The sequence below is a fragment of the Pan paniscus genome, chromosome 16 (assembly GCF_029289425.2).
Source record: "Pan paniscus chromosome 16, NHGRI_mPanPan1-v2.0_pri, whole genome shotgun sequence".
NCBI lineage: Eukaryota > Metazoa > Chordata > Mammalia > Primates > Hominidae > Pan > Pan paniscus.
Window position 1 is genome coordinate 23,579,980 of NC_073265.2, and position 103,016 is coordinate 23,682,995.

The following is a 103,016-nucleotide window of genomic DNA, read 5'->3' on the forward strand; positions in this document are numbered from 1 at the left end:
CTCTCACTGTGTATTAATTTCAAAAAGACATTGTAGTAACCACATATATATTTTATATATATATATAAATTAATAGACATTACTTTTTGAGCTGTTTTATGTTTAGAGGCAAAAATTAGTGAAAGTTAAAGTGCCTGTCTGTAGACTCTCTCACTCCACCCCCATTTCTCCTATTTTTAACATCTTGTGGTATTTTTAACATTAGTGTGTTACATTTGTTACAAGTGATGAGAAAATGTTGATAAATTATTTTTATCTAAAGTTCATAATTATATTAGGGTTCACTCTTTGTGGTGTCCATTTTATGGATTTTAACAGAGATGTACCCACCATGACAATGTTACACAGGATTATAGTTTCACTGCCCTAAAAATCCCCTGTGCTCTACCTAGTTATTCCTCCTTTCTTTCCTCCCCAGGAACCCCTGGAAATGACTGATCTTTTTACTGTCTCCACAGTTTTGCCTTTTTCAAAATGTCATATACTTGCAACCACATAGTGTGTAGGCTTTCATATTGGCTTCTTTCACTCAGTAATATGCATTTAAAGTTCTTCCATGACTTTTTGTGGCTTGATAGCTCTTTTTTTTATATAGAACTGATTAATATTCCATTGTATGGCTACACCGTACAGTGTTAGTCCATTTGCCTATTGAAAGGTCCTTTGGTTGTTTCTGTTTTGGTAATTATGAATAACACTGGTATAAACATTTGTGTGCATGTTTTGTGTGGGCATAAGTTTTCAACTCATTTGGCAAATACCAATGAGCACAATTATGGAATCATAGGCTAAGAGTGTGCTTAGTGTCATAAGAAACTGCTAAGCTGTCTTCCAAAGTGGATGTACCATTTTGCATCCCAACTAGCAATGAATAAGTTATTTCTGCTCATTGTTCTTACCAGCACTCAGTTGTGTTGCTATTTTGGATTTTGGCCATTATAAGAGCTATGTAGTAGCATCTCATTGTTTTGGTTTGCAATTTTCTAATGACATATGATATTGAGTATCTTTTCATGTGCTTATTTATCATTAGTAATATGTTGCCATCAGTAACTTTCCTTTCCCTTTCCATTGCCAGTGAGATCCAGCATTTTTTTTTTTTTGAGACATAGTCTTGCTCTGTCGCCCATGCTGGAGGGCAGTGGTGCAATCTCACTGCAACCTCCACCTCCCAGGTTCAAGGGATTCTCTCTGTCTCAGCCTCCTGAGTAGCTAGGATTACAGGCACCTGCCACCACACCTGGCTAATTTTTTTTTTTAGTAGAGAGGGGGTTTCACCATGTTGGTAGGGCTGGTCTTGAACTCCTGACCCCAGATGATCTGCCCTCCTCAGCCTACCAAAGTGCTGGATTTCAGGCATGAGCCACCGCACAAGGCCAGATCCAGTATTTCTTAATGGAAACGAAAAATTCACCAGTTACTGCATTTTTCCCCATATATTTGTAATAAGTTCCAACGTCTGATAAGGCAAGTCCAACCCTCCGCATTTTAAAAAATTAATCAAGTTATTTATTAAAAATTAATATTCTACGCACATTTTAAAATCAATGACCATATTAGATTTATTGGAAAAATAATGTAATTTAATATTATCACATCCATTAACATGATAATTCTCCACTTATTTGGATTTCCTTTAAGATCAATTCCTAAAATTTTCTATATAGATGGTTTTAGGATTTTTTTTTGTAGCTTAACTACAAGATACTTTGTAGTGTCTCAATTTTTATTACAGTTTTACACCTTCAATTCAATTATTGCTGATATGGAAAAACTTTTTTTTCAACATCTATTTTAGATTTAGTGGGTACATATGCAGATTTGTTATATGGGATACTACTTGATGTTTAGGTTTGGAGTACAAATGTATCCATTAATCAGATGGTGAGTATAGAATGCAATAGTTACTTTTTCAACCCTTGTCCTTCTTCCATCCCCCATCTAATAGTCTGTTACTTTGTACTGTTTTCTGTTATGAATTGGGGAAAAGCCATTATTATATTAGCTTCAGAACAACTAGGTTCAAGTCATGGAAAACAATTTCGCACAAACAACTTTAGGAAACACTGCTTTGAAAACTATAATCTGAATTATAGCTGAGGCCACAGAAACCAAATATTTACTGAAGGTTCTTTTAAGAAAAACAAATTAGCCAGGAATGGTGGCTCACGCCTGTAATCTCAGCACTTTGGGAGGCTGAGGTGGGTGGATCATGAGGTCAGGAGATTGAGACCATCCTGGCCAACACGGTGAAACCCTGTCTCTACTAAAATACGAAAAAATTAGCCGGGCATGGTGGCACAGGCCTGTAGTCTCAGCTACTCAGGAGGCTGATGCAGGGGAATTGCTTGAACCAGGGAGGTGGAGGTTGCAGTGAGCTGAGATTGTGCCACTGCACTCCAGCCTGGTGACAGAGCAAGACTCTGTGTCCAAAAAAAAAAAAAAAAAAACAAGAAGAAGAAGAAAAGAAAAAAGAAACAAACAAATTGTATTGAAAGAGGACATCATTAACAGTATATCTCTTCAATAATGGTTTATTTTACTATATTCTCATTCCTCTCTTACTGTGTCCCAAATCTCTTTACAGGCTAAAAGAAACTGTTCAGAATTAATCCTATTCATAAAGAACAGCACTTACTGAGTATTGCATTTTCCTCTTCAAATTCTTCAGCATACATTGGGACTACACCATATGGACCATTTTTACATTTTTACTTTTGGGTTTTTGTTTTTTTTTTCCTAGAGAAACTGCAACTAGATTTAGGTCCTCATTCTATTAGGTCAGTATTTGTCTAGTAAACTTCAGCTTAAGCAAAATAAAATATGTGTTGCTTTGAACTGAAACTCCTCAAAACCATCTTTAAAAAATTACAGAAAAAATTAAATGAAATTATTATTTAAAAAATCTTGTAGATGAAAAGATATGATATATAGTAAGTTTAAGTACCTATTTCAATGGTTCCCACAGTGGGGCCCTCAGACACCCAGGTCCAAACTATTTTAACAGGAATACTAACATGGTGACATTTGGTGTAAGGGTGCAAATACAATAGTGGGTAAAAATGCTGGCAGTTTAGCACAAATAAAGGCAGTAACACCAAACTACTAGTAATCATGGTATTCTTCACTATGCACAGGAAAGGTTTGAAAAAGAAGGGCAGGTTGGGCAGTGTCTCACGCCTGTAATCCCAGCACTTTGGGAGGCTGAGGTGGGAGGATCACCAGAGGTCAGGAATTTGAGACCAGCCTGGCCAACATGGTTAAACCCCATCTCTACAAAAAATACAAAATTTAGCTGGACATGGTGGTTGCATGCCTGTAGTCCCTGCTACTTGGAAGGCTGAGACAGGAGGATTGAGCCCAGAAGGTTGAGGCTACAGTGAGCTGTGATCATGCTACTGCACTCTGGCCTGGGTGACAGAACAAGGTCCCGTCTCAAAAATAAAAAGAATGTCTATGATGAAGCAGTGAAAATTTTACTACATCTTAATCCTTGAATATGTCTTCTTAATATTTCAAGTGATGAAATTGGAAGCACACATGAGCATTCCTACAGACTGCCTGAGAAAAAACCCTCATGTGACTAAGTCTTGAAGTGAATTAACCACTTTAATGGAATATCATTTTTACTTGAAAGGAGTACTGACAAACAATGTTATTTCAACTGGGGTTTTTGGGAGACATTTTCTCAAAAAATGAGGTTCTGTCATTTCAAGAAAAACAACAGACAGGCCATAATAAAATTCAATAATAAAACTGCTAATAATAAAAGTAAAGCTTCTGAATAAAAAATTAGAATTTTAGAAAATATATCCACCATTGCTTTCCAAAAGTATTCTGCTGAGATTGATAGTGATATTGATGAATGTATTTTGATACTGTATAATCAAATGTATCAACATGTAGAAGATCTCGGTGAACCATTATTTTCTAAATGATCAATGCATGATGTTATAATATCATGCAAGGGTAAAAGATCCAAAGTTCAAGAAAAACCAAGTTTTGATGGAGTATCAAAAAAGAAGCCTAGGCAACATGGCAAAATCCTGTCCCTACAAAAAAAAAAAAAAAACAAAAAATTAGCCAGGTGTGGTGATACACACCTGTAGTCCCAACTACTCTGGAGGCTGAGGTGGGAGGATCACCTAAGTCCCCAGAGACTGAGGCTGCAGTGAGCTGTGATCACACCACTGCATTCCAGTCTGGGCGACAGAGCAAGACCCCATCTCAAAAAAGAAAATTTATATATATATATATAAATATATAAATATCCACAATGATCTAAAATGGCTATCTGTATGAGATTGGACATTGTTCACATTTCTTCAAGGAAATATCACACAATAAATTGAATGCAGATGAAAATGACATACCAGACATCAAGGAAATTTGCAAAAAATATAAGATTGTGCTACTTTGGGTTTAGAAAATTTTTCATAAAAACATTTATAACAATACGTGGTGAGCTTTTAAAGAATAGTTTAAATATTTCTGATTTAATTTCTAATGATAAATACCAGTAGATATAACCTACATAAACCAAAGCTCCTTGGGCCCTCAATATATTTTTAAGAATGTAAAGGAGTCCTGATTCCAAAACTTTGAGAACTGCTGCCTTCCCCTCCACTTTCCTGCCTTCCCTAGAATTTCTTCCTTGGAAGGAACATCCCTTTGCCATTTTAACTTACAGAGTTCCATTCAGGCCAGTTTTGCTACCTCCCTCCCATCTTTCCACCTCCCTGTCTTGACACAAAATCTGACCAAAGGACTCTACCAGCCCGCCCCATTTCCAGTGATTAGCTGTCAAGGTGGGCTAAGCCAAGAAAATCTGGGTTTTCTCTGAGACTAGACCTCTTTTTCTGGGAGATCTGGAATCACAGGGACAAGGTTGGCCACCTTGGGATAGTCAGAATTCATCTTGCCTCAAAGGGGAGAGGTTAGGCAAGTTTCTACAAAGCCAAACTGCTTCCTAGAATGTCAAAGATAATTCTACTTTGTGCCACAACTGTGAGAATGCCCATTTTATTGCACACTTTCTAACATTTTTACCAAACTGATAAATAAAAGCTGGTACCTAGAAGAAAAAATGGCCAGGCATGGTGGCTCATGCCTGTAATCCCAGCACTTTGGGAGGCCGAGGCGGGTGGATCACCTGACGTCAGGAGTTTGAGACCAGCCTGGCCAACATGGTGAAACCCCGTCTCTACTAAAAATACAAAAATTAGCCAGGCATGGTGGCAGGCACGTGTAATCCCAGCTACTTGGGAGGCTGAGGCAGGAGAATTGCTTGAACCCAGGAGGCAGAGGTTGCAGTGAGCCAAGATCATGCCATTGCACTCCAGCCTGAGTGACAAGAGCAAGACTTCATCTCAAAAAAAAAAAAAAGTTTCCATACAATATAATTTGTTCCATCTCTAGAAACCAATTCAGCAATGAGAACTGAAAGCCACCACTTGGAAGGTTTCAAGGATTTAGCTCTACCTAATGATGTCTAAAGCATTAGTTAAGGTAGAAAAAAATACACACACACACACACCCCTATGTATTTAGTACCAGGAAACATGATGGACTAGATGGTATAGTCATCCAACAGAAAACACACAATAACTGAAGCCACTGTAGAGGAGTAAGTTATGATGTGGATCTACAATATTGTTGAGTGAAAAAGCAGATTACAAAAAAATCTGATTTTTCAAGGGAGAGGGAACATATACAAGCACAGGAGAAAAGAGATGAGCAGATGACTGGAAAAATACAAAATTCTGATAGTGGTACCTTCTGAGTGGGAGAATTATCGGTAACATTTTCTAGTTTTGCCTAAAAATTTTCTAAATTTCTTAAAATAAGGCTTTGTTATCCATATTATAAAATATCCACCACCTCAGGAAACTTAACCTTCAGCACAAATGCTACAACATGTTCAAAGTTTGTTCAGTTTAAGAGACAATCTATTTTGAAAGACATCTAAAATGACGACCAATATTTAAACCTATGCATTAATATTTTTCAATCATATGCTTTAAATTTTGTAATTTTGTTAAGGTTAAGCTTTATATCCATCTGGAAAAAAGTTTTCTATTTGTCTTTAAAATATGACCTACAATATACCAGTTTTTAAACAATGAATGGTGCTCAAAAATTGCAATATAAATTCAGGCAGTGTTCCTTACATAGAATGTTTAAAGGCTTCTAACACTGCTCTTTTTCACCGGTTATGAAAACACATTACCATTATCTAAGCATCTAATTATTCAGGTCCTTTGTTTCTCCTCTATTCTATTAATTTTATAGTAATTTTAAGGCCTGTGAGGATGAAGTTGTCTGTGACAGCTACCACAAAGGTTACTATAAGTGGACAAATTTCAAACGAGTTTATCACCACTACCATCCCCACCATAAAACTGTCTTAATCAAGGGCAACACATTTCAAGGTTAACCAAGACAACCTCTTTACCTGTCACTGCTTAAGAAAAGGATTTTTTTTTGTCTTATTTAGAGATAACTTTCTCTATCTATTTTTCTCCATAAATCCACTGAGATCAATGTATGGCTCTATCTCAAGCACCAGCAAGCAAAACTACCTGCCAGAATGTTCAGTTTTTGCATCTTTCCAAATGTAGGACACAGCTATCTTTTGACATCACAATTTTTAAAAAATTGATGCACAAACTTTTTCTTGAACGTTCAGCCAGGCATGGTGGCTCATGCCTGTAATCCCAGCACTTTAGGAGGCTGAGGCAGGTGGATCACGAGGTCAGGAGTTCGAGATCAGCCTGGCCAAGATGGTGAAACCTGTTTCTACTAAAACTGCAAAAATTAGCCGGGTGGTGTGGCAGGTGTCTATAATCCCAGCTACTCAGGAGGCTGAGGCAGGAGAATCACTTGAACCGGAGTGGCGGAGGTTGCAGTGTGACGAGATCACACCACTGCACTCCAGCCTGGGTGACAGAGTGAGACTCCAACTCAAAAAAAAAAAAAAAAAAAAAAAAAAAAGGAAAAGAAAATAAAGTTCAGACATACAGCAGTTGTAATTCGAAGTTCAGACATACAGCAGTTGTAATTCGAAGTTCAGACATACAGCAGTTGTAATTCCTCTGAAGGCTGGTTATGGGACACATTACTTTCATACTTTGCTGTTCAATAAATGTGGGCTGGAGAATAAAGTAAACTGACAGAATTACCATATAAAATAAAATTCTAAGTGCTCTGACAACAAGAGAACCTTAAAATACACACACACACACACACACACACACACACAGACACAGACACACACACAGTTTTCCCTGCTAATCATTTTACAACTAAACAACCAAGTAGCTAACGCAGAGCCCACAAAAGCAGAGTAAAAATTCTAACACTTCGTGAAATAAAAATGCACATATACCCCTGTGATCTAAAAAAAAATGCTATTCAAAGTATTCAAAGACAGCAATTACAGCTACTGAGAACATCGTTGTAAGCAAACAGAGGCAGAGAAAACAAAGGTGCTGATGAGGATTTGAAGCACCTAACATGCAGAAACCCACTGGGTGATTTCTTAGGTTCCAAGTTGGCATTATCTTTCAGAATGATCTTCAAGAAGAGGTCACATAACACTGTTACAAAGGATCTGGAGAAAGAGACCCTTGCTTTATCTCTCCAGCTCTCCAGTCATGCTTCACATTTTCGCTTCTTACACTCTTTCACATGAAGTCAATTTACAGACCTCCATCAAGCCCTTAGAGACCTTTTGCACTATCCATGACAAGTTCTGGATGTCATCTCTGCACTTTTGACAAATTCTTAGCAGTTAACTTACAGGGCAGTTAAGATTTTTGTTCAAGCACAATATAGCTAGAATAGGGTCATATACTCAATAAAACAAATATTTACCAAGCACTTATTGAGTGGAAGAGAAAAAGCACAAAGCATAATTACAAAATATTCTCCCCTGCCACCATAAAAGAATTTCTTAAAGGCCTACAGAATATAGCATAACATGACCAAAACAAAAATAGTAAGGACTGAAGAGGGGAGGAAGGGAAAATATCAGCATGAACTCAATATGACCCAGAAGAGCCTTGATGGTCAGACATGTAAAGATGTATTGGGTAGGGTTAAGGGGTGGAGGTCAGGGGCACAGGTCAGGGACACATTCTACAAGGGAAAAACAGCTGATACAGAAGCCTGAAAGGAAAAGCGGGCAGAGCACCTGTACAGGACTCTTACCTGCGGCATCTACCATACAATGCGCCTTTCCAGAACACAGCAGTGCGCAGCCAGCCCCTGGGGAGAGGGATCACTCAAACAGCACCAGAGGCTGCATTCCAACTTTTCTTCCATCAACGACTCCGTTTTCATTGTTAGTTTCTCCTTCAACACAAACTTGAAACCAATTGGCTGAACACGCGGGAGCAAGGAAAACCTGACTGAAGAATGAGGCGTTAAAACTTAAGGGCCTTGGGTCCTGGCGCGGTGGTTCACACCTGGAATCCCAGCACTTTGGGAGGCAGAGGTGGGTCATTTGAGGTCAGGAGTTTGAGACCAGCCTGGCCAACACGGTGAAACCCCGTCTCTACTAAAAACACAAGTTAGCCAGGCGTGGTGGCGGGCGCCTGTAATCACAGCTACTCGGGAGGCTGAGGCAGCAGAATCGCTTTAACCAGTGGACTGTCAAGAGAGATAGGCTGCAATGAGCCGAGATCGCGCCACTGCACTCCAGCCTGGGTGACAGAGTGAGACTCCCTCAAAAGAAAGAAGAATTTTTTTTTTTTTTTTTTTTTTTGAGAGAAGTCTCCCTCTTATCCCCCAGGTTTGAGTGCAACGGCTGGATCTCAGCTCACTGCAACCTCCGCCTCCCGGGTTCAAACGATTCTCCTGCCTCTGCCTCCCAAGTAGCGGCGATTAAATCTCCTGCCAACACGCCTGGATAAGTTTTGTATATTTTAGTAGAGACGGAGTTTCACCATGTTGGCCAGGCTGGTCTCTAACTCCTGACCTCAGGTGATCCGCCCGCCTCTGCCTCCCAAAGGGATTACAGGCGTGAGCCACTGCGCCCAGCCAAAATACCGAAAATCTTAAAGGTCTTTCCCCTTCCCCGCCTGGGCTCAAAAAACGCCGGAGCCGCCCTGCACCGCCCTGTCGCGGTCTCCGGAGCAGGCTGGCCGACTGAGGGCGACCATGGGTCCCAAGAAGGCTCCGGCAGTCGCGGGCTCCCACCTCGGGGCGCGGCGACGGGGGCCTAGAGGGGCCAACAGCCCCCAAGCCTACGCCACGCGAGGAGTCGGAGAGACGCGCCCTCCCTCTCCTCCCACCCAAGCCTCCGGCAGTCCCGGGCCGGGGCCGGGCCAGTTGTGGGAGAAAGGGGCGGGGAACTGGGGCCTCTCTGGGGAAGGCTCCCCTTTGTCCTGGGACTCCGGGCGCCCCCTCTCTGCCCTCGCCCTGCCCCGCGAGGCCGCCGCCGGGCGCCTCACAGTCATGTTGCAGTGGAGCGTGAGCGAGGGCTGCGGCTCCTGGTTCTTGTGGAAGATAGACCCAGAAACTTCACTTTGGCCTTGAACCCTGACACGGACATCTTCCACTCATCTACGGCGGGAGGGGCGCGGAAGGGGAGCCTGTCCGGAGCCGCTGTCACGGCCGCGACTACCCAGCGGGGCCGCCCAGCCGAGCTTTCGCGACTCTGCCTCTGCCTGCCGCCTGGACCCTTGTGGGAGCGCGGCTGGAAAATGGCAAGGGGCACGGAGGCCTTGGCGGGAGCTGTGTGGCGGCCTGGGGGGCTGCTCCCTTTGTAACCGACTCCACCCACAGGAGGCGCGGCTCCTGTCAAGCCGCAGCTTCAAAGGGCAACATAACCACCGCCCCCACTACCGCCTGGGAAAGGGCTGCCCCTACCCTGCCCCCGTCACCCTCACCCCTCACCCCTCAACCAGGCGGGCCCTGCGCGCACCAGTTTCGGCGGGTGCACGAGTCCAGAGCGTGCGCGCGCTCCCGGCTGCCCCCTCCTCCCTTGACCCAGCACCTTTCTGCCCGACCCATCTGGTTCCTTCCTCACACTCGCCGACTGGAAGCTCAGGGCGGCACAGCCACTAACACACACTCTCTCTCTCTCTCTCTCTCTCTCTCTCTCTCTCTCTCTCTCGTGTGTGTGTGTGTGTGTGTGTGTGTGTGTGTGTGTGTGTGTGTGTCCCAAGGGAACAGAGCACTGCTGAGTTCAGGCAGATGATTAACTCGTTCGTGGACGGTCAGCAAAATACAGTCCCAAGAAGGCTCTGTGCTGATTTGTCTTTTGCGGTGACATCATGTTGCCCATGTTTTGTTTTTCGGAGTTCATTAGTTTCTTTTTGTTCTCAGTTAATATCCAGCTCAATAGATTGTGTAAGTAGAATACCCCCAAACTGAAAGTCACCTACATAAAATATAGTGAAAAATATGTCACCCACTTAAACTGTAGTTGAAAACGTGTACACTTTAGTTTTGCGTAGTCAACACTGGATCCCAGGGCTAGACTGCCTGGGTTCAAGTTCCAACGTAGCCACTTGCTGGCTGTGAAATACTTGACAGCTTTAAGCCCCAGTTTCTTTTTTTGTTTTAACTTCATCCCGAATGTGATAGTAAGTCTCAGTTTCTTGATCTGAAAAAGAGAAATGATTCAATGAGAGTCTAGTGAAAACTTTCAAGTTTTTAAAGCGACTACCTGGCTAAGGAAAGTCCTCAGCCTTAGCCGTTATTAGCTATGATTATTATTGTGTTGGCTACACGTGCACTAATGAGGCAGGAAAATGCTCAAGGATAACAACCAAGTATCCAAATTATCTCATCAGACCGAGAGGGAGGCATATGTGTGCATGCTCCCGTTTCAGCTCAGAGCCCTTTGTCTAGAGGGCTCTTGAACTCAGAGGCCCAGGCACTATCAACTTTGCAGTGGAGCCATCACTTTTGTTGATCAATGAAATTGACATAATGCTTTTTTTTTTTTTTTAAGCACCAACCGTGTGCCTCAAGCTAACTGTCAAGAAAAGCATGCTTCAGTTGGCTGGAGTGAGCAATTCAACTCGTGGAGGAATGAGAAATGTTAGCGTTGAGACGAGGAACATAAAACCCCAGGTTAAGGTAGGAATCACTGAAAGTCAGGCAAAGGAACTGACATCCCGTAATGAGTTAGGCTTTGCCGGGCTCTGGCCCTACAGATGGCTCTTTGGAGAGGAAAACATTAAGCCAGGCCTGAGGGCACAGATCCTAAGGGAATGCTGGCAGCTCTGGGCTGTCTATGGAAGAGAAGCAGAGGGTAGCGCCTGGTTGAAAGAGGGTGCTGGGGGACATAGCTTGAGCCTGTGTTTACAGATGGAGTCCCCTGATTCCTGAGACTGGGAAAAGAGATCGTGCCCGGATCAGGGGACCTCAAATCACAACTCTTCCCACCCACACCCCTTCTTTTCAGGGCGTCTGTCACTGCAAACTACAGGTAAACTAGTTGGAAAGCTCAGCAGATTCTCACGGTGGTGCCCAGCAGGCCAGCCCTAGCTGCCCTTTAACCTGTGACTGAGGATGATGCCACTGGCCTGTAAGCACACACTGGAAAATCTTTACACCCATGGACACACCATGCCCCACAGAGACAGCTGTGCAGGGTTCTTTAGGTTTGGGGTGCTGTGCTGGCAGTTGCCTTATAAATATGTAGGATTAAAATGGGATGCCCTGGAGCTTAGCTAACCTTTATCCTCCCCCAACACCCACCCCCAAAATGAAGGGGCTGCTAGTTTTGTTTGCTTTATGAAAGATGGATCTGTCATTGTTTTTAGAACCTTTGGAGAAAGATTTCTTGGGAGGAAGCTATCCTGAACCCCCAGAGATTTTTCTCATTTACTGGTGCACCAGCTTTAGAGTCCTAGGTCTTCATCTTGGCCCAGCCACCCTCCAACTGTGTGACCTTTGAGAAGCTGTTTGACTAAACTGAATCTCGCTGTCACCTATGAGTGGAGGTTGCTACGTTGTTACTGTGTGGAGCACCTACCCCCAGGCACTCTTATAGGGTGATGGTGAAGATTAAATGCAACAATAAGGCGGAAGGAGGAGGCTGGCTTGAAGCCGGGAGTTCAAGACTAGCCTGGGCAACAAAGCCAAACCTCATTTATTTAAAATGTTTATTTAAAGATGTTTATTTAAAAATTAGCTGGACTTGGTGGCTTATGCCTGTAGTCCCAGCTACTCGGGAGGCTGAGGTGAGACCAACTGAGCCCAGGAGTTTGAGGCTGCAGTGAGCCGTGATCGCACCACTGCACTCCAGCCCAGGCAACAGAAAGAGACCCTATCTCAAAGAAATGAATAAGTAAATAAATAAATAAATAAATAAAATAATGCATGCAATTGGTACACTAGTACATGCTCAGGCACGTGATAAATGCTCGATAAATGGTAGCCCCAGTAAACTTTGTAATGTTTTGGGAGAGGATGTCCTTTGGACTCAGCCTGGTGACAAAAGCATTTGAAAAGACTGATGTGTACGATGCCTATTTCCTACAGGTACAAGTCTGTACCTCCAGGGACCCAAGGCATTGGCTCGACTGGGTAACTTGTTCTGTTTACTCTTGTTTTGGGCAGCACCGATTGCCCTAGGGCTAAGCAGGACTGCCACCCCAGACTCGATTGCCAACAGTATCCCCCTCCCCAAGCTAGCCATGGGAAAGCCACTTGCATCGTAAGACTACAGAAAATCAAAGGGAAGAAAAAGCACAATTTGGTCAGCTACTCTCCAGTTGATGGGCAATAAGTTTTTGCTATTTTGAACAGAGCTGCATGCCTCGTCCACATCCCCTGTTTTATATAGGCAAGAATTTGTCTTGGATGTAGAGTAGAGTTGCTGGGCGGGGAGGAGTGTGAATATTCAACCTTATGAGATGGAGCCAAACTGTTTTCCAAGGTGGTCATACCAGTGTATGCTCCCAGCAGCAGGCAGCAGTTCCTTTTTTTTTTTTGAGACAGGGTCCGCCCAGGCTAGAGTGCAGTGGCACGATCTTGGCTCATTGCAAGCTCTGCCACCTGGGTTCACCCCATTCTCTTGCCTCAACCTCCCGAGTAGCTGGGACTACAGGTGCCCGCCGCCATGCGTGGCTAATTTTTTCTTATTTTTTTATTAGAGACGGGGTTTCACTGTGTTAGCCAGGATGGTCTCGACCTCCTGACCTCGTGATCCACCCGCCTCGGCCTCCCAAAGTGCTGGGATTACAGGCGTGAGTCACTGCGCCCGGCCCAACAGCAGTTCTTAAGAGATCTCCAGGATCTCTATCTTCTGGTGATGTCACAAGCAGTCAAAAGAATAAAAGCCAGCTATAAGCAACAATAAGAATCTGAACAATATACTATTAAGGGAAAAAAACAAATTCCAGAAGGATGCATACAGCATACTTTATATAACTTGGAAAAGGAAATGTATATATAGGCCGGGCATGGTGGCTCATGCCTGTAATCTGAGCACTTTGGGAGGCTGAGGCAGGAGGATTGCTTGAGGCCAGGAATGCAAGACCAGCCTGGACAACACAGCAAAACCCTGTCTCTACAGAAACTAGAAAAATTAGCCGGGTGTGGTGGTGCAGGCTCCTAGCTACTCATGAGGCTGAGGTGGGAGGATCTCTTGAGTTTAGGTGTTCAAGGTAACAGTGAGCCATGGTTGCACCACTGCACTCCAGCCTGGGCAACAGAATGAGACCGTCTCTAAAGAAAAAAAAAAAAAAGGAAATAAGTAAAATTTAACAACAAACTGTGGGCCGGGTGCGATGTCTCGCACCCATAATCCCAGCACTTTGCGGGGCCGAGATGGGCAGTTCAGGAGGTCAGGAGTTGAAGACCAGCCTGATTAACATGGTGAAATGATGTCTCTACTAAAAATACAAAACTTAGCCGGGCATGGTGTAGCATGCCTGTAATTCCAGCTACTCAGGAGGCTGAGGTAGGAGAATCCTTTGAACCTGGGAGGCAGAGGTTGCAGTGAGCTGAGATTGCACGACTGCACTCCAGCCTGGGTGACAGAGCAAGACTCTGTCTGCAAACAAAATAAAATAAAATAAAGTAATATAAAATAATTTTTTTAAAAGTTGGGTTTTTGAAAAGACACACAACCTTGACAAACAAAAGGAAACATGACAACTGATACTACAGAAACTCAGGCCAGGCGCGGTGGCTCACGCCTGTAATCGCAGCACTTTGGGAGGCTGAGACAGGTGGATTATGAGGGCAGGAGATCGAGACCATCCTGGCTAACACAGTGAAATCCCGTCTCTACTAAAAACAACAAAAATTAACCGGGCGTGGTGGCAGATGCTTATAGTCCCAGCTACTCAGGAGGCTGAGGCAGGAGAATGGCGTGAACCCCGGAGGCAGAGCTTGCAGTGAGCCAAGATCACGCCACTGCACTCCAGCCTGGGAGACAGAGCGAGACTCCACCTCAAAAAACACACAAACAAACCAAACCTCAAAGGATCACTAGTGGCTATTATCAGCAACTATAGGCAAAGAAATAGGAAAACCTATTAAAAATGGATAAATTTCCAGACACAACCAAACTACCCAGATTGAACCTTGATGAAAGCCAAAACTTGAACAGACCAATAACAAATAATGGGATGAAAGTGGTAGTAAAAATCTCCCAGCAAAGAAAAGCCTGGGACCTGATGATTCACTGCTGAATTCTAGCAAACATGTAAAGAAGAACTAATACCCACCTTACCCAAACGATTCCAAAAACAGAGAAGGAGGGAATACTTCCAAACTCTTTCTACAAGGCTAGTATCACCCTGATACCAAAACCAAAGATACATCCAAAAAAGAAAACTACAGGCCAATATCACTGATGAATATTGATGCAAAAATCCTCAACAAAATATGAGCTAACTGAATTCCACAACACATTAAAGTTGGGGTGCAGTGTCCCAGGTTCACTCAACGCTTCCCGTTTTCCTCTCTGTGTGTGTCTCCTTTGCCATGTTCCCTGGTGGCGGCGGCGGTGGCAGTGTTGGTGCATGGGCCTCCCAGGACAAGGGGAAAGTGAGTATGCCCTTTTCTTGCCTCCTGCCAGGCGTCTGCAGCCTGGCACAAGCTCTGGCCAGGTCTCCAAGCAAGGGAGCTGGAGATGTTCTTTTCCAATTTCTGGATTGGTAACTTGAGGCAAATTCTGGGCACTAGAGTCAGAACTTAGACGAGACTGAATCAGGGGAGTCTGGGGTCCTGAGAGGCAGAGGCCTGAAACCGTCTAGAGCCATGTGGGGAGCTGGGTGCGTATTCAGGCCAGTTGCTTTTCTCTGTGCCTCAATGTTCCAGGTACACCTTGGAGGGGCTGAGATCCTAGGGATTCCTGGAGCCTGGCTGCATGGACTGGCCACCCTGATGCCCTTGTGTTCTCCATGACAGGACAGCAAGGCCGAGGAGAATGGCTCTGACAGCTTCATGCACTCCAGGGACCCACAGCTGGAGCAGCAAATGGAAACCACGCAGAACCTGGTGGACTCCTACGCGGCCATCGTCAACAAGACCGTGTGGGACCTCATGGTTGGTGTCACGCCCAAGACCATCATGCACGTCGTGATCAACAACAGGCATGCACCGCCTCATGGGAGCAGGGGGCTCCTGTGGCATTGGGGATGCAGGTTGGCCATGTTGGCCAGGGGGAGATGCTGGCCAGCCCTATGGGACCAGGTCCAGGGAGGGAGGCACGGTCCAGACCAGATCTGTCTCATAGAAATATAACGTGGTACTGAGGACAGTGGCCCATGCCTGTAATCCCAGCACTTTGGGTGGCCAAGGCAGGAGGATAGCTTGAGCCCAGGAGTTCGAGACCAGCCTTGGCAACATAGTGAGACCTGATCTCTACACAAATATTTTAAAAATAGCTGGGCTTGGTGATGGCACGTGCCTATAGTCCTAGCTACTCGACAGGCTGACATTTGAGGGTCACTTTGAGCCCAAGAGGTTGAGGCTGCAGTGAGCGGTGATCTCACACACTGTACTCCAGCCTAGCAACACAGCGAGATCCTCTCTCCAAAAATTTTATTTAAAAAAACTGAGTAGACAGGTGTCCTGGTGGCGTGATAGGTCCTGGGTCCCCTCCCAGATCTGTGACCTTGGACAGGTGACTTTTCCTCTGGACCTCAGTGTCCCTATCTGAGTGAGAAAAGGGCAGTGGGGCGGCAGATCTTTGAGTCTAAGCGGTGTAGAAGCCGCGCGTGCAAAGCCATACTCAGGGCTCCAAGTCCAGCACACTGTCCCAGCACAGGCATCAGGCCAGCACATGCATCAGGTCCCAACCTCCTTCCCTCTTTGCCCCCTCTCAGACCAAGGAGTTCATATGATCAGAGTTGCCGTCCAACCTGTACTTGCATGGGAACCAGAACACGCTGATGGAGGAGTCGGCAGAGCAGGCACAGTGGCGAGATGAGATGCTGCGCATGTACCACGTGCTGAAGGACGTGCTCAGCATCATCAGTGACATCAACACAACCACCATCAGCACGCACGTGGGGGCCCGTGGACAACTCCTGGCTGCAGGTGCAGAGCGTCCTTGCCAGACGCAGGTACCAGGGCTGGCCCCCATGGCCCCAAATCTCCCCAGCCCCCATGGCTGAGCCTGGGGGCTCTTGGAACAGGCTCCGTGCCCAAACTGGCAGATGTGGGTGGTCTCTGGAACCGTCAGGGAGCTCGTGGTTTATGGTGTAAGGGCTGAGAGCTTGGAGGGGGTTGTGTGTGGGGCTGTACTCTGAGGTGGCCAGAGGCCCAGGAATGTCATCCTGGGAATGCCATGCCTTTTGTGCTGTCTGAGCCATGCTGCCAGGGTGGGGCATCCAGCTCCCAGCCTGGATGCCTTGGAGTGCTGAGAGCCAAATCCACTGCAGAGCAGGGGTGATAGGGTCCCACCTCCTCTATCTGTCGGCAAAACAGTGGTGATCTAGGATAAAACCTCGAGAGTCCCATACACACGGTCAACCCAAAACACACCTCACAGGTCAGGTAGGGGCACACAGCCCCCTTCCCTCCCTCCCAGGTACCATCATAGCTGCTAGCATGTGACTGAAGGCAGGGTCCCTGGGCCCCGCTGAAGCACTACCACCAGCCAGCAGGCTCACGCACCTTGGCTTGTTGCTCCTAGAGGTTGGCCCTGCTATTCAGCCGAGGGGAGCACAGTGCCTGCTGGCCCAGCTGAGCTCTGCTCAGCAAGCCCACCCACCTCCCTTGCCATGGTCTCCCTCTTCTTTCCCTGGGAGGAAGGACCCAGCCTCACCTATGGGACCTGCAATCTCCAACAAGCTGAGGCTCCCCTCTTAGACTTGTAAGTTTATAGCCAGTGGCATCCGGCTGCCTGCCCACCCTGCCTCCCCCAGGGTCCCTTCAGAGGGTCCTGAGCTTCCTGACCACCCAGAGGGGGCTCTGGCGATCACTCCAACCATCCATCCCATTTAGCTTCATCATCCTTGTTCGAGCAATGTTCCTTCTGTCAGGCCTGGTGGCTGTTACATTGGGCTCCCCAAGGTGAGAGGTGGCCCTGGACCAGTTGGTTGGAAGACAGGTTGGAAGACGACTTGGAAGACAAGTTGGCTGGTGACCAGAGAAGAGGGAAGCCCAAAGGGGCCGAGCGTTGGTCTGACCTGTGGGTACACTGCCTGGGTGCAATGGAAGAGGCCAGCACGTGTGGGGTGGGGAGGGCCGCCACAGTCCCCAGGCACTACCTGTGAAGCTCCGGCTCCTCCCTCCATCTTCCTCCCCTTTCCCTTCCAGCCCCTCTTTTCCAGGAACCTTGCCACAGCCGCACCTGCGCCCTCCCCTCCCTGGCCCTCCCACAGCTGCTGTGGCACACCTGTGCTCTGCACTTGCCTCACCAGCTCTCTGCTCCCTTTTGTCTCTCCTCTTTTCTCTCTGCTTTCTCTCCAACTGCCAGCCGATCGGGTCACGCAAGTCCATCCCATCCTGAGAGCCCCACGCCCCCCTTCAACCTCTAAACAGATCCCTTCTCTTCTCGGAGGCCTCCCTTTCCAAGCCTGCCTGGGCGGCTGTTCTGTGACTTGGCAGTGGCTCCCCCAGCCCCAAAGCCAGCCCCCTTCATCTGTGATTTAGTCTGTTGTAGTGGTGAGCTGACACATCCAGGTGTGACCGTTGTGAAAACTTGTGCCCCCCTCTGTGGCATGCCCTCGCATTGTTCTATAAATATCTATAAATACCCATACACACACACACACACACACACACACACACACACACACACACATCCCTACACCTACATGTGACCAACGGCCTCGCCTCTAGTGCTGGGAATCAGTCACCGTGCTGTCCTCTTGGAGTCTTGTGGCCCAACAAGAGAAAGCTGTCCCCTGACATTGCCCCTCCAAAGTGCAAGACCTCCGGTGAGTCTCCCTGTCACGCCTGGCCTATGGAGAGTCAGCCCCCGCCATCCCTCCCGCCCCCCCACCAAGCATGGGAGTGCTGTGCAGGCAGCTGTGTGGCCTGACAGTCTCTACCAGTCCTGCTGTCCCTTGGCTGAGAATCAAACCCATTTCTGGATGACGGGGAAGTGTGTCCTCTGCTGGCTGTGTTCTCTGTGGAGCTCAGGGGAGGGGAAAGGCCAAGCCATTTTTAGGGTGCTGTTTGGAGGGGTGAAAAGGCCATACCCTTTCCAAGGGACACTTTTCCTGGAAAGCCCCTGGAACTTAGCCGGCTCTTGTCCTGTGAAGCCGGCTCTGGCCACCAGGGGGCAGGGCCACGAACTCAGCCTGAAGGGAGCCTGCCGGGCAGCCGGCACTCTGGAGGGACAGAGAGAACAGGCCACCAGGTGCAGACAGGGGAGGGAGGCAAGGGGACGGAAGGGAAGACGCCTGGGGTGGGTGGAAGTCAGTGCCCTTAGGTGCTGGTACCTGTCTTCCCGGCCACCGCTACAACAGGCTTCTGAGCCTGTTGGCTGTCAGGGCTGGACTGCGCCCCATAGGCGCCATGGCAGTCCCCGTGGAATCCCCCAGGCGCCACTAGGCAGCATACAGGTAACACGCCTGGAAGGTCCCTAACAGCCTAGTTGGACATACTCAAGACACTCTGGGGCTCCTCGTTTGGTGGCACAAACTCCAGGACCCAGTGAGTGAAATGGGAACACACCAGGCCGGGCAGTATGGCTAAATCCATATATTCCAAAATAAAAAGCAAAATAAACAGGAGTCGCATCACCAGGGAGCCACGACCCCATCCCCGCCTCCTTCCTCTGTCTTATGCTAGCAATAAATAAGTTTCCCAGCCACAAATAATTATTACAACCTCCTCCCCATGTGCCAGCTCCAACCTCCGCTAGGTATGATACAGGGGTGGCCCTACCCTCTGGAATATACAAAACCTCACAGACACAATATGTACACCGGGGAAGGAGGGCCACCCCAGCAGCCGGTGCCCTCGCCTGGTCCACAGTTAGCCCCACTGTCCTGCCTCTCTGAATAAGAAGGGAGCCCCCTGAGGGAAAAGTTGCTATGGTGAGAGTATGGGGGGCATCAGGCCTCCTCCAAACAAACCAACTCCGCCAGCCTCTGGCTCTTAAATAACAATCATCACCATCCAGAAATTTAGGGACTCAGCCCTGGTCAAGGTGGCAAAGGGTCTGTTTGTCTTTCCCCATTAGACAGAGGTCTTGTCCTGCTACCCTAATTGTAAAGGGGTGCCTGGGAAGGGGTGGTAGGGACATGGTGGTGGTGGAGACTCCAGCCCCACTTCTCCAGGCTTTGCTGACAGGGGCCTGCTTTTAATTTTTATTTTTATCCCATGACTTTTTTAAATGCCATAACTTCTTTTTCATAACTTTTTTTTGGTAACTTTTCAGAAAACGTTTTTCTACTTTTTTGCCACAACATTTTTACATTTTTATCCAATAACTTTTTCACCCCATAACTTTTTTAATCCCATACCTTTTTTATTTTGTGTTCTTTTAATAAACACTTGCATAGTTATACTACAATTTTGTGAAAATGAAACAGATTATCTCATACCAAGCATGCCCAGTATTTGCACAGTATCAATACCTTTAATACTATAGTTTTCAAGATGCGCAAAATAAAATTTTAAGGCAAAAACAGCACTTTGCAACAATTTAATAATTTATCGCATTACAGTAGCATCACATCAGCAGTCAATAATGCCACTTTAGGCAAAAGTCTTTCAGTATTTCTGTTACACATTCTGTTAACAAGAACCCATACAATGGTAAAATTCATTATAAGAAAACTTGGCAAATAAAGCTTTGAACTGGAATTGGCATTTCTTTCTCTACTTTTCCTTCCCACCATTTCTTTCTTTTAAACTACAGTATTCATATTTTAAAATGTTTTAACTTATTTCAGAACATAAAGATAGCAGTTACATTTTTTAATATTTATATTATTTTAAAATGACTCTTTAGGATACAGTTTTAAACCCACGGGCTAGAAATCATACCACTGTTAATTAGCCACATTATTTGGTCTAATATTTTTTCTTTATTATTCTGAAACTGGGTTTATCTAATACATTGATAAGTTCATACAATTCAGAAGAGTCAGTTGAAGTCACAAGGACCCAATATCTGCCCTCTTTCAGTGAATGCCGGCAAATCTGTTATTCCATTGGCAAAATCGTATTGCTGCTCTCCTGTTAATCTCATATTTATAAAAGGATCATGAGGATGCCAAGTGCTAAAAATGGAGATGGTCTAGTAACTAGAAAACTCCCCACCCCAGGGAGCACACATACATATGTCCCTACAACCTAATAATGTGATGTGTTTTGGAACACAGACATTAGAACTTCATGAAGTTTTAACTGCTGATTCTTTCCCAAGCATCATCAAGTTATGATTTAGGCAATGTATGACTGAAATGCATTCATTCATCACGCATAGGCACAATCACAGAAATATTGCACAAAATATGTCCCTGACTGAAACTGAGAGGTACAAAAACATATTTCACTCTTCGTAAAGAAGTTTGTGAGGAAATAAAACTCTGCGATCGTATAGACACGTTTCCTGATAATACATTGACATTCTCAAACAGTACATTGCACCACAGTGTGTAAACATTTTAAGTTGCATAAACTTCTCCTTGATTTTCAAAGATAATATAATACTGTCCACTAAAATTCCTTTTTGTTTCAACTAAGTACTCTCACATATATTAGTTTGTAATAATGTTTGTTATTATTTTCTAAAGTGTTTTCCACTCAAGGAAAAGAAGTAAATTCCTATGTCAGAGTAACCGAGGTGGCTGAAGAATAGGTATTAGCCAGAGAGGTCTAGATGGTAAAATCGATCTTAAGCCTCAAAGAAGCTCCATGAACAGAGAGGAATGCCAGGTGTCACACAGCTTTCCTTCACTCTAATTCATTCTTGACTAGAGCCTGTATGCCTGTTCCAGGGACATTTAAACTCTTAAAGGATTTCTTATGATCTTTACTAAATACATTAAGAAGAATGCCAACCAGCGCCCTTTTGTGTACTGGGACAGGTAGTCGTGATTAAAACAGGTAACACGAACTCTGACTTTAAAATGTATTATAGATACAAATGCTCTAAGCTAGGAAAGGTTTTCCACATCCACAGCCAATGATGGCAGCTTTTCATTCCTCGGAAATAAGCCCTTTTTAGGTCACTGAAAAAGAGTGCAACTGCTGCAGCTCACGATGCAATATCTTCATGAGCCCAGAGCACATACAAATCCAAAGGGAACTGCCACAGTACAGTGCTCATTCTTGGCACCGGAACAGATGAAACACACTCTATCCTGGACACACCTGCCAGAGCAGGCCACTTTCCTCTTCTGTGAGATTTAGAAAGCTCCCCCAAGAGGTTATCACTCCCATCACCAATACACAGAAAATGGAGGAAAGGCTGTTTCCAGTTCTCGGCCTTTAAACAGCTCTAAATGTCAGTACTCATAGTGGCATATTACAAAGTAGTAAACAGTGCACACTTGGGGGCAAACTACATATTGAGCTAACGAAGAGCTCACTGTGATTAAGATTAGATCAAACAACAGCAGAACATAGGCAAATTTTGTCTGAATTCTGTAGTGAATATACATGCTGCAATAACATTAAAAAAGCACGGGAGCCTATTCCAAACCAGCGAGAACAGTTTTGGGCAAAGAGTGGGTCTTCGTGTGTTTGAACTCCCACCACATAAGGGCGAACTCGATATGCATGCTAATGACCTATAATTATGAAATTAAAAAAGAAAAATGCTAAAGGATGCCAGAGTGAACATCAGTGAGAGCCACAGAGACCCACTCTCTTTTAACTTTTTACAAATAAACTTAAACTATAAATTAGAAACGCAAATAATCATGAGTGGCTGTAACATTCAAATGAAGTAAATGAATTGTGTAGGAGATTAACCCCGCAACTTTGTTTCGTTTTTAAAAATTTCTTGAGCAGCTCTTTGATGATGGTGGTGTTTATCTCCTTCTTCTCGGCAGCCAAGCCCAGCAAAAGCATGGCACACAGCAGTTGCTGCCCAAGCCTGGGTGCTCCTGGTGGTCCTGCATCTCACCAAGGAGCTGCACGATTGGCTGTGCAGTAGGGTTGTCCTGGGAAGAACCCTCCCTGGCTTCTCCTTGTGCAGGCTCCACGCTGTTGGTGAGGCTCACCTCACAAAGATCTTTGGAGAGAGGGAGGCGGGGATCTGAGTGGAGTGCTAGCCCCCCCCGCTCCTGCCTGCTCACCCCGCCTGGGGGCTCTACTCACCACCATGCTTGTCGGCAGCCCCGAGCTCCTGGGGGGCTGGGGCTCCTGGACTGGGTTCAGCAGCAGGGTTCCGGGCAGCGGCCAGGAATTTGCCGTGCCCCTCGCTGTAGTTGCCACAAGCCGCAACACCATCTCCTGCAGCTCCAGCAGCGTCACCTGAAGGGACGGGTGCTCAGCTGTCAGGCCGCTGCTGGCGCCCACCCTCATGCCCACCCCACCCACACCCCCACCCCCACCCCCACAGGGATGTTGCACACCCTACCTTCCTCTCCTCCTCGTCCTGGGCCAGCCTGATGATGGCCTCCTCGCGGTGCCGCATCTTTGGCACTGTCCCCTGGCTCTGTTAGAAGGCGATGTACTTTCCTGCGGGAGGACAGGGCTCAGACGCTGGGGCCCCTCCCACAGCCCTGCAGCTCCCCCTGCCGTGCCCTGGCCTCCCACTCACTGATGGCATCTCTCTCTCCGGTACTGGATGAATCCAAGTTCCAGTTTGTCCACATGCTCCCTCAGGTCCGCCTTCTCCACCAGGAGGTCCATAAGGCCGCTCTGGAGCCAAAATAATGGGGTCACATCTCAGCGGCGACCTGCCCCAGCCCTGCCCTTCTTGGCCCATGCTAGGACTCACTCCCCTCCAGCTTCTCCATGACTTCCTGCAGGGCCCGGAGGGTCTCCCCACTCACAGACTCGCCCCCAGTCCCTGAGGCTGGGACTGCTGCCTCTGGCTCCTTCTCGGCCGAGGTGAGCGTCTCCGTCACCTGGCCCGGCTTCTCCTGCAGCTCCTTTACTTGCTGCTCCAACTGCAGTGCGCTCTTGTTCTCGCTCTTCTGGACAGAGAGAAGCAATCAGCAGCCACCCACTGCAGCTGGAGACCCCAGAACTTGGTGTCTGCCTCCCATGGCACTGGGAAGGGTGGAGCCGAGTTAGAAAAATACTCTCCTCTCTCCCACAGCCACCAGAGCAAAGCTCTGGCTCACAGGTGCCTTTGGAAGTAATATTTCATGTGAGGGCTACACTGCCCCATTTTACAGGTGGGGAAACAAAGGCCTGGAGGGCTAGGGAGGAGGGCAGGCTCCCCAGGTGGGGCAACCCACCAGCTCCTTCAAGTCGCTCTGTGGCTCGGCCAGCTGCTGAAGCCTCTTCTCCTGTTCCCGAAGCCTCTCCTGCTGCTCCTGAAGCCTCTCCTCCTGCTCGCGAAGCCTCTCCTTTTGCCCACGGTTCAGGAGACTGATGCGCTGATTGTTTTCCACCTGAGCCTGGAGCTCTCCTGCCACTCTCTCCAGCTCCTTCCTCAGGTCTTGCAGCTCCACCTCAGAGGACACTGCTGGGGCATCCGGGGGCAGTGGCTCAGCTGAGAAAGGAAGCAGATCATAAGGGCCTCTGGATTCTCAAAACAAAAATCAAAACAGAAAAAACAACAAAACACCCTCCTCTTGGTGCACAGCTCCTCTCAGGCTTCCCAAACTTGGCCTCACTGCTAATGATTCCTCGCACCCGGATGGTAGCCAATCTTCCAAACCACTTTCAGATAGAGAGCACTGTGGGTGGCTGACGACGGGCCCTCTTTGCTCATGGGGACACTGAGGCTCAGGGAGATGACAAGACTTGTCTCCTGGCACAGACCTCTTTCCCTCTGCCTCAAAGCCCTGCCATCCACCCACCTTCCTGGGGCATTCCAAGCCACCCCCACAGCCCTCTGATGCCAGTCCTGCTCCCAGGTCATGCCAGTCCCATCTTACCCATCTGGTTTTTGAGTCTGGACAAGCTCCTCTCCAGCTCCTCTACCCGATGCGTATCATGCTTCTTCTCCTCCTTCAATGTGCAAACCTGCCCAAAGCACAGGGGGAAAGGGCCCTGGAGAGAGGGGCTGGTGGCTGGACAGGCTCCCATCTCCCTCTCTGCCCCGACCTCCACAAAGCCTAGACCCAGGACCACCTCTGGCTGCACTATTCCCATTTTAAAGAGGCCCAGAAAGATCCAGTGACCTATCTAAGTTGTTGGGGGCGGGAGGCTCAAGGGTCAGATCTCACCTCCTGCGACATTTTCCTCATCCTCTGCTGCCACTGGGCCCTCTCTCCTATTATTTGTTCAGCATATTGATCTCTCTCCAGCTGGACTTCTTTAAGCGACTCCTTCAACTGCAAGAATGGGCACAGAAGTTAGGAAGGGCTGTCACTGGTCCTCACCTGCTCCTGGCCACCTGGGGTCATCTTCCTTCCACATCCCTCCCTCTGCAAAACCTCACCTGTGTCACGTGTCCTTTCAGCAGTATCTGCTCCCGTATGGACTGCTCTAACTGCCGCTTGAGAAGTGCTTTACTGCGGCTCGAGAACTGGATGGTGAAGAGTGAGAAATTTCGATCTGGGGAGCCTGGGCCATTCCACACAGTGCCCCTTAAAATGGCTAGGGCTAGGCTCAATATACAACTTGGCCAGTAAAGATCAAGGCATTTCCAAGCCCGTGGTCTGGTTTTGAAAAAAACTCAGTGAAGTTGGAAGGGACAAGGAGAGAGATCAGATAATATTGCTATTGTTATTACTACCCCTGTTTGAACCTTTATGTTCAAACAGGAGTGCTTCAGCAGGTACCTTGCTAGCAATCCCATTTAATCCTCGCAACCACCAGAGGAGACAGTTACTATGATTACCTCTCTTGGGTAGATGAAAAAACATGGAGTATTTGAGGTTAAGTGCTTGCCTAAGATCACTTAGGCAGAGCTAGGATTTGAACACCCAGGTCTATCAGATTCTCTAAAGCCCATTTTTCTGCTGGGGGTGGGGGCACAGTTAGGTAGGGGAAAATTAATCTTTTGTTCACTTTTTGAAAAGATGATACATTCACATAGTCCAAAACTCGGAAGGTATCAAAGGAAGTATCTCCCAGCCACCCTGTTGCTCTCTCTTGAGTTGTTTACGAACACTTGCAGACATGTTTTATGTATATTATCATACTATGTACACACACACACACACACGTTTCCTCTCTCTACAGAAATGGTAACATACTACAGGTACCCTTCTGTACCTTCACAGTACAAGTACCCAATACCCCACACCCCACCTAGGACTTGCCCAAGACCACAGCCAGGTAAGGGCAGGGCAGGCACTTGGCCTCCAAGCTCTGCATCCAGTGCTCGCTCCCCACCGCGCCCAACTCACCCACAGCAGCTGACTCAGCCTCAGGCTGCCTCTAACAACCATACACAAAAGCAGTGAGAAATGGCCATGCTGCCTTCTGGGCAGGACACTCCATCCTGCACAAGGGACCTTTAGGCTCACTCCCCCATCTGCGAAGCCGGGCTCCCAGGGGACAGGGCAGGTGGTTGGACTCACCCCATCCGGCTTCTTCTTCTGTGTGGCGGCGACAGCACAGAGAGACCACTCTAACTCTCCTATACGCTGCGATGAACGTTGCAGGCGGCCGGCCAGATCCTTGGACTCTTCTGTAATGACAGAGTTGAGATGGGGCTCAAAGGACTCCCCCTACAGACCTGTCAAAGTGCCAGGTTGAAGGATGACAGGGTGCCCAGATTCCCACCTTCAAAGTATCTGAGAGAATGTTTCATGTGATACAGGTCCGTATTTAGTTTCTTTTTCTCTCTGTTCAATCTCTGGATTTGACCCTTTGGGAGAAAAGCCAAGCAAATGCTGAAACAGAAGGAAACAAACATTCTCCGGAGGACAGGAGGAAACTTCACACCCTCCACTCACCTCTAGCTCCCTTTCAGCTTTCTGTTTCTCATTGTTTGCTTTCTTTTCCTATAGGAAGAGGAAGACAGAGCTCTTACCAGGGGGAGACAGAGAAGGCACAGCAAGAGCTATGCCCCCAGAATGCCACCAATGCCCCAGGACAGGCCCACCCATGGGACCAGGTTATCAGGGACCCTGTGGGGATGGGGTGGAATCTGAGGGGTGAGCCTCCTTCCCCAGGCTGGGAGTGGGTGAGACGAGACTGGGGCCTCTACATCTGAGTGTCCCCCAAACCCAGCAGTCATGTCGCCAGCAAACAAAGAAATCACGTTACTTCTTCCAGCTGATGTTCCACTTGTTTCTTCTGTTGTTTCTGTGGGGAGAGTCAAATAAGGTGATGGAGGGTGGCCCCCTCAACTCTGTTCCCCAGACAGGAAGCGGCAGGTAGGGGCCAGGAATGGATTTTAAAGGCAAAGTTCTCAGACCCAATGGGAACAGGAACTGTTCCCAAGCTCCCAAGGACAGAGGATTTGGGTCTTTGTTGGGTTTCAGCCACAGCCTCACAACTCAAAGTCTGAATCAGGAATCTCTTGAGGACAGTAACATAAACCTCTAGAGATGGAGTTTGAGAAAGGCTCCCCCTTCTGCCAGCTTGTGATTTAGAAAAGTGCATTCATTCAATAGACGTTTACTGAGCATGTATGGGCCAGGGACGGTTCTTCACAGCCGATATACGATGGAAAAGGACAGACAAGAGCCCTTGGCCCTGAGCTTTCCATTCTAGGAGGCCTTTAAATCTCAGACTCTCAGAGCTAACAGAGACCTTTGATACTCACTACCTCCTCTGGAAACACGAGCCCAAAAAGGAGAGGTGGCTTGTCCAGAATCGAAGATCAAATTAGGGACTGAGTCATGGCAGAAATACGGGGCCCCTGACAACCAGTCAGGCCAGCACTTCCCCAAGAGGCAACAACCCCAGGGCGTGTGTAGCAAGGACTCGAGCAGGGGTGTCTGGAGAGGAGAGAGTCGGCAAAGAGGGCAGCAAGAGAAGAGCCATGCTGCATGCTCTGGGGTCCCTCCAGGTGAGGCCTGGGCGCCCCAGCTCCCTATCTGCCCTTGGCACCAGGGCCCCCAGCCCCCTTCTTCAGGGCCCCAAGGGGAAACCGGAGCCCAGGATTGGCAGCGTGGAATCAGGGGACCTCACTGGACTCTTACCAAAGATTTGATGGTGTCATTCAGTCGACTGATTTTTATGGACCTCGAGTCCAGGACTGCTGCTTGTTCTTGGCACGGGCTCTGAGGCGCATGCAGAGAGGAGGAGGCGGAGGAGGACTTGGGGGAGAGGTAGAGAGAACGATCATTAGGACTGGGTTGTGTGTGGGCTGTCTCAGCTGGCAGAGGGGCACCCAGTCTCCGCTGCGGGAGGAGGTTGGAGGGCTGGCCTGCGGGGTCACTGCACCTCCGCCCAGAGCCTCCTACCTCCAGATCCTTCAGGGTAGCAGATGATGTAGGGCCCTCCCCATGGATACCTGTTGCTGACTACAAGAGATGAGAGTGCACATGGAGACGTTCTGTCCCCCTCAGTGTCTGAGCCCTCCGACTTCCTTTCTTCCCCATCAACTGGCACCATTTTCTTTTCTGCCTATCTTGGACCCTTTGTTCCATAACTCCTTTGTGCCAACTTCTCTCGTGGTTCTCATCTCCCCACCATCCCACCCTGGGGCCCTTCAGTGACTCCTGATGGCAAGTGGCTGTTCTCATTGTCCTGGCTTCCCCTTGAGACTGGGGATGAGGAAAATCAAACAGCAAAGACCATATCCTGGGTGTCCTGGGTGTTGACAGCAGGCCATGTACTAGGGATTAACATAAAATTGACAATTATAAATCTCATTTAAACTTCACAAATACAAGTCAAACAATACCACCTCTATCATACAGACGTGAAAACAGAGGCCCAAAGAGCTCAAGCAACTTGCCCTAAATCATATCCCTAGCAGACAGAGAGGCAGGATTCAAACCCAGAATTCTTTTCTTTTTTGAAACGGAGTCTCTCTCTGCCTTCCAGGCTGGAGTGCAGTGGCGTGATCTTGGCTCACTGCAAGCTCCGCCTCCTAGGTTCACGCCATTCTCCTCCCTCAGACTCCGGAGCAGCTGGGACTACAGGCGCCCGCCACCACGCCCGGCTTTTTTTTTGGTATTTTTTAGTATTTCACCGTGTTTGCCTGGATGGTCTCGATCTCCTGACCTTGTGATCCACCTGCCTCGGTCTCCCAAAGTGTTGGGATTACAGGCGTGAGCCACCGTGCCCGGCCAAATCCAGAATCCTTCACCAGTACCCAACAGTCCATCCACAATCTTAACGATTGCCCTCTACTGCTCCTTGGGCCCCCTGTCCCCAAAAGCCTGTCCAGGCAAGACTCACAGCCTCAGATGAATGGCAACCACCAGAAGCGGCCCTCTCAGGGCTACTGCCATTTGCTTTCCTGTTCCTCTTCGCTGCTGCTGGAACACCAGGGTGGTTTCTCTGCCAATATTCTTTGAACTGTGGGAAAGAAGAGCAGTAATACTCATGAGAACTATCAACCCCTACAGCCACATCCTCCTTTATAGTTTTTATAAAATACTCTTATATACCATCTGATTTAATGACACCAACAACTCTATAAGGTGTCACAATCATTTAGGGACTGAGAGGGATCGACATCATGGCTAGAAAAAAAGAAAAAAGAAAAAGAAAAAGGCGATACTGGAACTTGGAAACTCAGTCTTCCCACTCTAAGCTCTGGGGTTTTGCCAGGCACCAAATCCAGAGGCAGAGGTAGAAAAGTAAACATGAAGTAGGCAGGAGCTGTATGTCATGTGGTTTAGAGTCGTACATCTTCACACGTCTGTTATTGGGAAGAAGTGCACCAGTACCTCTCAAACTTTTCTATCAATGTGTCCTCATGGCAGAAGGCAGCCTTTCTGTGAAATCTGGGAATTTATCAGAAAGAGGACAACCCAAGCTTCATTTCAGAGAGAAGTCTGGTATACTCTTAGAAACCTATGGGACTGCCATCCCTAAGTACATTCATGTTTTTTCTCTTGATCTCAAGAGAATCAAAGGAAACTGATGCTTCAGAAAGATGTCCCACATTTATCCTGTGGTACTCAAAGCACCGCAGCTTGAGATAATATGAGGAAGATTCAAACTGTCAAGTTCAGTCTCCCAAGATCTATTGCACAGAAGATGAGGAAATCTCACTTCAGAGACCACTGACTGAAGGGCAGTCTGGTCCAGAACCATGGAGAATTAGAATATGAGGTGGAGAACTCGGAAAAAAATGTTAAAATCTCTTTGGAAAGTAGAAGCTTGGGAGAAAACCAAACCCAACCCATTCTCCCATCGCCACCCAGAGACACTGTCAACGTTTTGAGCTCACGGGGAAAGTGTAGGCTTTTCCCACTGTCAATGGCTATGGTAAGGGAGTGAGGCAGCCTGAAACCTCTTGCTCCTAGGTCCCATAGTCTCCATTCCCCTTCCAGTTGGAAATTTCTGCTGTGACCAGAACCAGAAACGGGGTGACAACGTTTAGGGGACTGGGTCATAAGACCAGGGCCAGTCTTCCAGTAATGACAGTTGGTAGGCAGACGGTGACATCACTACATTCCACTCCTCCTAGTGCGGGGGAGGGACTACATCAGCGCGATGTCTGAGTCTCCACTCCACCACGCGGGAGGGAAACACAGGGTTGTGACCCAGGTCCCTGGAGACGCCAGCGCAGAGAGCCCAGGGAGGTCGACCTTGAGGCAGCAGGAGGGGAGGGCAGAGTCTGCAGCAGGGAGCCCCAGGAGTCACCAGCCCAAAGTCACCCAGGGACAACTGGCGAGGGCGGGGCCTGGGGCTGGGGGGCCCAGGTCCTTGGAGATGCGAGCCCAAAGAGCCCAGGGAAGTCCAACTTGGGGCGGCAAGAGGTGAGGGCCCAGTAATGGAGTGGGGCGCCCCAGGAGTCACCTGCCCAAAGTCACCCTGGGGTGATTGGCGAGGGTAGGGACTGAGCTGTTTGCTGAAGGGGCACGGCTGACTGACAAGACTTTTGTAGGGGGAGCCCAGAAGCGCTGGGGTTGGGGGCAAAGTCTGGTGTGCCTCAGGAGTAGTATGGACTGTGACAGCGGTCTTGTCGTCGGAGGGGATCTGTGGTTGGGTTGGGGGGCCATGACCCGGTACGTCTTTACCTTTTTCTTGGCTGTAGCTAATTTACACTGTCGAGTTTCTTCTGCCATTGTGGGGTGGGGAGGGAGGCGGGGTTGGGGCCACGTCAGCCAAATCCCAGCGAGCGCTGATCAACACGTCCAGTCACCTAGAAGACAGCTGCGTAACTGACCCAGAGGAGGCGTAACCAGGGCCACAGTAGAATGCAGAATAGGGGCGTGGCCTTAATGCTCCAAGCCCATTGGTTAACGAGAAAGATGAAACGGAAAGGGGGATAGGGGCGTGGCCTTAATGCTCCAAGCCCATTGGTTAATGAGAAAGATGAAACGGAAAGGGGGCGTGGCCAGGCAGCAGTGTGTCCAGAGGGACCTGTGGCTCATCAGGAAAGCTGCCCATGCAACCGCTGTCCCCACCCACTCTGAGAGAGGGGAGGGGCCGCCCGCTCTGGGGGAGGGGAGGGGCTGGCTTTGGCTTTAAAACCTTTAAAGCTTTAAAAAACATATGTGTGTATACTTTATATATATGTGTGTGTCTCTGTGTGTGTATCTATGTGTTCCTCCAGAGCTGTCTTCATTAACTAGCTTCTATGTAAGGTCTATGATTTTGGCCTATATTTTTCATCTTCAAATACTGTACAAAAATTACCCGTATTACCTGAACTGAGATACAGATCCTATAAAAGTGGGAAATCCATAGCATGCTTGATGATTAATGAAGCAGACTATATTATCCAACATTCCAATGAGATAAAATAATCAAAATGATTTCTTTTTTGGAAAAATGTTTCTCTTATTCTCCTACATTGTTGCTGTTTTTTCTTTTTAAACAGGAAACATGGTTAATATCTGTAAAAACACAAAGCTTTTGGGCTGGGTGTGGTGGCTCACACCTGTAATCCCAGCACTTTGGGAGCCCGAGTCTGGTGGATCACCTGAGGTCAGTTAGTGGAAGTGTGAGCCATCACGCCTGGCCGGCTTCATTTCAGAACTCTTTCCCCAGCACTCCATATACTATGAATAATTTCTTTCTTCTTCTTTGGATAGCATTTTAGTCATATCTCTATTACCCCACTTGTCACATGATCATCAGTGGCTCACCCATCCATCTCCCTTGATTGCTCATGAGCTCCTTGAGAAGAGTCTGATTTTCAGCACCTTGAACAGTGTGCGACACATACATGCTTCATACGCAGAGAAGGAAATGATTTCACTACAGTGTAATTATTCCCAGAATTCAATATCTGTATTTCTAAATTGTTCTAGATACTCTGCCAACAACCTGAGAATGTTATGTTTTTTCCCCAAAACTTCCAACCATTATTGTGTGTCTATGGTTATAGTTAACTCAATTGTGATGTCACCTTTGGACAAGCCCATTAACAGTTTCTTTTTTTTTTAGGAGATTTTTAATTTTAATTTTTGATTTTCATTGTTTCTTTTCTGTTTTTTAAATCTAGCAGTGTTTGGTAAACTTCAACATCTCTATATCCCCGTGTCTTTGCCCCTGCTGGTCTCTGCTTGGAATAATGTCTCAAGGTTTTAGTCACCTGGAAAAAATTTCTACTCACCCTTAAAGAATCAGCATCAATAAGCTGGGCATGGTGGCTCATGACTGTAATCCCAGCACTTTCGGGAGGCCAAAGTGGGCGGATCACCTGAGGTCAGTAGTTCCAAGACTAGCCTGCCCAACATGGTGAAACCCCGTCTCTACTAAAAATACAAAAAATAGCTGAGCATGGTGGCAGAGGCCTGTAATCTCAGCTACTCGGGTGGCTGAGGCAGGATAATTGCTTGAACCTGGGAGGCAGAGGTTGCAGTGAGCTGAGATCGTGCCATTGCACTCCATCTTGGGTGACAGAGTGAGACATCATCTGAAAAAAAAAAAAAAAGAAAGAAAAGCTTAAATAATACCTTCTCTGAGAAGCCTTTATATCTTCCTATTCTTTCAGGAAGTGTTGAAAATTCCTCAACTTTTGAAACATTTGTGCCTCTATTACTGTGTATCAGGCAGTGAACTGAGTGCCCAGGATAGAAAGATGAAACTGTAGATCCTGCCCTTACGGAGCTCATGGTCTAGTATGGAAAACAGCCATATGAACAAATAACCACACTATAGGTCTTCAGAGCTCAAGTCCTATCCTAAATACTGCGAAATTAATGTTCTGTGAGGTTTTGAAAGTACTAGGGCCAGAGACAATATGGCTGCTTGGATGACTTTCCATCCAAGTTAACATTCGGCCCTCATCACAAAGGGAATACATGCGTGCATCTTCCTTGCAACCCACCAGTGCCTAACACATCATATCACCACTTTTGAAATCAGGAAACAGGCTCAGAAGTCCAAGAGCTTGACCAAAGTAACTCAGCTGGTAGGTAGCAGAGCCAGGTCAGTATGATTCTTCTTCAATATCCTGCCAGCCACATGGGCAAGTGGCCTCAAAATCAACAAAAGACAAGTAGAGGCTGACATGCATCAATGGAGAGAGGCTCAAAAGGAGGATTTTATACACAACAATAGAACAGAAATGTTCTGGAAGTATATCTGTGGATGTGAAGCAGGAGGGGGCACACCAGGTTTCACCTTGGTCAAGTGAATCTATAATTCCAACCTGGGCCTCGCCGCCCCCCACCCCTCCGAGCTCCAGACTTAGCTATCTGTCTTTCTTACTCTAATATAAAATCCACAGGGCAGGACCTTAATCTCTAGCTTGTTCACACAGATTAAAGCAGAGTCTGGCTTATAATAAGGACCTAATAAATACATGAATGAATAAATAAACTATCAAAGAAGCTAAAGAAACATTCCACATTCTTGCGGGAAGGGATTACCATGAAACAGACCCTAGCAGTCACTTACAAATACAGTTGACCCTCATCATTTGAGTATCCCATATTTTCAAATTAGCTTACTTGCTAAAATGTCTTTCTAATCCCCAAATTAATACTTGTGGCACTTTCAAGGTGGCTCCTGGATAGACACACAGTAGTGAAAACTGTGTCACTCTTTGCACTCGTCCCAAGCTAAGGTCAAACAGTGACCTTGGTCTGCTTGTTTCAGCTCTCATACAAAGATGACCTGAAGACAGAGACAGTAGAGGACACTGCAGGGTAGTGCAAGAAGCTGTGGCTCTGGGACCAGTTGGACGGGGTCTGAATCATAACACTGGCACCTGTTAGTGGAGTGGCCTCAGACAAATCACTTACAATTCTGTACTTCCTTTATTCTTTTGGAAATAAAGAAAATTCAATCTACCAGGATGAGTTGTTTTTAGGAATTAAGATGATAACCTATATGACATATGTATTTATGTACATATTTACCCTGGAAACAAGGGTTTGCTATTTGATTAATTCAGTGTTCCAGGCAACTTTGCAGAATATTACTCCTGCAAATAATAAGAATTGGCTGTAATTAAAGAAATAACAGAGATGTAGACAAAACAATTATTTGGGTGAGCTACAGGCAGTCTTCAAGAAGCTTCTGAAGAAACAGAACTTCAGCAGGCACTTAAGCTGTAGAAAAGGCTTGCAAGGAGATAGAACAGCACCTACAGAGAGAGGTCCAGGTAGGGTCAGGAAATGGCATTTCAGGAAGTCTAGAGCAGTAGAAGATGAGGCCAGAACACGGCGCCACAGTGCTTCTCTGCACCCTGTAGACACCCTGTACTGCAGAACCTCACTCTCTGCATTTAATTCTTGGTTTCTAATTCTCTCTTCCATTAAACTGTGAGCCCCTGAAGGTCAAGGTCTCTAAGAAGAAACCATAGCTACAGTCCTCTAAATTTGAAAACAAGTTATTAAACACAGATACACCCAAGAAGACCGTACAAAAATAATGTTGGATTTCAATTGCAGTCATAGAAATTCACAACTGGTATACATTTGCAATCTGTCCAGGATTTTTCTCTGATGACTGCTGTAACTCTGTCATAAACCCTTTTCATTATTTGAGACACCGAGACATTTGTTAGAATGTTTGGGAAAGACATTCTAAAAGAGCAAGAAAGACCTTGATCTTTTTTGTGTAACTGATTGATTGGTTGACTGACTGAGATGGGATCTCATTATGTAGCCCAGGCTGGTCTGAAACTCCTAGGTTCAAGCGATACTCCTGCCTCAGCCTCTCTAGTGGCTGAGATTACAGGCACACGCCACCATGCTGGGCTCTAGTGTGATGTATTTACGAGGCTTAAACATATGGTTCATTACACAAGGCTGGCACCTCAGAGTAAAGATTTTTTAAAGTTCACTCTAACAGACTTATTTCTCTATATGCAAGATACAATTTTACCACAGTAAAACATAAGGAAGCATACTGATATACATATATGTTACAACAGGATGAAAAAAAGCAATATAATTTTCTCCACAAAAGCTTGCAAAATCCTGGCCAAAACACAGTAAAGAGGATGTTAATCTCACAGCTCACATTTCTCCACTGAGACCCAGGAAAAACAATGCCAGTTTTTGTACAGTCACAAAACTAAGCACTGTGAGAATTGACAAGATTTGGTTAACTTGTATATTCTCCCCACCCTGACAGACAAGTCCCAAAGGAGCCTAGCAGTTTTACCCCAACATTTCAATCTCCTCCAACCTCCAAAATAAAACCCTCACTGTCCAATATCTCAATTTATATTTTCAAACGTCTAAAATCTTAATTGAAACAAAGAGCAGTGCATTAGCTTTGCCGCCATAGAATGCTTGGTATAATTTTACTTAGGCACATCACAGATTGTGCTATTGCCTAAAAACATATGGGTAGAACCAACATTCCTAGAAACCAAACGAATATATTACGAAGGTGAAAGGGAATAGGGAGTGTTGTTTTTAAACAGATAGAACGCTGTGATTGTCCACTCATAGGTTAGGTGTGATCAAATCACATCGTGCTGTACAGCTAAGTATGTCCTATATTGTATGACAAAGTAGGGTAACACATTATTTACTGAGGACCTGTTGGGTACACAGAGGCACACCAGAAGCTGTAAAAGACTTCATTCTTGCCCTCAAGAAACTTCCAAGTTTGTAGACAGCCTGATAGAAGGTAGTCGAAAGCAAATACTTCAAGCACTATCCATCACAGTTACCTTAGGTATTTACGCTACCCTTCTACGAATCTCTGAATATTTCGAGGCCCCCTTTCCTATTTCCCATGGGCTCTATGGCTCAACATTCTTTACAGCCACAGGCTTTTCTGGACTTCACGTTATTATTGAATCAACATTTCTCACTATCTGCCTCCTTCGCCAATTAAAATTCCACTTTACATCCAACCACCACTTTGGCTTTGAAGCCACTGCCTGATACTGACGCTTTGTCGATGTAGAATGACTATTCTTAAACGTCTCTGTCTACTGATGAGGATCCTACTCTTTTAATAGAAACGGTGCCATTGACTTCCAATCAACTAGTTTCCATAATATCCAAAATATTAGATAATATTCCATTATACTCCCAAAACAAATAATGAGTGATGTTCTCTCAAATACACGTATAATCAAATGTGAAATTGAGAAGATGGGGTGACCTTTGACTCAGAGATTGTATTCAGGCCTTTGTAGATGCATTTATTTGACATAATTATGCATTTAAAACATAAGTTAATTTGTCATCAGCCTGAAATTATAGAGGCTTTTATTGGTGAGAAACCTATTTTATATATAATCGTTTACCCATAGAAATGTTTTTGATTAATGTTTATCTGTTAAAGACTTCAGTTCACAATATTTCCCATTAATAGTATATATGTTTTTGGAGTTGATCTGGAGAATTTGAGGACCACGTTCTAATTGCTATCTGAGGCCATTCTGGGAGGACAATTCATTGGCTTTGGGTTGCTGGGGGTTGGAACTTGAAGGCGGGTCTGAGTCTGGAGATCTTGCCACTGACCTTTGGAAAGTCTGTTGATTCTACCTTTGGAAGTGCCTTTACATGCCTTATGGAAGGCCGGGCATGGTGGCTCACGCCTGTAATCCCAGCACCTCGGGATTATTGATGAATAAATCAATTTGGGAAATGCTTGGTAAATTCAACGGGACCTCTCAGAACAATGAATTTATATGGCCACGATATTGTTTTTTTTTGTTTTTGTTTTTTGTTTTTTTTTTTTTTGCAAAGAGCATTCGGAAGACTTTCTAGTGCACCAGTTTGGGAACTGTTGGTGGAGGAATCAGGGTAATTAGGCTTTGGACTATTGCAGGTACAGGTTGTCACTGTATTCAAGGAATTGTTCTTAGTCTTTGTATATATCCGAATTAACTATAGCAAATTAACAAGCAGAAATGTAAGAATTGGGCCTTGGAGGGAGGGAGAGGGCGAGAGAGAGGGGTAGATAGAAGTTTCCTATTTTAACTATGGTTCAATTCTAAGCATTCTAAAATTTCATTGGATTCTTTTAACCATGAATTACAAGGGTGTTTAATTTCGAAGTTCACGTAGCTTTTGGTTAATCTCTTCACTATTAACTTCTAACCTTAACTGCTTCATATTTAAATTATAAATTTTATGGTGTGGATTGTACCAATTGTTTTTCAATCTTCTGACTTGCTTAATGGATTAATACATAATAATGTTTCTCCCACAGTCCACATATGCTTGAGAAGAATACAGAATATCTGATTATTGGGTACAGAGGTCTATATTTGTCCATTACATCACGTCCATTCACGGGTTATTCAAATCTATATATGGGCATTCTGTGTAACTTACTTATGGTAAGCAGGGTATGTTGAAATCTCCAAATACAATGGCAGACTCGTCAATTTCTCCCTGTGGTTTTATCAGTTTTTCCTCTGTATTTTGAGTCTATTTTGATAGGTACATAAAATATGAAAATTGCTACATCCTCCTAATTAACAGTCATTTGGCATCAAGCTGTTACTAATGCTTTGTGTTCCAACATCCTATCTTGTTTGAAACTGAAGCTCCATCAGTTGTTTTGGTTAATGTATACTGGCATATCTTTATCTCTCTCTCTCCTTTATAAAAACTTTCAATCTTTTCACATCCTCATAGTTTCAATAAGATGGATTAGAACAGCTGGATATCGTTTTATTAGTTCCATCTGTCTAACTGGTAACTTTAGTCCATTTACATTTGTTGTGACTCATTTATGTGGACTTCCTTCTGTCACCTTTAGAACTTCCATTTCTCTCACTTTCCAATATAATTTTAATATCTCCTCCTGGGATTCCACTAAGACGTATTTTAGACCTCATTCTGATCTCCCTCTCCCCGCCAACCCCACCAACTTCTGCCCTATCATTTATCCTCATGTCTCTCTGTGTAACATACGGACTTACTTTTCGGAGATAATGGTCTAACCAATTAATCCTTTCTTCTGGTGTCTAATCCATCCACTCGGTTTCTTATTTCAACAATTCCATTTTATATTTCCTTATTTCATTTTATTCTGAGACAGAGTCTCACTCTATCACCCAGGCTGGACTGTAGTGGCACGAACCTGCAGCCCTGGCCTCCTGGGCTCAAGTGATCCTCCCACCTCAGCCTCCTGATTAGCTGGGAGTATAGGCAGGTAGGTGCCCCATACACAGCTTTTTTCTTCTTCTTTTTTTTTTTTTTTGGTTGTGGTGGGGTATTTTTTGGAGAAACGAGTTCTCACCATGCTGCCCAGGCTTGTCTCCAACTCCTGGGCTTATGCCATCCTCCCGCCTCAGCCTCTCAAAAAGTGCTGAGATTACAGGTGTGAGACACCATACCCAGCTATATATTTTATTTCTGTAAGTTCTATTTCATCCATTTTCCTTTCAGGTCTTCCTCATCATTCCTGGTGGTCTTACTGCTCCTGCTTGCTCAATTTTATGAGTCCATCTTTTTCTTATATAATACATTTATTTCACATGTAACTATTTTCTCACAATTCTAATATTTGAAGTCTGTATTCTGTATCTGATAATTCCAAAACCTAAAGTCTTTGGGAAACATTCATTGTTTCTGATAATTCTCAAATATATTGGGTTCACTACTTGAATGCTATGATTTCACTGAATTCATAGTTGCCTGCTTTTAATCTTTGGGAATCCTACAGGCTTAAGTTAGAGATGGTTTCCTAGAAAAAGTATCTGTGTGTGCTTCTGATGAGAGCTGTGGAGACAACTAACAAGAGACCACTTTACCACCGTCTGTAATCCTGACATTCTCTTGGATTCTCTTGGAGAATGTCAGGATTACACAAGCTTCTCAAATTTGGCTCCTCAAACTTGCTCATTTATATACAGAAGACTAGACTGCTTAGTATAGGTGATGACTCACTTCCTCCTACCCTGGAAAAAACAAAACAGATCTCTCATCTGAATGTGATCACAGACTAGGAAATTCTGAAGGTGAATAACTGGAGGCTGTAGGCAGCAGGGAAAGACAGGTGTCTTTCCTGACCATAGAAATAGGTCACAAGCTGCCCTAAAGGCTGTGTGCTCCATCAGGATTTCACTATTTAGCTCAACCAGCAGTCCCTCTGTAAGAGTGAACGGAAGCTTCTTAGAGCACCACGTTGCCTTTAAACCACAAATTCTTGCTAAAAGTCATGGTCATGGTAAAAAACCTATGGCTTTGCAAGGCTTTCTTGGTAATGTCCTAGAATTAAGGTTAAGCCTGCATTTCATGGTAACTGAACAGGAAACCAGCCTGACCAACATCCTTCTCCCCCATGGCTTGCTCTCAGCTCCTCTTGCTTGGGCCTTGGGCAGCCAGACGGTCTGGTTTTAATCCTTGCTCTGCCACCTGTGACCTTGGACAAGTTACCGACCTTCAGTTACCTCATCCACAAGATGCAGATATTAGTAATACCCTCTTTTTAAGTTATTAAGAGGATTGAAAGAGTTAATAAAAAGTAAAAAAAAGACTTGGTAAGCATAGGCACAGAAGGGGGAAAAAAGCAATAATAAAGAAATGATACTTCTATATTTTCTATAGATCATCTTTGTAACAAGAAGAAAACAAACCAAATGAAAATGAAACAAATTCTCTCAAAAAGAATTAAGTCAAGACAGGAAGAAGGCTCGCAAAGTAATATAAAATATATCTTATGGTTTATGGAAAATTCTTAATAGAATACCTTCTTTGCTCCAAGCTGCACTCTGGCTTTGCCTTTGAGTCAGGTGGCATTTCTTTGTACGATGACCGGTTCTGTCGAGTAGGCACTGCTTCAGCCCTACAGGAAGAACAAAACATCTCTAGAAAACAGCAGCATTCCTGATTCCCACTTGAGGAGGCCTAACAAAACGGCATATGCCTCAACAGCAGCACATCAGTGTTAAGAAGTCTGGAGTCAAGGGGAAAAAGTAAAATTGGACCATTTCCAGAATCTCACCAAAAACAACAAACTGATGTTGCAAGTGGCCTACATGAGCAAATTAGAACCTTAAATAAAGGTCACTCTTAATGCCTATCCCAGCATAGATTCAGCAACAAGTACAATCTCATTTTACTGGTTTACCTTTTTCATTCTTGAAAGTAGGAGCTATGAAAAAAAAACACTAAAATTTCTTGAAGAGAACCTTCTACTTACAACCTAACTTACGTAATCGAAACACTCTATTGAGGGTGAAAATTGAGTATTATAAGAAAATAATCACCTGTTTTGTGAGAAGTTCAATACGTAATGCTCCTCCACACAATACATACCTTAGAAAGAAAAAAGGAAACATATAAAATTATCTTGAGAATTATTCCTGCTTAAACAATTTCTACATGCCATTACTAAGAAAGTATGCACACAGTAAACATGAGACGAGAACATGCAAGCATGAACATACTTGTTAGGGATATAGGACTATGGGTAACTTAAAAACTCTGTTGGTATTACTCTCATGTAATTGCTCTGAAATTCTAGTCAACTATTTGCAATGGCTCTTAGAACAGAATACTTTGAATTTTTATGATATCAAAAACTAAGAACTTAGCCAAGTATTCCAAAGAATAGGAATAGTAAGCATACTTAGTAAGTATTCCAAAGAATAGGAATAGTAAGCATACGTAGTAAGTATTCCAAAGAATAGGGGCAGAAGAACGCATTTCTTTAAAGCACTACCTCAGAATTCAATTCAGTAATTCCGATGTTGCCTGTAACATCAGAAAACAACTTCCTTAAAAGCATAGCAAGTTGGATTTACCAAGTTGCTGACCAGGTCACATTCCCTCCTGCCCTCAATCCCATCTTTGTGTTAGACTTTATCTCCAGTTCCATTTTGCTTAGTATTCATGGTGCTCAAGTTGTCACTGTGGACATCAGAGCTTATAAATACATATTGTTCTGGCTCCTCCCTGTACATCTTTCCAAGTCATACCTGCTATTCTCCAAAGTCTGTGAATCTCAATACTAATAACTTGGAAATTCAGTTTAAGGTCCTCTTCAGAAGGTCAGTTAGCTCAAGGCATCACATTTTTCTCAGGACTCTTTAAGAAATACTCCAACCACAGAAAAAGGCCCTTCTTTCTGGTGTCAGGAGCCATTGGCCACAAACACAAATCCAATAGAGTTTCAGCCATTTACCTCCCACATCGTCCCTTCCCTGAAGTTCTAGCTAAAGCAGGAAAAAATAATGAAAACACCACCTGCAGTCACGAATCCTCTAGTTTCCTGGCCAAGATTTCGTATTTCCTTCAAGATACCTCCCAAAGAGGACATGACAAGAGAGGGGCACACAGGGTGCTACAGGTACTGATAAGGTTTTATTTCTTTTTTATATATATATTTTTTGAGACGGAGTTTTTCTCGTCACCAAGGCTGGAGTGCAATGGCACAATCTCGGCCCACTGCAACCCCTGCCTCCTGGGTTCAAGTGATTCTCCCAGCTCAGCTTCCCACGAAGCAGGGGTTACATTACAGGCGCCCGCCACCATGCCCGGCTAATATTTTTGTATTTTTAGTAGAGAAGGGGTTTCACCATGTTGGCCAGCCTGCTCTTGAACTCCTGACCTCAGGTGATCTGCCTGCCTTGGCCTCCCAAAGTGCTAGGATTATAGGCGTGAGCCACCACGCCCAGCCAAAGGTTCTATTTCTTAAGTTTGGTGTTGGGCATATGGATGTATGATTTAATGTTTTAAAAAAGAAAGATACCTGCCTAGTTTTTTGTGTTTTGTTTTTTTTGTTTTAGGCCTGCGTGCTTTATGCGTTACCCCATATGAATCCATAAAGAAGTAGCCATTAGCAAATTCAGGCAATACATACCGGATTCATACTTCAGGAAGACAACCCAGTTGACAACGACAACAGTTTCTATGATAACAAAAGTGAGAGAAAATAGTGACATTAGGGTCATATCAAGAAAGTTCAATCATAAGATATATCCACAAGCAAAAATATACACACAAAAAGCTAAGTACGAAGCTTTTAGAAAACTACTACCATCCTTAGAGTAAGTACAAGAAACTATTCTTTTATGTCTGTTTTTTTCATCAAAATACCGCATATAGCCATAGATTTTAAACCATTACATCTTATCTAGATTCCATTAACATTTCTTCTAGATCACTAACATTTCTTCTAGATTCCATCGTTATTCCTTTGTAAACTTTATTTTTAGTATCTTAAAAATACTTTATTAAATATAACACATACATTCAGAAAGTTACATAAAATATACCTTAAGGTATACCTTAACAAGTTATTGTAAATTATTTGCCCATGTAACCACCAACCTGGTCCTGAAATATATTCCAGCCAGTATCCAAGAAGCCCACAGATGTCCCTTTCAGGTCACACATCCCTACCTCCCACCTGGATGGACTCCTTCCCCTAACCTCTATGTGATCACCTCTTTGTTCTTAATAGTTTTACTGCCCAAGTATGAATCCAGAAATAAGTGTTTCTCTGTTTTCTTTTCATTTTTGTCCCCCTAAGAAGCCTTTTTAGAAGTTTTCTTCCTAATTCTATCCCCATTCCCCATGGAATTTTAACACCACAGATATACTGTATGTCGGTTCATGTTATACGGCCCTTTGGAGGGCAGCAGACCATTATAATAGGTAAGATTTTCCTTCACTCTAAGGACCAATTTTCACTCCACTGCAGGCGATATTGCCTCCACTAAGAGTGTATGCCCTAACCAACATTAGTTTTCCCTATTGTTGAACTCTATATAGAGGAAATTGTACAAAATAGGTTTTGGGGGTCTGGTCTCTTTCGCTTAACATAGTGTTCAAGGTTCACCCATCTTTCCCACATAGCTGTAAGCCATTTTATGAATACCACAATTCTTCATTTTCTTGGAATGAACACTTGGGTTATTTTCTGTTTGGGGTTATGATAAATGATACTGCTCTGAACATTCCAGTGTCTCCTGGTGCCTATGGACTCATTTCTTGTGGAGTATATATCCACAAGATTCCTGAACCATAGTGTATGAGTATCTTCCACTTTACCAAATTGTTTTCCAAAACACTTGTACAAATATACACTCCCATTAGAAAAAGAGTGTCCCGTAACAATTCTCTTACCTTAAAAGATAAGTTAAGCAAAGTATCTCCTATGCCTTCTCTTTCTTTTAAGATCTGAAGATCACTGTGCAAAGGACTAGCAGGGTCAACCCTAAGAATCACAAAACAAAAAACAGTTCAAACAAAAAGATATTTTTTTTTTTCAACTAACTCAAAAATGAACCAATCTGAAAGCTAAAATAGAGCACCTAGGGTAAGTTCAAGAAAGAGAAGATCTTAAGCTGCTCTATATCCTCAGGAAAAACAGAGGTCACTATAGCTTCCAGCTCCTTTAGAATGAATGTCCAAAAGCGATCATAATAGCCTAAATCTAATCTAATAAGGGGGTTCAGAGTTTGCAGTCATTCTAAAGGAAAACAGTCACATGTATATAATTTTCTCAAGAATTCAAAAGAAGTTTAATATGCTTTCCTAAACTTGTATTATTAGTCAAGCAGTTCAAGAACAATTTGCCATGGACGGAACTATGAAAAGTTAAATCACTAAAAAATCGTTATTTTTCCACAACTGTCCTATATATAGATTTCTAATATGACTCCCATCCCCCACTCCCCTTTTTTGATTTTTTGTTTGTTTTAAGAGACAAGGTGTCTCGCTCTCTCACCCAGGGTGGAATATAATGGTGCAATCACAGCTCATGTGCAGCCTTGACCTCTCCAAGCTCAAAAGATCTTCCTGCCTCAGCCTCCCACCATCCATAGTAGCTTGTACTACAGGTGTACTACACCGACATATTTTAAAAGTAATAACATAACTACATCTACAATACGAGTTAATTATATTGCTTTCAAAACTGGGGGAAAAGTCATAAAAATCAACTTGGCAATCATTCTCTGTATAATGAAATATATTACTCTTATTTACTTTCCAACCAATATTATTCAAGCTTGAGCTTTTTCCTAGAAGATAAAAATCAAGCAAGAGTTCACTCTATCAAGAAAATGACAAAAAAATTTTGATGGACCTATAAAAACATTTTCAACACTCAACATTTCAAGAAGTAAAAAAAAAAAAAAAAGACCAATTAAATGAAGCATTATGAAGTTTCAAGAGAATATAAAACTAGACACAAGTCTGGTTCGTTTCCTATTTCTTATCATCTGAAAAACTCTAGCCAACATGTTCAGACCACCATGGACTCCATGATAGCACAGAATTTAGTATGAGTCTATTCCAAACCCCAGCAATTTTTGAAAATGCTAGAAGACACTCAAGGTGACACATTACTAACTAAAAGAGACTTCCATTCATAAGACTACAAGCAAGAATATTACACAGATGGTCTAGTTCACACATTGACACACTGAGAAACACGTGTACCTACATGCAACTGGTTTCAGTTTTGCAGTGTGGGGACTTCTCTAAAGATGAAAACACACGGATCTCTTATCCTAAGACTAAGTAGAAATGGAACTACTTTTTAGTCATGTGAAACTAAAGGTTTTAAAGACTGCACTATACTTTGAAAAAGAAAAAAAATCAAGTTTACGAAGATCTTACTTCCTAGATATGTAACCATGACCTCATTTCCTATCTATAAAATATGAGAAGTTTCTCCTATCTCTAAAATATGAAGAGCACCTGTTTCACACAGCGGCTATGAAGACTAAATGAGAGCATATAGAAAGTATAAAGTACTTAACATAGTATCGGTCATGCAAAAGTGTTCAATAATTTATACTTGTTTTGAAGATAACTCAAACTGGAATCGATCACAAGACACGGAAAGTACAGTAACATTATTTCAAATGCTACAAACTCAGTTTTTTAAATAAGATATGAGAAATTGACTAAATTTCTTTCCTCTGGGAAAAATTACTAATTAAATTAATATATAACTAAGACTGAAGGAGGGAGAGTAATCTATCTGGTTTCAACACTTGGCATCTACTTGCCTAACAATTCATTCCCTGTTTTGGAGAACCTGTGCCCAAGACAAAGTAACTGCTCCTCGGCTTTCATGGAGTTGGTAAATAGCTCTAATACGAGGCAGGAAGTAGTAAGTGTTCAGACAATCATCTGACGTTTCACTACTCTGTCTGAGCATTTCATGTATATACACACATCATTCTCATTGACTTTTCATAGCAGTCATCCAAAAGGTATGTACTATCTATCCATACTTTAGACTTGAGCAAAGTGAAACCAAAAAAGGTGTGTTTGTCACCAAACTCAGTGTTCCTTTCACATCCTGCCGCTTCACATAAAAGAGATGTTAAGTCAAAAGAGAAGAATTAGTTTTGATTTGGTTACAGCAGGATGGACCAAAGTCAGCTTCATGAAGGAGAAATAATTTGAGTTGTGTTTTGTAGGAGAGAATGAATGTGAATATACAGATGCCACGGAAGGAAAGTAAGCAGAGAAAACAGCATAAACAGGCTGGAAAGGGGCATATACAGGGATCAGCAGGTGGTTCCAGGATGTGAACAGCAGATGAACAGGGTAAAAAGTGGCTGTTCATAGATGAGAAAGATAACCTTGGGCAAGAGAACATATGACCGTGGCTAGGGACGGTGGCTCATGCCTGTAATCCCAGCACTTTGGCAGGCTGAGGTAGGAGGATCGCGTGAACTCAGGTGTTCAAGACCAGCATGGTCAACATAGTGAGACCCCATCTCTACTAAAAATCTAAAAAATTAGCCTGGTGTGGTGGCTCATGCCCATAGTCCAAGACACTTGGGAGGGTGAGGCAGGAGGATCACTGGAGCCCGGGAGATCAAGGCTTCAGTGAACTATGATTGTGCCACCGCACTCTAGCCCAGGCGACAGAGCAAGACCCTGTCTCAAAACCAATAAACATGTGACTGAATCTACCACTAAGGCAGGAATGGAGGAGAGCAGCTGAGATTGGCATGTTCATGAATTGCCTGGTATTAACTATAATTACTTAAACAAAAATCCAGGCTCTAGCTATTTATACACACTTACGCAGTTAAATGCTCTTGCCTTTCAGTCTTCCTAATTTCTCTAATATTGCCAAATTTTCTTTTGCAATTCCTTCATCCTCCAACTTTTTCCCACTAATGGGCTCTGCTTTCATCTCGTAGTGATCTAAGTCTTCTATATCCTGCAAAAAGAAGAAAAATGTTAGCTTATTCAACCTATTTTTCTTCAGCAGTTTCTTATGCCAAAAGTTAAATTATTCTTGACTCAATGGGGGACAAGAAACAGAATATATCTATCCTACGGGGAGAGAGAAAAAGCCCCCACATTCCATTCAAGAGGCTCCCACCTTCTATATCCTACATTTTATTTAAAAGCTAGACTCTGGGTAAAGCAGATTTCAAAGCTTTACAAAGTCATAACTATTATGAAATAAGCCATCATTTATTTATTTACTTCTTTAATTTTTATTTCCTTTTTTAAAACAGAGTCTCACTCTGTCACCCAGGTGGGCGCATACAGGGGTGATCTCTGCTCACTACAAACTCTGCCTCCCAGGTTCAAATGATTCTCATGCCTCAGTCTCCTGAGTAGCTGGGATTACAGACATCTATCACCACGCCCAGCTATTTTGTTTATATTTTTAGTAGAGACAGGGTTTCACCATGTTAGTGTTAGTACCAGCCTATCCGGGGCTTTATAAAGTTAAGAAAAGAGCCTGCATGCATGCTGAAGGCTGTGTGACCACAGGGCTTTTAAAGGATGCTTCTGTGTTCCCAGAGTTAGGTGGGAGCTCTTGGAAGGATCTCTTTTATCCCAGTGCTCTTGCTAAGAATGGAAAGCCCCTCTGCATAACTGCAGTAGCTGGTGCGATCCTCTGTTGACCTGCATCAGAGCCTGGGAAGTTGTGGTCTGCAAAGCTCACCTCTCATAATGGGATGCCACTAAATAGTATCCGAAGTTGATATACCCAGAAAGAGAGTTCAAAAATTATTTATAGAGGTGGAAAATAATCACCAGTAGAATTAAAATCAGAAACGACAAAGTTGGTCAGTGGAGTGGGGAAGTCCAGATTGGGGAATGTGATGTTTCATTATAAGGTCTTTCAGCATTTGCTTACTTTGGTCTGAGTGAAAGAATTGCCTCATTTTTTTGAGGGCCATGTACAGCAAAGGACTCGCCATCTGTCAGACACAGTGGTCAGTTCTGGCAAGGCAGAGTTGGAGGTTCCTGTCCTCAGGTGGGTGGGCAGGGACGGCAGCTTGCCGTAAGGTATCCAACAGCACCAGCGGCAGGAAATGAAAAGTGCTCAGTGATTGGTGGGATAGTGGTGTCTAGCACAATGATTCCTGCCAAAATCTTAATGGTGGCTGGGCATAGTGGCTCAAGCTTATAATCCCAGCACTTTGGGAGGCTGAGGTAGGTGGGTCACTTGAGGTGAGGAGTTCAAGACAAGCCTGGCCAACATGGTGAAACTCTGTCTCTACTAAAAAAATACAAAAATTAGCTGGGCGTGGTGGCACGCGCCTGTAATCCCAGCTACTCCGGAGGCTGAGGCAGGAGAATTGCTTGAACCTGGGAGGCAGAGGTTGCAGTGAGCAAAGATTGTGCCACTGCACTCCAGGCTGGCCAACAGAGCGAGACTCTATCTCAAAAAAATAAATAAATAAAACCACAAAAACAAACAAAAAAAAAACTCAATGGTGTGTAATAAATGAAAATGCTGCCCCAGTCAGATGGGACTAGCATTTTTCAGCAACTTTCAAGGTCTTGTGTCACAGGAATGAAGATCCGAGTATTTCCCACCTGTGGAGGGGGCTGGTGAAGGAGTTTTCAGTCCCGGGCACCCTGGGCTGTGCTGAAAGCCTCTGCGTCACACTGCATGAGTTATTGGGAAAGAGAGCTCCCACTGTTCTCTTTTAACCCTTGTCCTTTTGTACCACAGCAATTGCTTTCCTGGAGATCAGAACCATGGCTGGGTTTAACATCATCTTTGGAAATCCTAAAAGGCAATGAAGCGACTTTTCTCTTTTCATTTTTTTTTTGGATACAGCTGTGTCAGTTTGAAATTTTATTTTCGTATCAGTTCTAATAGTGTGTCTGCTTGACATAGTTTCTATTAAATGGGCTTGATATGAAGTTACTTAAAAATTCAAGTATTTAGAGTTTCAGGGCCCATCGTCTTGATTTTTGGGGCAATACCTCAATTTCATACTGTGTTATTCTTTTCCAGAGAGATGGGTCACTGAATAACTTACATTTTATGGTTGTTTTATGAGAAACTATTTCTGGTTATAAATGGTAAACATCTAGGTTTTGCAGTAAGAAATAATTGATTATGTTAGAAAAAAAGAACCATAAGAAGATGTGTTTTTAATTTTGACTTCCTGTAAGTACCTTCTGGAGCAGAAGGTTTTCTCTTTGTGGATTCTGCATCTTGGATGTGGGGACTCTGTTGCACTGAGCTGTGCTCTGTGGGGAGGAGCCTGTGGCAGAACAGTTTGGGTTCTGCTGGCCGCCTTTCACTCTATTCAGGGAGGCTGGGTCCCAGAGAAAGATGACAGCAGTTAGGTCTTGTTGGGAAAAAAACGCGGCTACCAACCCTGGACCATTTTGCTTCCCCTGAACAAATAAGATAGTCATTTGCCTACTTTTGGGGACGGTGCCTGTGCTTTGCACAGGACGAGGTGGCAGCTGGCTTGCCTGCTGGCCTGCTTCCTGGAGATAGGATGCTCAGACCCACCGCTGCTCTTCAGGGGTCGTGGAAGGAATTAATGCACTTCCTTCTGTCCCCCAATCTCTGTCCCTCTACGTGTCTCTGGAGCTGAGCATGTATTCTTTTTCTTTCTTCATCTCAGTAGAGCTTTTAAATTAAATAGATGTTGCTTAAGCCATTCAGAAATGTTTCACATTTTAAAAAACAAAAGGTAGTTGCTGCCATGATTCCTTTGCCCACCCCTACACCGTGTCGTTGTAGGACAGTCCCCACTTGGCTGTACTGAGCCCGTCTGGAAGTGTTTCTCATTCTAATCAGAATGGAACAGTTTCAGTGCAGACTATAGGTTCATGTTAGTGATGAACTTGGGTGGAGATGGGGACACCGCTTGTTCTTTCCTCCTGGACTCTCATCCAGGGTTCTGAGCTGCCAGGGGCCTGGCCACTCCCACCCTGAGCCCTGCCTTGGCTGAGCTGATCACCGCTGCATGTCCCAGGCTGCCGGTCTGCCTGTCACCTGCAGTGCACATGTGTGTGCATGTGTGTGCATACGTACATGCACCACACACATACCATGCCCACCTCATACACACCACACACATACCCCATACACACCACACACCAACCACACACATTACACACACTGCATACATATCACACACCACAAACACTACACCATGCACACAAAACATACATACACGCTCAAGCCTTCCATACTACACTCCACACACACCACACATCACACTCCACACACACCACACGCACATATCACATTCACATCACACCACACCACATACCACACACAGTACACTCCACACACCACACCCTCCAGGACGCCCCGCCACCATACACACACAAACACCACACACCCACACCATACTACACATTTACCACATACACACCACACACACTGTATCTCATGAACACACCACACACCCCCGCCACACACATTTGCATGCAAACTACTCATTGAATGAATCTGAATGATTTAGTTTTCCCCAAATTAATACTGCCTGCCTGTGCACCCCTGGCTGTCCTGGCCGGCACATCCCCTGGTCCTGCCCTCCCTTGGGTCAGCACCGCCTCCTGTGTCTCAGGTGTCTCTGGCTGTGCCCTGTGGCGTGCTCATGTCCTGATCTTGTGGGAGGCTGGCTCCTCTGCTCCAGTGGCTGCCTTCCTGGAGGAGACCAGCTTGTTTGTCACCTCTCCTGATGACCAGAGCAGCAGCCCACGGGGGAAGTCCTGCTTCCTCCCTTCGCTGTCTGCCCTTCCCCACAGGTTGTTTTGTCTCAGTGCTGACATCTCCCCAGCTAGAAGAGGAGACCCTCAAAGGTGCACAGGTGGATTTGATTATAATGCTGGTGAATATTAAATGCGTTTTGGTGAAACACTCAACCAGTACATACATCTTTAATAAAGTAAAATGTCCAGGCCCCCTCTGCTCCCACCTCTCTCTCCCCTCCCACCTCTCTCCCCCTCTCCCCTCCCCAGAGGACGTGGCTGACAAGCCTTTGAGGGGTTTCCCCTTTCTGTGTGCCTTTGCGTGTATGTATGGGCTGGGCGGTGTGTGTATTCTCTAGACATCTTGACGGACCTGTAACTGGGATCTACACACGTGTGCTTGCTGTAGCTCACTTGCCATTTTCCCTCAAAAATAGGCCTGTAAAATCCCTCACTGTAGTGCGTGTTGCCCTGCCTCTTTAAAAACGCCACCAACTCTTCCAGCACGTGAACTCTGCCGTCACTTTTTTAAACATTCTCTTATTTATGGGTACTTAGGTTGTTTCCAGTTTTTTAAGAGATTGCAGCAATGAAAATCTTCAGCTATCATTTTTCACAGTGCTGTGGGAGAACGTGGTTGGAGGTGCTGTGGCGGTGGAGTGGCCCCATACGTGGCCAGGCTTTGTGGGGTTCTGACTCTGTCCTTGCCAATGTTCCTCCCCACAGTGGCTGCCTCTGGGGAATGATGGCTGTGTGAGCGCCCGCCATGCCCCACCAGAAGAGTCTACCGTGGCCCACCGGAAGCGTCTACCATGGCCCACCAGAAGCGTGAGAGCGCGGGGAGCAGCATGTTGGACCACAGGGCAAGGCCGGGTCCTGTCCCCCACCACCAGGAGCCCGAGAGCGAGGACGTGGAGCTGCCCTTGGAGGGCTATGTGCCCGAGGGCCTGGAGCTGGTCGCCCTGCGGCCAGAGAGCCCCACGCCCAAGGAGCAGGAGTGCCACAACCACAGCCCCGATGGGGACTCCAGTTCCGACTACGTGAACAACACCTCTGAGGAGGACGACTATGACGAGGGCCTCCCTGAGGAGGAGGAGGGCATCCCCTGCCACATCCGCTACTGCCCCGAGGACGAAAGCTACCTGGAGGGCATGGACTGCAACGGGGAGGAGTACCTGGCCCACGGCGCGCATCCTATGGACACTGACGGGTGCCAGGATGCAGTGGACTGGACGGCCTGGGCGGGCCTGCACCCCCATGGTCACGGGGCTAAAGGCAGCCAGGACTACCCTGATGGCCAACTGCCCAACATGGAGGATGTGTCCTCCGTCCTGGAGGCCCACGACCAGGAAGAAGACGGTCACTACTGTCCCAGCAAAGAGGGCTACCAGGACTACTACCCTGTGGAGGCTAACGGGAACACCGGCGCTTCTGCCTACCCCCTGAGGTGCGGGGACGGGGACCTGGAGGACCAGGAGGACCAGGAGGAGGACATCGACCAGATTGTGGCAGAGATCAAGATAAGCCTGAGCATGACCAGCATCACCAGCACCAGTGAGGCCAGCCCCAAGCATGGGCCTGAGCCAGGGCCTGCAGACTCTGCAGAGGCCTGCCCACCCATCAAGGCCAGCTGCAGCCCCAGCAGGCAAGAGGCGAGGCCCAAGTCGCCGAACCTCCTTCCCGAGGCCAAGCACCCCGGAGACCCCCAGAGAGGCTTCAAGCCCAAGACCAGGACCCCAGAAGAGAGGCTGAAGTGGCCTCACGAGCAGGTAGGACTCTAGCTGTCCCGGGGAAGGGAGCAGAGGGGCCCTACAGCAAGGGACCTCAGGGTACAGGCCTCGAAGATGCTGAAGCGAGGCGGTGGGGGGTGCTGGGTGCCTTATAGTTCTAATGGTGGCTGAGCTCTTCATTGGTCCAGTTGGGAGACATGTTGCGTGGATGCTCCAGCCACTCTTAAGCTCACCGCTCAGACTCAGGACTAAAGCCGGTTGAGGGCTGAGGGGCAACTCGTGTCTCACAGAAGACACCCCTCCTCCCACCCTAGAAGACAGGTTCAATTTCTTGCCCACCGCCCTGGGTCTGCTCATGGTGGGGCAGTATGTGTGGGAGAGCCCCTCAATCCTCAGGGGTGTACTCAGACCAGCAGGGCAGTGGCAAAGACGTGGGGGTGCTGGTGCTCACCCACTGCTGCGGCCAGTGTTGGGTGGCCTGGTGGCTGGGGTCGGGGCCAGAGTGCATTTCACAATGGACGGGTGTCTGAAAGCTGGGGGGCCTTGGCCTGACGGGCAATCAGCTGTGAATACCTATTTGGAAAAGGATTTTTTGAAGGCTTGACAAAACCTCGGGGAAGAAACGCATGCTAATGAGGGCAGTGGATGTCAGCATAACTGTATTTTAATTATAGCAAAGTCAGCGTGCATTCTAATAAACACATTTGAAAAGCCGCCTTCCAAAAAAAGCCTCACTGTGAGTATATAAAGAAGATGTGATTATTGGACTCGGGTGAAGGAACTTCTATTTGGCCAATTATGTGGACTGCTTTCATATTTTTTAAAGCCTTAACTACTATTTTTTTCTGAGAATTCATGAATGTGTGTGTGTGTGTGTGTGTGTGTGTGTGTGTGTGTGTGTGTGTGTGTGTCTCTGTGTACTGAGAGCTTGGGTTTGCAATGGAAATCATATTGACTCCTGGATTTTCAGCACTTGTATTTTAATGTCTCGTCTTCTCTCTAAAGAACATTAAGTGTCAGTTGACTTCACTTTGGGGGTGTTCCTGTCATGCACAGCAATTCCGTGTTTACAGGGGGCTGTGGGATGCATAGGAAGTCCCATGGTGATGGCAGGCATGGGAATTTTACCCCAAGGGACTATGGTAATAGGGGGCTGACCAAGAATAACTCCTAATCCTATGTCAGATAATACCATGAGCAGCTCAGGAAAACTACGCACAACTCAGACATGTGCAGAAAGGAGATGTGGAATGAAATGGAGCCCCGTGGCCTGATAGAGGCCTCCAGGACCTGCCACACCCACGTCTGCCCCCAACTCCCCAGTCAACCTTCACAGAAGAGAAGCTCATCTCTCTCCAGCTGAGACCAAGCCAAGGCCCAAACTGTTGTAGCTGACGGATGTTTGGGCTAGGCTCATAGAAGCTGTTCCGCTCCTGCAGTGTCAACAGCTGCCTGTGGTCCAGGCTTCTGTCTGGTCCTGGTCCTTTTTTTTTTTTTTTTTTTTTTTGAGATGGAGTCTTGCTCTGTTGCCCAGGCTGGAGTGCAATGGCATGGTCTCAGCTCACTGCAATCTCTGCCTCCCCGGCTCAAGCAGTTCTCCTGTCTCAACCTCCCGAGTAGCTGGGATTACAGGTACCCGCAATCATGCCCGGCTAATTTTCGTATTTTTGTAGAGACAGGGTCTCACCATGTTGGCCAGGCTGGTCTAGAACTCCTGACCTCAGGTGATCCACCCACCTCAGCCTCCCAAAGTGCTGGGGTTACAGGTGTTAGCCACCGCACTCAGCCTTGAAGAGACACTGGGCCTTTTAAGAGACACTGGGTGCTGACTCACTTCTGGGTCTGCCCCATGGCTGGCCCGCCGGGTGTGCTCTGGGTGCAGCCAGGCTGTGCAGGTCAGGGAGCCTGAGCTGCACTTAAGGTGGGGAGACATCGCTCCCCAAGAGCTGCTCGGGTGCGACGTCAGGGTGGAGGCTGTTGCTGTGTGTGGCGGCATCACTCATTTACCCTCGTCTCATCAGCCTCTGTCCTTCGGCTCACCTGCTTGCAGGTGGCCTCTGATTCTGCCTCTGGAGCCTGCCTGCCCCCTCTTGATTCATTCATTGGGTTCCAAGTATGTGAACAATAGCATACTAGACACTTTTAGAAATATTTGTGTTCATCTTCAAGAGAGGGGGGTCATCCAGCCATTCCCCAGCCCTCAAAACCCACTCCACAGACAAAGCAGTGGCAGGTCAGGGCTCCTCTTGCTCTTCTGAGCTGCTGGCATAGCGAACACGGTACAAAAGAAAAGGATTTCACATGCAATAGAATTTCATTCACCCTGAAAAGGGAAGGAAATTCTGACACAGGCTACAATATGGATAAACCTTGAGGACATCCTGCTAGAGCCAGTCACAAAAGGACAAGTACTGTGTGATTCCACTTCTCTGAGGCACCCACAGTAGAGTCACAGAGACAGGAAGTAGAATGGGGGTGGCCAGGGGCTGGAGAGAGCAGGGAGTGGGGAGCTGGTGTTTAATGGGTGCAGAGGTTCAGTTGTGAAGATGGAAAAGTTCTGGAGATGCATGGTGGTGAAGATGGCACAACAGTGTGAATGTACTTAATGCCACTGAACTCTACACCTAAAAATGGTTAAGATGGTAAATTTTACATTATGTATACTTACCACAATAAAAGAAATAAGAAATAAAAGGTTTTTGGATGATGAACGGGCTCGAGCCAATTTGGACCCTCTAAAGCTAAGTTGAGCCAGTCTGAACCCATGTAGCCAGAATCACACTGGATTAGGCTGTTCTAGCACTTCACGTGGTGAGAATGGGGGAGAGAGAGAGAGATTGATTGACTGATCAGGGGGCTGTGCAGGGGGCGTGCTACACACTTGTAAACAGCCAGATCTCTTGTGAACTCAGAGCAAGAGTTCACCTATCACCAAGAGGATGGCCCAAGTCATTCATGAGAGATTTGCCCCATGATCCAGACACTTACCTCCCACCAGGCCCCACCACCAGCATTGGGGATTGCATTTCAATATGAGATTGAGGTGGGGACAAATATCCAAACTGTATCACCCACAAAGAAGCAAAAACATTTTGGGCCAAATCAAAACTATTTTGATGTAGCCACAGTAGGGATGAGCTGTGATTACACCCATTCAGGCCTGTGGACCTGCGGACCTGGCGTGTGTGGTCGTGGGGCGGTGGGTGGGCACATCCCTGGGAGGTTTCAGGAGGACATTCAAGACCAAAATGAGCCATGAGTAAATAATACAACCACATCCTGAGTGGGAGTGGGGGAGCCTCCCCTTCTCTCCTAGGTCTTGTATGGGTCATGATCCCACCTTGGCAGGAGTGGAAGGAACACAGATCCTACAGGCTGTGGCTTATAGTAAAGTGACTGTGGGCATGCCTTGTGAGTGTCATTAAAATAAACAGATATCGTTAAATCCACCATCAAATAACAGCGATTTCTGCTATCCTTTCACCTTTTCCACAACTTCAAATATCCCAGATATTCTACTGTGTATATTCCTAAAAGTAGACAGGTAGATTTAGTGAAGTTAACTGGATCATTGGTACCTTCTTTATAGATCATCTGGTGAAACTTGTTTTTCAAATTATGAGTTGTAGGCCTTTGTTTTAATGTCTGTAGCCTCAGGCAGTTCCATCGAGACTAAACTCAGTTTTTTTCTTATTAGGACTAATCTTATTGACCGGAACTGTGGACTCCCCATATTAGGAGAACAGAGATCTGGCCTATGTGAATGAGTGGAAGTTAAATACTGTAGAAAATGCCCTCTGGAAACTGAAATCTAATGCTGACTTACTATTGGTCATTTAATTTCCTTCTGGCTTGGGCACTATTGTTACATTCATTTTTCAGATGTCAAGCTAGTTTTCTCAGAATGTGTGCAGGGCTCGAGGCTGAGTGTGGAGGCCACTGGGTGAATACAGGAGAGGTCACAGGTCAAGCCTCCTGAGAGAACTGCAGACTTGAGCCTTCCATAGAGCCATGTGAATGATTTTTAGCCCCAGTAGGTTGCTGTCATTAAACTATGCACACAGGGCTTCTTGCTTTTAAGTTAGCAGGATGGAAAAATTGCAGGTGTTTGCAGCAAACATGAAGAACCCGCCATGCTGGCCCCTAAGCAATGGTATTAGAAAGGGTTGGTGAAGATTTTCTCATTTGAGAACTGAACAAAACCAAATGGAATTCTCCCTAGTTCTGCAGCTCTGGGGGCTGTAAGCGGCGGAGCTTCCACCTTCCCCACAAACGGACCCAGAGTGGCACCTGGTATGTGAGGCAGGTGACCAGGAGAAGGGGGTGTCAGTGGTTGATGGGCAGCTGCCTCCGCTGCCTGGTTGACCCAGCCCCTTCCTGGGTCATCTCCCACTTTGCCTGGGTGTCAGTCACTGGAGGGTTAGCTCAGTACAAGCTGGCGGGTGACCTCCGTAGAGCTTAGGTGAAGGGGCTCTCACAGGGCAGTATGTTTGAGACCCTTAGAGGGCTCTCCTTACTCTTGCTTCTCCCATTATTTTTAAATTGTAGTAATACACTTGTAACATAAAGTTTACCATTTTAAAGTGTACAATTCAGTGGCATTTAGTACAATGTTGTGCAACCACCTGATATTTAGTTCCAGAACGTTTTCACTGCCCCCAGAGGAGACCCTGTACTTATTAAGCAGTCACTCCCCATTCTTCCCTCTCCCCCCAGCCCCCACAATGAAAACTCTTTTTTTTTCACACTTTGGATTTGCCTATTCCGGATATTCCATAAAGACGGGATCAGACAATATGTGCCCTTTAGTGTCTGGCTTATTTCACCAACATAATGTTTTCAGGGTTCATCCCTGTTGTAGCACGTGTCAGTACTTTGTTCATTTTTGTGGCTGAATGATATTCCACTGAATGGCTATGTTTTTATTTTCATTTTTACTTTTTGAGATGGAGTTTCACTCGTGGCCCAGGCTGGAGTGCAGTGGTGTGATCTCGGCTCACTGCAGCTGAAGGGCTATATTAAGTTTTATTTATCCATTCATCCACTGAGGGACATTTGAGTTGTTTCTACCTTTTGATTAATGTGAATTCTGCTGCTGTGACCATGTGTATACAAGCTTTTGGGAAATTTTATTTGGCTAGTCGTAACTTTAAGTTTTGTTTTGGCTATTTATTGTTGCTTAACCAATTATCCCAAAACTTAACGGCATAAAACAGCAAATTTGTCTCTCTCTCACTATTGTATGGGTTAATGGGCTAGCTGGACAGTTTTTCTGCTGGTCTCATTTGGCAGCTCTCACTGTGCAGTTAGACAGTATCAGGGACTGGTCGTCTGGATGCTCGGCTGCAGTGGAACGTCTGAGACGGCTTCTTCACCCACAGGTCTGCTGCCTTGGTGTTTCTTCATGCGGCCTTTCTACATGGCATCTCATACTCTTGGCCCTCTTCATGTAGCTTCTCTTTCTCCAAGAGGATAGTCAGTTCTTCTTTTTGGCTTCCAGAAGACAAAGTGCAAGCTGTCAGATGTTCTTAAGGCTTAGACCTAGAACAGGCCCAGTTTCATTTCTACCACATTCTATAGGTTAAAGTAAGTCTCGGAGCCAACCTTGATTCACTGTGGAATGGGCCCTTCCGAGGACCTGAATGACAGCAGTTGTGGCTCATTGGGGACCAACTCCAAAGATGAAGCCTGAGTTCTGAGAACTTTTTCTTCTCTGATTACTCCTTATTCATATTTTATGTTTTGTTTTATAGATGTAATATATTCACAAGTGTCTTTAAGGAGCTATTTTGATACTCTTTTGTCCTCTCCCTAGCATGTCTTTTTTCTGTAATAATTTTTTTCTTAGTTTATTTTGGTCTTATTTTTCTTTCAAAAGCCTTTCCCAAAATATCTATTCTATGTTGCTCATCATTTGTCATCTTTTTTAAAATGCCCCCTTTTGTTCATTCATATTTGAGAGAAGGACTAAAAGACTGATTGGGAGGCTGGGTGTGGTAGCTCACATCTATAATCTCAGTGCTTTGGGAGGCTGAGGTGGGAGGATCACTTGAGCCCAGGAGCTCAAGACTAGCCTGGGCAACACAGTGAGACCCCCATCTCTAGAAAAAATAAAAATTAGCCGGATGTGGTGGTGCCCGCCTGTAGTCCCAGCTACTCAGGAGGCTGAGCCACTGGGAGGATTGCTTGAGCCCAGGAGGTTGAGGCTGCAGTGAGCTATGATCATGCCACTGCATTCCAGTCTGGGAGAAAGAGGGAGACATTGTCTCAAAAATAAATAAATAAATAAATAAATAAATAAAAAAGAAGTTTGGGAGTTCTTTCAGGCCAAGACTTGTCAACTGATAGCTTTTAGGGGAAAGGGTTTTTAGGGGGAATTTATGCTGATTCCCAATTGTTATCCCCACCCCTCTATCTTATCTCTTTGTGCAATCATAAATGATGGCAGGAACTACTCCATTCCTCTGGAGGTGAAATCTACGTTCTCTTGCCTGAGGTAGATACATGTTTGCTGGGGTTCTGCTTAAGGAAATGTGGGAGAACAATGTGTTTCAGGGCCTGGAAAATGTGTTCTGTATGTAGGCTTTTGGTTCATCTGTTTTCAGTCTTGCCTATCAGTCCCACTCTCCGGGGTACCTGGTGTCTGAGTCTAGTGCCTCTGCAGGGTACTGTGGGACAAATTAGCCTCCTTGTTATCGGTATCCCCCTAACCTCCACCTTTGTTTGCTTTGCTTCATTAATTAACCATTTCCCATTTACTGTCATTGTCTATTGGAGGTGAATTCTCTTCTCTTGGTAACCCCATTCCTTTTTTTTTGTAATTGTGTGTGTTTATACAATGTTTATTCTTCAATGTAATTCCCATGGAGCCTCAGGAAAAAGAGCAGATGGGAGAAATACGTGTTCAGTGTTCAGTTTTCCTTCTGTAAGACACCCGCAACCTGTGTTTTTCACAGAATAGATCATGGACTTAATGCATATAGAGCTACTTTGTTTTTCATGATTGTGCCTTCAATTCTATGTAGAAATACAATCTGTGAATTACCTGATGAAATTTTCCTAATTTTGAATCATCCTTGTATTCCTATAATAAACACTGTTAGAATGCATATGGTAGTGTTTTATTTTTGCATTTTTACTTTTATATTAAATAAGATTATAGTTTTGTTTGTTTCCTTCTAGGCTCTTATTTCATTTCCGTACCAATGGTATGCAGGGCTGACTTGGGAAGCTTACATCTTTTTCTAAGAGCTAGGATGTAGCTCTAGTTTACACAGTAATTTTCAACTGAAGGAGATTTTTGCCCCCCATGGGATGTTTGGAAATAATCTGGAGACATTTTTGGTTGTCACGACTGGTCACGATGGGAGGTGCCATTGGCATTTCTTGGGTAGAGGGGATGTTACTAAACGTCCTACAACACACAGGAGAACCCTCCACAAACTGTCTGGCCCAGTATATACACATCGCTGAGGCTGAGAAACCCTGGTTTAAATAAATGTCCAATTTGGAGAGTGAGTCTTTGACTGCCATTTTTCTTCTTCTATGTGTTGGTCTCCAGATTTCCCACTTTTTCAGTTAGTTGTAGTAACTGTAGATTCTTAAAAAAAAAAAAAAAAAAAAAGGATTGCTTCATCTGTACTTCTAGGCTGCTGTAAAGATGTATAAAGTTTTCACTTTTTGCATCATATTCACATTAGAAACACCTGAATTTTGGAGGGAACACATTCAAACGGTAGCAAATTTAGTAGAGCAAATTCCAAAGACATTGAGCCTAGGCCAGTTGTCAGTCCTGGGTATAATTTTAGATGTTTTCAGGCTCTGAAGCTTTGCATTTAAATGCAAATTTCGGAACAAAGATCTGTGTCTCTGCACTGACCAAATAGAAGGTATGTGAATCTTGATTGTTTTACAAGATTTTTTCTGCGGGGACTTTTGCAAGCGTGTAGGGAGAGATGAGAAGTTCCAAGGAAAAGGGTGTGAGGTCTTTGGGGCCAGCTTTGAGCTGGCAAGGCTAAATTATGGGAAGAAGGCAGAGAGATGGGCAGAGACCAGATGTGGGAGGACTTCCTGTGTCATGCCACGGAGTCTGGACTCCACCCTGTAGGTGACGGGAGCCAAGACAGGGCTTGGCGCAAACACACGGCACATTTGTGGTTAAGAAACGTCTTCCTTGCTTCCTTGTGGCCTTGAGGGATGAATTAAGGGGCTGGAAAACTGGGAGCAGGATGGCCTGTGCCCATGGTTCAGGTGAGAGCCGGGTGGGTGGCAGGGGCTATGGAGAAGGTGGCTGAGTTTAGCTCCAGTCCCCAAAAGGTGCTGTGGGGAGGAAGAATTTCCAGCTGCCAGGTCAGCCTCTTAGATCAATTTCTTTTTTTTCTTTCTTTCTTTCTTTTTTTTTGAGACAGAGTCTCACTCTTGTCGCCCAGGCTGGAGTGCAATGGTGTGATCTTGGCTCACTGCAACCTCCGCCTCCCAGGTTCAAGCAATTCTGTGGCCTCAGCCTCCCTAGTAGCGGGGATTACAGGCGTCCACCACCACGCCTGGCTAATTTTTGTATTTTTGTAGAGACAGGGTTTCCCCATGTTGGCCAGGCTGGTCTCGAACTCCTGACCTCAGGTGATCCACCCGCCTCGGCCTCCCAAAGTGCTGAGAATACAGGCGTGAGCCACCGCGCCCGGCCCTTGGATTAATTTCTTCATGCTTAAAATGAAGGAAACGTGAATCATTGATAAGGTGTCCCCTCTTTAACAAAGCAAGAGTTGGTTTATCAGGGCCTCTCTTCGCAGGCAGTGGGGTCTCATCCACAACCCTGGAAAAGAACTGGAAAGCGTTGCTCAGCCAGGTACGGAGGGCAGGGCCACGTGGGACTCCCGTCTCCAGGCCCCCTCTCCCCAGCTCCCGTTTCTTTCTTTCTTTCTTTCTTTCTTTCTTTTTTTTTTTTTCTGAGATGGAGTTTCTCTCTTGTTGCCCAGGCTGGAGTGCATGTTGCTGTGCACTTTGAGGGCAGGAACTGGCTCCTGCTCCAGTTTGCATCCTCTGCGCCCAGCACCAGGCCCATCTGCTCAATGCAGGATAAGCAGGTAGCTTCGGGCTGTCCACCCAACCCTTGCAGAGGGTGGAGCTACAGAGAGCATGAGTGGCCAAGATGAAGCCCTCATTGGATTCTTTGACTCTTTCTACTATGTGAGATATTCTCGATGTCTGAGGGATGAATGGCAAACAAAGTGTGGCCTACCCATACAATGGGGACAGTAGTTAGCCCTAAGAAGGAAGGAAGTTCTGACGCACGCTACAACACAGGTGGGCCTTGAGAACGTCACGCTAAGTGAAAGAAGGCAGTTGGAAAAAGACAAATGATTGTATGATTTCACTCACATGTGGCACCTGGAGTCGTCAAATTCAGAGACAGAAAGTAGAATGGTGGCTGCCAGGGGCTGGGGGAGGCGGAAAGGGGAGTTAGTGGACACAGAGTTTCAGATTGCAAGATGAAGAAAGTTCTGGAGATGGATGGTGGTGATGGTGGCACAACACTGTGAGTGTATTTAATGCCACAGAATCATACACTTAGAAGTCTTTCAGATGGTAAATTTCATCTTTTGTGTATTTACCACAATTTTTAAAAACTAAGAAAATTAAGATATCCTTGATGTCAGATGCCAGGAGAGCGGTGTCAGGCATCTCACCAGCCGATTCTCCCAGAATTTTTCCTCCATCGGGTATCCACGAGCCTGGGGTATCCCAAAGAGAAGCCTCAGTGTAAAATCAACAATCTCAGTGGAGTGGCTTCATCAGGGAGTGACAGGGGCTTGACTTACTACTGGAGGACAAGGCAGCAGGCAGGGAAGATGGCCCAAGCCTGCTTTGAACTGTAAGGAGCACGCAGAACCTCTTATCCAGACCCAGAGGGCTGCCCTGTTGATCGCACAAACAGCTCAGGGCCAGCGGCGCAGGAAAACCCCAGGGTCCAGCCAGGTCACGGGCACAGGCCTGCACTCACGGGTCATTGCAGTGAGGATGGAGGTATCACTGCAAATGCGTAAGAGGATATTTTCAGCAATAGTAAAAATTTTAACAGATTTTAGAAATGAAAGGGTTCCCCCTGCATATGTCAAGAACCTGAGTTTCTTTCTGAAACTTGGGTGGGACCCTTTAGAGTTGCTTCAAATAGAAAACACACCATTGGCGGCCACTCCCCTGAGGAAAGGCAGACTTCATGGCTGAAGGCGTCACCCGAGTGCTCCCGGTTTTCAGCATCACACGGAGTGGCTCAGGTGCCCATTCATTTTATGAGTCAGCCTGGGGAGAGTACCCACAGATTCGGAGTCACATCTCTGATGGGACACAAGCTCTACCCTTTCCAAGCATTGATGATCCTGAGGTTGATCAATACTGAGCACTGATGTCTGTGAAAACAAATCACTTAGGTGCAGAGACACCGCAATGACCATCCCGCCGGGGGCAACTGCCTGATTCCTTCCACATCCTGGTCAACATCCCTGGCCAACAGGGCAGCCCACGGACAGCTGCTCTGCCTGGCTCCTGCTGAAAAGCCAACAGCACAACAACTCTGCCCTCCATACAAAACCACATGGGCCCTCGAGATCACACTGGGGCGCCCCCTTTGCCCCCACTTCCTTGGGCTGTGGCTGGTCTGTCTGACATTTGCTCTGGGAGATGAGCCAGTGTCTGCCCAGGCCACCACGGGGGCAGAGACGTGAAACAGGCTTCAGCTACTAATTTTCCATTAAACGAGAAGAAAATCAGCTATTGTGAGAAGAGTCACATGAAGGTACCTAAAAGTTGTCACAGTCCACTCACTCGAAATAAAACCCATCCCATTAGGAACATTGTCATTGCAGCCCATCTCCAGCACTCTGCTCTATATAAAAGACTGACTGTGGCAAGATAAGGGTTTAAAATTGAAATCAAAGAGCCATTCCTCAGTGATACCCAGGAAATGAGGCACACGGGCAGATATTCAACCCGCCCACACCAAGAATCCTAAAAGTTACCGTACAGATTGCTCGTTTTCAAGCAACACACAATGATACAAGTAAGTCCTCAAGAAGACTGCATGGGTGGAGGCACTGGACTTCTAATCATGCCATCTCTCAGCTCAGGGGTCCACGACAAAGCTAACCCCACTGAGATGAAAAGCCACTTACCCCTTTTTCATCACTTGCAATACAAATTTCAGAACCCATCCCAAACTGGAAGGAAGGATACGATTGAAACTGAACTCATGCCCAGCTAACCTGGGAAGTACACCCTCCTCAGATAATGGAGACCCACCAATTCCCGGGTGTCAGACGTCACACAACCTCTTCTCCCACCAGGGCTGGGGACCCTCAGGAAAGTCAGGTGTCCCTGAGAAACACCCGGCAACATGCAGAACCACAGGGACAGGAGGCAAGGTTCCAGACAAATACACCCAGTAGACAGTTAAAGATTTCAGAGCTGGAGAGAGCTTAGGACACCCCGATTCTCAGACTGCAGACAGCAGGTGGACACCACTGAGCTGGCGACAGCCCCAAAAGAGGTCAGCTTGACTGCGACGAGGGGACGTCCTGATTATCTGTCCAGTGCTCTGTGACATCACCCCACCCCGCCTCCTATAGCAGTGTTCTATCTACATGAAATTAACCTCACGTATAAAACATATTCCTGGTTCATTTGCAAACAGGCAGCTCTGAGCAGCACATTCAGAAGTTGCCAACTTTGGGAGGCAGAGGAGTTCGAGATCAGCCTGGGCAACATGGTGAAACCCCATCTCTAGGAAAAATTTATAAATCAGCTGGATATGGAGGCACGTGCCTGTGATCCCAGCTACTCTGGAGGCTGAGGTGAGAGGATCACTTGAGCTCAAGTGGTCAAGGCTGCAGTGAGCCAAGATCACACCACTGCACTCCAGTCTGAGCAACATAGTGAGATCCTGTCTCAAAAAGAAAAGAGGTTGCCAGATTAATCCAGTACACACTTCTTTAATCCTGTACTAAATTTTCTCTTTATAGCCAATTCCCAAAGTCAAGTATATTGACTCATAAAAATACCTTCTGGGAAGCATGTGACTGATTTCCAGCTGAGAGGCCCTGCCACTGGATGGTTAAGTTCATAGGCCCCAGAGTCAGGAGGGGGTTGGAATCTCCCCTCTGCCATGCCTGCTACTTGGCCTTGTGTACGCTCGCGCTCGTGCGCTTGTGCGCGCTCTCTCTCACTCTCGCTCTCTCTCTCTCTCTCATGCTGATTCTGCAGGCATTCAACAGGCCTCCCATGTCCCAGGAGCCAGCTCTGTCCACAGTGCTCTTCCTGCTCCTGCTCCTGGCCAACCCTCCAACCAAGGTGTCTAGGAGCCACAGGGAAGAGCGGGTTCTCTTGCTAGTTGCTCTTCCACTAGGCAGTGACACGCTGGCCGAGCTCCGCCTCCACCGGCTCTGAAGACAGCACAGACAACAGTTCCACCTCTTCCACTTCCACTGAGCAGAGGAACTGCGTCTGAATGAAGCCAGAAATGGGGCATTTGGGGACCACAACAGAGAATGGATGCCTAGCAGATGGGATGACGACAAACTAACAAACACCCAGGCCTTGGACCCACGCCTCCCGGTAGGCTCCCTCTCCTCTCCCTCTCCCCTCCATCACACTTCAGACCTTCCTGGGCCTGGATCACCTTCCTGGAAAGCTGACCACCCCCATGCCTGTGGGCGCCACTCCCCTGCCCTACCACCACAGGGCAACATGGGGCCACATCACGCCACCCTGCAGCTTCTGTTGGAAGAGGCTGAAATCCTGGCAACACCCACCACCCATCAGTCCCAAGTCCCCGAGCATCATTACCTTCATGCAAAAGGCACTAGGTTGGCTGGTTTATCTCATAAGATGAGAAAATGATGTCCATCACCACAAATACATTGTTAGCTGGTATTGATAGCTGTTAACACCCTGAACAAAGACTACATGAAAATGATGGAAACTAGTGTAAAAAGTCGATGATGTGCAAAATAACAAAATCTAACCTAGCAGTAGCCACTCCCTACCACTTGTCACAAGGAAGCACGAGGAACTCACAGCAACTGGCAGCTCCTGCAGGGCGGACACTCCAAGGTCAAGGCTAGAACATAAATGACAGGGAACAACTGAGGATGACCCTGAGCTTCACAGATTCCAGGGACTCTACTGGGGCCATGGGTCCCAGTGGAAATTTGGTGGCACGGGCAGCATCTCCTGGCATGGTCAGGGTGGGGGCTCCCCTCAACCAGTTTGGTCCACCTCCATGGACCCTTTGGCCACTGAGTCACACATGCTGGCCCCACCACCTGCTTTGAGAACCAGGGCTGTACCCTACCCTCTTCTCCCTACCCCCTCATCTGCCTGTGCACCCAGGGGGCCACCACCATTGCCTGGGGGTCCTCACGTTTGGAGGAAGCAGCAGAGGCTACCAGTGGCGCCAGCTTGCTGGCATGGGTCCCAGACATTGCCACCACCACAGCCACTGATAGCACCTGAGGAGACCCTCTGAGCCCCCTGCCTGAGGCCAAGCAGCAGAGAAAGCCACATCCTCTAAGGCCCCCATGGGTGAGCACCCATGTGACAGCCCCCTCCAGACCACTGCCCTTGCCTGGAGAAACCACTCCCTAAGACCCCTCTCCTCCAGCTTGCCCAGCCACACAGGGAAAAAAACTCACTTAAACTGTCCACCGGCCTGCTTCCACTCTGTGACACAGCGGCTGTCCTGGGGACTGCTGAGCTACAGGGACCCCCAGTCAAAGAGCCAACCCACTGACCATGAAGCAGAAAGGCCCTCCTGAGGAGGGCCCCAGGGATCACAGAGTGAACTAGTATCAAATACCCCTCCACAATGGACCCCATAACAAAAGGCGTAAATAACAAAAAAGAAAGGTCGACAATGGCAAATGATTCTCCAATAAAAAAATACAAGAGGAAGAATGACAAACCATTTACATCAACAGAGAGACTGAAGCAAGGTGGGCAGGCAGTCCACAAATTTAAAAGGCAACAACTTTTCTACAGACCAGCCATGATCAGCTAGAAAACAAGGCAAGAGGAGGGGATGATCCCAGTGACAACAGCAGCACAAGTGAGAGATGCACAAACATGCATGAATAAAGCAATGAAGCTCCAGTGATGGAGGCAAAGGACTTTTTACATAAATCAAAATCTGGATGAGAAGAAAATACAAAAGCTCTCTCCTCTCCCCACCCCCAACCCCCACCATAAAACTCACAGAGCAACCTTAATCAAAATCCCAATCAGAATATGGGATGAATTTAGTTTATTCTAAAGTTTATCTAGCGGCCGGGTAGGGTGGCTCATGCCTGTAATCCCAGAACTTTGGGAGGCCAAGGCAAGAGGATCACTTAAGCTCAGCAGTTCAAGACCAGCCTGGGAAACTTGGAAAACCCCACCTCTACAAAAAACACAAAAATTAGCCAGGCGTGGTGGACCCTGCTAATTGGGAGGCTGAGGTGGGAGGATCACTTGAGACCAGGAAGTCAACGCTGCAATGAGCCGTGTTTGCACCGCTGCAATCCAGCCTGGGTGACAAAGTAAGACAGTCTCAAAAAATAAATTAAATAAAATAAAGCTTATCTATTCAAAGGAATATAGGAGGAAAGGTTGGCGGAAAATGAAAAAAGAAGAGGAATGAAGAGGTAATGGCCCTTTAAGATAACTAAGTCTTACCAAAAGCCACCGTAACTTACACGGTAGATAGTGGCACAAGAATAAAGCAGTAAATTAGAATGGAGAATCCAGAAACACAGGAGAAACACTCAGAACACAGCAGCTACTTAACCCATGACAAACCTGCCAAAACAGAGAGGTCAAAGTGGCTGACTAGGAAATTAGGTTGGAATCCTATAAAAAAAAAAGCTACATCCCCAAATCACACTGTATCTAAAATACATTTTAGATCAAAGAAGAGATGTAAATGTAAAAAAATCGAGACTATCAAGTATTAGCAGAATATGCAGGAGGGTGGTTATACACATTAGGGTACATAAACCCATTCTCTAAGTAAGATACAAAATTAAGGAGTAATTAAAGCAAGCTTGATAGTTTTAACAATGTAAAAATTCCAAATTTTTACATTGCCAGAGATGTCTTTAAACAAATTCAAAGGACAAGTGGCATCTGAGAGAAAATATCCGCAATATATATAGAAAATGAGGAATAACCCTGTGTACCAAGAACACCTATAAATCAACAAGGAAAAGCTACACAAATCAAGAGAAAAACAGGCAAGGATGAAAAAGAGAATTAGAGAAATTCAAATTAGTAGTAAGCACAGGAGGAGCAGTTTGTTGTCATTCACAATTTTTACAAATACAAAATGAAATAAGCTATCACTTTACACCCACATGACTGAATGAAACACAAAGACTGATCATGTCCAGAGAGTGTCGATGTCCAGAGAGTGTCAGTGGGGACACCGCTGCCCCACACACTAGCATCATTTAGAATGGTCACCACCTGTCAAGAGAGCAATTTGGCAATATCTGTTGACACTCTGAATGCCCAAACCATTCAGCCCAGCAAGTCCACTTCTAGGAATCTATGCTACGAAAACAACCTCATGCAGATGCAAGGGTTTAATGTACGAGACTCCACCTGTCAGCATTCTCCGTGAGTGTGAAAAACGGAACAACCCAAAAGTTCAATAAGTAAACAGTCACATATTATGCAAGCGTCAGAATAACGCTGCTTGCGCAAAGGACAAGGGACCATCTCTAAGACACACAGCTGGTGAGCGGATCGAACTGCAAATCTTATTTACAATAGGATCCCACTTTGTTGAAAAATACTTTTAAAATATGTATGTATTTAAAAGACAAGTAAAATATGTCCACAGACAGAAAAGAAAATGGGAGGAATCGCCACCAAACTGTGAACAATGATTATCTTTGTGGGCACTGAATGGGGCAGTGGTGAAGTTAGGGGGAAGCTTTCATTTTCTATTCTACATGATGCATTTCTGTAAAGTTCTAATCTTTATAATTAGTACATTTGAATTTCATAATCAGAAACAGATATTTAAAGGATCTCAAGATCTATGTTATATATCTATCATATGTTAGGTGCCAGCCCCGCTGATGGAGCCAGGGTCCTTCTCAACTCCAAATTCCACTGCCAGAAAAATGGCACCTTTCTTCTCCAGAGATACAAGATAATTGCGAGAAGGCAAAATTTTTTAAAACAGAGACATCAAGCCAGGTACAGTGGCATGTACCTGTAGTCCCAGCTACTCAGGAGACCGAGGCAGGAGGATTGCCTGAGCCCAGGAGTTCAAGTCCAGCCTAGAGACAACATAGCAACACCTCCATCTCAAAATGCAAAACAAAAACTACAGATGGTAGATCTATTTAATGATTAGCTCTGGTGGGGAGCGCTGCCCCTCAAACCTTGACCTACCCAAGCAGCCTCTAGTTGTTAAAGACTTCTCAGTATTGGAGAATAAAACAAAATAGACAAGCACTTTAAAATTCACCAGAAGTTAGGCCGGGCACGGTGGCTCACGCCTGTAATCACAGCACTTTGGGAGGCTGAAGCAGGCAGATCATGAGATCAGGAGATCAAGACCATCCTGGCTAACACGGTGAAACCCCGTCTGTACTAAAAATACAAAAGTTAGCTGGGAGTGGTGGCGGGCGCCTGTAGTCCCAGCTACTCGGGAGGCTGAGGAAGGAGAATGGCGTGAACCCAGGAGGTGGAGCTTACAGTAAGCCGAGATTGTGCCACTGCACTCCAGCCTGGGTGACAGAGTGAGACTCCGTACCCAAAAAAAAAAAATTCACCAGAAGTTCCCAAGGAATGTGCTTCCACACATAGAAAATAATCGAGTCTGTTTTTCTGAAAACTTGCTTTAAAGTCCAATTGTGGGGAATTGATGTAGATGGTTCCATTTTAACTTTTTCAGCCAGAGGAATTCTAAAAATTCTTCCTTCCAGCTCAACAGAGCAAATCCACCTACTGCTCTGCAAAAGGAGGACAAAAATCCTCCTGGGGCCACAGAATTCAGCAGCTTTTCCTTGGATTCCCAGGACAACCAGCAGCTGCGGGACACTAGGCCAAGCTTCAAAAGGCAGCCTGCCAGCCATCGGACTTCCAGGCACCTGTGGAGTCCTAGGTGGTGGAGGAACTGGGGGAGGGCTTGGTTTCAACCTATTTGCCAAATCACCAGCAAAACAAGACATGTTCAAAAGGAACAACTGCACATAAATAAGCCAGGGCTCTACTCCCCAGCCCCTCAGGTCACCGGCCCAGCCCCTCAGTGTGCTGGTGAGCAGGACAATCAGAAAAGGCCTCTCTTCCTGGAATAACTAACAGTCTCTCACCATCCCCACTCCCACTGCCCGGTGTGTCATGGGAAGTCTCTGAAATTCAGGTTTGGGAAATCAGTTGACATGAACTACAGCATAATATTAGATGTCTGATTAAAATCATCAAGATGATACAAAGGTCTAATCGCAGAGGTGCTCTCCACCCCCAACCCCCACATCAAATAGAGCTTTCTCTCCTTCAAATCAGACTTCTTTTTTTTTTTTTTGAGAGAGAGAAGTTCTCGCTCTGTCACCCAGGGGAGGGCAGTGGCACCCTCACAACTCACTGCAGCCTCAACCTCCTGGGCTTAAGCGATCCTCCCACCTCAGCCTCCCAAGTAGCTAGGACCACACCCGTGAGCCACCACATCTGGCTAATTTTTCTATTTTTTTGTAGAGGTGAGATCTCAAACTCCTGGACTTAAGCGATCCTCCCTCCTCAGCCTCACAAAGTGCTGGGATTACAGCATGAACCACCGTGCCCAGCCTTCAAATCAGATTTCTAAGGAGCCTAACAAGCAGCAGGCCTTTCCAGTTACAGTGCATGGAAGTAACAAAGGCAGCCTCAGTCAGCATCCAGCGCAGTCCTAGCAGACAGGGATAATGAAGTGGACGTGGGCCTCACGGGAGGGAATACTGTCCCCCACCTCCACACCATGCTAGTGAGAAAAACAGACTGCCTGCAGCTCCAAAACATACAGCAACTTACCCATAAAACAGGGACCTCTGACGCTTCACATTATCAGGTAAGAAATGTTTCTTGCCCAGCAGCCCCCAGAGGATGAACAGCTCCCTCAACCTGAAAGGGGAAGAGGGCCCAAGCTGCAGGCGCCCTGGCCTATCGAGGCCGTGGACAGGAGGCACCCGAATGTCTCCCCAGACCCCACCCTGCTGCAGAGGCCTCTGCAGCCCATCACCCTGCAGCGCTGCTGTTCCCACTGCTTCTTGGAGAACAGGGGCAATTTAATCTACAAATCCTGTAAATCCTTGTTAAAAAAAAAAAAAAAAAAAAAGAAGGGTAAAATAAAACGTCTGCACTAGCAAGGCTGGGACTTGGCATCAGCTGCCACCTCCTACAGAACCCAGTGGGGAGTGGGCTCCAGAGCCTCCTCGTGATGCGGGCAGTGCCTCGGCCAGACACCTGCCCCCGCCACCCTCCTGCGTCCTCACTGCATCCCTTCCCACCCCATGTCACATCTTCTGCTCATACCTCCCCACACCCTCCCCTCGCCTCTGGATGCACCCCTCAACACGCCCCTGACCGCGTCTTCCTCCCATGCTCTGAACTGTCCACTAGGGAAGCCAGCTGCAGAAATCACTCTCCTAGAATTCGCTTGGTAAAATATGTGTTGTTATTGGCCCATCTACTTTGCTCCCAACCCACAGCAAGGGCTCTCCAGGGCTACCAAGCCCCTAATGGTCAGGAATTCCCCCCAACCCCCATCTCCAGCTCTGACCTACACAAATTACATAATCCTGCTGCCAAAAACTGGGCCCTCCCTATGCCCAGGGTGCCACACTCCAGGCTGGCCCTTCTGCCTAGAGGGCTCTTCTGGCCTGGGCTCTGAAGGGGCAAACCCACCCACTCTTCTAGGATGGGGTCCATGATCCACCCCAACCTACCGTGGGGCTCTCACATCTTCCAGACTGTGCCTCTCTAGGAGGGCCTTGGACCCAGAGCCAGAATGGGGCTCTGATGCCATTGCACATTCTCCAGCAACCCCTTCCATGCCCTCCCTCCTGATCCCACCCAGCTCTAAACTGGGAACAAGAAAGCTGGAATATAGTAGCTGCTTGGAAAATACCTACTGAGTGCATGGGTGGATAAATGGACAGTGCTCCAGGCAAAGGGACTCGGGGGTAAGAAAAGTGAAGGGTACCTGCTCCCGGTTGTACCACTGCAGAGTCCCTGAGTGTCAAAGGACTGAGAGGTGAATGACGGGCAAGGTGAGACCTACCAGGTTAGTGTCCCGCACCCCTTTGTTTCCACTATTAGATTAAGCCACCCTATGTGACGGATAAAAGGAGCAACACATACAAGGAGTTAGGCCGGGGTTGCCAAAGTGAGGAGTGGGAATGCTGCCAGTCCGGGGTCCCCCACGGCAGCTCCCCAAATGAAGTCAAGACAAGTTGGAGATGAGGCTGCCTCTAGGTGTATCAAATCAACTGAAGTAGCACCAGTCCTCAGTGCTGATTAAGCACAGGCACGCCTGTGATCAAGAAGAAAACCATTACTTAATAAAATGCAATTAATTTAGAAGCTGAAAACTGGGAAAGCCCAAGGGAAAGACACAATCAGGAGTTCTTGGTCTGGAGGGGCTTCTGCTCTCAAAGCTTCCAACCCAACACAGCACAAAGACGTCTTCCCCAACAACCGCACATCCAACCTGCAAAACGATGACACGCTCCTCTCCAGGTACCTGAACCTTAGGACTCAAAGGGTAGAGAAAGTTCACAGGCAGAATCTTCACAATACATGCACAAAAGAAAGGCACTTCTAGTAGGAGCTGTGGGTCAGGAAAACCTCGATTTCACCCAATGCCATTCCTGAGACAATCAGCCATCAATGTGACCCACTCAGTCCTGCCTCAGGGGCTCAGAATCTAGCAGTCAGGCCAGGTGGGAAGTGCAGGGACCTGTGGCCAAAATCGGCCCATTCATCACTCAGCTGACAGCTTTCACGCGTACTAGCCAGAATCAGTTAGAGGCTGGAGGTAGTGCCAGGTGTCTGAAACCCAGCAGGCAGGTTGGTAAAACACTCACACATCCTAACCCTGGTGACTGCACTGACCGAGTGCTTTACTGTAGCAGAACAGTTGCACACATCTCATCTCCTCCATCCATAGTAACTCAGTGGCTGGTGAGGAATGGGACACAGACCTCCACGTGCCCTTCTCGGGATGAGTCAAGGCAAACTCTGAGCAGTGACGCTCTACAGCTGGCTCACACGTGGAGGCAGAGCCCGGATTCCCAGAGCTTCCAGTTCCTAACACACGCCTGGCCCCACTGCACCACACCCGTGACAGCTGCCACCAGCTCCAGATAATCCAGACAGATGCTAGAGCACATGGCTCACTTATTACACCAAGACTGAGAAACAGAAACTGTGTTTTAATTGCACAATGCACACACTTGCTTCCAGAGAGACCTGAGAAATCCATCATCCCTAAATGCATGCGGTTACTCAACTAGTGGCTTTACTATTTTTGAAACAATGGATTTTTCCAAGACAGTTGATAATCAAACCAACTGCGGGAAACCATAAACGATACTTGTTTATTAAATTAACAACACATACAACAGTTCAGAGGAATTCATATTTAGAGCTGCCTTGCTGGAGAATCAATTCCAGGAATGTCAAACCAACCAAATGAAAAAAAATTATATATATATATATCTCTCTCTCTCTCACACACACACACTCATGTGTCACTTAACGACAGGCATATATATATATATATATATATCACACACTCATGCGTCACTTAATGACAGGGATGTATTCTGAGAAATTTATCATTAGGCAATTTCATCATTGTGAGAACATCATAGAACATACGTTATACAAAACTACTACAACACACTAGGTTATAGGGTACAGCCTACTGCTCCTAGGCTGCAAACCTAGGCAGCATGTTACTGTGCTGAAGGTGTGTATCTAAACATAGAAAAGGCACAAAGTTAAAATATGCTATAAAAGATAAAACATGGTGCCCCTGTCTAGGGCACTTTCCATGAATGGACCTTCCATGAATGGAAGTTGCTCGGGTGAGTCAGTCCGTACACTAGTGCAGACTTTATAGACATTGTATACCTAGGCTACATTTTTAAAAAATATATTTTTATTTTTTAAATATTTTATATATTTTTTTAAAATAAAGTAACTGCACTACAACTTTACAACAATGTCACTAGGCAATAGGAATTTTTGAGCCCCATGATATTCTTATGGGACCTCTGTCATATATGCTATCATTAACCAAAACAATGTCATGTGACGCATGACAGTACATATATATCTCAACTGAAAATCCTAAATGTCAATAGTGTTCTCCGACTCACTATTTACTAATAAGAGTTTCCTCAGAACTGTCTTTGCCTGAGAGTTTCACGACCAAGCGTCTCTCTGCACAGTTGATTCTAGGGACAAGAAGTGCTAAGAATCCATGTTGGCTTCAAGTGCAAAATGGAAAACACCTTAGTGTCCCAGCAACCATGTCAGCCACCTTCCTGGAGGGCAAGCTCCCAGACCCTTTTCCCATCGCTGTATAGGGCCCACGTCATCTGTGGCATTTCCACAACTCTCCGATGCCAGCCATCAGTCTCTCGGATTGTGTTGAAAATTAGCACCTTTACGTGCCCACCAGTGGTCATGAGTCCTAGTCATGCCCACCGTGTTAAAAACAAATCTGATACAAAATGGGCCCCAGCAGGAGACAGGGAGAAAACACGGACCTCACACTCTCTCCAGTTCAGACTCAAAGGCCAGCACTGCCCCATCACAGCCGAGTGCTCTTAGGCAACCCACAGCTCAGCTACCTGTCCCCAGCCTCCTCGTTGCAAAGTTAAGACAAGACCTGCCTTCTGGATTTGTCGGGAAATTATTTAAAATGATAAACAAAGAGGGATGGAACTCAACACACAGAATTGCCCGATGATGTGTGTTTCATTCCAGTGGTTTTGCCATCAAAACCATCTTTAAATGTTGGAGTGTTTCCGTTTCCAGACAACTAGAGATGAAAATATTTTCACAGTCACTCAATGCAGGTACCTCAACCACGTATTTTTTCTCTTAATTTTGATCCTTGAAACACAAAACAACAGATGCACCACCTTACATTAAAACAGCCCTTTAGAGTTTATGACAGGCCGCCTCTGCATTCTCTCACTAGGCCGTAGCTGTAACTCACAAACCTGACCCTTAAAACTCCCAGGACAAGAGAAGCCACACCATGGAGCTCTTGCTGTCATAAAATACCTCGCATCAGTTCAATATCGCATCTCGTCTGTGCCTCAAAACAACCACAGGCCAGAGGCCTCATGAGCGCGTTGCAGATGCTGAGAAAGACTCTCAAGCCAGAAGACTGGTCCTGGGCCCCAGGGATCAGTGGCAGGGCCAGGCTGGAACTGAGCTCCTGTTACTCCAAATCCCATCCTCTTTTCCCACCTCCCAGTCCCTTTCTCATAAAACCAAAGCATCTTCTCCAACCAGGCCAGGACACAGGCAGGAGAGAGTCAGGCAGGAGGAGGCTTCTGGAAGGGAAAGCAGAGTGGCTGAGAGCCCTGGGACAGAGTCTGACATTAGGTACAGGACAAGTTTGGAAAGATCCAGATGGAGCGGGAAGGGAATCTGGGCATGGGGGTGCCTCCTTCCAAAGTGCATCCACATCCGAGGTGACTGCAGGGAGACGCAGCGCTGACTTTGGCAGCAGGGACCACCTGGGTGCAGAGAACCCAAACAACTGAAAATCCAAAAAGGAATCTCAGTGCACAGTAAGAAAGCTCATTCTTTGGGCTGGTTACCTTCCCAAACACGTTCTCCTCTGGCCTATGTGAAACCGACGTTGCACAGTACAACTCTGCAGCTCTTTCCTGACTGCCCACTGAGTAAGGGTCTGTGCTACATTCTAGGAGGATCCAAAGGTGAACACAGCTGGGTTCCAGCTCTGGGACTCGGGAAAAGGAGGCACAGGGAGCAGGACATGTGCTGCAAGGAGACTACTGCTCCCGTGTTTCATTCACTCACTCATCCAACAACAGCACTAAGGCTCTGCTGTGTGCCAGGCACTTTTCTAGCTACTGGGGATCCAGAGGTGAACAAAGTCTTTTACAATTGAGTGGTAAGAGACTGACAATAAACAAACAAGTATATAAATAACACACTGAATGTTGAGTACTAAGGAGAAACACAAAGCAAGGTTAACAAGAGAAGGGGAAGTAACGCTAATTTATGTAGGGCTGTCAGGGAACCGGCAATAAGTGAGGGGCTGGCCAGGTGGGCATCTGGGGGTGGCTGATGCCAAGGGGGTGGGAACAGCAGGTGCAAAGGCCTGGAGGCAAGAGTGGCCTGGCAAATCCGAGGACCAAGGGATAAGACGAAAGAGCCTACATTCAGTTAGGATCTCCGGGATGGACATGGGCCAAGATGACAGGTGGGGATGGGGTGGGGACAACCCAGGGCAGATCTGGGCAATGAGCCTGTCTGCCTGGAGCCAGGAAAGCCTGGAGGGGCCATTCTTGGGAGCGAGCGGGGGAACTTGAGAAAAATCAGGCCGAGAAACATGGATGTGGAGGGAGCACTGGAAAGCCACTGAAGGCCTGGGCAATGGTGACACACCTGGCCTGGGCCAACTTGCAGACTCAGGGGTACCCCACAGCCCAACCTGGGAAACCTTACAGCCAGCACAGAGATCATAATGCACACAGCAATGGCACCCCACCAGTACGCAGGGTTCCACAGAGAGAGCCTGGCTGCATGATCTTGAGGTCACCTAACTCCTGGGCCTCCCTTGTGTGTCTGGACAGGGAGAGAGGGGAGGATTGGCTTCAGGAGAGGCGAGAAACGACAGTGCCCATGACAGCTGACTCAGCCTGTGCCAGCAGGCTGCTCTGAGACATGAGCTGGACCCAACCCAGGCGGTGGGCGGCAGGGGGGTGGGGAGGAACTCTGGGAAAGGAAGGAGCCAGAGAAGTCTCCCTGTGGGCGCTCGGGCCAACCACCACCCAAGGGAACAATGAGCACCCCCAGCCCCCGATGGGCACACAGGCTGCCTCCTGGTGAGCAACCATCTCAAACCTGACCTACATCCGGGAGGCCTGCCTGGTCACCAGTGACTACCTTACACCCTACCTGTGCCTCCACGTCCCCAGTGCTCACGGCCACCTGGCAAGGGTGAGGAACTGAGACTGCGTTGAGGACACACAGCCTGTGAGTGGTACAACCAGGGCTGCCGCCCAGGCCCAGAGCTCTCTCCGTTTCTCTAAGGACCAGGCTGCAAGGCAGGGCATGTGATCTCTGCCGAAGACATTCAAGCCACCCAGTGATGTGTGCTGGGCCTCGATCCCCACCGACCGCCAGTCCTTTCCTCCCCTGGACAGTAAAGGTTTCTCCAAGACTTCAGACCATGGTGTCACCTGAGGCCCTCACCTGTTAAGTCACCGGGGCAGGTATGCATGGCAGAGGACACGGAGGAGTGCCGGAGAGGAGCTGAGGCCTGGAGGGGGCCTCTGCAGCCAGGCTCAATCCCCACTCTCCCCACTCCAACAGCCCTCACTGCAGCCACCGCGGCCCAATCCAAACAAAGCCCAGCCTGATGCCAATCTCACCATCAACTGTTTTTCCTCTGACTTCCTCAGTTTTGTCTGGGAAAAATCAAGGTGTCTTATCCCATCTCTAAGCTTCCAGGGGTGTGATCAGTGTCTTTTACAATTACCTTTTACTTTTATCCAGCATTTCTTAGCTCGGTTGGCAAACTGGATATTTATGCACCTCCATTTCACAATCCATCTCCACCGATTATTCCTGTAAAACATTTTGATTTTTTTTTTTTTAAAGGTTAGAGCTACTTAAGAAGGTTATGTAAACAAGTTAACCAGCAGGCCACAACTTGGGTCTGGGGTGTCAGAGAAAACATACAAGGTGCAAGAGAATGAGGAGCTGATGGTCACCAGCTTTACCTCCTTCCAGCACCCACTCCTGCTCACACACACTCACACCCCGTGGGACTCAGCCTGCAGCTTCTCCCAGCCCAAGAGCCAGACAGTGGGGACGGGCACAGACCGCACTTCCTAACAAATGAGAGGGAAGACTTGGTGCCCCATTGCTACTGCCATCACCCAGTCCCAGCCCAGAGAGGGAGCCCACTCCAAGGGCCCCCCTGCCAGTACTGCTAGAGCCCACCGAGGGCTGCCAGCACACAGCTACGAGCTCCAGCTTTATCTACTCACGCCCTGGACACTGCCCGGAGCCCCAGCACGTTCCACGTGTCCTTGTCACCCCAGCCCTCCTGCCCCGCGGATCCTAAGCTTAGGAGACCCTCTCCAGCCCAGGCTGTGGGGGAAGGCAGCCCCCACGGTCACCCAGGAATCAGCGCAGAGTGCAGGGCATCCTGGACTCCCCGGACTGGGAAACCCAGTTCCTGTCCCCCTGCGTAGTGGCCACACCTCTGGGAGGGGAGAAACCCCTGTCTCACCTCACTGGAGGGACCCAGGGAACCCAGAGGCCTGAGAAAAAGCCACCGGCAGGCTCCTGGCACCTGCCAACCTGCACCTTAGGAAAACTTGTCCCACTTCAACCTGCAAAGCTCTCAGGTCATTACTTCTAAAACCACTGTCCTTTCTGAAACAGGAAGGAAAATAGAAAAACAAACAAAAACAAAAAGGCACAGAAGGTTGAAGACGCCAGAGGCAGTTTAGCCCAAAAACAAAGTGCCAGACACAAGATGCCAAGTTTGGGGCGCTTCATCCACCTCATGCCTGTTTAGGAGCTGACTGCACTCAACCACAGATTTACGTCTGGTGCCTGCCAGGTCGTTATCTGAAGAGATCTGAAAAAATAAGCCTTCCTTCTGCCAGTAAATACTAAGTTAAGACTAGCAGGCCCCTCTAAGGCTCTATTCTCCACTGGGGTACCGCAGGACAGGCCCCTCAGCGGGCGTTCCCCGCACCCTCCCTCCGCGTCGGCCCGGAGAAAAGGAAGTTCGCCCCTCGCCTGGGCTTACCAAGGCCCGCCGCCCGACCCATGGAGCCCTGCTTGGGGACCGGGGGCCTCGATGTTCTCCTTCACCATCTGCGGCCAGATCTCCCTCCAGCAGCCTTGCCAGGCAGTGCCTGGCGTGGAGAAGGGGCCCTGCAGAGGCGCAGGTCCGCGCCGTGCCCCCAACCCGGCGCCTGCAGCCCAGGGGCAACAAGGTGTGGGGTTTTTGAGTTTTTCCCTCTGGGCCTTATTATACAGGGAAAGGGAAGGCGCGAAGATCCGGGCTCGAGTTCTCCCGGGGAAGTGAACCCAGAGGCGACCCCAAACTCAGTAGTTGCCGCCCGGCACGGGGACTTGATGCCGGCGCCAAGCCGGGCAGCGGAACGCACCAGCGGCCCGACCAGCCCGGCGAGACGCGAGGGGGCGGCCCCGCCAGACAGCGCCGCTTGCCGGCGCCGAGAGTGGCCCCTCGCGGCGGTGAGCCCCTCCCGGGATGCGAAAGCCATCGCCTAGTCCCCGCCGCACCCGCCCGCCCACCGTGGGAGGAGGATGGGCCGGTCCGAGAGGCGCAAGGCCGCCGGGCTGCACCCCTAGATCCCAGCGGCGGCCTCCCCGCAGCCCCGCCGAGTCCGGCGGGCAGCGCTCGGAAGCTCTTGGCCTGCAGCTTACGCGCCGGCCCCCACGCGTCCGGGTCCCCGCGGCGCCGCGGGCGGCCCAAGGCTGCAGCCGCCAGCGAGTCAGGCAGCCGAGGTTCCCCAGTTTACCTGGCCAGGGCGCGGGGCTGCCCCGGTCCGCCGCCGTCCTCGCCGCGCCGCTGCCGGCTCCCTCCGTGGGGCTGAGCTCCTGCAGAGCCCGCGCCTAGCCGCACACCTCGACTGCTAATTAGCCCGACAGCTGAATAGCGGCGGGAGCGTACCGCGAGCGGAGTACGGAAAGCCCGCAGGGCCGCGCTACATGGCGCACGCGCACTGAGCTGTATACCTAGGTAACAAACGTGCACGTTTTGCACGTGTATCCCAGAACTTAAAGCATGACAAAATATTTTTTTTAAAAAAACCTGATGCCATTATTAGGAACAATTTGAATAGATCAGTCACAACCTATATGCTGGCTTCTGGTGTCTCAATTTGTCCTGGGAAAACTGTTGTAAAGCAATATTATGTCACTCCTTATATACTTATCCATCTCCAATCTGGAAAGACAAGGCTTATATGTTTCCTTTTTAGTCCCCTAATTTCTCTTTATGACACAAATCCAGTTGGCAGTATTAAAGATGGGGCTGATTCTCCTTTACTTATCTGGAATATGCTACCATTCCAGATAAGTAATAGTAAAATGGCCATTTCCTCTTGCTAATCAAATGTCGTTTTTGAACACAAAAGCCACTGGATTTGGAGTATGAAACATAAACATAAAACATATCATACACTATCTGTGAGGTTTTCATAAATTCACATGATCCTTTTATATTTTTCTCTTATATAAAACGAAATACTTTACATTAAAAATTGAGATATTTAAATGAGAAAATGCTTGCCAATGTTATTAAAATATAAAAGTTTATTATTTATTCAAAGAAAATTGTCACTTTTGGTTTATGCTAAAAAATAACAGTAACAGTAGAAGCCTGCTTTAAAATATTTCAAGTGTGCAATATCATATTACTTCTCATTTACTCTTTGCGTTTCTAGAGAGCCAAATTTATTTTTTTCTCAATTCAGTTTAAAATCAGAGGGAACAAAATTTGAAACGTGACATAATATCAAGGTTAACATGCTAGCTATGTAATAACTGTAAAATTTGGCCACAAATGCATTTGCTTTGAGAAAAATGATCATGTGAAATTCCTAAATATTTGGGCCATATGGAAGATGATATCAGAAGAATAATATATTCTCTGTATGTCAAAGGAGGAGGATAATAAAAACCGTAGTTATTAGGTTAGTACAAAAACAATTACAGTATTCGCCATTGCCAAAAATTGCAATTGCTTTTGCACCAAGGTAGTAATAAAAGTATGGTTGAGTTTCTGTAGAATTCTGGCAAAGGATGAGCATCCTTAATCTGAAATCCAAAACTCTCCCAAATTCGAAATTTTTTGGGTGCCCATATGATACCTCAAGTACAAAATTCTACACCTGACCTCATGCAATGTATCATAGCCAAAGCACAGGTACACAACACATAGTTTATTCAGTGCTTTCAAGAGAAAATTAAAATTAACATGAGGCTACATGTAAATAAATTTTGTGTTTAGACTTGGGTCCCATCCCAAGATCTCTCATTATGTATATGCAAATACTCCAAAATTCAAAAAAATTCACAATTTTGGATTTTTCAGGTCCCAAGCATTTTGATTAAGAGATACTCAACCTGTCCCTGTTTGGAAGCAGTTCCCTCTAGATAGATTAAACTGGCCTAACAGAGACAAAAGGTAATATCTGTTGCTGGAGTTGAGAAAGAATAAATATTTACATACAAAAGTGAGGGCAAAAGAAGACTACAAAAACATTCTTATTGAAATTAAATAAAATTATGCCCTTTTCTCTGTGTAGCTCTTTGGCCAGTTTGAACAATGAATACCAAGAGCCAATGACTGAATTCTAATTATATATTTGGTGATTATGCTCAGATAGACTTGAAGAGAGAAATTTCATAAGCATCATTTTGGCATTTGATTTTCTAATAACAGACCATCTTCAAAATATTTTTATTCTTCATAATTCCCAGAATTTTTTTTTTTTGGTAAATCTTGCATATGACTCCAATGTGCAAGTTATTTGTAACACTACCAATAACTTTTCTATTCTTTTGGAGGAGAAAATATTCCATATATATATGTATATATATACATACACACTACATATATAGTTTATATATTCCAATTCTGCCCTATTAATCTATAAATGTATGCATGAAGAAAATATGTAATTACTAGGACTGTAAACTATATTTATATCAGATAAAATAGATAAATAATTCTATTAGTTTTATTTTTCAAATATATCTGTGTATTAGGCCGTTTCCTTACAGCTGATAAAGACATACCTGAGACTGGACAATTTACAAAAGAAAGAGGTTTAGTTGGACTCACAGTTCCACGTGGCTGGGAAGGCCTCACAATCATGGCGAAAGGCAAGGAGGAGCAAGTCACATTTTACGTGGATGGCAGCAGACAAAGAGCTCATGCAGAGAAACCTCCAGTTGTAAAAACCATCAGATCTCGTTGATGAGATGAGAGCATGTGGGAATGTGGGAGTTACAATTCAAGGTGAGATTTGGGTGGAGACACAGCTAAATCGTATCAATCCATTTCCTGAAATTTGCTCTTTGATAAAAAGTTAAGAGTCAGATTATCTGAGTCAAAAAAAGATATAAACTGGCATTTTAGCTTAACTAATTATAAAAGTATAGGTTAATTTAAGAAAAGCTGAGGGTTTTAAAAGAATATTTAGTTTTATGCGTAGAAAAAAGGTAAAAAGTAAAAACCTGCTGCTCATTTGGGTATTAAAGGTATAAGTGTTAAGTATAAATGTTATATTTTCTAATTGGCTAGTAATTTATGTACTTTTATTTACATCTTTTTGTGTATTAATTTTTCCCAAAACATACTGAAAGTTTTTGTTTTAATACTTTTCTATTGATCTTCACAATTTTCAACTTCTTCAATCCAAATTTATCAATTAGTAATGATGTTGCTTTTTTCTTTTTAAAGTTTTTACCTATTATGTTTTCTGCCATATTAATCAGTATTTTAAAAAATTACTAATGGCTGTAATAGGAGACACACACAATTTGTTTGTTAATGAGAATGCATCAAGTTTCTCACCATTAAGCGTAATGTTTATCTGTCTTCATATAGCCATATATGTTTTATATATGTGTGCATGTGTTCTTTTGTGTACATGGGTTGCATATGTGTGTGTAGTTATTATGTTAAGACATACCATATTCTTTATTAAACTCATTGAAATTAAGAAATGTTAATATTTTCAGATGCATTTTGGTATCTTTGGAGATAATACTGTGATATTTATTTAGTAATATGATATGATGAAAAATACTAACAAAGCTATTCTCACATTGTTGCCATGAATCTCTCGTGGTCATCGACTATCTTTTTTTTTTTGAGACGGAGTCTCGCTCTGTCACCCAGGCTGGAGTGCAGTGGCGCAATCTCGGCTCACTGCAAGCTCCGCTTCCTGGGTTCATGCCATTCTCCTGCCTCAGCCTCCCGAGTAGCTGGGACTACAGGCGCCCGCCACCACGCCCAGCTAATTCTTTGTATTTTTAGTAGAGACGGGGTTTCACCGTGTTAGCCAGGATGGTCTTGATCTCCTGACCTCGTGATCCACTGCCTCGGCCTCCCAAAGTGCTGGGATTACAGGCGTGAGCCACTGCGCCCGGCCAATGTTTGTAATCTGGTTATTTCTTAGGGATCACCACTACTCACTCTTGTCTGTGTTTAGCACAAAGAGCAAGGGGCAGAGTACTCATCAACTCAGGAGGAGGAGGAGTCAGTAGATAAAGCATTCATGAAAAAAGGCTTACATCTCAGCAATTTCTAGGCACAAAAGACTTATGAAATTCTAATATTTTATTTTGACAGAGTCCTTTTTTAGTATTATGTTAGATACAAAAATAGATTTTGAAAAATCATTTTATAATAATTATAGTATTTGCCAATCTGTTTATGCCACGTAAATTCTATGTATAAATAGGTGGAGAGGTAGTCACAATATTGGGGGGCATGTTGCATAGTATCTTGCACCATAGCTCACTATCTTTTACATAATATGCTTTAGTATGTTCAGGAAAACATTTTTAGTAAAGGGCTCAGATATTATGACAGAGTAATACCAGTCATAGCATCAAGAAAGGCATCTAGTTTTATCTACAAAAGATTTTAGAAATAATCTTATAACATATCCACTAAATTGAATGATGAACATTAGGCCACTTTTTATTCCATTATAATCTTATTTTCTCTCATAACGCTATCCATTAAAGTATAGATTCTATTGTAAAAGCTTCTAAAAAAGTATCAAATCTTCCTTTGTTCCATTCCAGCTAAGCTGTGTTTCCCACCTGTTCTGTGCTTGCTAAAAATATAATGAGAAAATAAATGACTATCTAAAGTTGTTTTACAAAAGACTGTATCATAGATCCTGTGAAATCATTCCTGCTTTAAATCCTTTGAGTGGCTGGATATCTTGAAATGTCACATGAATTGGCCACAGAACGGTGCACACTATTCAAGGTTTGTTCATGGAGTCTTATTTATCACAGTGATCTGTGGGCATGATAACATAATCTATACAGTGTTCATTTTTCTCTTAGGTGGTCTGGGCATTCTTAAACCATTTATTCAAACCTTATCTTCTCAATTCCACCTTATAATTTTTATTTCTAAAGCGAAGTGAGCACAGACCAGATACCTGTACCTGGGTAGTGGTTTTCTAGGATACAGTAAAATGCAGGATACATTGAAGAGCAAATGGGTGCAGATGAATTGAAAACTCTTCCCTCTCCACGTCAAAGCCCAGTTGAAGGTTGGCATTTGAACAGAAAACATTCATAGACATGAATGGGAAAAGTTAATGCTCAGAGTTCACAAGTAAAATGAAACCATTCCTACTCACTGCTTCTACAAATCACTTTATAAGTGATCCTGAGGAATTCTTTCTCATCTCTCTCTCTCTCACTCTCCCTCCTCCCTCATCTCTTCCCTCTCCTATTCTGGCTGAAACTGGCACCTAAGTCAAATGTAGCTAAGCAAACAGTGTCTCAGTATGAGACAGATATATATGTATGCACAATACACATATATATTTACATGTATATATATATACACACACACACATATGTATTATTTTTTCCTAATTCTACCCACAAAAGAGGCACTAATACCTTAAGAGCCACAAGCGAATTTTGTGCCCAGATGGTTTTTAATACCTGTCCCTACTGAAAGGAACAAGAGCCTCTTGGAGAAATGTCTGGTTCCAGGGCTGGGACAAAGAAGGTACATGATGAAACTGAAACACCTTTTTGTGCCAGAAAGAAAGGGAGTGCTCAAGAAAACAATGGGAACATGTCAAAAAGAAATAGGCAATAGCTTGAAGGGGCTCCTGCTGACCAAATCTAGGGACAATTTGTCTATCAAAATAAATGAGGATTGCAACGATTGAATAAAATAGGATGATTAAATAAAGTAGGAAATTGTTCATCTATTATAGTAAGCAAACAACGAGATACGTGCATACATAAATGGATAGATAAGCAGAGGAGAAAAGAGAACATTTCTTTATTTTATTTTATTTTATTTTTTGAGACGGAGTCTCGCTGTCGCCCAGGTTGGATGCAGTGGCGCGATCTCGGCTCACTGCAGGCTCCGCCCCCCGGGGTTCACGCCATTCTCCTGCCTCAGCCTCCTGAGTAGCTGGGACTACAGGCGCCCGCCACCTCGCCCGGCTAATTTTTTTGTATTTTTAGTAGAGACGGGGTTTCACCGTGTTATCCAGGATGGTCTCGATCTCCTGACCTCGTGATCCGCCCGCCTCGGCCTCCCAAAGTGCTGGGATTACAGGCGTGAGCCACCGCGCCCAGCCAAGAGAACATTTCTTTAAATTAGTGTGCCACCTGATACATGTGAAAGGAAGAGTCATGGAGTGGCCGGGTGGAGGGAGGCAGGGCGGGGAATACCATTTGCAACTATGGTGGTAAAAAATAATTTAGGCAAGAAGTATCAGGAGAATACTTATCTTTGCGAAGAGCTGGATGAGAAGCAGGCTGCTTGCATGTTCTCAAAGTGTCTCTTCACAGACTGCTATTCATTACAAGGAGAAAAGTACTAACTAAACAGTGAAGAATGCAAATGACACTTTGACCTTTTGCTGCAAAGTAACCTCACCAAGAAGAGGTATGTAGATATCTTGTATTTGGGGGATATATGGTACCCCGAGAAGGACACCACATCACTGCTGCATTATTCCACTTGCAGCTGTATAACCAAGTCTAATCATGAGAACACATCAATCAAGCTCAAATGAAGAAACATTCTGTAAAATTACTAGCCTGAATTTTTCAAAACTCCCAATGCCATGATAAAGAAAGGCAGAGAAATGCTGATAGAATAAAGAAGGTGAAAGAGATATAAAAAGTAAATGCAGTATGTGATTCTAGACATGGAATATGGACTACATAGATTAGATGAAAATATTACTTCAGTGTTAAATTTCTTGAACTGTATCGTCTTCAGATGCTTATTTGAGGATATTTAATTCAGTCTGGAGAGTTTTATTGCAGTTTATCTTTCTTCCTAGTTGGTTTGGGGGAAGAATTTCTTCAGCTGAAATGTTTTGACTCATATTTTCTGTTTTCTACAGTAGCTTTTATATTGCAGTTTTTGTAGTTATGTTTTTTATTCTGTTCCCAGGTATCATAGAAATGGAGTTCCTAGTTCTAGAGTATCCTTTTCTATAAATAGAGTAAAATGCAGTTTATTTAATAAGAGATGTTGGCACTTTGGGCAGAAAGGGAGTGGTAGGCATGTGGTACTTCTCTTTCATCTGGACATATTCCTTAATTTTACCTTCTTTTTTTCCTTTCTGTGCCATGACTCCTGATCAATCAAATAGACAACTGAAATTATTCACAGATCTGAAATGTTTTATTATTTCTGTTACCAGATTTGTAGCTCTTCAATGCATGTTTAACCTGTGCACATAGTCTAATTTTCACTCCTGGTGTTGACAGAAAAAAATATTTCAAAAATGGAAGCTGAGGATTGTAACATAATGTAGGTGTATAATGGCAATGGCACTATTTCTGCTTTTCCTGTGCTTTGGGTCTACCTGAAGAGTAGTGTGCACTTGCTGTGAATGGTAGAGCCCACCTACATTAGGTTGATGATTTATTGTTGAAGTCAAAAAAACTAGTGAAATTTTACTGAGTAGACTCTTGATCAGCAGGGTAGCAGATGTCTCCCAGAATATTTTGCTTCTCAAATTTACAGGGCTTCTACCTTTCATAGAAAACCATCCTCACCTCTGACTCATGTGACTTATCTTCGGGTACTGCCTTCTCTTGGCAGTCTTTGGGACTACCTCAAAGCAGAATTCATCCTACCCTGCTCAGTGTTCCCTCGACTCTTCTTCCATTACATGGTAGTCCACTGGTGTCTCAACAGGTCTGTACATTATCAGACTGTGAGCTCCCTGCTCCCTCAGCCAGATAGAGATTGAAGAGGACACCATCTCTTTCAACTAAATTGTGTGAGGCCATTACAAATGGCCGACATTTGTAGGCCACTACATATGGGCTACTACTCACTTATGTTTTAGCCCAGCCCTTGAGTTTGTAAAGTGTGTTGGGTTAAATTTGTAGTTAGACAATTTAGCCGAGGGAAGCTTAAATGTTCTGTGTAGAGCAGTGGGAGAAATACGTTCTTGTTATTTTTGCTCTTCTTGAAACAAAAGAAACAGAAAAGGGAGAAAAGAGGTGAATAATAAATACGAAAGAGTAGAAATGCAGTCTGCAACAGATGACAGCAGACTGAAGCTAGAATCCAGACCAGGCCAAGGAACTTTATGATTTTAAGGAGGATGGGTAACACACAACTGGAGGTGTTTGCAGTGCTACAGTGGTCAGTTGTATACATTTTTCTGGCCCTTGAAAACTTGAGTAAGTTCAGTTAAAACACACATAGCATGAGTAAGAATTTTGATTTTATGAACACTAAGGAAAATGCTGTGTTTGTTACATGATAGGGCAAAATAATTAGAAAAGGAACCCTACACATAGAACAGTTGCATAATTTTGAAACGAAGTTAAATCAGAGGAAATGTGGGGGGCAGGAGGAGAATGACCACAAAATTATAAGCCTACAGATAATTTGGAAAAATCCTGAGGAGGATTTTCAAGAAAATGTTCAGTGAAAGCTTGGAGCAATTTCATCTAGTGTTTAAGAAGAAGGATTTCCTTGCTGATTTCTATGATGTGTTTTTATTCATACACAGGTACAGCACCTACGTAGCACGTAATAGGCTATTTACTTAGATAGCAGGTGAGCCCAAGATATAATACCTGTACTTTAGCTGTTATCTTTAGAAATAAACATCTAATAGGATCTATTTTGGCACTGCAATGGAAACTATCAACATTGGAAAACTCCTAAGTAAGTGTTCAACAATAGAGAAATGACTAAACAAATTACAGTATATTTGCTCTATTTCGTACATGTCACAATCACAAGATTGAAATCCATCTATATAAGCTGACACATTAAGTTCCCTTACACATAATGCCATGTGACAAAAAATATGTTGCCCTACTATACAACTGCCCTACTTATGCAAATGTTCAGAAAACTATGTATTAACAGCAATTGCCCCTAGTTGAAGGATTTGATTGGAGGGAAAAAAACAGATCTTCACTTTCCTCTTCCAATCCTTTTATGTTACACAAAATTTTGTCATGAGAATTTATATATATGCACACAATATCAATATATTTATATTAATATTTATCTTATTAATATATTATTAATATATTTACATTAATACTCACATGATTAATATATTATTGTTATATTTATATTTATATAATTAATATATTATATATTATTATATATTAGTAATATAATTATTAATATTACATTAATATTGTAACATATTAATATATAAATTAATACATGTATACTATAAAACAGAACATCTGTTTTTGGAACATGGTTAGTTGAGCTAATGCAAAATGCTTTCTGTTACAATTAACATGGTGGAGAATTATAAAACTTGTGCATAGTGTTGGGAGTTCACAGAAAATAAATGGAGATGGCAACCCATAGATATTGTGAAAAAACAGAAAGAGGTGAGATTGCATGGCAAATGAGAACCATGTAAGGTGAACTTTGTTGGACTTATGACTCAGAAATAGGCTCTCAAAAATATAGGTTTGGAAGTCTCCTTTTATTCAAGTTTACTGTAGAATTTCAGAAGGTGACATTCACTAATTCTACTTGTACAATTCAACAAGTTTTGATAGAAGCATAGTTACATAGGCCCTACCACATTCAACCCTTAAAACAATCCCAGCCAGAAACTCCTCTGGTGCCCCTATTCTATATATATATATATATATATATAGAGAGAGAGAGAGAGAGAGAGAGAGAAATATACATAGAAATATATATATAAATATATATAGAAATATATATATATAGAAATATATATAGATATATATAGAAATATATACATATATTTCTACCATGCCCTGCTTCTGTGCCCAGGCTGGAGTGCAGTGGCACGATCTCAGCTCACTGCAATCTCCACCTCCAAGGTTCCAGCGATTCTCCTGCCTCAGCCTCCCAAGTAGCTGGGACTACAGGTGCCCACCACCACGCCTGGCCAATTTTTGTATTTTTAGTAGAGACAGGGTTTCACCACGTTGGCCAGGCTGGTATCGAACTCCTGACTGGGAATCTTTAAATGAATTTTTGTCCTTGTAGTTTTGTGTTTTCTACAATTTCATGTAAAGGAAATCATACATGAAGAAGTAAGTAAAAATCTAAGATTTTTACTTAGCATCATGCATTTTAAAGTAAGTCTTGTCTTTATATATATTAGTACTTCATTACTTTTTTTTTTTTGGTTAAATAGTATTTCATTTTATGGATATGCCCCAGTGAGTTTATTTATTTACCAATTAATGGACACTACAGTTGTTTTCAGTTTGGGGTTGTTCCATATAAAATTGCTATAAACATTCATGTACAGATACTGTACAGACATACATTTTTATTTTCCTTGGTAAAAACCTGGAAATGGAATTCCTCAGTCATACAATCAGTGCATGTATGAATTTATAACGTAAGTGCTAATTTATAACATAAAGTGCTAATCTGTTTTCCAAAGTGGCTCATCAAAAACATATGAGCGTGGGGTTGTTCATCCTTACCAGAACATGGTTTGGTTTTCTTATCTTTATTTTTATTTTAAATGTTCCAATAAATAGTGATATTTCCTTAAGATTTTAATTTGCATTCCCCTAGTGATTAATAATGTTGATCATCTTTTTGTTTGTCATCACTGTCATTGTTTTTTGGTGAAGTGTCTTTTCAAATATTTTACCTAATTTTTTTAACCAAATTGTTTGGCTTCTTGAGTTGTAAGAATTCTTTGTATATTCTGGATACAAATTCCTTATCTGATATATGATTTGCAAATATTTTCTCCCATTCTGTGGATTATCTTTTAATTTTCTTAATGGTGATATTTAAGAGCAGGAGTTCTTAATTTTTATGAAGTCCAATTTTTCTACTTTTAATTTTTATTATTTATCTCATTTTCTTGCCTTATCTAAGAAATCTTTTCCTAACCATGTTCATAAAGATTTTCTCAAATATTTTCTTCTAGAAGTTCTAGAGTTTTACATGTTACATTCAGGCCTCTGATCTATTTCAACTTAATATTTCTTATAACAAGAAAGGTGAAGATCAAGACTCATCTTTTTTCATATGGTCACCAAGTTAATCAAGCATCATTTGTAAAAAACTCTCTTCTTTCACCATTGAGAATCAATCATTGTAGAATACTAGCTGACTATATATGTGTAGATCTATGTTTAGACACTATATTCTGTTCCAAATTATTCTGTACATTTCTATACTTTATCTCAATGCAACCTTATCTTACTATAGCTTTATAGTGTGACTTTAAGTCAAACCATATGAATCCTCCACATTTGTTCTTTTAAAATATTGTTTTAGTTATTCTCAAGGTTTGCATTTTCATATAAGTTTTTGAATCAGCTTGTCAGTTCAACAAAAATACCTGATGGGATTTTGATAGGGATTGAACTGAATTTATAAATGAATTTTGGGTAGAATTGAGATTTAAATAATATTTAGTCTTTTATTCCATAAACATAGTGTATCTCTCTATTGCTTTATTTTATATTGACTTTTTATCAATGATTTTTAATTTCCAGCACACAAAGCTTGCTTATATTTTACTAGATCTATTCTGAATAATTTCATGTTTTTGATATATTGCAAATGGTATTATGTTTTTTAATTTCAATTTTCAGTTATTTTTAGCTCATATACAAGGGTGTGATTATATATAAACATATATTATATATATAATATAAACATATATTATATATATAATATAAACATATATTATATATAATATAAACATATATTATATATAATATAAACATATATTATATATATAATATAAACATATATTATATATAATATAAACATATATTATATATAATATAAACATATATTATATATAATATAAACATATATTATATATAATATAAACATATATTATATATAATATAAACATATATTATATATAATATAAACATATATTATATATAATATAAACATATATTATATATAATATAAACATATATTGTATATAATATAAACATATATTGTATATAATATAAACATATATTGTATATAATATAAACATATATTGTATATAATATAAACATATATTGTATATAATATAAACATATATTGTATATAATATAAACATATATTGTATATAATATAAACATATATTGTATATAATATAAACATATATTATATATAATATAAACATATATAATATATAATATAAACATATATAATATATAATATAAACATATATAATATATAATATAAACATATATTATATATAATATAAACATATATTATATATATAATATAAACATATATATATAATATAAACATATATATATAATATAAACATATATTATATATATAATATAAACATATATATATAATATAAACATATATTATATATATAATATAAACATATATATAATATAAACATATATTATATATATAATATAAACATATATATAATATAAACATATATTATATATATAATATAAACATATATATAATATAAACATATATTATATATATAATATAAACATATATATAATATAAACATATATTATATATAATATAAACATATATTATATATATAATATAAACATATATTATATATATAATATAAACATATATTATATATATAATATAAACATATATTATATATAATATAAACATATATTATATATAATATAAACATATAATATATAATATAAACATATATTATATATAATATAAACATATAATATATAATATACACATATATTATATATAATATAAACATATATTATATATAATATAAACATATATTATATATAATATAAACATATATTATATATAATATAAACATATATATAATATAAACATATATTATATATAATATAAACATATATTATATATAATATAAACATATATTATATATAATATAAACATATATTATATATAATATAAACATATATTATATATAATATAAACATATATTATATATAATATAAACATATATTATATATATAATATAAACATATATTATATATATAATATAAACATATATTATATATATAATATAAACATATATTATATATATAATATAAACATATATTATATATATAATATAAACATATATTATATATATATGTTGACCTGGCATTCTATGACCGTGGAAATTTCACGTTTAAATCAGTTTAGCATTTTTGTAGCCTTTTTGAGATTTTCTAAATAGCTAATTATAACATCTGTTAATAAAGACAGTTTTGTTTTTCCCAGTTTGCATGCCTCTATCGCTTTTTCTTCCCTTATTATTTTCACTAAGAGCTCAGCCTAATGTTGAATAGAAATGGTGAGAAAAGACATCCTTACCTTGTTCTCAACCTTAGGGGTACTCATCAGTCTTTCACAATTTAGTATTGTATTTACTGTAGGTTTTGTCAACTTGAAAGTGTTCCTTATCTTTCTGATTTGCTAAGATCTTTATAACTATAACTAACAAATGTTGAATTTTATCAAGTGCATTTCTGCATGTATTGAGATCCTCCAGGTGCTTGGATGTCAGTGCTCCTGTTGCAGGGCCAGGCAACAAGATTTGTATGTGTTTTCACACAAAAAGCTGAATCTAAGCTGCCTACATAGGCCCAGGAATAAATGCAGCACCCTCAGTTGACGGGGACTAGAAAATTCCTCCTCTCCAGTTGGAGACATGACAAGCAATCTCGGTTCTGCTCTGATTCTGCACACCGAGCAGATAATCCAACCTCAAGCAGATTTTGAACTCTAATCTGAAATACAATTATAATAATAGAGTTCCTGATTTGAGACATTAACATCGAAGTTGTTTTTGAGTTCATTATAGAATCAAAGGCTAAAATATTCTGAAGAGACATTTCTGCCATACAGGCCACATGCTATCTTTAATTGAGAATAATGGAAGCTAACTCTCCTAAACTCTTCTTACTATATTGAAATTTAAGTAGAATATATGATAGAGCATATATTTTTTCATTCATTCAACAAATATTTATTGAATGTGTCTGTTAGGGGTCCAGGCATTTTTCAGGCTCTGATATGATGAAAGGAAAACATGAAAAGCCGTCTCTTGTTCCAAGGGGAGATTATTATTATTATTTACATGGTACTGCAGCCAAATGTGTTCATCTTATTAGAGTACATATTGATTGAGTATAACATGATAGCCTCTCTTAGGATATAAAGTACTTTTATATCCTAAAATGTTTGTGAGACCTTTTCTAAATAATCACTAATAATCTAAAATACATACATATATGATTTTATATATATATATTCACTTCATTATTATTTTCAATAAGAATATACAAAACTGGCTTTGTTCTAGGAAGTTACTTTGCTTTGTGATAGTTCTGCGTTTATTTATCCTCTGTACACCTCTTATTACATAGAATTATGCTGAGTTGCTACAAATGAAATAAGCCAATTTCTATACATTATTTGTTTTGTCTAATAACACCATGTTCAGTCTTTGCAATGTATCTATTCTTCTGGGGTTATTTTAAGATACATGCTTCAGTTTATATTGATAGCACCATACTAATCATTTTATAAAAATATATGAAATTTAATTGCTGATATTCAATATTAGACATATTTTATGCTATTTTATCCACCAAAGTAAAGCCTTCTCCTAGTGCAGATCTGAGTAACCACCATTCCCCTCTGCTATCAAATATTTCCAAATTAATTACAATTATTTCAATGTTTTTGCCCTATTTTGATTTGTCCAACTATTTAATTTCGAATTAAACTCATTTCACTTAAGTTACAAACCAAGCGGATGTCTAGATTTGTTGTTTCCAGATTTATTTCAGACATTAAGAAAGTTATATTCTGTCTTTAATATATTTAACAGAACAAAACTCAAGTTGTCGTTTTGCTAATTATTCGCTATATAGATTAAAACATTAATCCCTGTTTTAATTAAATGCTATTTAGTACTAAGTTTTGTTTTGTTTTGTTTTGTTTTATTTATTTACTTTTTTTTTAGACGGAGTTTTCGCTCTTTTCGCCCAGGCTGGAGTGCAATGGCACGATCTTGGCTCACCGCAACCTCCGCCTCCTGGGTTCAAGCGATTCTCCTGCCTCAGCCTCCCGAGTAACTGGGATTACAGGCACGCGCCTCCACGCCCGGCTAATTTTGTATTTTTAGTAGAGACGGGGTTTCTCCGTGTTGGTCAGGCTGGTCTCGAACTCCTGAGCTCAGGGGATCCGCCCGCCTTGGCCTCCCAAAGTGCTAGGATTACAGGCGTGAGCCACCGCGCCCGGCTAGTACTAAGTTTTGTTGGATGAAGGGAGGATCAAACTGGGGCATGTCATTTTTTGACAACAGAGTTAACTGAGTGAGTGGCTCTGAATTGTTCATTAGGTGTAACTTTCCTCTAACACTGTTACATGCAAGCTTCCGGTAGGAGTGCCTTCTCATGGAGAGGGTGGTTATTCATCAGTCAAGAGGATTTAAGTGTGTATAATCACCAGCTAGAACGTTCAGTATGCAACAGGCTTCCTTCTGCCTTCATGTGCAATAGTGGTCTTTAAAGCTGGAGCTTTTGCTGAATGTTGTTGATATATTACAACAGTATCCAGAAAATGCACTCTATTTCCTCGCTAATCCAAAGCAGACAATGGCATACTTCTAAATTAATAAGAACACTGAAAACCACAAACATTTAATTCCAAAATCTTGTTGCTGACATTAGGATACATGTAAAAATTTAATCCAAGTTCAACTTAAATTCTTCCATCAGTTTTTGTTTAGTTGCTGTGGAGTTTTATAGGAAATTCAGATAGCTATAGGTTTCCCCTATAAGTTCTCTTCAATAATTTGATTCCTGCCAATAATAAATCTGTCCATCATGGTAAGTGATGCTTTTGTTATTCACATTGCCTTATGTTTATTTAACACAAAACTCCATTTGTATATCTCCACTGGAATCCTTGGTAATTTTTGGTTGTCTATTAATTTGTGTTTTAAAATTGGCATTGAGTTTCAAATCATACTGTATAAACTGCCAATGGTATGACACTCATTGTTTATTTTAAAGCCATGATAAGGATAATTCCCTTTTCTGCTAAATGGACTCAGTTCCAAGTAGAATTACAAGGAACAACAAAATGTCTTTTTTAATTTAATTTAATTTTATCTTATTATTATTATACTTTAAGTTTTAGGGTACATGTGCACAATGTGCAGGTTTGTTACATATGTATACATGTGCCATGTTGGTGTGCTGCACCCATTAACTCGTCATTTAGCATTAGGTATATCTCCTAATGCTATCCCTCCCCCCTCCCCTCTACAAAACGTCTTTGAAATACACTTTGTAGTAGAGAACAAAGTAAACAATCCTTGATAAGAATCAAGAAATTTAGATTATCCTCCTGGCCAAGCAACCACCTGCCTGTAATTTTGTAAAACTAACTTGGCTTCATTGATATCTCTCTCCTTGTCAGTAAAGGAAGAGAGAAATAATTGAATTCATTATTCTCCCTATCAGTAAATAGTTTATTACTTTTAAAACCTAATTTCCTTAAACTTTGAAACTATAACTTTATGATTATTGTCTTTAATTATTGGTAATACTTTGAATAATTTATAAATGCTAGGCTAGGCATGTCCATTGTACTCATTTTATGCCTTAAAAATATTCACAATTGATGGCTTAGTCATATTTAGAAAAACATGCATAGCTGTAAGTATAAAAATGCAATGTCAATTTGAGGGGTTTTGTTGCTGTTTCTCATCATAAGTTCACCTGTAAGATTTTACTTTCAATGTACCATGGTATCACTGAGTTTACTTATGTCTGTTATTTTTCATTTTTCACTGAGTATACAATATGTCTAATTCTTCAGTGTTATTGTTTATTATGTCAGGTAGCAATGCTGATCATTTAGGGTTTGGAATTTTTCAAAGCCTATAGCATTTTGAAGTCAATGCCGTAGGCTTTCAGGATAACAAATGAAACAGCAAAAGGACTCATTTTCCATTTGGTATCTTCTAAATATAATTATATAAGGAAATTCCCTTCACCCACTATAGGATTCTGCTCTCAGAAATGTCTCTGTTTCCAGAGATTTTCGAAGCAAATGGCCTGCAAATGAAAATCTTACTTAATACAAACATGCTTCCAAATGTTTTAGACATGTTACCAATTTTAGTTCAAGTTTAATATTTTAATAATTGTGTTATGAACACTAGCAGAAAAGCATCAATTATAAATCAGTATTAGGTTCTACGCTGGAAATACAGTGCATATACAGGCCAGATATTCTTGAAAAACCACATAATACTAGAGCTTATGATTGAATAGTTTAAGACCTTCTGGGAAAAATAAACCTGATAAGTTAAAATTTGCATACATTTATGAAAGTCCCTAAGGAGATTTTGCCCATTAATGGACTTAAAAAAAAGACAGCATACCTCTTGTATGAATAATAATTGGTGGTGTACAGTGACATTTTTCTTTTAGGGTTTTCTTTTTTAAATTTTTTTAAAATTTTACTTTAAGTTCTGGGATACATGTGCAGAACGTGGAGGTTTGCTACATAGGTATACGTGTGCCATGGTGGTGTGCTGCATCTGTTAACCCATCCTCTAAGTTTCCTCCTCTTGCCCTGATGTGTGTTGTTCCCCTCCCCATGTCCATGTGTTCTTATTGTTCACCTCCCACTTATGAGTGAGAACATGCAGTGTCTGGTTTTCTGTTCCTGTGTTAGTTTGCTGAGGATGATGGCTTCCAGCTTCATCCATGTCCCCGCAAAGGACATGATCTCATTTCTTTTTATGGCTTCATAGTATTCCATGGTGTAAATGTACCACATTTTCTTTATCCAGTCTATCATTGATGGGCATTTGGGTTGTTGGTTCCATGACTTTGCTATTGTAAATAGTGCCGCAGTAAACATACGTGTGCATGTGTCTTTATAGCAGAATGATTTATATTCCTTTGGGTATATACCCAGTAATGGGATTGCTGGGTCAAATGGTATTTCTGGTTCTAGATCCTTGAGGAATCGCCATACTGTCTTCCACAATGGTTGAACTAATTTATATTCCCCACCAACAGTGTAAAAGCGTACCTATTTCTCCACAACCTTGCCAGCATCTATTGTTTTTTGACTTTTTAATAATTGCAATTCTGACTGGCGTGAGATAGTATCTCACTGTGGTTTTGATTTGCATTTCTCTAATGATCAGTGATGTTGAGCTTTTTTCATGTGTTTGTTGGCCATGTAAATATCTTCTTTTGAGAATTGTCTTTCCGTGAATTTTTATTTACCTTCCTCTAATTTCCAGAAACTTTTCAAGATTACTTTCCTGATTGTTTTGTTGATATGTTGCTTTACTGAGAGTAATATATATGTTTAGAGTTACTTTTGTATGCATGTAATATTTCTTTCGATACTTAGACCATTTCTAATTTTATGATTTACTGATATTGACTCCCTCTAGCTCAACTGTGGTTATAGCAAATTAGAGTAATTCCAATCTCTTCCTATCAACATTCATCAACTACCTAAGGGTTATCTCATCTCAGCCTCCTTCACTTTTCCTGATGCTTCTTTTCCAAAGTTGATACCACTAGTTTATTGCCAGTTTTACTTTTATTTTTTTCAACCTCCAGTTCCCTGGTTGTTTTGTTTGTTTTTGCTAATATTTCCACAAATAAGTAAATCAAGGTCTATTTTTACTAAAACCATAACTTCTAAATTGAGGTAAAGGATAACAGGAATGATTTCAGAATAATTAACTGGAATTAATATCTACAAATAATATCCATCATCTGAATTCATAGCTTCTTAGGCGTTATATCATCTTAAAAAGTAACTGATTTGATAAACATCTACCAAAAAATCCTGCATTATACTTAATGGTGAGGAACTGGAAGTGTTTTTGCTAGGTTTAGAAGCAAGTCCAGGATGCCCTCTCTTACAACTCCTATTCAACATTTTACTGGAAAAAATAGCCGATGTAATATGTGAAAAAGAAGGAAAATGTTTATAGATTGGAAAGGAATGAAATAAAATGTCTTCGTTTGTAGATGACATGGTTTGCCATGGAGAAAATTCCAAAGAAATGTTAAAAAATAAAAATACCACCAATAAGGTCAATCTATCTATATATCTATACTATCAGTAAGGTCAATAGGATACAAAGTTAATATATAAAATAAATTGCTTTCCTATATTCCGTAAACAAACATTTCAGAAATTTAAAAAAGAATGATGCAATCACAATAGCACCAAAAACCTTTTTCATTAGCACCAAAAAATGAATTACTTATGTATAAATATATAGAGAGTCTATAGGTAGAAATCTACAAAACATGATAAAAGACTAAAAGAAGATCTAAATAAATGGAGAAATATTCCATATTCATGGATTGGAAGACTCAATATTGTTTGATGTCAACTGAATATATAGATTCAAAATAAAAGCAATAAAAATAAAAATTGTATTTAGTAGCTCTTAGCAAATTGATTCCAAAGTCTACGTTGAAAAGAAAAAGACCTAAAATAGGCAAGATAATACTGAAGAGAAACAAAGTTTGAAGACTCATGCTACCTGGTTTTAGTATTTAGTATAAAGCTACCATAATCAAGACAACATGGTATTGGTTAAAATAAGATACATAGATCAGCGGAAGAGAAGAGACGGTCTAGAAGGAGCACACACAAATATAGTCAGCTATCTTTGAAAAAGGTGAAAAGACAACTCAATGGAGAAAGAATTATATTTTCAACAAATGATGCTGAAGCAAATATACATCTGTAGGCAAAAAAAGAACCTAGCAACAAACCTTATACATGTTGCAATAATCAATTCAGAACAGATCACAGATCTAACTGTACAATATAAAGCTATAAAAATTCTAGAATAAAATACATGAGAAAAATCTATGTGAACATGGGTTTGGTTATGCTTTTAGCTTTAATACCAAAAGCACAATTTGTGGAAGAAAAGTTTCATGTTGGACTTTATTCAGACTAAAAGTGACTGTTCTGTGAAAGACAAGTTAAGAAAATGGAAACACAAGCCACAAACCGGGGAAAAATGTTTGCATAGCAAAAATCTGATAAAGGACTGGTATTCAGCATATACAAACACTCTTAAAAGTCAACACTAAAATAACAAACATCCTAATTTTAAAGTGGGCAAAAGATCTGAACAGACATCTTACCCACGATGATATACAGATGACAAATAAGCACATGAAAATACACTCTAATAATCTGTCATTAAGGAATTGCAAATTAAAACAACAACCAGATATGCACGTATTAGAATGACTAATATCCAAAAAACCAAAAATACCAATTGCTGATGATATGGAACAACAGGAAATCTCATTCCTTGCTGATAGTAATGTAAAATGATAGTCACTTTGGAAGACAGAGCTTGGCAGTTTCTAACAAAGGTAAACATAGTATTATCATTTGACCCAGCAGTCATGCTTCTGGGTATTTACTGAATGTTTTTTAAACACATGACCACACAAAAACCTGCAGGTAAATGTTTATAGTGGCTATATTCATAATAGTCAATTTGGAATCAACCAAAATGTTCTTCAGTAGGCAAATAAACACACTATTATACTTTGATGCAATGGAATGTTATTCAACAATAAAAAATAAGGAATTATCAAACCATGTAAGCACATGGCTAAGTCTTAAAGTATATATTGTTAAGTGAAATAAACCAGGGTGGGCCGGGTGCTCATGCCTGTAATCCCAGCACTTTGGGAGGCCAAGTCGGGTGGATCATGAGGTCAGGAGTTCGAGATCAGCCTGGCCAACATGGTGAAACCCCATCTCTACTAAAGATACAAAAAATTAGCTGGGTGTGGTGGCGTGTGCCTGTAATCCCAGCTACTCTGGAGGCTGAGGCAGAAGAATCGCTTGAACCTGGGAAGTGGAGGTTGCAGTGAGCTGAGATAGCACCATTGCACTCCAGCTTGGGCAACAGGGAGAGACTCCATCTCAAAAAAAAATAATAATAAAATAAAATAAATAAATAAATAAACATAAATAAACCAGGCTGAAAAGGCTATGGCTTCATACTGCATCATTTAGTTTATATGACATTTTGAAAAAGGCAAAATTATAGAGCTAGTTAACAGATCAGTGGTGTCCAGAGTTTCAACATGGGGTGAGAGTGGTAAAGCACAGGGCATTGCTTAGCGTGCAGAAAATGTTCTATATGATATTGTAATTTTTGATACATAATACTATGTATTTGTTAAAACCAATTGAACTATAAAACATAAAAAGTGTTCCTTAGTATATGCAAATTAAAAAAAAAAACAATTATTGGCCAGGACTGGTGGCTCATGCCTGTAATCCCAGCACTTTGGGAGGCTGAGGCGGGCGGATCACGAGGTCAGGAGATCGAGACCATCCTGGCCAACATGGTGAAACCCTGTCTCTACTAAAAATACAAAAAATTAGCCAGGCGTGGTCGTGGGTGCCTGTAATCCCAGCTATTTGGGAGGCTGAGGCAGGAGAATCGCTTTAACCTGGGAGCCACAGGTTGCAGTGAGCGGAGTTCGCGCCATTGCACTCCAGCCTGGGCAAAAAGAGCAAAACTCCGTCACACACATACACACACAAATAAAATTTAAAAAATTATTTAGAGGTCAAGGGCATCCCCAGATAGAATGCAGTATGTGACAAAAGGATCTAACTACATTACAAGCTCTCTGAGGGTGGGGAGGATGGGAATGCTGAAGTAAGGAAGTGCTAAAGCAAAGCAAAGCAAAACAAAACAAACAAAAATACCCCAAAACGCTCAGTGATGAGGATATGTCAGGGACAAAGAAACCAACTGAAGGAGTTCTCAACAAAAGCTATAGCAATTTGAGCAACAGAAAAAAATACAGTAGTATTGGATTATAACTCAAAGTATAAATAACTATGAATTCATACAAACAATAAATGATGTGTAAATCAATAAATGGGAAAAATGGATAAATATTCTGGTCAGAAGAAGTCCAAATAGCTTATGTGGATACTCTGCCCTCAGTGAGATAGGGCATAACTCCTTGTTTTTTAAGTATGGGCTGTGCATAGGGACCTCTTTCCAAAGACTGCCATATGTGAGTTGACTGAGTGTCAACTTGATTGAATTGAAGGATACGGGGTGTCGATTCCTATGTGTGTCTGTGGGGTGTTACCAAAGGAGATTAGCATTTGAGTCAGTGGGCGGGGGAAAGGCGGACCCACCCTTAATCTGGTGGGCACAATCTAATCAACTGCCAGCGAATATAAAGCAGGCGGGGAAACATGAAAGGAGAGACGGGCCTAGCATCCCAGCCTGCATCTTTCTCCCGGGCTGGATGCTTCCTGGCCTCAAACACTGGACTCCAAGTTCTTCAGTTTGGGGACTCGGACTGGCTCTCCTTGCTCCTCAGCTTGCAGACAGCCTGTTGTGGGACCTTGTGATCCTGTAAGCTAATACTTAATAAACTCCCCTTTATATATATGTATATCTATCCTATTAGTTGTGTCCCTCTGAGAGAACCCTGACCAATACACCATATGAAAATTGGAAAAAAAATCGAGTAACTTTGCAGTGGAGAAATTTGACAAACACTACCCCAGCCAAGCAATCAAAGTGAAAATGAACAGCGATATGCCTTGTTGATAATATGTCATTGAAATGGTGTGACGAAAATGGCACTTTTCCACTGTGGTCTTCTCCAGAACACATAACCTCAGTCTAATCATGAGAGAAACATCAATCAAATCCCAGTTGAGGGTCATTCTACAAAATACCTAACAAGGACTTCTCAGAACTATCACGGTCATCAATAACATGAAGACCAGAAAAACTGTCACAGACAAGAGAAGTCTATGGAGACATGACAACCAAATGGAATATATTATTGTGGTTGGGATCCTGGAACAGAAAGAGGATACTAGAGAAAAACTAAGGAAATCTGAATAAACTGTGGGCTTTAGTTAATAATATATCAATATTGATTCATTAATTGTAAAAAATGTACCATATGAATGAGAAATGTTAATAATAGGAGAAATTTGATGTGGGCTGTATAGAAGTCTCTTTACTATCTTAGTAATTTTTTGGTAAATCTAAAACTCTTTTAAAATTGAAAGCTTATTAAAAATAAATTTAAAATGTGATTGATAATTAAAGTCGTATAATTATGCAGCTGATGCTATAATTAAACTAATAAGAAGAATATAATTAGATTCACATGTACTGATATGGAAGAAAGCCAAAGATACATTATGTTAAAAAAAAAGCAAATTGCAAAAACATCGATTGCTGTGACCCACTTTATGCAAAAATGTGAACACATATGCATACACCCAAATAGTTGAAGAGGTACACACTAAAGTATGGTTACTTCAAAGATAGCAGTAACATTGAGGTGGTTGTAGAAAATGGAGTGAATGTGGGCATAGGCCTTTTTTTCTATACATTTCTCTTATTTGAATATTTTATAATAAACATGTATTTGTAGATACGTGTAAGTTCTTTATGATTTAAAATGCTTTTCTTAGATATATCTTAACTTCTTTTTGCTACCAAGTCTGCCTTAATCCATTATTCCCTTTCATTAATGTAACATCAAGTGTCTTCTCCAATGCTTCTTTTTGCTAGGCACGTAAACAAGACTAAGTTTCTCCCAGGTTAAAGAGGAAAATAACAAAACAAAATAAAACAAAAAGCTACCTTATGCCTTTCAGTTACCCCGTATTTTTTTTCTGCCAAATTTCCTGAAGGTGTTGTCTATGGTCATTATTTCTACTTCCCTATGTAGCTTTCTCTGTCAGTTCACTGCAGGCTGTCTTCTGCCTTTACCTCTCTACTCAATCCAGTGTATGGCAACCTTCCTGACAGTGTGGTGGAGAGGGTAAAGCTCTGGGCAGATTTGGGCTCTGTGTCTGAGAATTTGCATATTTTGCTTTACTTTCCTAATCTCAATTTCCTTACGTCTAAAATGAGGACAGTATCCTTCTTGCCAACTTCTAGTATAGCAACTGATACATAACATATTTTTAAAAATATTGATCAGATGATCTAAAAAGCAATCTCGTCATAGCATCATGGCAAAGATGTAATCCCTCACCATCTTTCCTCTAGATTCTTGCGGTGGTCTACTAGTGTTATAGATGAACTAACCTCCCTAAAGAGTCTCAGTGTGTCTGCCCTCACAACCCTTCAAATCTCTGTCAACACAATATCCAGAGTGGGCCCATTGAAGCCTAAAAAATGTGCATGTCTCCTCTCCTCAGAACCTTCCAGAGCCTACTATTGCACAAGAATGTGTTTGTGTAGTGTTTGTATGGCATGTGTATATGTGTGTGTGAGAGAGAATGTGTATTTGTGGAGGTAATCCTAGGAATCAACAACACTGGAGTGGAAAACTATGGCAGGGAAGAAAGGAAGCCAATAAAGTTTTGTTATCAAGCAGCATACTACTGTGGGCACCAGGTGCCTAGGCTCAGTAGGAAACTCAGAAGGATAGGGTGAATATGACCCAGAGGAGTTCCAACCAAGGTTCTAAGAAGCTGAGAATTTGGTCCACACTATCTGGCAGTTATTGGTTGATGGCTGCTTTGGGGAAGGATGTGGAAGGAATGCATTACTTTCTAACATGTCCAATCTACTTTATCTTTAAGCCTGGCAAACTGTAGCAGTCAAAGAGAGCGCTCAGTTGAAGACCTGTCAATAGGGAGCATACCCAAGAATGGTGAAAGCCAAGGAGATATGGATGCGTTGCTGACAGCATCTACTAAAATGTCTTCTTTTCAAATATCTAATGTATTTGTATTTCCTTTTTAACCCTATGCATCATGTAAGGTTCTTTAGGAAATAGAAGGCATATTCACAGGGGATAATTAAAGAGAATTTAACAAAATGGCTATTTATAAATATGTAAGCAGTTTTCAAGAATTTCACAAGTTAGAAGAAAGCTAGATGGA

At 43.5% G+C, this 103,016-nt stretch overlaps 2 protein-coding genes and 1 pseudogene across 12 annotated transcripts; 2 read left to right on the forward strand and 1 right to left on the reverse strand.

Moving 5' to 3' along the window:
• The first annotated feature begins 15,357 nt into the window (after positions 1-15,357).
• LOC134729174 (putative GED domain-containing protein DNM1P34) lies at positions 15,358-17,068 on the forward strand (annotated as a pseudogene).
• Positions 17,069-20,065: 2,997 nt separating this feature from the next.
• On the reverse strand, positions 20,066-78,580 carry LOC134729165 (golgin subfamily A member 8B-like). 11 transcript variants are annotated; one of them, XM_063597072.1, is made up of 25 exons: positions 78,391-78,580; positions 76,365-76,453; positions 47,733-47,882; positions 45,972-46,110; positions 43,044-43,134; positions 41,776-41,823; positions 40,181-40,229; positions 39,661-39,756; positions 32,153-32,455; positions 30,609-30,733; positions 28,816-28,935; positions 27,609-27,725; positions 26,728-26,766; positions 26,415-26,462; positions 26,242-26,326; positions 26,037-26,146; positions 24,950-25,036; positions 24,735-24,842; positions 24,444-24,531; positions 23,799-24,055; positions 23,388-23,531; positions 23,153-23,253; positions 22,970-23,070; positions 22,708-22,863; positions 20,066-22,621 (listed from the first exon to the last, which is right to left on the reverse strand). In XM_063597072.1, the coding sequence occupies exons 10-25, from the start codon at positions 30,654-30,656 to the stop codon at positions 22,419-22,421; spliced, it is 1,812 nt and encodes a 603-aa protein (XP_063453142.1). In that variant the 5' UTR covers positions 30,657-30,733; positions 32,153-32,455; positions 39,661-39,756; positions 40,181-40,229; positions 41,776-41,823; positions 43,044-43,134; positions 45,972-46,110; positions 47,733-47,882; positions 76,365-76,453; positions 78,391-78,580; the 3' UTR covers positions 20,066-22,418. The 11 variants fall into 11 exon arrangements, with proteins under 11 accessions (XP_063453142.1, XP_063453137.1, XP_063453139.1 ...); XM_063597067.1 differs by lacking the exon at positions 47,733-47,882 and having other exon boundaries at positions 32,153-32,294; positions 32,382-32,455; positions 78,391-78,552; XM_063597069.1 differs by having other exon boundaries at positions 47,733-47,928; positions 78,391-78,552.
• LOC134729170 (amyloid-beta A4 precursor protein-binding family A member 2-like) lies at positions 50,185-51,652 on the forward strand. Its single transcript, XM_063597099.1, has one exon. The coding sequence runs from the start codon at positions 50,675-50,677 to the stop codon at positions 51,641-51,643; it is 969 nt and encodes a 322-aa protein (XP_063453169.1). The 5' UTR covers positions 50,185-50,674; the 3' UTR covers positions 51,644-51,652.
• Positions 78,581-103,016: the final 24,436 nt, after the last annotated feature.

What these genes read in the sequence shown, in the direction of transcription:
- LOC134729165 (XM_063597072.1), bottom strand. Translation starts at nt 30,656, where the DNA reads ATGGCAGAAGAAACTCGACAGTGTAAATTAGCTACAGCCAAGAAAAAG. An exon ending in TGAAAGGACACGTGACACAG is followed by an intron (nt 24,843 to 24,949) that starts GTGAGGTTTTGC and finishes CCATTCTTGCAG; the next exon opens with TTGAAGGAGTCGCTTAAAGA. An exon ending in CAGACTCAAAAACCAGATGG is followed by an intron (nt 24,056 to 24,443) that starts GTAAGATGGGAC and finishes TTCCTTTCTCAG; the next exon opens with CTGAGCCACTGCCCCCGGAT.
- LOC134729170 (XM_063597099.1), top strand. Translation starts at nt 50,675, where the DNA reads ATGGCCCACCAGAAGCGTGAGAGCGCGGGGAGCAGCATGTTGGACCAC.